The sequence below is a fragment of the Physella acuta genome, unplaced genomic scaffold (genome assembly GCF_028476545.2).
Source record: "Physella acuta isolate Inbredline_101_S28 unplaced genomic scaffold, ASM2847654v3 ptg000090l, whole genome shotgun sequence".
Lineage (NCBI taxonomy): Eukaryota > Metazoa > Mollusca > Gastropoda > Physidae > Physella > Physella acuta.
This window is the reverse complement of record NW_026731610.1, coordinates 1,797,743-1,941,921: the sequence shown is the minus strand read 5'-3', so window position 1 is coordinate 1,941,921 and position 144,179 is coordinate 1,797,743. Positions and strand designations below refer to the sequence as shown.

General features: G+C 36.5%; 4 protein-coding genes across 5 annotated transcripts; all 4 read right to left on the bottom strand.

Moving 5' to 3' along the window:
- Window positions 1-2,102: 2,102 nt before the first annotated feature.
- Window positions 2,103-5,217, bottom strand: LOC131928212 (uncharacterized). Its single transcript, XM_059284162.1, has 3 exons — window positions 5,188-5,217; window positions 3,284-3,365; window positions 2,103-3,034 (listed from the first exon to the last, which is right to left on the bottom strand). The coding sequence occupies exons 1-3, from the start codon at window positions 5,215-5,217 to the stop codon at window positions 2,103-2,105; spliced, it is 1,044 nt and encodes a 347-aa protein (XP_059140145.1).
- An 11,567-nt stretch (window positions 5,218-16,784) lies between these two features.
- Window positions 16,785-17,695, bottom strand: LOC131927911 (putative rRNA-processing protein EBP2). Its single transcript, XM_059283790.1, has one exon. It carries the CDS (start codon window positions 17,672-17,674, stop codon window positions 16,793-16,795), a length of 882 nt encoding a protein of 293 aa, XP_059139773.1. The 5' UTR covers window positions 17,675-17,695; the 3' UTR covers window positions 16,785-16,792.
- Window positions 17,696-36,292: 18,597 nt separating this feature from the next.
- On the bottom strand, window positions 36,293-92,991 carry LOC131928080 (fatty acid-binding protein, heart). Of its 2 annotated transcripts, XM_059284002.1 has the most exons (5): window positions 92,464-92,991; window positions 75,764-75,900; window positions 39,741-39,919; window positions 38,861-38,971; window positions 36,294-38,029 (listed from the first exon to the last, which is right to left on the bottom strand). In XM_059284002.1, the coding sequence occupies exons 2-5, from the start codon at window positions 75,837-75,839 to the stop codon at window positions 37,979-37,981; spliced, it is 417 nt and encodes a 138-aa protein (XP_059139985.1). In that variant the 5' UTR covers window positions 75,840-75,900; window positions 92,464-92,991; the 3' UTR covers window positions 36,294-37,978. The 2 variants fall into 2 exon arrangements, with proteins under 2 accessions (XP_059139977.1, XP_059139985.1); XM_059283994.1 differs by lacking the exon at window positions 92,464-92,991 and having other exon boundaries at window positions 36,293-38,029; window positions 75,764-76,018.
- Window positions 92,992-109,056: 16,065 nt separating this feature from the next.
- Window positions 109,057-110,202, bottom strand: LOC131928195 (uncharacterized). The gene has a single exon (XM_059284140.1). It carries the CDS (start codon window positions 110,200-110,202, stop codon window positions 109,057-109,059), a length of 1,146 nt encoding a protein of 381 aa, XP_059140123.1.
- Between the last annotated feature and the right edge of the window lie 33,977 nt (window positions 110,203-144,179).

Sequence of the window (144,179 nt, the reverse complement as noted above, 5' to 3'; positions counted from 1 at the left end):
GAGAAAAGTACCACTTCCGTTTATCGGAAATCGCTAAAAAGTTGATACGGTTGTACGATTTTGAAATTATACTTTAATATGAAATTTCATCAACCCTTAACCGGAAGTAGTAATTTTCGCTATTTCCGATTTCTCAAAAAACGCATGTGAATTTATAAAGTACTAATAATATTGCGCACTATTGTGCGCTTTTTTTATTTGGCGTTCACTTGGTGTGCACTTAATTTGTCTACGAGATTTTATTCTATTTTTAAAACTTTAAGTATTTAAAATGGATTAAAAATCATGTCTATAGCCCGAGTTCCCATCCCCTGTTATTTTATACGAGAAAAATGGCCCGTTGAGGAAGGGTACAACGGGCGCTAGGCTGATAGTGCTGTCTCTTTTCTCTAAACTAAAACCAACCCACCCACGACCCCCCCACCCCCCCCCCGACCCCCCCACACACACCACCACCCCCCTCCCACCCCACCCCCCCCCCCCCCCAAAAAAAAAACATGTCTACCGTCCCATTCAACGAAATATAATTATATACTTTTTCCAGTGTCCGCCCCCTCCCAGAAAATTCTACCCCCGCCCCCGAAAATTTCAAGTACCCCCACACCTCTCCGGGGAGGAAAATGTCTGAAAGAAACACTGGTGTCGCGCTTAGCCACTACCCGAAGAATTGCATTAAAGAAATTTCGAGAAAACAACTTTTTAGATTAGACACATTAATTAGGCGGTAATTTTATTATAGAGTATCGATGAGGAAACCACCCACCCCCCCCCCCACCCACACACACACCACCCCCACCCCCCACCCCCCACCCCCACCCCCCACTCCCAAAAAAAACATGTCTACCGTCCCATTCAACGAAATATAATTATATACTTTTTCCAGTGTCCGCCCCCCTCCCCGAAAATTCTACCCCCGCCCCCGAAAATTTCAATTACCCCCACCCCCTCTCCGTGGAGGAAAAAGTCTGAAAGAATCACTGGTGTCGCGCTTAGCCACTACCCGAAGAATTGCATTAAAGAAATTGCAAGAAAACCACTTTTTTGATTAGACACATTAATTAGGCGGTAATTTTATTATAGAGTATCGATGAAGAAATTTCTTTTGAGTTGGGGAGGGGGGGGGGGCTCAGACGTTCTTACGCGGGGGGTGGGGCTTCGCCCCTACCCGAAGAATTATATGCAAGAAACTCTTCACGCAAACCATTTAGATTAGACAAAATTTCCTTTTTTTCAATGTTTACTCGAGAATCAATGACGTCATATTACTGTGTGCACTCTCTGGTTTGAGATTATGTTCTACTCTATGCTAAATGTGTCGACGTCATATTTCGTTTTCGTTTTACTTTGAAGGTTTTTAATTTCCTTGTCTTTTCTCTAGAGCGTTCTTGTCAGACAGATAGATAGATAGACAGACAGCGAAACTATTAGTATTAATAAGAATATTCGAGAAAGTTTAGGGGAGATCACTCCCGGTTTATTTTTTTTTTTTGCACGATTGCCAGACTTTCTCTATACTTCGCATATACGAGAAAGTAAAAAAGAGGACAAAAAAATAAATATTTTCTTTAAATTAATCTATCAGAATGTTGAAATAGTCATTAACAATGTACACTATTAATAGATTAATACTGATTAATTTTGACACTTAATAATATGTTAATATCAATTAGTAGTTAAAAAGTTTTTGTCAACTGTATGACTCAACCCGGATAAAAAAAAGATATATATATATATGTATATATATATATATATATATATATATATATATATTATATATATATATATATATATATATATATATATATATATATATATATATATATATATATATATATATATATATATATATGTATATATATATATATATATATATATATATATATATATATATATATATATATATATATATATATATATATATATATATATATATATATATATATATAGTTTTTAGATAACTGAGTTAAAACATGATTTTTTTTTTAGTTTATATAAAATTAAAAGTGTTTAATACAAATGGACATTATCTATGTAGGTTATATTATATTGGCTTACACTCTTTAAATTAAATTAAAACTTTCAGGTTAAAGTCCAAATTTGTTTTATATTCTCTTATTTTTACGTTTGCACAACTCATACCAAGGCGCCCCACTGTAATTAGCATAATCAGAACCACGATGGACGTGCTCAAAGAACATACCACACCCTAGCAGGTAGACACTGGCACCGCTGCTACCTGGGCAGGTGGGCGTGGTGTAGTTGAACCTTGACCCTCTCCCTAACCTTTCCTGTCTGGTGAACCATTCTCCGATGGAGACGTGCTTAGAACAGCCGTGTGGGTGAGACACGATGAAAGCCAGTTTGCTGGTGTTCTTGTACTTCTTTCCCACCTTCCAGCGTAAAACGTCAAATTTTGTTTTCATTTTCTGCAGCTTATCCACTAACGCTAAGTCGTGGGTGATACATACTAGCCAACACGTGTCACCTTCATCGCTTTTGGAGTCAATCCTTAATCCCTTTATATTAACCACCTCGCTTTTTCCTTCGCCGAAGCTGACTCTGCAGATCGTGTGTTTGGCTTCCAAGGTGTTGAAAACAACATGCACGGCTCTCAAAACCCAGACCTCCCCCCATTCCTGCAAAGGCTCTGACGATTTCTCGCAGTCTACACACGGGCAATTAATCTTTTCGTCCTTTGTGAATTTATCAACTCGTTCAACCCTTCCCGTCCCAGTGCGCGTCGGTTTGCTGTTATTTGTATCCGACGTGGTTTTTTTAGTTCTTTGAAGATACCTTTTGGGTCTAGCACAGCTTGTGAACGTAACAGCCACTCTTACAGTCAATTCAGACATTGCTCGTATCAACTCTACCAGCTCTACGTCACGATGGTCTTCAGGTAGGTCTTCAATTCCAAAGGTGTTGATAGGTGTAAAACCTTTATGCGCAGGGTCTTTCTTGCAAAGTTTTGCAAAATGGAATAGGCTTAGCTCCAAGTTCGCTGGATTACATTCAAAAACATCAAAATTGTAGGTTTCTGATTGGGAAAAAAGGTTTAATGGGTAAAGAAAAGATAAGTAATGTTAGACAAGATTATATGGGGCGCCCAGAAATCATGAGACCACAGTCTATTATATCAACGAAGCTGGACTTAACTGATTAAATCCACCGGCATAAAATCAATTAAGAACGCAGACGAAGCAGAAAAAAAGACTAGATAAGTATAATGGAATTTATGTAAAAATAGTTCATAAATTGAACGATTTACATTTAAAAAATGTAATACCTTTGTTTGGTTTTAAAAGCGAATAGAGGTGTATCAGTAGTGTCATAATTTTGCCAGCAACATTTCTTAGTGCCATTAAAATCTAAAGGAATAAACAAACATCATTATGTATATATATGTACATATATATATATATATATATATATATATATATATATATATATATATATATATATATATATATATATATATATATATATAAATATATGTGTGTCAGTCTACGTGTGTGGGGCTGTGGCTGTGTGTGTGTGTGTGTGTGTTATAGAAGATGTAATCTAGTATTGGAACGTTAACTTTATTAGCGTATAATAGCAGTGGGTCCGATTTGTTGTTGGCTTATTAGGCTCAACCCTGTCTTGAATAACAGGTATGCATTGTTTTTCAATGACAAATTAACTAGCTGAATAGTACGCAGATTACTTTATTAGAGCACTAGCCGTCCCGGCCAGGCCCTGCTCTGGCTTCTGTGAAAAACCTTTCTGTTAATGACCATTACCTGTGTGAAACGCAAACATAACGCTAACACAACTACAAATACAAACGAAAACAAAAACCTAACAACAAACCCAACCACAACCACAAACACCAATACAAACACAAAGAAAGAACAAACAAAAAAGCAAACGAAAACAAAAACCTAACAACAAACCCAACCACAAAGACCAATACCAACAAAAAAAAAAAACAACGAAAAAGCAAACGAAAACAAACCAAATCCAAACGCAAAACCAACCAAAAACACAAATACAAACCCAAACAAAAAAAACACAAACAAAAACGAAAAAAGAAAGAACAAAAACGAACCAAATCAAAACGCAACCACTAACGCAAACCCACCTAAACACAAAGAAAACACTAACGCGAACATAAACGCCCGGGGCGGAATCACCTGTTTTAGCTTAATGAACGACTATAGTACCCCAACTTATTCATAGTCTTTTGCACTCACTTAAACGAACGCGCCTGTTTCAATTTGATGAACAATTTTAATACTCCAAGCTTATCCGTAAAATACCTACAACATTTGCACTTGATCAATCCCCGCTAATTATGTAATTATTTTTTTTCCCAACACCAAAACAAAGTAATTAAAAAGTAAATACTTTTCCACAAAATGCAATGATTTTATAAAGGGAAGTAATTGTGTTTTCCTAATTTATCAAAGGGAAGTAAGTGCTATAGGACTAAATAAAGACATTATTAGAATTTTTGTAAAAGATGATATTTTTTTAAAACTTGTGTTTAATGAACATGCCGACAATTATTACTATAATTTGAAAAATGAAAATGATTTCCCAACACTTTCAATAGTAATTTTTTAGCTCATAAATTTAGACAAATGCGCACGATAATTTTCTAACACTTAAATTCATACAATTCCAACGACAAACATATGCATTACATACAGAACTGAGCTTTATATATTAGATTATGTTTTCAACCTATATTGGTAAGTTTTATTTTTAAGCTAATCGGAAATTCCTGAAATTTTAATTTGGCTAAAAATAAAATGATATTTTTATTCAAATTAAAAACATTATATATATATATATATATATATATATATATATATATATATATATATATATATATATATATATATATATATATATATATGTATATATTGTAACTGGCGTCATGTTTATTTTAAAATTAGACAGTAAACATTACGATAACTTCAGTAGCTTGTAAATGTTTTGGATTTGGTGAATTTGATAATTTGAAAAAAAAATGGATTTTTCCACTTTATGCTAAATATTTGATTACATATTTATAATATTTAACTTAGGAAAATGTAATAATGGCTTAACGTGCTGGAAAATATATTCTTCGAACATTTGGTAAGCATGCAAATAAAAGTTTGTAAAAACGATTATTTTCTAATTCAAACCATTTCTTCTTACCTTCATCTTCAAATAACTGAGTATGGCCATATCACCTTTAGGTATCCAAGATACAGTAAGTTTTTCTTACTGCGTAATTTCGGGAAATCCCACTGTTAAAAATTATGCACACTCCAAATCAATACCTTAGTAATTTCATTAAAAGTATTAATCAGAAGGACAAATTCAATAACTTGTTTAGTCGGTGGTTTACAAGTTTGGGCCGACAAAAAAAAAAAAAAAAAAAAAAAAAAAAAAAAAAAAAAAAAAAAAAAAAAATATATATATATATATATATATATATATATATATATATATATATATATATATATATTTGCGACCCTGTACTTTTTCTTTCTTTACAAACATCACCATCTAACGAGTTGTCCCCCATTAGCCAGGCAGGCCTCAACACTGCAAACTCCAAATAACTGGCTTGGGTATCGGTTGTATTACTATGTATCGGCCGCATCTGTTTGAATCTCACCAGGCTTATCTTTAACCCCACTAAAAGCGGGGTAAACTCCTACCCCACCATCCAATACCCGTGTAATAAACATCAGTCTGTTGGTACCCTTTCAGTAGTCCTTATTGCAGTTAAAGTACAGCTTGTAACATTTATATAATAAAATAATATATAATAATATAAAATTACGAGCCGACCTGCGGCATATCATACGCCGCTATTTAGTTGTTTTATTTTCTACTTTTCAGTAATTCATAGTTTGTGAAATTGACAGTAGCAATGCTGCCACTGAAAATATTTGTTTTAAAACACTATCAGTAAGTCGTTAAGGACGATACTACCCCCACCCTCCTTTCCCCCAACCCCTACCCTACAACCCTCCCCCACTCCTCCGTAAAAGCAGCCTCCTCATAGTTACCTCCCCTAAGTTTAAAATCGTTTCAAACTAAATTATCTGCCCCTAATAGCCGTCACTAAACCCGGCTCTACGACTGTAAACATCTAGCGTGAACCAGAGCTCACCAGACCATGTAGGGGTGGGGTAGTAGGGAGCGCGCTTACAGTTTGGTGTTTTCTATTGTCTCCAAGAAGAGAATTATATATATAGATAGTATGGCCAGTTAAGCTAGGTACCCATCAGATGTGGGTGGACTCATGGAAGTTTGACGGAATCTTTCAGGAGATCAGATTCAGACTCAGGAGCACTATTTTGTCCTTGGTGTCCAGATAACTTGGACTCTGACTGTTATAATGAACGTGACAAAACATATTTGTATGAGTACGTTTCTGTATGCTTAAAGTTCATGTCGTTATGTTTAAAAACAAATAAGTCCATTGCCTTATACTTTTCTCAAGAAACAAAATATTTACACTGATCTTTTTAGGTTCTAGAAGCTGGTGCAAGAGTCTATTGTTAACTTTAGTTTTATTTGCCAAATGTTCTTGTAACTGCAGTCACATCTTTAGTAAAAAATCGATCTCTATACGGTTATGTGCACTGATAGTTTTGACAACGCACATTCTTCACCAACCACATATCGCACCCGACCAGATCGAACCGTCTGTTAAAAGAAGTTGAGAAATAAAATATATGTAAATGTTGGATATTTAATAAATTATAAACTACAGTTTAATTCGAATATTTGACGACATAGCTGCTAACCCAAAAGACTCGTGTTCGAATCAGCGTTCATGTCAGCACAATGTCCATGCGTCCACCCAGCTCTGATGGTTACCTACACACTTTAGGGAAAGTATGGACTGCTGGGAATTATGCTGATCACATCTTTCCTTCATATATCGAGGTCAAGAAACATATGAACTAGTGGCGGAACTAGAAAAAAAAGGCTCCCCCGCAAAAAAAAAATTTGGCTCCCCCCCTATATGTATGTATATATATATATATATATATATATATATATATATATATATATATATATATATATATATATATGTACATATATACTTATATATACTTATATATATATCCATATATATAAGTAGCCTGCTTATCTAAATATTAAATAGTCTATTACCTGAGTATTTTAATTTATTTCATTGCAATGTATAACCACCCTGAGACAGCAAACCAGAAAATAATAATAAGTCCGAACTCATTTCGGGCCCGCAATAATCGTGTTTTACATATGTTTGTATTACATTTTCATGTTGACCGAAAATTATGGAATTAATTAATTAACATGAACTAAGCTGTTCAAAATTATATAAACACGTAGCTTGATTTGTGAAATGGTTTCTTGCATTATGTTTATTTTTATAACTTTTTGTATTTGTATTATTAGTTTTGAATACATTCATTTTTACAGCTATAGATATCTTTAGTATGCCTTATTTATATACTAATTTAGAGAATAAATTGCTTTTTAATTTACATAGTACAAAACTATTTAAATGAGCTATACGGGCACCTGTGTTTTAATGAAGGGCAGTAAGTCATGGAATTAGTCTGAACGTTTGCCTATCTTTCAAAGAACAGCTCATGTAGATTTTATATTTTTCTACGCAACAGTGTGTGTTAGTTACTGTAGAACAATCACTGCTATAGTAGACCTGTTTATTTTTTTACAAAATCACTATCAAGGTGCACGAAAAAGATTATTTATGAAAAGATAATTCATTGCTTTTTTGGTCGGAATTGGGCCCCTAAACGTCGTGCCCCCCCCCCCCCCCCCCCGCATTGCGGGGTCTGGCGGCACTGTAGTTCCGCCCCTGAGATGAACTCTACTTTAGCTGCTAAATGGATCGCTTGGTCTAAAATAGGCTTCTTTACTTTTTCTTTATATGTCTTGTCAAGAAAATAACCACCCCTTCGGTATTGAGCCTAATTAAATAAGTCTATATATATTTTAAATGTATTTTCCACTTCGTTGATTATCGGCTTAGTTATTTTAAGAACGCAAATCGGTTCCATTGTACACAACTTTTTGCCTCCCATTAAGGCTGTCATATAGGATTTTAAGTACAAGTAGCTGTTCTGTGATCCGTGACTATCAAAGCACGAGTTTTATTATTTGCTATCTCTTCTTCTTCTTTTTTTCGTTCTTAATTTTAGTGATGGAAGAGATCCCCTCCAACACAATTAAGTATACGTGTCAGGTGGCTATGCGCCATTAAGGCCATGAACTCCAATTTCAACCTGCTTTACTTTTTGGATTTGCTTCCTCATCTGCCCGAGGGTTCGAACTCGATACTTATACGGTTTAGCAACCATGAACTTTACCGATCCGACCAAATATCCAAAAAAGGTTTTCATCATACTCTTCGTAGTATCGGTCATCTTTTATTCAGTCATCAAAATAATCAATAGTTAGTCGTTCTATGGACAGTCATCATATATTGTAAGTTTTTTAGCTAGCTAATATAGTCGTTTTACTCCATTTTCTAATTGTGTGTAATTTTGGAGTCAGCCATCTTGTAGTAAGTCCCTCAAGAGTCCCGCAGTTAAGTTAGAACCTAAACATCTATTGTTGTCTGGGTTAAAATAATTATATACCTGGCTAGTTATTACTTGTTTTAATTACACAACATAGAGAACTGCCACTAATAAATGCGCAAGAAGAGAAAATTACCCATATTTATTTCACCAGAATGAAACAAAAGTTTTCAGAAGTTTTGAAGTATGAATCAATGGTCTGTCATTTTGTGTAATTGAAGACTCGCTTTCAAGAACATTAAAGCTTTATCTCTAACCAACAATTAGGAGAAAAATCAACTTACTTTCAAATGTAATTGAGTTGTATATTTATTTGTGACTATGACTGTACGTTATTGTACGATTTCTAAACAGACGAATTACCATCTTAATCAATATTTTTCATAGATGAAACATTTACACAATTACTAATATTGTTTAATTTAATTTTATAAAAGAACCAAATACTGTTTAAAACAGACAAATATTTTACAAATGGAATCATTAGCAACGTTAATTCTTTGAGATTTCGAAATGTTTCTAAATTTTAGTATTTTTTTGTTATAAAGAAAATGCTAATTGTCCATTTTCAAAAGCTGTGTTATATTAGAGGATTATCATTTGTCGCTTGTCATCATTTGAGAGTAGGCTATATGGAAGAATAACGCTGTAGGCTACTAATTATCAAGACTCTTTTTATCCTGAATGAAGATTAAAAAAAAAAAAAAAAACTTTAAAAAATGAATATTTCTATACAAAAAGATGAGACAGATGTTGATAAAATAGTCTCCCAGTCAAGAGAGTTCCTTATTTCTGACCTTGCTTTACAATATTACGACTTGATAGTAACCATCGTCATACAGGGATTGTTATCTCTGTCTGGTGTAGTGACCAACCTACTCAATGCCGCCATTTTTCTCAGCCTCGGTCTCACATCCAGCATGAACGTCGCCATCTTTGTTTTGTCTATCACGGACATGCTGTATAGTTTATTTCAAGTGGCAAGTTGTTTCACGGATATCGCTGAAATTATTGGGCCAAACGGACCAGTAGATCTACCAGCATTGCGGTTTTTGGTATTTTCCTACGCTAAATATTCCCTGTACCTAATCTCATGCGGGATAACAGCTTTGATATCTGTAGAGAGATGTTGCTGTGTTTTGTTTCCTTTTACTGTAAAGCGAATATTCACACGCAAACGGTGTATCATAGGAATTGTGATAATTTACAGCGTGATAACTTGTATCATGATATCCGTCTTAGTGGGAACAACACTAGAATGGACAATGTCCACCTCAGATAATTTTAATGAGTCAAAAACCTACGCCCCAACGCTAAGGTTTACCATAATATACAAGGACTATGATGCTAAGGTTACCATAGAAACAATTCAAGACATTCTGGCTGGTTTGTTTTTGTATATTTTGTTCCAGAGTGTGTTGTCTATTTGCACGGTGTTGATGATATACGCGCTGAATAAGTCTTCCAAGATTCGAACAACGTCGAAAAGGGAGGCTACACTACCTCAGCCCGACAAGAGCAAATTTGGGTTAACTCTGGGAGAAAAGAAACTTGTCAAAACAGTTCTGGGACTTTCAGTTTTGTCGATCTTCTGCAACATTCCACGTCTGCTTGCGACGATTGGGTACTATTTCGTACCGGAAATGCAACAAGGGGGTTACGGGAACTTGTACAAGTTCATGATTGACTTTACGTTTTTCGTGTGCTCGTGTGGGCTGACCTTGAACTTTTTTGTTTATTTTTTCCTGAACTCCGCGTTTAGAAAATCATTAGTGCGCATGTGCATCGGATGCTGATACTAAAAATAGTTCACAGTGGTTCTTACGTGCAAAGTTAGAACAGGGGTATCTAACTTTATACCTAATATTTTATTATATCTGAAACAGGCCGTGTGTTGAACATCTAAGAGAGTATTTGAGCCAGTTTATTGTACCATCCACGGGCAGAAAAATGATGGAGGAGAATACTTAAGGATTTATTGAAGTTACATTGCATATGGCAAATGTGTATAAGATATACTACAAGAACGAGAGAGCTGTTTACATTGAATACAACTTTGTACCCTTATATGTTTGGTTTTATAACTGGAAGTGCAGATTATTTAAATAATAAGTTAATTTGCTCTGAAGGTTTGCTCTGTTTTACATTTAGAGTAAAATAATAAGATATGCTATACATTCGTGTAACTCATGTTATGTGTTTATTGAAGCTGGAATAACGTATTATATCATCTCATACGGTAATCGTTTTAAAGTTTGTAGAATTGAAAATGCACACGGGTTTTAGAGCAATATTTGGGAGTTATTGTTATAGCAATATTTGTTCACAATATTTTTAGATGAGCATGTTTGCCTATTATAAAGTTTTATAGACTGTTAAAATAACTTTAAAGTTTGTTTTAGTGAACAAAATATAGAAAGAATGTAGACTGAAATTTCAATAAGATTCTTGGGGAATAACTCTATTTTTAAAGTTGCCCTAGCTCAGTAGAGCTCAGCTGTTCTGTAGCCTCTGTATATGAAGAGATGCTTCTTTAGCTCTTCTTTATATTTTAGCTTGAGTCTAACATCTAACATCAAAGCTGAGTGGACGTCAATTTAACTCGATCCTACGGGCTAGAAATAGGCTTGATAAGTGGAGTAAAATCGTAGTTGCCATGGGGCTCATTTTTCAACCAAAATTGAAGATTGTATTAAAACAATGTGTGAAAAAAGTGCACAATGACTTCTGGCGTTGTAAAGGTTAAAACTATATTCAAATACGTAATTATTAGCAACATAACACCTGAGAATAATATTCTTGAAATAGTGAGGGTTTGTATTTTTTAAAAATTGAATCGAACTGATAAAATCCATCGTTCGCCATTTTGTTTATCTTTATTTACCCCGTACGCTATATATATATATATATATATATATATATATATATATATATATATATATATATATATATATATATATATATAATCATGTAAAACAATTGTTGTGACTTTCATTGTTTTACTTTCCCTGGCCGCTATGGTTGACTCAAGGATAAGTAGGCCATCTGAATTGATAAAATAAATCTAAAACTATTTTCAACGGCTTATCCCCAATACATTTTTTTTTATTAAAATGAGTAAATAGATGGTTCTTAAACGGATTTAATTTTTAAAAAAGGTAACCAAAATTTTATCGCTTACCATACTATATTATTTTAAATGCAGTTTTACAATTTAAAAATGACTATAGACTTTAATCCACTTTTACACAAATAACAAAAAACCAACATTATGAAATTTTTTATAAGACTCAATATATTATTAAATTGAATTTGAATAATGCACATATATAATTACCCCCTATCTTGATTAATAGCTATATAAAGGCAAGAATGTAGAGCAAACGGACACAACTTATCGTTCCTTACATTCTCAGCAGAAAGAGTATAAAAAATATTCTACATTGAAATTGTATTTTTCTTTGTCCTTCTTAATATTTTTATATTGAAGGAATCATAATACGTCAGGCATTTTTGTCAGTATTCACATTACCCTCAATTTTACATTACCACTACATCACAGATACAGTTCTGTGACTTTCAGTTTTGTCAATCTTTTGCAACATCCCACGTCTCATTGCGACGATTGGGTACTATTTCGTACCGGAAATGCAACAAGGGGGATACGGGAACTTGTACAAGTTCATGATTGACTTTACACTTTTCATTTGCTCGTGTGGGCTGACTCTAAACTTTTTTGTTTATTTTTTTCTGAACTCAACTTTTAGAAAATCATTAGTGCGCCTATTTATTTGTTGTCGATTTTTAAAACATTGTTAAAATTAGTCTGAAGAAAGCAGTCTGAAATCGGAGTAAACGGCCTATTTAGCGCTTAACAAGTTGACACCTAAAACTTAATTGTGTTTGAGGAAATGCCTTTCAACAATAGAATTAAGGACAAATAAGAAAGACGTTGGAACGTTTATAGTAAAGACTCCCCACCTTCCATTTTCTTACAGTTTTCTAGTATACAAACTGAGAATTATGTAAACCAACTAATATGGTATTTAGACCATTTAAGAAAACACAACAACGGGAAAACACAGTGATGAAACAACACGTTAAAGGCTTTCTGAATGGCGTTTCCTTTAACTAATGTGTATTTTAAATACTCGAGAAGTGGTTCTAAATCTCTTTCGTGTAACTAAACCCCACCAGCTATATATTATCGCCGAGATAAAAAATCAAAATCGCTATGTCTAGAGAACAGAACCATTATATTATAAGTTTCACACAAAAAAAGATAATAATGAATATTTACAACAAATCAGTGTCACTTCTGATATAGCCTTTCGGCACCAGGTCAGAAATGAGTGGCTTCCCCTAGAATTCGTCAAGTGTTGTGTTCTTGTCGGTAGCGTCATGGCATGTTCTCTTAATTTTGTCGGTGCTAGACTAGAATTGTTAAAATCATACAATTAGGACGCTAAATCCAAGCAAGTTCCTTTGTACGTGTAAATCCATATTGTACATATTTGTCCGACCAGTTTCTTATTTTGCTCGACATAGTATAAAAGATAGTTTTGATGATTTGAATTTCAGTTAATTTATTTCAGTTTATTCAGTTTGTTAAATTACGTTATACCTTGAAAACGACATTATAAATTAAATATGTTGTAAACATTTTTAAAACGTATTAATGATCATTTGCAGTTGAAATGGTCAATTTAAAAAAAAATATAACGTTCTATTATCATTTTAAAATTTAAAGAATTAAACATACACACAGGTTTTTGAGTGATTTTTTGAGATTCCACTTTTGGAATCATCTTATATTAATTGTATTCCACTCATTAATCATAGTCCTTTTCTATTCTGTTAAAAATTGCATTGAGGTAAATGTTTTTGAATACAAAATAGGGAGAATGTGAATCTAGCTTGTTCTTACAAATTAATACAGAGAGCTAGGATCAAGTAAGTGAAGAAAATTTGTAATCACGTTAAAATCTGCTTTGTATTTTTTTCTTTCCAACACAGTGATCTCCAGCGGACACAGGTAAAGTAGAGTTTACCTGTTCTCTATGTTAAGAGTGGTGTGTACAGCTCATCTACATTCTTACTTGAGTCATGAAGTCTCCTACATATTTCGCGAACAATGTTTTTATTAAATAAAGCGAATTCGATTATGTTTTTGTTCATTGTCTTTTTGTCTTCAAAGAATCTTCAAGCTTTTGTGGTACATCGCAGTATTTTTGTATGTTATCACTGAATTCGTTAAAAAAAAACATGCACCATTTTGATTTTTGCAATACATTTTCCAAGACCTAAAACTTTTCGAAATTGTAATTGAGACTGATTATAACATGTAATATAATTTTTTTTTCTAAATTTCATAACTTTTGTCAACAAATCTAACAAGCAGGTATAACGAAATACGATGCATCGCCAAGCTGTCATTTATTCAAGTATGATTATAAATAAGTAACGGATTTACAATATAGTCTTCGCTTATATATAAAAGTACGCTTTAGAACGTTACGGTCCATGTGGTAGGTAAAGCAGAGTTCATCTGTTTCATTGACATTGGCATATGGAGAGAAAGCGATGCTGGAATAATGGGATCATGTTGCTGGGTACAATATAACGAATTTAGCTTTGAAATAGTATTGTAAAATAGTAGGAGAACATACAAAAATAAATAGACAACAGGAAGTGAGGTGGTGAATCACTATCCTAGATACCACCAAAGAAAGGTCTTCACAGTGACCCTGACAATAATAACACTGAGCATAGACCTACACCTCGTAATAAATACAGTAAGGTTGAGTACTGACAAACATACCATTTGCAGTGCTATTGAATACCCACATCTGTGGCATTATACTGGCATTTAGTACCGATAGCAGTGTTATTGAGTACCCACATCTTCAGCTCTGAGTACCAACATCAGTGACACTGAGCAACCACAGTTTGAGCACACACAAACACACAAACACACACACACAAACACACACACACACACGCACGCACGCACGCGCACACACACACACACACACTCATTATTTTTGCCCGATTAAAATAAGTCCCCTATATCCCGTGTCTTATGAAGTAATAAGGTGTAAAACGGTGAAAACTGTCAAAATTTCATGTGATTTGTGTGCACTATTACGATACTTCCTCTATACTTTGTATACGAGAAAGTAATAAAGGCGTGTGTTCGTTTATTGTTATAAGCTATTACCAAATAGATGACGACTTGAATTAGCACGCTGTCTTTGAAGCCAGAGCTGATCTTCTACTTCCAAAAAAGTAAAATCTTCAAAGTTAGATGTAAAAAGTTTTTGATACTGCCCCTTAGTTTGATATTCAAAACTGTTCTTGAGATTCCTGATGTAATCAATTTCGTTTACTGATCAGTGTCTCCGTGACTAAGGGAGACAACCTGAGAAAACCGCTGAAAGAAAACTTTAAGACATAGACAACTCAAATTTATACAGTAGTAATTATGATTTTGTAGTTTTAATACAACACATAATTTGTAGCGTAAAGTAAAGTGAAAATTGTTAATAACATGTTGTAAATATATTTTATAAATTTGTTAAATCTATTTCTTATTACCTATAGCGTTTTGAAAGCTTGACCAAAATTTTCTTTAGCCAGCGCCGTTTTAGCTTACTGCTCCGACCGTCACCACGATTTTCATCCTACGAGTTTTTTTTTACTTTCTCGTATATACGAATAAAAAAAGTCTTGAAATCGTGCAAAAAAATAAATAAAGAGTTTCTCATACGTTTTACACCTCACTATGTCGGAAAAACATAGTTTACAATCTTGTCCGTATGTCTATGTGTGTCTGTGTGTGTGTTTGTGTGTGTGAGTAAACAGCTAGGTTGATGAAATTTCATATATAAGTATTATATCAAAATCGTAGTTCTGTATCAACTTTTGAGCGATTTCTCATAACCGGAAGTGGAACTTTTTCTACTATGAATTTTTTCAAAAGCCTTTAACTTGAGTACTATTTCAGATAGATAAATGAAATTTCACACGTAAGTAAAAGATCTAATTCTCTACCTTCTATGGAATTTAGAGTAATTTCTGTTGACCAAAAGTAGTAATTTTCGCTATTTCCGATTTCTCAAAAAACGCATGTGAATTTATAAAGTACTAATAATATTCCGCACTATTATGCACATTTTATTTGGCCTTCACTTGGTGTGCAATTCTTTTTTCTACGAGATTTTATTCTCTTTTAAAAAAGTGTAAGTATTTAAAATGGATAAAAAATCATGTCTAAATCCCAAGTTACCATGCCCTAATATAAGAGTATTCGAGAAAGATTAGGGGAGATCACTCCCGGTTTTAAGTATTTTTTTAGTTTTTAAAAATAAAAGTGTAATTAGACGTTTTGTATCAGATCTATGTATAAGTAAATCATCTTAAACGAATGAAAGGGGGCTACAAGTAAGAGAGACGTATTGTGAGGACTAATACAGATTTACAATAGTAATACTATTACTATTGTAAATCTGTATCAGTCCTCACAAGCCGATGATGAAAACTGTAATACTAAAGCGAACGTGCAAGGCAAACTGACGCTGTAAATTACATGTCTGAGGCGAACAAAAAAATAAAGAAAAAAATTAGTTCTGTTGAAATTAAAATCGAAAAAGAAATGTGTATTTCATGGCAATGCCGTTAGGTAGTTTCTACTGTCGATTTTTACATTAGCTCGGTCCTTATTACTATTCAAAAAAATCTGTATATTTTGCATCATATATAAATGCTGTTTTATAGCTGCTTGAATATAATCACTAAGGTAAATAATGATGTATGTTTGCAGTGGCGGAACTAGAAAAAAAAGGCTCCCCCGCAAAAAAAATTTCTGGGCCCCCCTATATGTATATATATATATATATATATATATATATATATATATATATATATATATATATATATATATATATATATATATATATATATATATATATATAATACATATAAATATATACATACATACATATGTAGCCCGCTTCTCAAAATTTTAAACCACTCTGAGATAACGAACCAGACAACAATAAGTCCGAACTCATTTTGAGCGCGGCATTCATTAATCGTGTTTTACATTTTTTTTTCTTTTCTTTAAAAAAAAGAAAAAAAAAAAACAAAAAAAAATTATTGGTGTTTTACATTTTTTTTTTTTTTTTTTTTTTTTTTATTTTAAATGGTTACTTCTTTTTATTCTTAATTGCTTTTCGTTTGTTTTTTCCTGGCCTTTTACTGTTTTTTCCTTGTGGCTTGCTCTTAAAGTTTCTTTTTCCTGGACCTCTTGAAAAGTCTCTAAGATCAGCTGAACTCTCTGCTGTATTGTACTTTGACCTCTTTTTTTGCCCACCAAAGCCAAACTTTTTGTTTTTATACTCTCGCTTTTTGTTAGGCTTGAACTGTTGCTTCCCTTGAATTTGTTTTCCTTGGTTTTGTTGCTTAGGTTGCCTCTCAATTGTTTCATCAAAAATATCAAGCTTATCAACTTGCCCTTTCCTAAATTTCTTAACAGATTCAAGCATTTCTCTCTTTTCTTTTTGTCTTTTCTGTAATACTTCCACTTGCACCTTTTTACCATATTTTTTCATTTCTCTCAACTTCTTTGCCTTTTCAGATTTTTCCATAGAGATTTTCTTTTCTAACAACTTGGAACGAACTTTTTTCATGTGTTCATCAGATTTTGCCATTTCAGCAAAATAGTCTTCTGGCCTTTTGGTTGGAACAGATAATTTGGCAAGTCGTGCAAGACCCTCTAAAACAGTTGCTTGTGCTTGTCTGTAGAATTTAAGTTCCCTATTAAAATCATCATTTTGCAGCTGATCACCATCTGTTTCCCCATTGTCAACTGAGGCATCATTTTGTTTGCTAGACAGGACCAATCTTTCAATCCATTTCAAACTGTCCAATGAAAATTCTTTAATTTTGTCCTTTAGCCCCTCCTTGTTATTGATGAAATGTTTCTTTTGCTCTTGCACAATAAGTCCTGGTTGAATTTTACCTGCTGCAAGAGCTTCCTGTATCTCCTCGATGTCCGAATCTGATTCATTTTCGTCCATGTTCATCATTCTCCTCGTGTTGTTGTATTTACATGTTTGTATTACGTCTTTATGTGTACCGAAAATAGTGACAAAATTGCCGGCTGGTCAAAATTATATAAACATATAAGCTTGTATTTAAAATGGTTTCTCGCGTTATGTTTATTTTTATGATTTTTTGTATTTATATTATTAGTTTTGAATACATTAATTTTTATAGCTATAGGATTCTTTAATATTCCTCATTTAAATAATAATTAAGAGAATAAATGGCTCTTTAATTTACATAGTACAAAACTATTTAAATGAGCTTTATGGGCACCCGTGTTTTGATGAAGGGCAGTAAGTCATGGAAGTATTGTGAACGTTTGCCTATCTTTCAAAGTAGAGCTTTTGTAGATTTTATATTTTTCTACGCAACAGTGTGTGTTAGTTACTGTAGAACAATCACTGCTACAGTAGACCTGTTTGTTTTTTACAAAACCACTATCAAGGTGCACGAAAAACATTATTTATGAAAAGAAAATTCATTGTTTTGTGGTCGGAATTGGGCCCCTAAACGTCATGGGCCCCCCCGCATTGCGGGGTCTGGCGGCACTGTAGTTCCGCCCCTGTATGTTTGTATGCATAATACTTTTGTCAAATTGGTTTATCATTTTTCCATTGTCACTGTGATACTGCCCCTATGGTTTTAAACAGAACCCAGAGTCAGGGAAACTTATTCAAACAGGAGTCGATTCCATCCGTTTTATAACAGTCTTGCATTGTCAACATCTAAAAGTTCATAATTTCATTGATAGTGCTAACCATGCATATGGACTCGACTACATATGCCCTACGAATCTGAAGGGGAGTTTTACTTTTTATATATTTGATTGTTAAGCATCTTGTTTCAAAGTGGTGGGGCATCACTGCCTTTAAAAATACGACAAAGTATGTTCAATTCTAAACATAAAACACCAGAGGTGCAATGATAAATACAACAGTAGTAGTCCGAAAATCTGTATGGAGTATTAAAGCGAGAGACACACTATCGTAATGAAAGGTCATGTCAATATACTCCACAACAAGCCCCATCCTTCACAGAAAGCACAGATCAGAATTCCCATGCACTGTGCATTGGTCCATGCATAACTTACAATCAAACAGTGTGGTCAAGTAGTAGAGCCACGACTACTAGCTCAAAAGTCCCGAGTTCAATTCATAGATTCGAGTCTGTATAAAATCCTCAGATTCGACTCAGCTGCAATGTGTTTCTGGCATGTGTTGGAGAAAGTAAATTCGGCTGGACATATTGCTGACCTCAGCTCTAATGCGTGTCTGACATGATTTAGAGAAAGTAAAGTAGCCCCGACATATAGCTGACCGTACTATTCGGAGATCAGAGAAAAAGTTGAAATGTATATCATAAGCACCAATGTTTAAATTTGGCGTTTTGCCTACATAGTAGTTGCCAATCTACACTAACTATGAAGTAACATTTACCGTCGTCAGTAGCGTCACAACGACCGATACCCACTGTATGACTGAGAGTTGATCTGTGGTGAAGTTTATTTTTTGGCTGAAGTAAAAGTCGATGTGACAGATAATTTGTTATCACAGGCCAGTAGTAGGTTAATGATATAAATGTTACACTTTGTAAATACTAGCCACGTCAATGTCATAAATTTATCAGAGGGTTTATTGATAGAAAATTCTAAAACACGCTAAATAAAATAATAATGCAACCTAATTATGAAGCCAAACCAAAGAGAGTTTAAAAGTCTACTGTCATTGTGTATAACATAAGTATTGTTTATAATACACCATAACCGTATATTAATCCTAAGCTTACAATTACAGCAACATCAAAACGATACTAAACACACCTTCATTATAACAACGTTAAAACATAACCCGCATTTATTTACCAGTGAAATTGTAGTGAAGATTTGTTCACAATTATCTTAACTGGTGATTTCTTCTCTAAATCTATACCGTTTACTAACATAATTACTATGTCTATTGTCTGGGTAACCATTCAAATTAATTTTCGAAATTACTAAGATTTTCCTTAACACAACCCCACTTCATCTTTACTCTTAACATAACGCCAACGTTGGTTTGTAGCTCGCGATGGATTGAAAGATTGAGATTGAATTGAGTTGGTGAAATGAAGATTCACTGTAATAAGTATTTTGAATCAAAAGATGAAATCACACTAACTTTTGTGTTAAAGAGTATTAATGCTTAAAAAAATAACATAACTTTGTGTAGGTGTAGGTTTAGAAGGTTCGGTAAAATGAAGATTTACAGTAAGAAGTGTTTATAACAAATTATGCAATCACACAAACTTTTGTGTAAGAGAGTATAAACGCTTAAAGAATATCATAACTTTGTGTAGGTACAGGGTTTGAGAGTTCGATAAAATGAATATTTACAGTAACAAGTGTTTATAATCAAATTATGAAATCACACGAACGTATTAAGTATTAATGCTTAAATAACATAACTTTGTGTAGTGTAGGTACACAGTGCACCCAATTTTCATTTCCTAGGAATTTCAATTAAAATATAATCGTAAAAAGGATATTATTTAAAACATGAATTACTCTGTTGAACAGAAGACTGGAATAGGTGATTTAATCTCTGAAACAAGAGAGTTCCTTATTTCTGACCTCGGGTTAAAATACTACACCATCACCATCACCATCGTCATACAGGTACTTCTATCTCTCTCTGGTGTAGTGACTAACTTCTTCAACGCCGCCATTTTTCTCAGCCTCGGTCTCACATCCAGCATGAACGTCGCCATCTTTGTTTTGTCCATCACAGATACGCTTTACAGTTTATTTCAAGTGGCCAGTTGTTTCACGGATATCGCGCAAATTTTCACGCCAAACGGGCAAGTAGATTGGCCAGCTTTGAGATTTTTGGTGTTTTCCTACGCCAAATATTCCCTGTACCTAATCTCATGCGGGATAACTGCCCTGATATCTGTAGAGAGATGTTGTTGTGTTTTGTTTCCTTTCACTGTAAAGCGAATATTCACACGCACACGGTGTATTATAGGAATTGTTGCAATTTGCAGCTTAATAACGTGTATAATGATTCCTTTATTTTTCGTTCAAAGACTGGAATGGACAGTATACGATTACGGTAATGAATTAACTACAAATCCTTCAAAGCTTAGACTGACCGTAGTTTACATAGATTATGATGCAAATTTTCTATTAGGAACAATTCAAGATATGTTTGCTGGTGTGTTCCTGTATATTTTATTCCAAAGTGTTTTGTCTATTTGCACGGTGTTGATGATTTACGCGCTAAACAAATCGTCTAAGATTCGTACAAAGATAAATAGGAAGACTAAGATCATCGCTTCCGGCAAGGGCACATTTGGGTTAACTCTTGGCGAGAAAAAGCTTGTCAAAACTGTTCTGGGCCTTGCGGTTTTATCAATGGTCTGCAATATTCCACGTCTGTTTGCGACGATTGGGTACTATTTTGTACCACAAATGCAACAAGGAAGTTACGGGAACTTGTATACATTCATGATCGACTTTACATTCGTTGTATGCTTGTGTGGGCTGACCTTGAACTTTTTTGTTTACTACTTTCTGAACTCGACCTTTAGAAAAGTGTTTCTGCGCATGCTAAAAAGACGTCCAGAGAATTTTAAAAAGTAAACACAGGCAAGGCTTGGGGTCATCCATAAATGACGTCACGCTTTTTTTGACGATTTTTACTTCCCCCCCTCCCCTCCGTCACACATCGTCACAAAAAGCCAGCCCCCCCCCCTAAAATGGCGTCACACCTCATCCTACAACCCCCCCCCCCCCTCAAAATCGCAGTTGAATTTTTCTTAAAACATCGATATTTTTCCAAAATCTTGTCTGAACTCGGTCAAAATAGAGTATTTTAATCAATTCCTATTGCAATTTATTAAAATAGTTTTCTAAAACGCGAAATAACATCTAAAATTCATTTTCTAACATTGCTTTTTTATAATGCAAAAGTGTCGCATCATCTGACCTCCCCTCCCCCTCATCACACACCGTCACAAAATTACGGACCACCCTCCCCCCTGCGAGTGTGACGTCAATTATGGACGACCCCTTTGCTTTAGGTTTTATAGTTTAATTAGACTATATTAGACTTGAGTAACTGGTTCCAAATGGTTCCAAATTTTTATTGCCAAAAAGCATAATTATGTTTAAACCAAAATAAAATATTATATTTCATTAGTGTAATAAGTATAAAGTTACTTTCGGTTTCATTAAGGCTAGAAATAGTCAAAGAAATAATTTCTAGTAGTTTAATAGTAATTTAGCAAACACTTTTAGTTTTAATTTGAATTAGTAGAGTCACGATGTTGTTGGGATTGGGAATGTTATATTATTTAATAAAAAACAATACTACGCTATACACCGTGGATCACTATTTTTATCATGGAAAACAATTGTTCTAACTTTTATTATTTTACTCTCTCTGGCCATTCCGGTTGACTTCAAGGAAGGGTTGAGGGCAGTTTTTGAAAATAGTTAAATTTATAAAATAATTCCAAACGGTTTTTCAACGGCTTACATTAGATACAAAATTATGAAAATTAGTGTATTAAATGGTTCCCAAAGGACTTTAATTTTTACAAATGTAACTATAATTTTTTCACTTGCCATATTTTTAAAAATATTTTAAAAAAATGTTTATTATGGTTACATAGACATTTCATGTTTATTGACAATATAATAATCGTATGCTAAAAACGCTCTCAGGGAAATAAACAAATCAGAACATAAATAATCAGAAAACAGGAAATTATTTGTTATTGGTTGTAATTTCGGAACTTTCATAATGATTGTTTTGTGTTCTCGAAGTCTTTGAAAACCCTTGACTTTCAAAATGACTCCTTTGTGTTATAGATAATGAACTCTGTAAGCATGAAGTATTAATAATGATAACTATAGTTAGATTGGTTTTTAACACTGTATCTGAAATACGGCTGCTGTAATCGCTCATCTAAAATTGACTAGCTTTAAACGTCCTTGCTTTGAATGAGTAATAAAGACATGTTACATTTGTACTGTGATTTGTATTAAATTATTTCAAAATAAATGTGAGACTCGCTCAAATTACTGTTTGTTTAATTTTTTGTGTTTATATTTCTATGTTGTTTTTCCATGTGATTTTCGTCTGAACAATTCAGGGGTGTAGTTGTTTCTGGCAAATTTGATTTTTTCTCAGATGACATTTTCACTGCAAAATCTGTTGACTTCGTCCTTTTAAAGTTTTTCCAGCTATAATGGGTGCTTGGCTTATGTTAGAGGAAAAGTTAACCGACTGGGTATAGTGCTGATCCTACTCGTGTAAGGTTAATCTGTGTTTAGTCTGCCTGTGGTTTATTTAAATAGGGACATTTTGATTAGGGGCTGTTTGAGAAGGGACTGTCTGTGTTTGGACTATTTGAGTAGGGACTGTTTGAGAAGGGAATGTTTGAGAAGGGACTGTTTGATTAGAGGTTGTCTGGCTAGGGACTGTTTGAGTAGGGACTATCTGGTTAGAGTCTATTTTAATTACGGACTGTCCTAGTAATGTTTAGCGTAGTGATTAAGAGTAACGACTGTCGGAGTAGGGGGTTGAAGCTCAGTATTTATGTTCAAAAACTATGTTGGCTGTACTGAATGTATAAACTTTATATTATTTTAACACAGTCATAAAATAAAAGGTATATTCGAATAAAAAAAAAACATTTAATTATGCAGCCGGAAAAGTAGTGCTTATTTTTCAACATTACAGGAAATTAGATACTACGATTATGTTTCGGCTATAGCTTCAATGATACATTTATTTGTTATTTCTTTTAGGTTCCAACCATAATATAAATTTCCAATATTGACACATCTTCTAATTAGAGAATATTAAGAAATTAATTAGCTGTTTGCCAAAAGTAATAATAAATAAGTAAAACACATATTTTCAACTTATTATTTAAGGTAGTGAAAGAGCTTGGTCATTGGATAAAGTATTTTGTTATTTATAGTTTTCATAATTTTATTTGTTTCTGAGATCGCATTAACGCGCGACAGGTATTTTAGTTTTGTTAAATAAAATTTAAACATTAAAGGATATCTTTCCAATAACTATTGATTTTAAGTTAGTGATATTGTGTTCTATAGTTACACATGTTTTATTTTATCGATTTCCAGTACAATTTCTTTTTACAATGTATTTGCCGAAATCAACGAACAATTATTAAATATACTAGGCATGCTGCCCAGCTTCGCTTAGGCTTTCAAAAACATTGATAATTTGAATGCTTAATTAATCTACGACCTCAGGAGTTATGAAGAGGTTCCTAAGTGGATATTTTTTTTTTCGATTTATAGCTCATATAAGGGGCCGGTCAGTCGAGGTCACTTTTGACCCCCTCATCGTAGACTTTTAGGCCAACCGGCCCCCGCGTTCTGTCGCCCCAAGGCAAGATCCTGCCAAATTTGAAGCTCCTGCGGCGCCGGGAAGTGCCCTGTCGGGCACCCGACAACTTTGCTTTACATATTATAGAGATTAGCAAATTGCATAGATAAACAAAGATTTCAATAAAGTAATTAAGGCCTGAAATTCTTTAGTAAAGAAATGTATTATTTGAATAGATTCTAGATTTAGGTAGGGTCTACATCTGTGTAAGTCTAGTTTTTCCGTAGATCTAGATCATCTAGATCTAGATCTAGAATCTCTATATCTAGATAATCTAGAATATCTAGATCTAGATGATCTAGAATATCAGGATCTAGAATATCTAGAATATCTAGATCTAGAATATCTAGATCTAGAATCCTAATAATTTTTTTATAAGTTTAGCCCGAGCAAAATTGTATTGTATAAATTTTATAGCGTACGTAGATCTAAATCAAAGTTGAATGAAATAGTTCATTTCTTTTTATTCTAAACTCGGCAGATGACGTCATTAGTTAATGTATAAACATTAGTGACGTCACTGTTTTATGCATTCTTTTTCACAACTATAAACGCGTTTCCTGTTGCATAATTAAAACTGTTTCTCTACATTCGAATACGCCTTTATTTTTTATTTCTTCTTTAAATAAAATTGTAGTTATACATTTAAAACATCTAACATATTATTTTCAAGAAAAGTCCGTATAAAGGTATCCATATATCGCTGCCGATTCTGACGTGAAATCCGGCGAAAATATTTTGCGGACAGACAGAGAGAGAGAGAGAGAGAGAAGTGCGCACATGGGCTATTATATATTAGGATTTTTTATTTGTTTTCTTGTTTTGTGACTGACTATATCTTGTTTTTCGTAGTTTCTATTCGTGTTTTACGACATTAGTGAAGGTGGACTTTACTTACAATGTTGCTTATTTCTAAATGCCGTACCATCCCCTTTTATTCGTCCAAATAACCCCACTATAACGACCATTCTGAAACCACACTTACCATTCTATCCCAACAACAACATAAACGTATACCTAACCAAGCTAACACCAACCATTCTTTCACACACTAACACCTACCATTTTTTTCACCACAGCAACATCACCCATAGTGTCATCAACACCAACCATTATTTCACCACACCAACCATTTTTTCACCACACCAACACCAACCATTCTTTCACCACACCAACACCAACAAATCTGTCAACACACTCACAATATTCCAACGAAAACGACATCAGCATGGTACCAATAAATCTCATGGATCAAGATCTAGTTTGCTAGAGTTTTAAATACAAAACGCCATCATATACTGCATCTGGCTAGCCTTACATCAGCATCAAGCATACTGTTATAACTGAGTCCATTGTTGATACTAGTGGGTTATCCCCCCCTCCCGTCACATACCTGAACTGTGACAGCCGTAACCTGATATGAAGGGATCCCCGCCCCACCTAGCGATGTGCAAGCTAGGGTTAGTACCAGTCACATGGTCTTTGACCTCAGTCCGACCCAGCTGACCTGGGATGCAAATTTGGGGAAATACGTAATGAGATACCCTATTGTGTTCGAGGTTAAGCCAGGGTATAGACCGGAGGCTGGGTGGTGAGCGCCAGAGAGATGGGACAGTTGAACTTTAGCCTTGCTAGGGTGTAGTCGTGTTTCATTTTGTAAAGTGTGGTAGGGCTGGCCCCTAAGACCGGCCGCTTTTATTGAACAAGTTCTCCTCCTTTTTAGACTATACTAAGACTATCATGTAGTATTTATTTTCACCATCTATCAAATTAAAGTCGCAGTGTTGACATTATGTTGGTGTTTCTTTAACCTCTCACTGCAGTCATCAGCACCAACCATACTGATGACGTTATAACACACACCTTTAATTCACCTCCAAATTTTAACATATTTAATTTAATGCGTTTTTCAAAGACTGTCCGTCTTACTCTTGATTGCCAGTAGCATTGTTGATTTAACACTGACAGCTGTATAACGCATTTACACAACACAGCGGTTAAATGTTTGGGTCTACGATAAATATGTCGCATTCGGGCATTTGTTGCATTCGTAAGTGTCGATTTGGGCGTTTGTCGCATTCGGGCAAGTGTCCATTCGGGCAAAAAACTCTCCATTCGGGCAAGTGTCCATTAGGGCATTTGTCGCTTTCGGACAAGTGTCCATTAGGGCATTTGTCGCATTCGGACAAGTGTTCATTCGGGCAATTGTCCATTTGGGCAAGTGTCCGTTCGGGCAATTGTCCATTCGGGAAATCGGCCTTCGGGCAAACGGCATTCGGGCAAGTGTCTTTTGGGAAAACGTCCGGCTCTCAAATGTTTATAATTTTTTTTCACAACTTAACGGTTACATGTTTAATGCATGTAACACCTCATACATTTTACAGAACTTAGTGGTTTTAAAAACACGTGATAATGTGTTAGCTTATCACTCTAAGTATTTTACAGAGCAATGTACTTTAACAACCTGCAGCATATATAATTATATTCCTACGTACTCTACAGAACATTGGTTTAAAAACCTATAATGTTACATAATACAGATAGCTTTACCTTGAGTGTGTAAGGTCGTAGTGCTTTAAAAGTGATATAAAAGCCAATAGTATTACATATAGCAGAAAACATTAACTTGATTTTGTAATGTCGTAGTGTTTTAAAAGTGCTATTAAACCCTATAGTATATCAACTTACAGTGTTTATTACCTTGAGTGTGTACGTTCTTAGTGCTTTAAAAGCCTGTAGTTTATCATAGTTTGTCAGTCAGTATTACCTTTGATGTGAAGCGTATTAACTGCGTCACATAAGTTATATAATTATATGACTATTGAAGCTAACTAATTACTAGCTAACCTAAAAAAAAATTAAAGCTACAATGGTTAACTGTATATGTACTTTCAAGCCACAGAGAAAGCAAAGTACCAAGGGAATTTAACACTAGAAATTTACGAAAAATTTGAGAGTTTTGAAGGACTGATGGTCGTGTCATTTAGTATAATTTGTTGGTCGATTTAACCTTAACTATTCTATAGTACCCCCCCCCCCCCCCCCCGCCTCCCATTACATAGTACTTCACATGAAAAAAAAATCAACTTTATTATAAAGCAAGGCGTATATTAATTTACTTACTTCTTATTGAACTTCTAGAAAACGTTTGATCTTTCTTTAATCACAAACAGTTGTATTAACTTGGAGTTTACAGAGTAGATTATTGAACATTTTAGTTTATGATTCATCTATGTGACATACAATTGAATCAGTGAGCGTTAGTTAGAGTTTCATTTAATCCAGGAAATTGTAATATGAGCTTAACCCGTTAGGATCTTTAATGAGAAGGGTTGCATAGAATCCAGGACAATTTAATACGAACTATACCAGGTAGAATTCGTGTGTAGGGATTAGAAGAAACCAAATCAATTGCTTGTTGACTGCTTTATATTTCCCTGAAAGGGAAACACAAGACCTACAATAAAAGATATTTTTAAAAAATGAACTCTTCTTCACATAAGAAAGATATACTTGTAAATGAATTAATCTCGGATACAAGAGAGTTCTTTTTTTCCGACCTCGCTTTAAAATATTACGAGATTATCGTGACCATCGTCCTACATGAACTTTTATCCTTGTCTGATGTAGCGACTAATTTATTAAATGCCGCCATTTTTCTCAGCCACGGTCTCAAATCAAGCATGAATGTCGCCATCTTTGTTTTGTCGATAACGGATATTCTTTACTGTCTGTTTCAAGTCGCTAATTTTATATCTTACATTACGGGATATTTTCTTACAGACGGACCAATTGACTTACCTGCCCTGCGTTTTTATATATTCGTGTACGCCAAATACTCCCTGTACATAATCTCATGCGGGATAACGGCTTTGATATCTGTAGAGTGATGTTGTTGTGTTTTGTTTCCGTTCACTGTAAAGCAAATATTCACACGCACACGGTGTATTATAGGAGTTGTGATAATTTACAGCGTGATAACTGGTACAATGATATCAATGTTGTTCGTCGAAAGACTTGAATGGACAGTGTCCACTTCAGATTCTGAGTCAACAACCTACGCCCCAACTGTAAGGTTTACGATAGTTTACGAGGACTATGATGCTAAGGTTACCATAGAAACAATACAAGACATTATGGTTGGTTTGTTCTTGTATATTTTGTTCCAGAGTGTGTTGTCTATTTGCACGGTGTTGATGATTTACGCGCTGAATAAGTCGTCCAAGATACGAACACATTTAAGAAGGGAAATAACTGTTCATCTTCCTGGTAAGAGAAACTTCGGGTTATCTCTGGGAGAAAAACGACTTGTCAAAACAGTTCTTGGACTTTCAGTTGATCGTTTGCAACATCCTACGTTTAATGGCGACGATTGGCTATAACTTCGCACCGGAAATGCAACAAGGGGGTTATGGGAACATGTATACATTCATGATTGACTTTACGTTTTCGTGTGCTCGTGTGGGCTGACTTTAAACTTTTTTGTTTATTATTTTCTCAACTCGGCGTTTAGAAAAACGTGTGTGTGCATGTTCTTGAGGTGTGTGTTCTTCAGTCGCCGGGAATAAGCGATACGTATTTTTAACTCTCGTTTGCCTGAGATATCTGAATTTATTGAGGATTGTCGATACCTTAGATCAGGCGTATTGGACCGGTTAGTTAGTGATTATTCTTCTTCTTTGTTCTTGATTTTTAGTGTTAAAAGGGATTGAGCCTTATCTGCCAGAGGGTTTGGACTCGATACTTTTTTCGAATTTATCAACCATGAGCTTTTGCCGACTCGACCACGCCTCCATCACAATTAAGGATTACGTGTCTGCTGGTTATGCGCCATTGAGACAATTGACTCGATTTTCAGCCTGCTTTTATTTTTGGATTTGCTTCCATAGTCTTTGCCCAAACAAGAACAAAATACAAGGCAGCAGTTGTTTTATTTTGGAGTTGTCTCTCTTAGAACTAATGAGCCTCATCTGCCCGATGGTTCGAATTCGATACTTTTCGGTTTAGTAACCATGAGCTTTACCGACTCGACCACGCCGACCCTAGTTAGTGATTGCTAACTCCGACTGTTCCGAGCTCAAACCCCTGGTTAGATGTGTCTCGATAGCTGAATAGAGAAAACTAAATCAAACAACTGACGCCTTTTAATGTGTTTTCTTGTATGAGCAAATACTATTGCAATAATCCCAGAAAGAAAAAGTAGGCTGGAGTTGGAGTGAAATGGCCATACGTCGTATTATAGTTCGACACCTAATTTTGTATGAGGAAATCTTCAATATAACAGCCAAGAAGAAAGATAAGAAGAATTAGTTACTGCATTTTAGATAAAATCAAGTTAAATCTAATCATGTTTTACAATAGTTATGCTCACTTTTAATTAAATGATCGTAATGTAATAGTTTTTTTTTTTAATGCTACCTATATGGGTCATAGATTCTGGTTGGTGTTCAAAGAAATGCATTAAAAAAAAACTTTGTTCTTATTTTGGCATTAAGAAATGAGAACAACAGCTCAATTGGCTGAACGAGTTTCTGCTACTATCTGGTTATTTCCTCCTTTTTTAAGTCTAATATTGTCAGTTTTTTCATCAATTAAAAATTTTCATAGTAGATACAAACGTCTGCAAATTGAAATTTAACTGCTGCATTTGAACAGCGTTAAAACTGAGCAACACATTTTATTTTAAAAAATCCTTATAATCTCAAAGGATGGCTTGAAATTTTTGTTTATTTGTAAAAACATGTTATACAATAAGTATTGTCACACACATTGTAAAGTATTGTTATAACTTAAATTTAAAAAAATATTGTAGAACGATTGTTTTACCTTACATTAACAACAAAGTTTGTAAAGACATGTCTACACCTTAAATGAACAGGAAATATTGTAAATTATGTTACGTTTTTAATTAACCGTAAGTAAATTAAAATACTACACCTTAACTTAACAGCAAACATTGTAAAATATGTTACATTTTGAATTAATTGAAACTTCAGTAAAACATGCTACATTTTAAATTAACTGAATGAAAAAAAAAACCCAGTAAAATATGTTTTTAAACAGACAGAATTTTTAAAAATGTGTTACACTTTAATTTAAACAGACAGAATTGAAAAATATGCTACACTTTTAACTTAATTGAAAAGAATATAAAATGATATTTTCTACCTCAATTTCACTGGGGTGTGTGAACCTTGTCGGAAGGCTCTGTTAGACTGGCGTTTGTGGTCAATAACTTGACCGTCTGAACAAGCAGTTACAAGCTGTACGTTGACTTGACATCAATAACGGTTCATGGAAAAACTTTGTTAAACAGACACGGACATGTGAAGTTGGCTGCTTTATAAAGGTCCCTATCAAGATAAGACAGGCACTCACCTGGATACACAGGGAAAAATGAAAACAGGCCCACCAAGGAAGACTTGGAGACGTGACCTGGAAGAAGACACCAAGAAGATTGAATACACCTTGGGACAGTTAAAGAAACTAGCCGTGGACAGAGATGCCTGAAGACACTTATCAATGTCTAGGTCCCAGTGGCGACAGGCAAGCTTTGATTATCACAGAGCAAGACTAATACCCATTTCGTCATACATCTAGATGCCTAAACTTCATTGAACGTTGCCACTAAACAACAGATAAATGCATTTTACATTATAAATACTATGGGTGCTTTTAGGTTAAGCTTGTGATTGTTGATTAGCGACATTTATTGTTTTAATTTTGTTTATTTGTGTAGTTGGCAATTTTACAGTGTGTGTGTGTGTAGTTGTTATATGTAAGTAATTATTGTGTGTGCAATTGTTATATGTATTTTTTTATGTGTAATTGCTATGTGACTGGAGTGTTAGTGTGTGTAGTTGGTATATGTAAGTAGTGTTTTTATGTATAATTGTTATTTGTATGGAGCGTTTGTAGGTTTGTAGTTGTTATGTGTATGGATTGCTTGTTTTTGTAGTTGTTAATTGCTAATTGTGTTTTTCTAGCTAGTTGTGTTGTATTTTCATGGCCGAGTTGATCCAAGTACTTATAAAATGTCTATGTAGACTGTGCGAGCGTCTGACACGTCTACGCCACGTCATTAGTAGGTTAATGCCATGAGGGTTATATTTCCCTAACTACCAACTACACTGAAAACCATAGACAATATACCGTTGTTAAAAAGCTACCACTTCAACAACCTCGGTAACAAAACAAAGATAATTATACCACTTGGGTACAAGATAAATATTCAGAGCTTTCATTACTATTCAATGATCCTGTCATTTTCTATAATGAAATGGTAGCTCACAATGGCGAAACTAGCTTAAACCCAACTTTCGAATAACAGCGATATCATTTGTAAACAGAGGTACTTAATTCTCATACAAAACAGCCAATTATAATGAAAGCTTAGTCATTATTTGTAAATAAAGATTAAACAGTCCGTCTCAAATTTAAATCAATAAGATTTTTATAAAAAAAACCCAATTATCTTTAAAAAACGTTTACAAGATTTTTATGGTTTAAAAATACATTGTTTTTAGTTACTGATCGGATTGGTATATCAAAGAAACGAAAGGCAGACAGTTCTTTTTAATAGTATAGACATAGGAGAAGGAAATTGGAATTCGTTTCAGTTTAATTCTGCACATTTTATCAGATAGTGATACGATATTCCCGAAAATTATCTTGAAAATATTAGCTAGATTTTGTTGGGTAAATCTAAAGATAAGAAATCACTAGTTTGTTCTGTTGACATTAGTCCTATTGGATATTTAATATTTGATACTTCTATAAACAAAAGAAGAAGAATTTAAAAAATGAACTCTTCTGAAGATATGAACATAATAAAATTAAACAACTTGATTTCAGATACAAGAGAGTTCCTTTTTTCCGACCTCGCTTTAAAATATTACGAGATTGCAGTGAGCGTCATCCTACATGGACTTCTCTCCCTGTCTGGTGTAGTGACTAATTTACTAAACGCCGCCATTTTTTTCAGCCTCGGTCTCAAATCAAGCATGAACGTCGCCATGTTTATTCTATCCATCACAGACACACTTTACAGTTTGTTTCAAGTCGCTAATTTTATAACACACGTCGTGGGATATTTTCTTACAGACGGACCTATTGACTTACCAGCCTTGCGTTTTTTTATTTTCTTAAATGCTAAATACTCCTTGTACTTAATCTCATGCGGGATAACGGCTTTGATATCTGTAGAGAGATGCTGTTGTGTTTTGTTTCCTTTCACTGTAAAGCGAATATTTACTCGTACACGGTGTATTATAGGAATTGTGATAATTTACAGTGTGATAACTGGTTTAATTCTACCCATGCTGTATGCTCAAAGACTTGAATGGACTTGGTCCGTATCTAGTTATAATGAGTCAAGTACCTACGCCTCGAAGCTTAAATGGACAATAGTGTACAAGGATTACAATGCGAAGGTTATCATAGAAACTATCCAAGACATTATGGCTGGCTTGTTCTTGTATATTTTATTCCAGAGTGTGTTGTCTATTTGCACGGTGTTGATGATATACGCGCTGAATAAATCATCCAAGATTCGAACAACGTATAGAGGGGAAATTATCCATCTTCCTGGAAAGGGAAATTTTGGGTTATCTCTTGGATAAAAAAGACTTGTTAAAACAGTTCTGGGACTTTCAGTTTTGTTGATCGTTTGCAACATCCCACGTTTATTGGCGACGATTGGCTATTACTTCGCACCGGAAATGCAACAAGGGGGTTATGGGAACATGTATACATTCATGACTTTACGTTTTTCGTGTGCTCGTGTGGGCTGACTTTAAACTTTTTTGTTTATTATTTTCTCAACTCGGCATTTAGAAAAACATTCGACTGTATGCTCGGTGGATGTGGACAGAAAAGTAAACAATGTTAGCAAAGAATTTATGTATTGTTTCTATATTATTGATGTATATTTGTTGTTTTTATAACGTATTTCTGATATAGAGTTGATATTTTGGTGATATTCTGTTGATGTGTTATTGATGTTTTGTTGATTTATTGTTTAAATATGCTCTAAACTGTATACCTGAAAATGGTGCGGTCCAAAAATAATCATCAAACACGATGAGTGAAAACTAATGTAGGCCTATCAGTTTCTCGTGTTGTATGTTGAGGAAAAATACGTCTTGTTAATCTTTAATTTGAATTTTTCTAGCAACTATCAATTGTAGCGTTTGTACCATATTTACTTTTTCGTATACAGAGTGTTTTGTTATCGTGCTTAATAATTAACTGATATTTAGACAGTTTGTAATATAAGTATTATATTGTATGTGCATTTTTCTGTTAACTTTTAAACGATTTCCGGTAATCGATCGGAAGTTGTATTTTACTCTATATCCGCATTAACACAATACTTTGAGCACTGTTACAGTTAGAAAGGTGAAATTTTAAAAATATATCCATGATCTGAGACACCTCATGTAAATAATATATAAAGAGAGTTTATAGTTTCTTTACTGTATCATGCGAGCTAGTTACGAGTTTTTTTTACTACCATGGCGGGTATATAAACAGTTCTATAAATATTCCCAGCACGTGACCAACTATTTGGCCAAATAACCAAGCACAAAACCAATCGTGTCCTATCTAACGAGGCTATGACTTCCGTGAAAATTTTTTTTATTATAGTTTGTAGTTCTTAATGTAATAAAAAAGAATTATGACTGGTATTATTGTCATCAGGCACCACGTACGGACTATGGGTCCATTTAAAATAAGGACGGTCACCACAATTAAATGTTTTTAAACGTATATATCTGAATAAATACTGCTTAAGCATCGCTTTTAAATAACACATTATTCATACACGTTTACAAAGGGAAGTAACAATTATTTTTTTCTCTTTAGATATATAAATCATTACTTCCCTTTAGCTGAAACATTCGCTAACTACACCATTAAGTAATTTAAAAAATCCTATAATATTAATTTTTAGTATGAAACCTGGATAAAATTAATTTGCTATAAAAGATCGCACGCCGTTACTTTCACTAACTTGCCAGGTACCTATTGTAGCTGGGTGGACTCATGGACATGGACTTGAGATCTTGATCTGAAGTAAAAAATATTCAGGCGCTTATAAGCAGGGAAAAGGCCTGTTGACTGGGTATCACCTTATTTCTTTTGGTCAATAGCGGAACGAAGTCAGACAAATTTCTCTACTCGCAACAAACTCCTGCTAATCTGTTTATCATTTCTCAGCTGTCATATTGTTTTCAGCATCATCACGTACACGCCTTTTTTTCTATAGTCGTATTCAGGAATTGCTCAAATATCCCTAATGGCAATACTACAGTAACTGTTAAACTATCATCGTATTCAGCAATGTGTGCCCTAGGAACAAAGTATTGCTCAAATATCCCTACATACAAATGCACCACATAAACTGTTGAACTATCGTCTTCAGCATTGTTTTCCCCGAGAACAAAAGTATTTTTCTAATGACATCCTACATACAAATAACCGCAGAAACTGCTCTTCATCTATTCTCTTCTACGTTAGTTCCAAAAGGGTTACATTTATTTTTGTTTACTATAACTTTTCAACGCAACATAACTTTTAATAACTATCGACAAAAATTCAGCAAGAGTTTTAAAAGTATTGATTCAAGGCCACAAAATGCCTGGTAAAGTCTTTGGAGAAGTGTATAGTCTCCATTGAAAGCGCGGTCGACCGCATTAATACCATTCACTATCTCTCACAAATCTTATTTTATTGGCACTGGAGAAACCCACAACTGCAAAGTTGAGAAAAATAATTCCGATAGGGAGAGGTGATGGATTTTTTGTAGTGATTATATTATTACGTTTACACATAATCTTCCACTTTTGGTAATCGTCTATTTCAAAATCACCCATTTTAGTAATCACCCATTATACGAATTGCCATGTTGTAAAAAAAACCTTCGAGTCAGTAAATTTTAGGTATTAGGCGTAAATATACCCAAGGTTCCTTAGGATAGATTGTCTATAGAAAATCGGATCAGTCTGGCTTTTTCCCTCTAACGTTGACGATAAAGTTAAATATAAATAAAAACTCGAATTCAAGTTTTTTTATTGGAACCAATATTTAATGTTTAAATCTTACAACTGAGACGAAACAGAGTATAAATACATGAAGCAGAATCACCAACACAACGATGAACGGCGAGCCCAAATAAAATAAAACATCTATAGCTATTCCAGCTTAAAAATACTATACTGTTTTAGATTTGATAAAATACTAAATCAATGTTATAACAAAGTGTATACTGGAGTAACCAAGTGTACTGGAGTAACCAAATGTATACTGGAGTAACTAATTGTATTCTGGAGTAACCAAATGTATACTGGAGTAACACATTGTAAACCGGAGTAACCAAATGTATACAGGAGTCACCAAGTGTACTAGAGTAACTAAATGTATACAGGAGTCACCAAGTGTACTAGAGTAACTAAATGTATACAGGAGTCACCAAGTGTACTAGAGTAACTAAATGTATACAGGAGTCACCAAGTGTACTAGAGTAACTAAATGTATACAGGAGTCACCAAGTGTACTAGAGTAACTAAATGTATACAGGAGTCACCAAGTGTACTAGAGTAACTAAATGTATACAGGAGTCACCAAGTGTACTAGAGTAACTAAATGTATACAGGAGTCACCAAGTGTACTAGAGTAACTAAATGTATACAGGAGTCACCAAGTGTACTAGAGTTACTAAATGTATATTGGAGTCACCAAGTGTACTAGAGTAACTAAATGTATACAGGAGTCACCAAGTGTACTAGAGTAACTAAATGTATACAGGAGTCACCAAGTGTACTAGAGTAACTAAATGTATACAGGAGTCACCAAGTGTACTAGAGTAACTAAATGTATACAGGAGTCACCAAGTGTACTAGAGTAACTAAATGTATACAGGAGTCACCAAGTGTACTAGAGTAACTAAATGTATACAGGAGTCACCAAGTGTACTAGAGTAACTAAATGTATACTGGAGTAGCTAAGCGTCCCGTATGCCCATAGCACATTTGATTATAACTAATACTTAGTTATTATAAATAGATGAAACATTCAAATAACAAATTCAAATATATTGCTTTAAGACTAGCATCATCTAAGGCTTTTAACTACGAGGTTTTTCTTTCAAACATTTATCTGGGGGTGGCAGGCACTTTCGTAGGGAGGGTGGGGGGGGGGGTGGGGGGCAAGTTTTCAGTATAGGGAGGCGAAGATACTGGTTACAGTAAATAATTTCCGTATACATTTTTATTTTATTTTACAATTTCATCGGAGTGGGGTGGAGGGGGTAGGGGTGGGTTGAGGTTTTCGGTAGTGCAGTGCCCTCACCTCCCTGAGGAAATGCCTGAAAGAAATTCTGAAACTCCTATGATGATTGTATTGCTTCATGGGAATAACTGTTATATGCACATATCCTTGGTAAAAGCCAATGTAACTGAACATAGTTCACAACAAAATACTGACGCTCTCTTTGAAAACATACACACAAAAGCATTGTATAATGTTCAATTAAAATAATGTTAAATTAAAATCGCGTACAAGGAAATATTTTAACAATACAAGGATGGGTTTTTGTCATGAAGTTTCTTTATGTAATACTAGAAGTAAATAATTATTGCAAACGTTAAGCACTTTGCTTCTGTAGATTAGTAAATGTAATTGTTTTAAAGCATAATTAATTAATCTTGATATTAACAAAATCAGGTTTTATTGAAAACAAGTATTCTGAATGCTAAAAAACTATCACATAAATTTGTCGAAACCTCGTCGAGTGATAAGATATAGCAAGCTGGCTCCTTAAAACTAGTACGCTAATCCTACATTTTGAAGAGTTGATCATACATACACAATAAAGGGACGGTTGGGTTCGGAACCCCTAATATCTATACACTTACGTCGAATCTCTTATAAACTGCAAATACTGGAGTTAAAGTACGAAAGATGTTTTAGACGAAAGCTATAAGTAGTTTTAAAAAGTAAAAACAAATTGAAAAATGTTACGAAAGGTTTAATCGAAATGCGGTAAGAGCTAAAAATTAAATGTATTTTCACTGAAAAACAAATTGAATGAAATTAAGGTTTTATTATTTTTTGTAGTTCTAAAATCTTCAGCATAGAATGGAATGAGTTGATTGTATTGAATACATGATGTGACAACGTTTGTGTTATCGTTATTATTGCTATACTGTCGGCCTACACACGAATACGTTACTGTCTAGTTACATTCTGGGTTGAAAAGATCCTTGCTATTTCACCATCTGTTGCATAATTGAACATTACACCATTTGACAAACCTATTTGAGTTTGTCTTTGTTTGTTATTAGAAATGCGCTAAAATGCATGTGAATAAGTGTCGAAATTGACACACTAAACACACCCTTAAAGCAATCTTAACAACTAAATATTAATCGTCTATATATTTTGTTGATGAAATCCTTTTTAAGTATTCTAGGGTTATTTTCCATAGACTGGTATATTAAAGATCACAAATGGGGATGTATAGTGGACGCCGCGAGATTTTAACGTTTGGAATACAGTATTCTTGCTGTTAACTTACTATAGTATAATGAATCAATTATTTTATCGACGAATAAAAAGCGTAGCATAATATACACAAAGGCAATAGTGACAATTCGGGGAATACATCTCCCTTGGTGTAAGTCATTATGGATGTTTTGATTAATTTAAATTAAAATACTTAAATTTAAAAAAAAATGGCGTAATAAACAAAAATGTGACATTTAAAAAAAAAGAAATAAATCAGTTATACATATAAATACCTAGGCAGGGATAATTTGAAATACTTTGTTTTCCTATAAATACAATTTAATTAGTTTTAATTAATTTAATTAATGCACTTTATGTTCTCTTGTAGATCGTCAGCATTGAGACGCCTCCAATAGTCGCAGTCTGAAATAAGAAAAAGGAATTTGTTTACTTAGTTGTGTTAGGTATTTTATGTTAGAGAAACTCAATTGTATTCAATAATTAATACGGAGTGGCCTAGCGGTAGAGAGCTAGACTGTCAGTAGACCGTCCCTGAGTCCACCCAACTATGATGGGTACCAAACTCACGAAAGTAAAGGTGGCTGGGCATAATGCTGACCACACTATCCCTTCATATGCCGAGGTCACAGAAACAAGTGAAGTCAACTTGCCCTATAGGCCGTCAGGTTTGAAAAGGGAACTTTTCTTTACTCTTTATTTTAAGATCGCAAGTCGGTTCCATTGTACACAACTTTTTGCCTCCCATTAAGGATGTCATTTAAAGACTAAATTTTAAGTCCACCCAACTCTGATGGGTACCGAACTCACGATAGGGAAAGTACAGAGGCGTAGCGACCCTTCCCGGCGCCCGGGGACAAACTTTCGATTTGCCCCCCCCCCCCTCGAACTTTTGATTTGCACCACCCCCTCTCAAACTTTCAATTTGTTTTTCCAACCCATTTTGGCGCCCCCCCCCCCCAAGGTCGGCGCCCGGGGACAGTAAAGGCAGCTGGGCATAGTGCTGACCACACTATCCCTTCATATGCCGAGGTCACCGAAATAGGTGAACTTTTTTTTACATTATTTGTCAACGCCTTCCCAATTTCCCACCACCCGCTATCTGCGACCTATATTCACCCCTCCGTCCCCTCCCCCTTTTAATGTCAAACTAGATCTCACGCGTTTAAACATCGGAGTTAATGAACTTGCATTTAACCTTTAACCTTTCCCATGCACCGGTGTCATTACACTTACAGCATTCATAATGTTATCGTTGACCTCTCGAACTATATCCATGACAAATGACCTCTGACCCTGGTTTTCGTGTTTCTCAACCAGTCTGTCGCCATCTTGTTGTATCACACTCTAAATATAGAAACAAAACAATGCTAATTTTTTTTTTAGTGGACATAATGAGATTTTATAGCCGATGTCATAACATGCTTCAAATATATGTATGAATCGAGTAACAGTTTTATAATATATGTCATAGTATGTTTAAGTTATTTGCACCAAACAACACATTGTGGTCTCACACTTTTTTCTTTATATATTCACTACTTGTTTTAAATTACAACATATATATAAATGCAGAGTATGCAGACACACATAACATACGCTTATACTAGAATTAAATACGCTTTAAAAACAAAAGATAATGCTATAAACAATGTCATCATAATTTTGATATTGGTTTTTTTCAAACTAAAATTAACATACATAAATGGATATGTAAGTTGGGAATGTCCGTTTGATGATAGGCATTTCTGGGAGGCCGGGGATTTGTTTTCGTCTATTTATTTTAAATAGCCTCTAATCAATCGTCATTTGAATATATTCTTCCACACAAGCATGTAAATACACATACGTACATACTATAATAGAACGTTATTTAGCTACCATCGCATATACGTACACACTAACAAATTCATGCGTTTTCGCATTTATATAACTATACACAAACACTCTTTCATACACGTCCCAGTAAACAAACCTACACCCCCCCACACACACACACATATTATATATATATATATATATATATATATATATATATATATATATATATATATATATATATATATATATATATATATATATATAATATAATATAATATAATATAATAAGACGCACTTTTAAAGGTGAGCCGTCTATGTTTGTCGAGTCGTATGTTTCTCCCAGCTTGAAGGTGAAGGTCGTGCTCTGCGGGACTCCCACAATGCCCACTTGGATGGTCCACGCGTCGCCATCACGCTTGTAGGACAGTTCTGATTGGCTGTTCTCGAAAAACGCCCTCTGCTCCCCGCTTAAACCTGGTACAAGAAAAAAAAATGTCGGTTTGGAAATAAAATTAGTTTGTTAATTTAGTCACATTGTCTGTTTGAAAAGTTTATGTATAAAGTTGCCCATGTTTTAATTTAAAAATTGGTTTTCAGAAAATTCGTTTAAAAAAAGAATTTTTTTGGTAAGGATATTCCAAATATCTGTTTGAAAAGTATATGTACAGAGTTAATCATTTTTTAATTTAAAAATTGGCTTTTAGAAAACTCGAAAAAATAAAAAAAAAGAATCTACATTGGGCAATGAAATGTGTTGGTAAGGTTATTCCAAATATCTGAAACTTATATACAAAGTTAACCATTCTTAGATAGACAATTCGGTGTAAGGCTATCAGTTTAAAAATAAAATACAACCGAATTCTCTAGAAAGAAATACATTTATCGATAATGAAAACAAACTGATGTGCATATAAAGATCAAGGCTGACATATTTTCTATAACAGAAAAACAAAACAAATCTATTGTCAAGTACAAAAACAGAGAATACCAAAATCAACAAGTTGTTGTCAGGCCCCCGTGTCTCTTGGGGATCATTATCACAAAGGTGGATTAAGAGTGTTGTTTTTTTACTGATATATGACAAGGTCTTCCCAGAACAGGAATTGAACCTATTCAATTCAGGGTTTGCGAGTGCGCGTTCTACCTCTAGACCACACCGTCGCTGTAAAATCGCATCATTAGTAACTAATTAGTAACTAATTAGTACTACTGATGAAGTCAGTTGGGCGTCCAGGTTTACCATTGTCTTATGAAGATAAAATAAAATAAAAAATAAAAGCAGGCTGAAATCGGAGTCAATAGCCTAATATGGCGTATAACAAATTGACACGTAAGACCTAATTGTGTTATAGGGAATCATTTCCAAAATAGAATTACGATCGAAGAGGAAGGAGAAATGATTATTACAAACTAGATAGGCCTATAATTGAGCTAATGAGCTAAAGATTATGGAATGAAGGAATCCGTAATGCGTATTTCATTGTATTTTTATAATATCCAAAGATTTTAACTCGTGAAAAAGAACGGGAGAGTGCATGATAGTTAAACCAATAAGTCCCGAGTTCTACCCTCCCCCCCACCCCACTTCCACCCCCTTCCGAGCATAAAAGGCTTTTAAGCTAAAAAGAGCAACCAATCTAGGAGAGAAAACTCTTAAATCAAACAATTGCTGCATTACATTTTGTTCTTTGGTGAACAAAGCTATAGAAACAAATCAAGAATAAAAGCAGGCTGAAAGTCGAAGTCAGCAGGACGAAGGGGTCGGCGTGGTCGAGAAAGTCCCGAGTTCGATCCCTCGGGCAAATGAGGCTTGTTAGCTGGGTACAGCCACTCTTCTAGGAGATACAACTCCAAAATCAAACAACTGCTGCCTTGTAGTTTGTTCTTGGTTGTACAAAGGCTATGGAAGCAAATCCAAAAAGAAAAGCAGGCTGAAATCGAAGTCAATGGCCTCAATGGCGCATAACCAGTTGACACGTATACTTAATTGTGTTGGTGGTGTGGTCGAGTTGGCAAAGATCTTAATTTCGAAAAAGTTTCGAGTTCAAACCCTCTGGCAGATAAAGCTCGATCCCTTCCAACACTAAAAATTAAGAACAAAGAAGAAGAAGCAGGACGAATAGTGCATAACATTTTGACATGCAAAACTTCATCCCATCCAATATTATAACTAAGAACGAAGAAGAATAAAAAGATCACGTGATCTACTTTTACTTAGTTAACAAATTCTCGAAATAATTCTTGGAGTCATTAAATGACGCCAGACATGGTCGCTGTGCTCATTAACTGCTCCGTCAGTCCGCTGAGCGCGCGTGAAAAGAGTTAAAGACGAGCGAGATCAATGACGTTCGTTACTCACGCCACGCGTACAATGTCTGGCATTTTTCTCACAGACGGTTTCTGGGCGAATTCCGGAGTTGTTTTTTTTTTGAAGGATACGTTACAAAAATTGTGGGCTTTCATCTCCTGGTACAGGCCCTGTCGTACGGAGACTAATCGACGCTCACGCGGGCACGTTTTGGTTCGTCTCGCGCGCGTGAGTCACTAAGTACTCACCTCCCTGGCCACAGAGGCGCGCGCTGAAAGAAGATATTTCTTTTAATGTCTAATTTCTATTTTACTTATATTTTAGAGTTACAGTTCACAGCTATCGAGCCTCATCTGCCCGGTGGTGTGAATTATTAACTTTTCGGTATAGCAAACACGAGCTTAACCAACTCGACCACGCTGACCCCTCCTAACCATTGAAACGATAATACTATAGGTATCATTCTTTTTTAACTTGTAACGACCTTCTCAACGTTATATTTCCAGCAACCACTCACAAAATAATGTACAAAAAAAAGTTAAAACGGAAATAATGCACTAAACCCATATTCAAGGATCCATTGATTTGCTACATTAAACTGTGTACGGACTCTCCCACATTTATAACTCCCAGCCACCCTCAAATGTATTTAAAGAAGCATCGGTTTTCATACATCAAAGTCACTATTGACCTCGCTATTATAACTTACACATCTTAATCGTAACGATTCCACGTTTAAAAAAAAAAGTCAAACAAATGGCAACACACAATGGCCTGTCATCGGTTCAATCAAGCGTGACACGTTTGACGTGACCCTTGAACCGTGACATGCATAAAACATGTTCTAACCTCCCACAACTCAACTGTCCTTTTTTGTCAAGATCGTGTAACCACTGGAGCGTGACTGGCACCAGGGGGTGGAAAGGGGTTGTAGATCCTGAATAGAGTTCCAGTCCTTGATTCTAAAGTAGTAATCGTTGAAAACAATCGAAGTCTATTCTGGACTGGGATTAATATACACGGGGATAAACAAAATGTTGTTGGAAGATAGAAAACAAAGAAGGGGAAACGACATTTCACCCGATTGGTTCAGAGCTAGGGCAAATGTTGGTATCAGAAGAGAAAGGCAAATGGTTACAAATAACAAATAGGAATGAAAAAAAAATGGGCGCTGAATTGATTTCCCGACTGGCGAATATGTCGTAATTTTTTTGTTTTTTTACCGTGGTACTTGTAAAGGTTAGGATTAAAGCTAAAGAGAAAATTTAAATTATTGTGTATTAATAGTATTTATAATGTATTTGTCTCTCTCTCTCTCTCTCTCTCTCTCTCTCTTTATATATATATATATATATATATATATATATATATATATATATATATATATATATATATATATATATAAGGGTGTGTAATTTTGCCATTTACGATAGTTTATTAATAGTATTAATAATGTATGTTTATCTATATATATATATATCTATATATATATATATATAGATATATATATAGGGCTGTGTACTTTGGCCTTTACAATATATATTTTTAGAGAATGAAAAAAAGAGTAAAAATTAAAATATGGATATTAGGGTTGTTATTTTTAAGACGAACGAATAAGGATTTAAATCTTTGAATCTACTAGCGAGCAGAAAATAAGTAAGTTGTCTCGGACGACTTTCTATAACACGTGTTAGAACTAAAATACCCAACGTTTTTAGAACAACGTTGAGATTTTCTTTTAAAAAGAAAACATTTAACTTAATCTGAGAATAACTCATGAATCAAACCTTAATGTAAAACAGAAGCTAGACAAATTACTTATGAAATATCGTTTTAAACTAAATAATTGACTCCATCTTAATCTTTACAACAGTCATTTTGTTATTACTATGAGTTCAGCATTTATAAACTGTGAAGTGTTAAAAAAAGTTGACAATATTAGGAAAGCGACAATTATTATCCATACTTTTTTTCTCCGGGGGAGGGGGGGGGGGGGGGGCACTATAAATTTTCGGGACGAACTAAAATTTCAGGGGGTGGGGACAAGGTTAAAATATATATTTTCTATATAAATTCCATTTCGTGGGTGTGGGTGTGGGGGGGGGGGGGGGGGGGGGGGGGGGGGGCGGGGGCTCTGCACAAAACAACCCCCCACCCCCCCACCCCCCACCGAAAAGATGCCTATTAGAAACTCAGAGAGAGAGAGAGAGAGAAAAGAGAGAGCGAGAATAGAGAGAGCGAGAAAGAGAGATAAAAATAAAAACAAGAAAAAACAAATTAAAAACATATTAAAAAACCCAGGAAGATTTTTCTTGCACAAGGTCACGACGAGAAAAAACAAACAGGAAACGATGACACCAGTTTCCGGTGTCTAAGGATACAATTTTTTTTACCTCGGCCTACAGTAAGACAGCCTCAAAGACACGACCCAAATTTAGCGCTTAATTAGGCGTGTGTGTGGCGAACTGGTCAGGCAAAGGGAAATAATCCTGACTTTTGAGGTAATCTTACAAGTAAGGGAAATAATCTTGCCTTTTGAGGCTGCTTTAAAAAAAAAACACTTAAAATAAAAAATAACTTTAAAAAAAGCGACCAGCATTTGTTTTTTAAAGCGAGTAAAGCAGCAATACTATAATAACACTAAAAACCGAATTAGTAAATTAAATGTGTTATTTAATATTGTGCTGTTCGTTTAAAAGAAAGCGCTTGGCACAATTATATATATATATATATATATATATATATATATATATATATATATATATATATATATATATATATATATATATATATATACCCTTCCATCACCCATCATTTTTTAAAAGGTATGCAGTTTAGAATTGTCCTGTGGACTAGGTTATTATTCTCAATGAAAATTGTTTAGACATTTTAATGTAACTGAAACTATTATAGGAATATGTGTATTGATTTGTGTATCTCTATGATTGAAATAAACATTTAATCGGAGTAGGAGATTGAAGTTCGGGTGTAGGGAGAATATTATTAAAGGATATCTAACGGCTAATGATCAAGGTGGATAGTGGGATATAGCTAGATCAAAGCAGTGGGCATAATGAGGTCTAATCATTGGATATGTTTGATATCAAAATGGGAGAGTTAGTTGTGTGTTCTATATGTGCGTGTGTATGTGTGTTCATGTTTGTGAAAATGTATTTTAGGCGCAAAAAAATAAAATGTGTGTATGTGATGCTGAAAACGTTATGTTTTTTGTCCACACACACTTTTTCTCACAAACACACACATACACACAAACACACACTCACATACACACACACATATATATATATATATATATATATATATATATATATATATATATATATATATATATATACATATATATATACATACATACATATATATATATATATATATATATATATATATATATATATATATATATATATATATATATATATATATATGTATATGTATATATATATATATATATATATGTATATGTATTAACATTATTTTCTTTAAATATCGGCTATGCTTCTCAAAATGCAATAGCTGCTTATGAAATAGTGAGTTTTCCACGTTATGCTAACTATATATCATAGTAATAAAGCGATCGAGCAAATAAACGCTTTTAAGACTAACAAATACAACACTAGCATTTTCCCCTTCGAAATACTAAAGACAAACAAAAACTGTTGAACATTACAATTTTTTAATACATTCACATACATCTCATCACGATGGGGGGACAGGAGATGGGAAATATGTTTTACGTACACGCTAATAGAAATGCTCTTGACTAATTTTCTCTTATTAAGATAGTCGATGTTATGTTGCTAATCTAATTGTCCAATCCCTCTTTTTTCTAATTATACAACACTTTCGCGGTTCAGTTTGATTTAAAAGACGACATTCTACAATACTTCCAAAACATCTCCCATCTTACGCATACATCAGATAAAACCTAGCTTTGTTATATCTATATTTTTGTTTTGTTGCGTCTGTCCTCAAATTGAACAGCGAGTATATTTGTAACTCTGCCGGCTAATTATTTGCCTAATTACCTCCCCGCTCATCTTATTTACCCATCAGCCGGCTGCCGGCAAAGATCACAGGTAGATTAAGCTCGATCGTTTTCACTCGCCGACCCCCAGTTTACACAAGGAATGACAATTATTTCACCCGGCACGCATGCGCAGGCTTACTCGTCCAGTGCGCATGCGTTAAGAATCTTGCAAGTCAGACAATTGCTTAGGTTAAACCAATTACCGCGCGTTTTTTTTAAGTGGTGTGAATTACTATAAACAAAATGTATTTTAGTATAGCTATACAATGTAGTTTTGTTGTTCTAGATAAAACGTTTGTATTTGTTTAGAAAACCGAGTTCGTCTGCCAAAGTCTGAGTTTAAGAAAAATTCACCCGACGCCCAGTCGCGTCGTGGTGTCTGCTAGTTCTTAATGTCTTTTTAATAGGTCGGTCTTAGCGTGTATCGTCTGCTGTGGTTCTAGTCTGCTCTATTTCTAGCCGAGCAGATGCCTTTTGTTTCTTGTAGGCTGTAGAATCAGAGTTTCTTCCAAGCATCTCTTCGGGAAGGGGGGGGGGAGGGGGCTCTGACCCCCCCCCCAACGAAATGAAATTTATATAGAAAACATATACTTTTAACAGTGTCCGCCACCCACCCCCCCCCCCCCTCCGGAGAAAAAAAAGTCTGGAAGAAACACTGTGTAGAAAGCAGGGATAAATAGGTTGTGGCTAAAAGGCACGGGAAATTTGATAAGGGTTTCCAAACCCAGGAATAACATTTAAAAATTTAACTTGTGCATACCCACCCCCCCCCCCCCCCCTTACATCAAATTGAATTTTTCGCCTTGCTAAGGAGTGGAAATAGTAATTTAGAGAAATAATAACACGTAATTTTCTTTTAAAAACTAAAGACTACTACGATTTCTATAGCACCGTTCCAGTAAAACCCACTGGATTTTTCCCGGTCAGGCCAGTCACCCCTTGGTTAAATATACTAGTTCCCAAACTTTTTAAATTGCCGACCCATTTTTACATAAACATATTCATTTGTATCGTGTATTTCACACACATATACAACACAGACGTGCCCACACATAAACAGGTAGTCTATATATAAAACCCACACAGAAAAACAGAGAGTGTAAGAGAGAGTGATGAAGAGAGTCAGATATTTATAAGATACCATAAAATACGACATCAGTACAGCCGTCAACCCCCACTCAACCCCCTCACATATTTATCTACAAAAATTAACACGCAGCAATCACACGTCCATGTTTCATTTTTTTTCCCCATAAAAGCTATATTTTCTTAAATCTCCTCCGAAGAAATACAAGTATTTCAGAATTTTTTTTATCCCGCCTCGAAATTTAATAAGTTAAATTTAAATCAATCCACACCACAAATATTTACATTTGGCAAAAACAAACACGCTCGGTCTAGGAAACTATTTGCGTTGTACACGGACCGTCTATAAATGAGGCTGATTAGATATCCCCCCCCCCCTCGCTCTCATACCATGTGACTTCATTGGGGGATGCTGGGCTAAATATAAAATATGTTACAACAGACGGGGGCGGATGAATTGGGCTGGGCAGACATTGGTCTCCAGTCGATCTTTGAGAATTTTTTTGCTTCCACGTAATGTGAATTGCGAAATTCCGAATACAAACACACATTCACCCATGTATGCACAGCAATGCGCACATACATTTATAAACAATATATATATATATATATATATATATATATATATATATATATATATATATATATATATATATATATATATATATATATATATATATATATTTAAATTTCGACAAAAAGCAGGGTTTTAGGGTATACTTCAACATGTTGATAGTGCATTTGTTGTTTTTTAAGAGATGGATAGTTAATTTCACACCAACTGTTATAGTTCCTAAGCAACATACTACACACATGTAACTATCAAACCATTCTTCTTCTTCGTTCTTAATTGTAATATTAATATTAATATTTAGCACTGAATTAGTAAAAACGAAATTGCTGCTCATTGATATATATAAATTCTCCATAAGGTTTTTTTTTCTACCACATTGTAATGGTAATATTACAACAAAAAGGCGTATACATCAATGGAAAAATTAGATTTATAATTTTCGCCATCCTTAAATTCATAATGCACACACATACTTCCCCACCTCCCCTTCCACCTCCCCCTCTTTCAACGCCCACACACCCCCTTCACAAACGAACACTTGAAAACGAATTGAACGTGAAATGCTATTGGACCAGAGCAAAACTAGTTTCTCAAGCACCCGTCCATTACACAGAAATCATTTAAAAAGCATGCACACAAAAAAACAAATTACAACCGTAGCCTACTATTACTCAATTCATTTTTTAGCTACCTCTGCGGTTTCACCATTGAAAAAAAACAAAACAACAACACCGCATTGACCGAAAATTACCGTAAACGTTAATTTATCGCCCCAAGCGGTAACGGTCGTCGACACTACTCATGAAAGAAAGAAAAAAAAACCCGGCTTAGCGCAATGGGTTTGGAAAAAAATAAGGGGCGTTAAGTACAGTTGAACATCTACAGACTGCGTTTCTCCTGAGATTACTTCCCTTTAAAAAAAACTTGGCGATTATCTTCAACAACAGTGTGAACAGGCAGACAAGAAGCGCTTTGTTAGGGGTCGTGTTTATCGTCAAATTAAAAGCAGTTTGGTTTGTGTTAAGGTGAGGGGAGGGGGGAGGGGCAGGGGGGGAGGGGAGAGGAGAGGGTTTAGGATGCAGGCTGAAAGGTTGGTTGGGGATAGTGATAATAAAATGGTTTTAGATTTTTATATTTTAGATCTGAATAATAATAATCTTTATAAGACTTGCTGTAAAACAGGAAAAAAAAAACAACACAAAAATGAAATAGGTACTACGTGAATAAATTTAGACAATGATAATTGTTTTTTTTTTCTTTATGATAAGATTAAACCATATGTTACGTCTGGGTTTTATTCAATGCAGAAAACGATCAGAGAAAATGTTCAATGCTTTATTTGTTCTCATCTTTACACATTACACAGCAGCCCTAGTCCCTAGCCGCTACTAACTAAATCCCCCCTTACAAGCGTTCACTCTAGCTTTTGTACCCGCACTCGATCTTGGGACAACAATACCTAAACCTAAACACCCCCGGGGTTAACTCAACTCACACACACCCCTCCCCTACGTTCTGGACTATTCTAGTCTATTCTAATCTAACCTACAACTGACCCGTAACACCATACTTCAAACATCAAAGATTAATATTAGGCTAGAGAAGGATTAGAGAAGAACAAGCTACATACAAATACAAATTTTGTGCTTGAAATATAGTCATAATAATCAATGTGATGAATATAATTGCCCCCGTTGTACGCCTAACCAAATAGTACCATACCATCGAATCGCCAGTTTTGCAGATATCGATTTGTTTAGTTGATGTCTAACGCTGACCATAGTTCAGTTGGTTACCCAAGCATTAAACCTTGTCTACACCTGGGGCTAATCCTAATCCTTGGCGTAACCGTAAATAATAAGGTAAAACTAAATATACTCTTACGATGGTACGGCTGATACTAATTACGATGCCACACTACTAATTAAGAATATCTGCTATATCTTTGCGGTAGGTGTTATATTTTTAAAATGTTATATGAGAAACCTGAGTAATATAAGAAGGAAAATATCTCGTTAAAAGACTAGCAAGTTTATTTAATGGACACTTCCTACCGCGTCTTTTAATGGCTTCTTTCGTTTGAAATGTAAGGCTTGTAAACCGTGCACGGCGCACTACCAATAAACGGTGCGGTTGATTAACGCGATACAATTACCCGCGTGGGTTGATGAGGAGCTGTACTGTCATAATTTCATCTGAGCCATCTACTCCCTCGCCCCCCCCCCCCCTCAACTCACCCGCGTAATACAACATAGCCAGCACAAAGCCACGATAATTAATGTTTAGTCGCGTAATGAAGAGGTTTTTTTTTTTTTTTTTTTTTTTTTTTTTTTTTTTTTTTTTTACCGTTAGCACAATGCTCTGATATTGCGGGTGCTAAAAACATGCTATAGCGAGTCTAAATTCAAATAAAGTTTTCTTTATTATTAATTAAATTAATTATATAACTTAAGAATAGCACCACTGATAACTTTAGCCCTTAAGCTTTATGAGTTTTATTATGCATGCTAAAAATAAGGATGATTCATATTCGGTTTTATACTGAATGTTTCTATCGCAAGCATAAATTAGTGATAAATCTAGTTTTTTTTTTTTGTCTGCACTTAATGGCATTTTTTTTACATCACAAGCACGAAGTAGTGATAAATCATTTTTTTACATCATCTTCATCGTTTTTCATCGCAAGCACAAAGTAATGATAACAAGCTTAACAGTCAATGCAGGTGCAAGATGACACGAATAAATTGCTGCAATAATTAATATTCAGTTTTATTACATCACAAGTTGTATTTAAAACCTGCACTGCGTGTCCTTACAGTTTTATATCCTTGATGTATCTGATTGATTGCAACGGTTTTATTATACATTTTTTCCAGACATTGAACCGACATGTCGTTTTTTTTTTGATGAATTTACAGGCTCAGTTGAAGGTTATAAAGCAAAGAGCTAAAACATGAATAGGCGTTATTTTTTTTTAAGTTTCTGCATAACCAGAGAAATTAACGTCTTAGGCTGTTTGTTGTGTTTAACTGTTTTTTTTAAAACTTGCTTGTTGATAAGTGGAATATAACGGTAATATGCCTTTTGTGGTTTTTATCTAGTCGTTATATTATGTAGGTTTGTTGGAGGTTTTAGATAAAGTAGTTATAGGTTTTTGCTAACCTTTATGAGATTGTAGGCGTGTCGGTGGTTTTGATTGTAGGTTGGTGTGTCGGTGGTTTGGATAAAAGGAGTGTCGGAGATTTTGATTGGAGGTGTGAGGTGGTTTAGATTGTAGATTATGTCAATGGTTTTGATTCTAGGTCTGTCGGTGGTTTGGATAAGAGGAGTGTAGGTGGTTTTGATAAGAGGAGTGTCGGTGGTTTTGATTGTAGATTGTAATGGTGGTTTGATTGTAGATTGTGTTGATGGTTTTGATTGTAGATCATGTCTGTGGTTTTGATTGTAGGTTTGTCGGTGGCTTTGATTGTATGTGTGTGGGTGGTTTTGGTTGAAGGTGCGTCGGTTGTTTTGATAAGTGGAGTGTCGGTGGTTTTGATTCGAGTTTGTGTTGGTAGTTTGATTGTAGGCCCTATGTGTGTTGGTGGTTTGATTGTAGGCCCTATGTGTGTTGGTGGTTTTGATTGTAGGTGCATCGGTGGTTTTAATTGTAGGCGTGTCTGTGGTTTTGATAAGAGTAGTGTCGGTGGTTTTGATTGGAAATACTGTCCGTGACCTATAATGATACTGATTTCCTTTGATAATAGCAAGGTAGTAGGCCTACTGTGTTAAACTTATTCATACCATTTACAAAACAAACATATCAGTTTATGTCAGTAGTTAAGCTACTGCAACACCTGTAACTACAAGTTAGTGTTTTTGTTAATGTACACACCCCCCCCCCCCCGCATTACTTATCCTCCCCTGAAAACGTAATCTAATTACCCCTATACATACATTTCTTTTCGTCTAGACTTGGATTAAGTCCTAACACGAACCTAAACCCAGTTTACCCTTCCATCCAACCCCACACCCCACGCCCCACCCCCCGGGCTCTCACGGCCTTGCTCAGACCCAGTGCAAACGTTGTGATGACTCACTGATCGAAGCCACAAATCATGCTGACCCACGGGCTTGTGACGCGCCCGGCGGCCGGACATCCGTTTATTACATGGCAGGCCGTAGATTTATCTCCCCCCTACCCCTAAGTCACCGTGTAGGTTACCCGGTGTAGCCAGTTTTTTTGTATTGAATGGGTTGATCCTGTTGCCCTTTCCTGGCAATATAACCGTAGTTCTTTGTGGTCATGTTTTAGTATCATTTCATTGCACGCCAAAGATTAATCTTTCCGCTCTAAGTAAACTGGGATTGACCATTCAGGCATGGGGAAAAAGTGACATGGTGTGGTAGGGCGGTAGAGCACACGACTGCTAACCCGACAAACTGGGATCGTGGTCTCGAGACAGTTAGACATAATAAACCCCCAGACGCGTAATATAATAAATCGACGAAAACAATGATAAAAATTGGTGAGTATCTGGCGCTGAGCCATTTTTACCCCTTCTGTCACCTCTGAGTCCACCCAGCGCTGATGGGTACCCGACTCACGTTGGAGAAAGTATAGGAGGCTGAGCGTTGCGCTGACCCCACGCTCCTTCTAAATGCTGAGATCACACATACAGATGAACTCCAACTTAACCTACTAAACTTTATGGAATCTTTAGTTACTTGTAGTTAAATAGACACACGCTCTAGTAAACTCTCTAACCTTTTCCCAAGAAGAATATATCAACAAAGTCATAATAAAACTGTATCCAGAATATTAAAGACTATTATTTTAAACTTAAAGGTTATATTCTCTCCGTTTATTAAATAATCTGTCAAAACATTTTGCAGTTCATGAAACATTGTTTTTTTTTACGTTTGTCGTTAAAACATGTATTTTAACTTCACACATTAGTTTACGTTTAAGTAAACATCATCTTATTTATATTATATAATCCAGGATATTAAAGGCCATTATTTTAAAATTGAAGGCTAAAATACCTCCGTTTATTAAATGATCTGTAAAAATATTAAACTTTTTTTTTCGTTTGTCAGTAACTTCACTCATTTCAATTTAGGCTTAAGTAAACAGCAACTTATATAATGCAATCCTCTACTTTACACCCTATGTCTGATGCAAGATTTCTCCACTCTTCCTACTATAACAACCCAAATTTGTCCAGCTCTATTATGACCGATGGATTCGTGCCTTTAACCGCTCAACATAAAAAAAAAAAATCAATTATATTTGCCGATAAAAATATTTCATCAACATGTCCCCCCTACCCCAACTCCCACCCCCTACCTGACTACTCGCGTCTGGGGATTTTTATTTTTAGCCCCCTCCCCCCCCCGGGCTATTCCCGCATATCGCTACTATTAATACAGCAAAAAAAGGTAATCTATAAAAAAAAAATGAGGATCGTGTTGTAGTGATTATTTATTTTTCCTGATTGTGGCTATTGATTTGTTGTAACCAGTGGGGTGCTCAAGCGGTTGGGGGCGTTAAGAAGTGGGTGTAGGGGGCGGGGGGTAGGGGTGGAAGGTGTGTGGGTGTGTGGTTGAAGGTGTGTGTGGGAAGGGGTCTAAGGTGTGTGGGTGTGTGGTGGAAGTTGGAAGGTGTGTGTGGATGGGGGTTGGGATGGAAAGTGTGTGGATGGGGGTAGGGGTGGAAGATGTGTGGATGGAAGGTAGAAGGTAAATGATAAGTCTTTTGCAGGTACAGAAATAACCAGGTTCAGAAATGACCAGTTTAAGGAATGACCAGGTTCAGAAATGACCAGTTTGAGGAATGACCAGGTTCAGAAATGACAAGCAACAGAAATGACCAGGTACAAAAAAACCAGATACAGAAATGATCAGATATAGAAATGACCAGGTTCAGAAATGACCAAGTTCAGAAATGACAAGCAACAGAAATGACCAGGTACAAAAAAACCAGATACAGAAATGACCAGATATAGAAATGACCAGGTTCAGAAATGACCAGGTTCAGAAATGACCAGGTTCAGAAATGAGCAGGTACAGAAAAGACTAGGTACAGAAATTATCACTTACAGAAATGAGCAAGTACAGAAATGTTGCACTAGTGAGTTTTTTTAATAGAATTGTAGGGCACAGTACCGCATGCATCTAACTATACGACTGTAGATCACTTCAACAGATCTCATGCCGTAGGGCTATCCCGTGTTGGGAGCATTTCGACTCTGAGCAAAATGTGTTTATATATGAATATATACAGGGGTGGGAATAAAAAATAAGAAACTTTAATTTTCGAAACTGACGGTCCCTGGGGCAAGTGAAGTAGAGTTAACGTGATTCTGTGACCTCGGCATATGAAGGGATAGTGTGGTCAGCCGCTTTTACTTTCCTTAACCTGAGTCAGGTACCCATCAGAGCTGAGTGAACTCAGGTAGTGAGAGAGGGGGTAAAATTGGCACAGAGCCAGGCACTTATCAATTTTTATCATTGTTTTCGTCGTTTTATTATGTTACGCGTCTGGGTGTTGATTACAGATAATGAGCTTTAATTAAGCAGGTACATATATTGCACACTAGAGAGTTGGCAATTCGCTAGTGTTGTACATCACTTTAGGCTACAGAAAAAAAATTGAGAAGGTTAAAATGAAAGTAGTGCGGAATTTTTTTTCTGCAGCTATGTAAAAAACTGTACATAATTATTACAATAGCTTAACTGTTTGTATTATTTTCATGTATATGTGTTACATTTGTAAGTTTGTTTACGATATTTGCGTGTTTGTTTGCGACATGTGTTTACATGTCATGCAATAAAATGTGTGTACTTGTTGTTTTAGCAGAACAACGGCTGACGTACTGATGCTAATTTGGTGCATGATCCTAGAGCAAAGCCAAAATTTCTTTATTAAAATGATTACAAACATTTCCACCAGCATATCAGGCAATACAGAACATGTGTTACATACACACACAATATCTCGTCGTACTTGAGTTTAGTTCCTTTAAATTATTTGTAAAAATACATATGTGAATATATGGCCAGTGTATACTGCAGTGGCGTAGCGAGGTCGGGTGTCACCCGGTGCGGCACTTAATGGCGTCACCCCCCAGAGGCGTTGCGACCCTTCCCGGGGACAAACTTTCAAGTTTTCGATTAGCACCCCCCCCCCCCTCAAACTTTCGATTTGCACCCCCCCCCCCCTCAAACATTCGATTTGCACCCCCCTCAAGTTTTTCTCTATATATTTTGCTATTTTTTGCCTTCGTGTCACCCCCCCCCCTAAATGGTGTCACCCGGTGCGATCCGCACCCCCCGCCCCCCCCCCCCCCCTCGCTATGCCCCTGGTATAATGTATTCTTAGGATGTAAACTAATAATCATCTCGTTTTTGTTTTTCGTTCCCTGCGGAACATAGGTCCTCTGTCAAAACTTCCCACTCCCCACGGTCTTCTGACACTTTTTTTCAGCTGTTCTCAGTTCCTTCCTATCCTTCCACCCTCCTCCAGCTATGTCTTCCTGGGTTGTCCCCTGCATCCCTTACCCCTGGGTTCCACTCCAAGGCCGGTCTAACTCTATTGCCAGCGTCCTTCCTAAGTGTGTGCCCCCTTCACCATATCCTTCTATGATTTTGCCTTTCTATTAATTATTCTCCTCAAATATCCCATGGTTTTACGTTTTCTACCCCGTCTTAAAGGCGAGTGGGGAAAGCGCTGACTAAACTACCCCTCCAGATGCCGAGTTCACAGAAACAGGTGGACTCTACTTCACCTGCCGCACCAGGCTCGAAAAGGGAATTTAATTTACTTTACTGTTATGTCCATAAGAGATCCGTATATAAGAACCAGAGGAGTGAGAAAGAAAGTGTGGGGCGGATAGGACAAACCCTTAGAGAAACTGTAGATAACAGTCTTGGGAGAGGAACTAAAACGAAATAGGAAGACGGTGAAGCAAAAATAGTATAGTGGAAATCTTTTGAAAGTGATATTTGGGAGGTTGGGTCTTTATCAGTGGCGTAGCGGGGGGGGGAATACACCGGGTGACACCATTTACGGTGGTGACACCAAGGCAAAAAATAGCAAAATATATAGAAAAAAAATGATAATTTCAATTAATTAAGTGTTAAATAGTCTTTTAAGAGGTGCAAATCGAAAGTTTGAGGGGGGGGGGGGTGCAAATCGAAAATTGAAAATTTGTCCCCGGGAAGGGTCCCTACGCCTCTGGGGGGTGACACCATTAAGTGCCGCACCGGGTGACACCCGACCTCGCTGCGCCACTGGTCTCTATGGCTTGAATTAAACAATAATAGCATCGTAGATTGTTGGCGAAGTTTCGTCACATCCCACTCCAAGCCGGAGGGAGGAAGAAGATCAAGATGAAGAAGAAATGGCGCCGTTATCCTGTAACGACTTTGTGTTAAGTAATTAAATTACTTATTCCTCGTTTATAGGCGTCTCCCGTTCCTTAAAAAATGTTAACAACTTTATCTGTCTTGGTTAGGTTATACTACAGGCGGTATGTACCAAAATACTTTACCCTCACCCCTAATGGACACACATACACACACAGACACACACAGACACACAAACATACACTCACTCTCACTCACACACAGACACACCACAGACACACAAACATACACTCACTCTTGCTCACACACAGACACACACACAGACATAAACTCACACTTTCACACACACTCACACACACTCACACACACACACTCACACATACACAGAGACATTTGTAAAGACGATCCGTTCTTTGTATCCACTGTGTGTATTTGGACAGGATGCTAAAATACCCCACCAGAAAAAAAATAACTTGGGCATATTTTCTTAGCCGCTCACGGGTAAGCTGTTTTTGTGTGTGTTTGTGTGTGTTTGGTATCATGCATCGAGTGAGCAGACGAGTCACCCGCCCAAAGCGAGTTTGGTGAGCGGAGAAGGCGTAAGTTGCAGACGTAACAATTCTATGAGCAGATGGCCCGGGACTGTTCATTTGAGGTTTGGACAAAAGTTTGGGGGAGGGAGGGAGAGAGGAGTGAGGGTGGGAGGATAGAGGGTGGGAGGGTGGGAGGAGTGAGGAGTGGGAGGTCGGAGGTGGGATGAGTGAGGGGTGGGAGGTGGGAGGAGTGAGGGTGGGAGGAGTGAAGGTGGGAAGAGTGATGGTGGGAGGTGTGAGGATGGGAGGTGGGAGGATAAAGGGTGGGAGGAGTGAGGGTGGGAGGAGTGAGGGGTGGGAGGAGTGAGGGTGGGAGGAGTGAGGGTGGGAGGAGTGAGGGTGGGAGGAGTGAAGGTGGGAAGAGTGATGGTGGGAGGTGTGAGGATGGGAGGTGGGAGGATAAAGAGTGGAAGGAGTGAGGGTGGGAGGAGTGAGGATGGGAGGTGGGAGGATAAAGTGTGGGAGGAGTGAGGGTGGGAGGTGGGAGGATAAAGAGTGGGAGGAGTGAGGATGGGAGGTGGGAGGATAAAGAGTGGGAGGAGTGAGGGGTGGGAGTAGTGAGGGGTGTGAGGTGGGAGGAGTGAGGATGGGAGGTGGGAGTAGTGAGGATGGGAGGTGGGAGGGGTGGGAGGTGAGAGAAGTGAGGATAGGAGGTGGGAGGATAAAGAGTGGGATGAGTGAGGGTGGGAAGAGTGAGGATGGCAGGAGTGAAGGTGGGAAGAGTGAGGGTGGGAGATGGGAGGTGGGAGGATAAAGAGTGGGAGGAGTGAGGGGTGGGAGGAGTGAGGGTGGGAGGAGTGAAGGTGGGAGGTGTGAGGATGGGAGGTGGGAGTAGTGAGGGTGGATGGGATGTTAAAGAGTGGGAGAAGTTAGGGTGGGAGGTGGGAGGATTGAGGTTGAGTGGACAGGGTGGGTGGATGGGAAATGACAAAAGGTGGGAGATGTTAGGATGGGAAATATTCTTAAGCTGCTTCTGTATTTTAAAATAAATTGTAAATCCTCAGTTGCTTATATTTAATTAATTTTTTTAACATTATCTAGTTACTTACTGTAGGATATTATAAGGGCAAGGTTTGAGTAAGTGTGTATTGTGATGGGAGTTAGTGGCCCTGGAAAGCGGTATTCAAATTACAAATTCCGCACGCTATCGAGAGCAAGGAACAGATTGACAGCGTCACGGTACACGTGTAAGCGAAGCTGGTAGGTACGTGTAAGATGTAAGATAAAAAAATATGTTCTACACCTCGAGGTCAGGGAATTCAACGCACACCCTCTACCCCCCACACCCACATACCGAACTCACCAAACCAACCCACTACCATCTACCTCACTCCACACATCTCACCACACACACCCAACCACTACCTCCCACTACTCTGCACCATACCCCACCAAGCTCCACCTAACCTTCCCCACCCACACACACACCCACTACCACCCACATCGCTCCACCACACTCCACTACGTTCCACCCACATCTCATCCATCATCTACCTCTAGCCTCGATACACACCTCCAACACGTCTCACCTAATCCATCTTCTAACACTTACCTCACCCTCACCTCACCACACCTCATCAACCTCACCACCTTATCCACCTTAAATCACTAACCACACTCAATAACCCACCACCATCCACCTTATCCCATCCACACACTACCATCCACCTTATCCTATCCACACACTACCATCCACCTTATCCCATCCACACACTACCATCCACCTTATCCCATCCACACACTACCACCCACCTTATCCCATCCACCCACCACCATCCACTTTATCCCATCCACACACTACCATCCACCTTATCCCATCCAGCAACCACCCACCACCATCCACTTTATCCCAACCACCCACCACCATCCACCTTTCCCCATTCACACACGGTTATCAAAATTATCCTATCCACACTCTACCATCTGTCTCACACCATCCACATACTACCATCCACATCACCACATTCCTACCAACACCAACTAGTACTCACGACATCCCCTCTACTGCACTAAACCCCATCCGTCGTCTACCACCCACCTCACTCCACCCACCACTTGCCCCCCCCCCCCCCCACACCACCCCCACCCCCCCCAGACCTCAGCACCACCTGGCGGCTGCCTCCTGTGATATCTTAAGTAAAATGTAACGACGTTATATCAGGCACAATCTCGAGTCTACCAGCAAAAATCTGGCAACACGACATCGTCTGCTGAGTTCATTTACCCCCCCCCCCCCCTTTTCAGCATGCTGGGAAGACTTTTGTCTGCAATTTATTTTAGTCTGCGTCTGTTTTCCCACCCACCATCTCCACCTCCACACCCCCCCCCTACCCCCTGGAAAAAAAAGAAAACCATTCAGGATAAAGTAACTGGCTTTCTGAACATCCAACTGCACTGTGTAACCTTAACTGCTTGTCATAATGACTGAATTATTTTACCTTTTTTTATTCTTTTTAAACACACAAACAAAAAAAAAAAAAAAAAAAAAAAAAAAAACAAAACTCCCAGACATGATCGATTTCCTACCCAGACTGAGCACTCCATCTTGTGTGGAAAAAAAAAAACGACTCACCATGCACGTGCATCAGGCAGTGCAGGGTGTGTGAGTGTATGAGCTAATGTGTTTTCTCTAGCGGTGAATTTTTCCGCCTAGTTACATTCGGAGAAATATGCTAATAATCTGTTTCGAATCAAAACGACGGGGGAGGGCAGGGGTGAGTATAATGAAGGCGGGCAGCTGGTCTTTGATGTGTTCAGCATGTCGTCTGCATGCTCAGGGTGTTTACAATCAAGGTGCTCATCCAGGTGATTGTGGTCAGGTTAGGGGGTGGGGGGATGGATGTTGGGGTGGAGAGGTTTTGGGTGTTTGAGTTAAATATAGGTGTGGAGTATGGGGTGGGAGATGAAGGGGTATAGAGGTGAGGGGGTAGTCGGGTGTAAGTACATGTGAGTGAAGGGTGTTTTGATGTGAGGGATGTAAATGTGAGGGGTAGTTGGGGTGTCGTTGTGTTGGTACTGGGGTATACATGTTAGGGTAGTTGGGGTGTTGTTTTGTTGGTGTTGGGGTATACGTGTAAGGGTAGTTGGGGTGTTGTTTTGTTGGTATTGGGGTAAACATGTAAGGGTAATTGTGGTGTTGTTTTGTTGGAATCGGGGTGTAAATATAAGGGTAGGGGCTAGGGTTAGGGCTAAGGTTAGGGCTAGGGTTAGGTTTATGGTTAGGGTTAGGGTTAGGGCTAGGTTTAGGGCTAGGGCTAGGGCTAGGGTTAGGGTTAGGGTTAGGGTTAGGGTTAGGGTTAGGGTTAGGGTTAGGGTTAGGGTTAGGGTTAGGGTTAGGGTTAGAGTTAGGGTTAGGGTTAGGGTTAGGCTTAGGATTAGGGTTAGGGTTAGGGTTGTGTCTAGCGTTGGTTTTGGTTTTGTGTGAAGTTTTAGGCTAAGGTGGATGCTTAGGTTTTGGTCTTTTTCTTAAGGTTTGGGTTAAAGTAGTATATAGGTATAGAATTCTAGTTACAGTTAGGATTCTAACTTGAGGGGGGGGGGGGGGGGGTAATTGACAGGGGGTAATTGACAGGGGGTAATTGCTCCGGGGGGTAAATACGGGGGGGATGTCCGGGGGGGAAATTTCCAGGGGGTAATGTCCTGTAGCCGATCTTACATGTGGAAGTGTGGTGTAAATGTGTGGGTAGCCGGAGGTGGTGTGTTGCGGTGATGCTAATTGAGTGCTACGACTAATCATCATACACTGTAAGAGTGCAGAATGTTGGAGAGCGGAGTTGGACAACTCTGAAAACTAAAGTGTAGGATAGTGTGGTGGTTTTGTACATCGTCACAAATGAGCCAGAATAGTATGTGCGCTCGTGTGTTGTGTGTGATCATGTGTAGACTGGCTTGGAAAACTGAAAAACACACACCTGGTACCGAGTTAATTAGCCTCATAATCTGAGACTGACCCAACAGTTCAGTAAACAATTGAAAAAAGAGTAATTGACCATGACAGCGTTCGTTGTTTGGCACAGGCTAAGAGGGATGGCACTAGGTGGTCAGTTGGTAGAGACTCAGTTACTAACACGCTAGCCTCGTGTTCGATCAGAGTTTCAATACCATAAAACACATTGAGTCGTGTCCCCCCCCCCCCCCACACCTCACCCCCACCCTACACCCCATGACTGAGAAAAACTACCCGATTCAAGACTATAGAAGAGTTGTTTGATCAGAGGCTCAATACAATAAAACGACAGTAAGTCCCATCCCCCTCCCCAACCCTACACCCAGGGCAGAAAAAAAAATTGCCCCATTCGAGTCGATGCTATCGAAGAGTACCAGACAAAATGCTGACACTACCCTGTCATACATCGAGGTGACATATAACTAGAGTACCACTTCATTCTCTGCCTCGTTGCCCCTCTGTTCATTTAGGAAATGTATCTCTTGACATTATTACTCGGGTTGAGTAAATTCTAGTCTAGATAGGCTTCACTTTTTAGAGAGGGTTTAATTAGTAAAAAGCAGTTGCATTAGGGAGGAATGTCTTAATTTGTTAGGATGGGCTTATTTGGTCAGGAGTGTTTTAATTAGTAAATTACAGCTGCATTAATTAAGAGGGTCTTAATTTGTTAGGAGGGGCTTATTTGGTCAGGAGTGTTTTAATTAGTAAACAAGAGCCGCATAAATTAAGAGGGTCTTAATTTGTTAGGTTGGGTTTATTTGGTCAGGAGTGTTTTAATTAGTAAACAAGAGCCGCATTAATTAATAGGGTCTTAATTTGTTAGGATGGGCTTATTTGGTCAGGAGTGTTTTAATTAGTAAACAAGAGTTGCATTAATTGAGAGGGTCTTAATTTGTTAGGATGGGCTTATTTGGTCAGGAGTGTTTTAATTAGTAAACAAGAGTTGCATTAATTAAGAGGGTCTTAATTTGTTAGGATGGGCTTTTTTGGTAAGGAGTGTTTTAATTAGTAAACAACAGCTGCATTAATTATGAGGGTCTTAATTTGTTAGGATGGGCTTATTTGGTCTAGAGTGTTTTAATTAGTAAACAACAGCGGCATTAATTAAGAGGGTCGTAATTTGTTAGGATGGGCTTATTTGGTAAGGAGTGTTTTAATTAGTAAACAACAGCTGCATTAATTATGAGGGTCTTAATTTGTTAGGATGGGCTTATTTGGTCTAGAGTGTTTTAATTAGTAAAAAAGAGCCGCATTAATTAAAAGGGTCTTAATTTGTTAGAATGGGCTTATTTGGTCAGGAGTGTTTTAATTAGTACAAGAGCCGCATTAATTAAGAGGGTCTTAATTTGTTAGGATGGGCTTATTTGGTCAGGAGATACTATGTTGTTGGGGACGGAGCAGCTAGATTTTTAAGGAGGGGCTTTATTGTTTAGCAGGGGGCTTAATTAATCATGAGAGGCATATTTGATGAGAATGGGTTTGATAAGTAAGGATAGGTTTAATTTATAAGGTGGGGCTGAATTAGTTGTAGGAGCTTCATATAACAGGAGAGGCTTTATAATTAATCAGAAAAGGCTTAATAGTTTAGGATGGGTGTAATTAATCCCGAGAGGCTTATTTAAAAAATAATGAGCTGAATTAGTACTGATAAGTTTAATTGATATGATGGGCTGAATTAGCCAGAAGCTTAATTTAACCGGCGGAGCTTTTTGTGATTAGTCAGAGAAGGATTAATGATCAACTGAGGCTTAATTAGTATGGAGAAGCTCCATTGCTAAGCAATGAGTTAATTGGTCAACATATTTTTAACAATTAGCCAAGGCATAAGCAAGCACAACAGCTCACAAGAAAATAAAGAAAGGAGGGAAAAAAAACAGCCTTAAAAAGGTAGGTTTAACCAGAAATGGCAGTACCTGAACTAGAAACGCACGGCTAAGAAAATGCATGCTGACAATTCGCATTTGGTGCAGCATTCATTGCAAAATCTAAAAATAGATTCCTTAAGCCTGATTGGTGTTTCAGGTAAATGGGGTATTCGGGTACTTGTAAGAACGCCGGTGGCGAGTATCGAATTTTTATTTTCAAGTATCAATACCCAGATACTAATCATAGTCCTGACTATAACATGCGTCTATACGAATCTAGAATAATCACTACCTTATATCTAGCCCATTCCCTATCTACTACCTTACCTCTAGCCGTTACCCAAACCCCAACTCTTAATCTAACTACGATACCTAAATCAAATATATTGGTACGATACTATATTACATTGCCGCCCGTCATATTTTAAAAGACCAGTTTTCTTGAGAGTTTAATTTTAGGCTTAAAATAGCACGCATCACTTGGGCATGTAATGTACTGAGCATGACGAATTTTGGTTTTGGTCAGTGATATGCTCATTGCACGAACACATACACACACACAAACCACATAGATATTAGAACACATGCACACACACAAACTGCATACATTACTGGAGTACACGTTAACACACACACACACACACACACACACCAACACGCACATACAAGTGGACAAACACAAGCAAATACACGCGACACATACATAAACCACAAACCACAAACAAACACACAAACAAGCAAGCTCACACAAACGTACACAAAAGCATATACAAACACCAGCAAGCAAACAAGAAAACACACACGCATAAACAAACACAAATAGACACACATATACAAAAGGGTACACAAACACTGCATACCTTACCAAACATTATTAAAAACATCCAATCTTCAAATTTAGTTGTTTTTTTTCCTCAGATAATAAAAACTTGCATTGCTGAATTATTTTTCAGCATGCTACGAATCAATTTTCTCTAATTTATTTAAAAGAAAATAGTTTTCAAATAATAACCTTATTTTCAAGATAAGATCCTTTTTTTTCAAAACGTAATGGATTACACGATTCAGTTTTAATTTACCCGCTTTCGTTCGCTAGGGAAACTTACAAAATAAAGAATTCTGCGATTTAAAATCAACGAAAAGAAAATAATTATTAAATCATTTCAGACTAGACGTATTCAAAATAAGCTACTTTTTGACGTTTTATTTCTCTTACAAATCCTTAACAAAACATGAACAGTTTTGTTATTTTAATAAAGTGCTATTATAATTTTTTATCTAGTTGCTACTTTGTTTTTAAACTAAGACCCCATAAAAACATTTTTTTTTCTTCTCGGGCTAAAATATTGAAAAATAAATTCTTCTTAAATATATTTTTCTTTTTAATACAACAGATTTTCACTGGACATAAAATAATAAATGACGTCACCCGTCTATTTTTAACCTGTAAAGTTCAACAACTCTTGACGGTTTTCCCTCGGCAGTGGTTTCCCTTGAGTATTAAAGCCTAGTTAACACAGCGGTGTAATTGGTTAACTCTCCATCGTCTGAGCAACATTAACTAAATTAATTACAGGGCAATTACAACATCGGTTTTATTTCAGCTAATTGACATAATAATTCATTTTTGTTTCGTTATTTTTCAGTGTTTTTTTTTAAGTTAAACGAATAATTATGTTTCACATGTTGTAAAAATAAAATTACTAATTGACTTTAACAAGAAAGAAAATCATAATGAGTTAATGAGAAAGGACAGTTATATTTAGATAATGAAAAATTAACTTATTAATGGGACGTTCGTGTTGGGTTAACGGGAAAATACAGTTGTCACGTGGTCAAGCGAACTTCCGGTTTTTTAAAGAGAAATCAGGTTAGTGTAGATAGATGAAGTTTGTGGATTATTTTAGGGGTATGGGGGTCATCCATAAATGACGTCACGCTTCTTTTGACGATTTTGACCCCACTCCCCTCCGTCACACATCGTCACACAAAGCCAACCCCCCACTAAAATGACGTCACACCTCAGCCTACAACCCCCCCCCCCCCCCCCTTAAAATTGCTGTTGAATGTTTCTTAAAACATCGATATTTTTCCAGAATCTTGTCAGAACTCTGTTAACAGAGTATTTTAATCAATTCCTATTACAATTTATTAAAACCGTTTTCTAAAACGCGAAATAACGGCTCAAACTCGTTTTCTAACATTGCTTTTTTATAAAGTAAAAAAATGACGTCATTTATGGTCGACATCTATTGTGAGAAGGTAGGTTTTGTAAGAATGGTTGTGGAAAGGGTAGAATCTGTTAAAATGATTGTGAAGAGGATAGATTTTGTTATAGGATTGTGGTAAGGTAGATTTTGTGATAAGGATTGTGGTAAGGTAGATTTTGTGATAAGGATATTGATAAGGTAGATGTTGTGATAAGAATTGTAGACAGTGTAGATTTTGTGATAAGGATTGTGGTAAGGTAGATTTTGTGATAAGGATTGTGGTAAAGTAGATTTTGTGATAAGGATATTGGTAAGGTAGATGTTGTGATAAGAATTGTAGACAGTGTAGATTTTGTGATAAGGATTGTGGTAAGGTAGATTTTGTGATAAGGATTGTGGTAAAGTAGATTTTGTGATAAGGATATTGGTAAGGTAGATGTTGTGATAAGAATTGTAGACAGTGTAGATTTTGTGATAAGGATTGTGGTAAGGTAGATTTTGTGATAAGGATTGTGGTAAGGTAGATTTTGTGATAAGGATTGTGGAAAAGGAAGATTTTGTTATAATGATTGTGGTAAGGTATACTTTGTTAAAAGGATTGTAGAGGCAGTACATTTTGCTATAATAATGATAGAGGGGTAGATTTTGTTAGAAAGATTGGGGAGGTTTGTATTTAGTCAGGGCTTTAGAAGTGATAGATTTCGTTACAAGGATTGTCAAGTTGGTATATTTTACTAGAGATATGTTATTACTAGGACTAAAGAGACAAAGGAAGATTTTTCATATGTTTAGTATGAATAGTTTTTACCGTGATAATGTTGTATTTAAAAATATCGGTGATCAGTGTTGAAGAAATGTTGATAATTTAATGACTGGTGGTGATGTTATTGTGAAGGTTTGTGATATTTTAGTGAAGATTGGGTGTTACGACACCCACACCAGCCCTTCATATGCCGAGGTCTCTGAAACAGATGGACTCTACTTCGCCTGCCCCATGGACACGAACGGGAATTGATGATGATATCAACATCGACATCGTTTATATAATTTCAGTCATCGTGTGAAACCGAAGGACTTTGCAGCTGTCCATAATGAATTTACAAATAAAAGAATTTACAAATAAAAGAATATATATATTTTATGGTTCCCAGAAAGAACCGCAACGGAAAAAAGCGCAACGGAAAAAAGCGCAAATCAAAAAGCGCAACGGAAATAAGCGCACACGGAAAAAAGCGCAAAGAGAAAAAAGCGCACACAGAAAAAAGCGCAAAGAGAAAAAAGCGCAAACGGAAAAAAGCGCAAAGAGAAAAAAGCGCACACAGAAAAAAGCGCAAAGAGAAAAAAGCGCAAACGGAAAAAAGCGCAAAGAGAAAAAAGCGCACACGGAAAAAAGCGCAAAGAGAAAAAAGCGCAAACAGAAAAAAGCGCAAAGAGAAAAAAGCGCACACAGAAAAAAGCGCAAACAGAAAAAAGCGCAAACGGAAAAAAGCGCAAAGAGAAAAAAGCGCAAACGGAAAAAAGCGCAAAGAGAAAAAAGCGCAAACGGAAAAAAGCGCAAATAGAAAAAAGCGCACACGGAAAAAAGCGCAAACGGAAAAAAGCGCAAACGGAAAAAAGCGCAAACAGAAAAAAGCGCAAACGGAAAAAAGCGCAAACAGAAAAAAGCGCACACAGAAAAAAGCGCAAACAGAAAAAAGCGCAAACGGAAAAAAGCGCAAACAGAAAAAAGCGCACACAGAAAAAAGCGCAAACGGAAAAAAAGCGCAAACAGAAACAGAAAAATGCGCAACCAGAAAAAACACAAAGAAAAATGTGCAAAAGAGAAATTTAGCACAAAGACCATATGGACTAGATGACACATTTATACATGACTGTTAGGGCTGCTGTGAGAGTGTCGTGTTTGATCACGTGATCTACTACCATTTAAAGCGTACCACTACCATCTGCATTCCCATCACCATAACAATTTTGTATTTAATATTTTTTCACATCATGACGCACCTACCTACCTACCTACTACCCACCTACCCACCTACCTACCTACCTACCTACCTACCTACCTAACTACCCACCTACCCACTTACCCACTTACCCACCTACCCGCCTACATACTTACCAAACTACCCATCAAAAAAGTATCGGCGAAGTTCGTAAGTTTCGTAAACTGTACTAGACATCTTTTTTTAATGAAAATTCATTGACATCATTGACATATGTTACATATATGTTACATTTTGCGACAACCTTAATTAGTGCGTTGGGCTTGTATGAAAACTCACTGGAAGTCTGGAAAAAACACTGCATGTAGCCTTTTTAACAGAAGAGCTATGGTTGTTTATATCATTTTGCATTCGTCCGGTAAACATTTCAGTAAAATACCTTAAAAACCTTCCATAACCTTTTTATAAAGAAACAAAGAGAGATGAAGTTTTATAATAACATCAGGCTACATGCAGTGTTTCTTCCAGACTTTTTCCCCCCTCAAACTTTCGATTGTACCCCCCCCCCCCCTTAAACTTTGATATCCACCCCCCTCATACTTTATATATATATTACCGTGTAATGTTAAAATAAATAGCATGTAATTGAGTTAGTTCGAAGTGAGTTTTCATACAAGCCCAACGCACTAATTAAGGTTGTCGCAAAATGTAACATATATGTAACATATGTCAATGATGTCAATGAATTTTCATTAAAAAAAGATGTCTAGTACAGTTTACGAAACTTACGAACTTCGCCGATACTTTTTTGATGGGTAGTTTGGTAAGTATGTAGGCGGGTAGGTGGGTAGGTGGGTAAGTGGGTAGGTGGGTAGTTAGGTAGGTAGGTAGGTAGGTAGGTGGGTGGGTAGGTGGGTAGTAGGTAGGTAGGTAGGTGCGTCATGATGTGAAAAAATATTAAATACAAAATTGTTATTTTGGTGCGAACGAATGTTGTTACGAGAGATATGACGAATGCATGTTTGATGACGCGGATGAAAGATAGTGAAGTTTTGCCATAGGAACGGGTTGTTATAGTATGTAAGCTAGGTAGTTCGGACTAGGGAGAATGTGAAAGATACTTCGTGTAATGTCGATAGTTTTATGTTTATACGAGAATAGTAGTTGAATAATTATTGACCAAGAAAATAATAGGCATTGTGTAAAGTGATTATCGCCTGTATCGTGGTGATGGGAATGCAGATGGTAGTGGTACGCTTTAAATGGTAGTAGATCACGTGATCAAACACGACACTCTCACAGCAGCCCTAACAGTCATGTATAAATGTGTCATCTAGTCCATATGGTCTTTGTGCTAAATTTCTCTTTTGCACATTTTTCTTTGTGTTTTTTCTGGTTGCGCATTTTTCTGTTTCTGTTTGCGCTTTTTTCCGTTTGCGCTTTTTTCTGTGTGCGCTTTTTTCTGTTTGCGCTTTTTTCCGTTTGCGCTTTTTTCTGTTTGCGCTTTTTTCTGTGTGCGCTTTTTTCTGTTTGCGCTTTTTTCCGTTTGCGCTTTTTTCTGTTTGCGCTTTTTTCCGTTTGCGCTTTTTTCCGTTTGCGCTTTTTTCCGTGTGCGCTTTTTTCTATTTGCGCTTTTTTCCGTTTGCGCTTTTTTCTCTTTGCGCTTTTTTCCGTTTGCGCTTTTTTCTCTTTGCGCTTTTTTCTGTGTGCGCTTTTTTCTCTTTGCGCTTTTTTCTGTTTGCGCTTTTTTCTCTTTGCGCTTTTTTCCGTGTGCGCTTTTTTCTCTTTGCGCTTTTTTCCGTTTGCGCTTTTTTCTCTTTGCGCTTTTTTCTGTGTGCGCTTTTTTCTCTTTGCGCTTTTTTCCGTTTGCGCTTTTTTCTCTTTGTGCTTTTTTCTGTGTGCGCTTTTTTCTCTTTGCGCTTTTTTCCGTGTGCGCTTATTTCCGTTGCGCTTTTTGATTTGCGCTTTTTTCCGTTGCGCTTTTTTCCGTTGCGGTTCTTTCCGGCCACCATATTTTATGTATGCACTTTCTTTTGCTGCCTAGCCTTTCTCGAGCGGGGAAGCAGCAATAGAAGAACTATATTTAAACTATATTATTAAAAAAAACTATATTAAAAAATCGATATTTTTATAGCACATTTTTTAGTCAATCAATCATACGTTGTTTATTTTTATTTTTTAATTTATTTTTAAATGAGATTTTAGCAGACGCCTTATGGGAGGATTCTAGTACTCTATGATAACCAAAGAACGGATTAAATTTAGATCCAAACCAAAGTTTTCTTTGTGTGTTTGCTCTAGCGCAATATCGAAAAGAAAAAAAGCCATGTTACTAACGAATAGTAAACGTAGATAAAGGAAGACGGTAAACTAGCCGTAGCAGACGACTACAGATGGTAAACCAACGATTCATCAGCCGGTACAGACGTTGGACACCATAGTTTGTGTTCCGAGATTCCAACACTGATGATCGCCCCTGATTTCCTTCCCTTCCGCCATTACCTCCCCTGCCAGTCTGGCAATGAAATCCATCTGGACACGGTAAACAAACCTGTTGGATGTGTACCTTATCAACTCCTCTTTCTAATGGGGTCTCAATGACCCCCCGATCGGGGTTGTTATTGTATGACGTAAGCAATACTCCCTTCCCCATTCCCTTCAACTCCCCCTCCCTCTTTTAAAAAAAAATGTAAGAAAGTGAATTCAGGTCAAAGGTTTCGTTTGAGGTCACGGCTATTAATAGAATGGATCGTAAACGAATTATAATATAATATAATATAAACACGTCTAGAAACAGAAATCTCATAATCGTAGATACAGTAGAGTACGTCTGTTTCTGTGGTCAAAAGCGTTGCTTTATAAAGTGGAAAGTTTATCTTACTGTATCGAAAGAAAAAAAACTCTTCTTTAGACCTAGCGATCTATAGCGAACATGAAGTAGAATTATTATGTTTCTTGAACTCGCCACATGAAAGGATAGTGCAGTCAACACTATGCCTAATGCCTTTACTTTGGCTAACGTAGTTTGGTGCCCATTAGAGCTGGGTGGACTCAGGGACGTTCCACTGACTAGAACCTAGATTCGAACTCGATACTCTCGTGCTAGCAGTCTAGAGCCCTACCGCTTGGCTATACAGTCCAATTGTATCGAAAAGTAACTTAATTTAAATGCACGATTCCTCTGCACTTTTCTTTCAGCCAATCTTCCTGGGAAAATGTTACCGTACGAGGGGAATACAACGATTTTCTGGGGAACACAAATATAGTGCTGTGCTTCTTTCGACTTGTACTTAGTTAAGGTAGGAACCAACCAAACAAGCCAGAGACACGAAACACACAGTTTAGCTAGATAATTACCCTTGCTGACATTGAAGTCTATACGGCAGGTATAGTTTATTCGTGTCAGTGTAAATCGGTATAAAAAGGGATAGCCTGGTCAGTTCTATGTCAAGTGGTTTCTTTTTTTTTTCCTAAACGTAATTCAGGTATCCTTCAAAGCTGGGTGGGCTTTGGTCCATATTGTGCTACCCACACGGACCATACTACCTATACTGACCATACTACTCATACTACCCATACTAATACTACTCATACTACCTATACTGACCATACTACCCATACTACTGCCCATACTAATACTACTCATACTAACTATACTGACCATACTACCCATACTACTGCCCATACAAATACTACTCATACTACCTATACTGACCATAGTACCCATACTACCCATACTAATACTACTCATACTACCCATACTGACCATACTACCCATACTGACCATACTAATACTACTCATACTACCCATACTGACCATACTACCCATACTGACCATACTAATACTACTCATACTACCTATACTGACCATACTACTCATACTACCCATACTGATAATACTACCCATACTACCTATACTACGCATAATAACTAAACTATACATACTGCCCAAACTACCTATACTACCCATAATACCTAAACTATCCATACTGCCCAAACTACCTTTACTACCCATAATACCTAAACTATCCATACTGCCCATACTACCTATTCTACCCATACTGACCATACTGCCCAAACTACCTATACTACCCATAATACCTAAACTACCCGTATTACCCATACTACCCACTGCCTATACTAGCCTTATTACCTATACTACCAATACTACCCATACTAATCATACTACCAATACTACCAATTCTACCAAGAAAGTCAGAAAAAAAGCAGGAAGTCCATTAATTTGTTCCCAATTCAATATGAATTATCTACTATTTTGTTTCCATTTAAAACTGATTTTTTAATCCAGTGGTATTGACAACACCACATATTTTGTCACACTCTACAACAGGTTTATCATTTAACTCCCTTGAACAATTTGAACACAAACTAAAACTCTCGCATCATTAAAGTTTAAACAAAGCTAACTCTTCGCTGAGTGAGTGTAATCAGTCTTGTAAAAACATCGAGTTAACGCCCCTGCGAAAATCTGACTGCTGACCAGCGAACGATGAATTATCGAGCCGTTAAATTGCTTCAATTAATTTGCTCAACATCGCTGATAAGATTTCTTCGTCTCCATCCACCCCCTACTCCCACCCCCGTCCCTCCCCCTCCCCCACACACTGTTTAGCGACCTATCGCTAAAGTCTCTTGCTTAAGGCGTTTTGTTGCTTAGCAACGTGGTAGTGTACAATATTAAAAATGGTGAGAGAAATGGATAACAGGGACACAAACATGAGGTAAGGAGAAAAACACGAGGTTACAGGGACGATGGGTGGTGAGACTGAATGGTGAGACTAGCTGAATGGTGATACTATCTTAATGGTGAGACTAGCTTAATGATGAGACTAGCTTAATGGTGAGACTAGCTGAATGGTGATACGATCTTAATAGTGAGGCTGAATGGCGAGTCTATATGAATGGTGAGACTAGGTGAATGGTGATACTATCTTAATGGTTAAGCTGAATGGTGAGATTAATATGAATGGTGAGACTAGATGAATGGTGATACAATCTGAGGCTGTGAATGGTGATACTATATGAATGGTGAGGCTGTGTGAATGATGAGACTAGGTGAATGGTGATACGATCTTAATGGTTAAGCTGAATGGTTAGTCTATATAAATGGTGAGACTGGGTGTATGGTGATACAATCTGAGGCTGAATGGTGAGACTATATAAATAGTAAGACTAGCTGATTGGTGATACAATCTTAATGGTGAGACTAGCTGAATAGTGATACGATTTTAATGGTGAGGCTGATTGGTGAGACTAGCTGAATAGTTCGACTAGGTGAATGGTGATACAATCTTAATGATGAGGCTGAATGGTGAGACTATCTGAATGGTGACACGATTTTAATAGTGAGGCTAAATGGTGAGACTATCTGAGTGGTGATACGATTTTAATAGTGAGGCTAAATTGTGAGACTAGCTGAATGGTGAGACGATCTTGATGGTGAGGTTGGATGGTGAGACTAGCTAAATGGTGAGACTAGCTGAATGGTGATACGATTTTAATGGTTAAGCTGAATAGTGAGACTATCTGATTGGGGAGACTGTCTGGACGGTGAGACAAGCTGAATGTCGAGATTAGCTGATTGGTGAGACAATCTGGATAATGAGCATAGCTGAATGGTGAGACAAATTAGAGGCGAGAATAGCTAGATGATTAAATTCCGTGTAGTAGGAACAATTTGAATTAAAACCATTGTGTATGGAAGACAAAATGAAATGAACGAACTTCTTTAGGTAACGTAAACTAGAGAAATGGGTAATGTAAATAATCTGAGTTGGTTGTGGGAGGGGGGAGGTTGTTTCTTTAAGTGCTGAGGTCTGGTTTATTTGTAGCCACGTAAAACAATAGGGAAAAGGAAGGGGGGGGGGGGGTATAACTTGAGATCAACTATAGGCGAGCACATTACAGTATAAAAGAAGAAAGAAAAAGTAAAAGCAACTCCCGTCTATATTGCTTGGAACAGCAACCCATGTAGGAGTAAAACCTCTAAAACCAAACAACTGTTGCCTTGCAGTTTGTTTTTTTGGATGGACAAAGGCTATGGAAGCAAGTACAAAAAGAAAAGCAGGCTGAATTCTGAGTCAATGTGCTATATATAGAAAAACATGTTGACACGTATAATTAGTTAAGTTGGAGAAAATCCCGTCCAACATTACAATTAAGAATGAAGAAGAAATAAAAGTGACTGAAGATTTACTGCTCAATTTACGAAACTAAAAATGCTGATCAGAATCAAAACAAACACCGATCGCTACTACTTTCTCGCAACTAGTGTGTTTAAATCAGGGGTCTCCAAACTTTTCAGTCCGAGGGCCGCATTAACTATCAAATTTCAGTTCGGGGGCCAGTTTCTTCCAGGCATGTCTTTGATTTTTTCTGCGCGAAGTTCTTCAGCCATCACCAACAAACTATTTTTCCTTGGACAAAAAGATCTCCGGATGAGAGGACTTCGCGGGCCGAATCCGGCCCGCGGGCCGTAGTTTGGAGACCCCTGGTATAAATCTATGTTCCGCTAAACATATTTATAAGTCCCGCTTGTTAATGTTAACACTATCAAATAAAAACGTTAACTTTTAAAAATAATTTTTTACCTGTGGGATTAGTTATCTCAGAATGTTTATTTTGTGACTTCGTTACTTTTAGCACTGTTTTTTTTTTCTATATCCAACCTATACAGCCAATGTGTTTTTAATACTAGTAGACCAGACATTACATTGATATGCGAGCTCTGCCTTAGGTGAACATTTTGCACTAAGGTTTACTTTTTATTTTTCAATGTACATGTTTTACAGCATTGTGTGTGTGTGTGTGGGTGGGGGGGGGGGAGAAATGGTGTGGGGGAGATGTACTATATAGGTGGAATTTCTTTCTATGAGTTCCTCAACGTTTATTAACACGGTAAACTGGGTTGAGGGGGTGGGTGTTGGGTGGAGGGGGGAAATGGGCATGGGAGATGTACTATATAGATGGAATTTCTTTAAATAAGTTCAACGTTTATTGACGGTAAAATGTGTGACGGGGGGGGGGGGGGGGGAAGGGGAGGGGGGAATAAGGGGAGGGGGGATAAGGGGAGGGGCAGAAAAGGTGAGGGGCAGGAGACGTACTATACAGATGGAATTTCTTTAAAAAATTACCTGAACATGCGTTAACGGTAAAAGATCATGTGAAATGGATAAGATAATAAAGTAACATGCATTGTGCAATAAATAAAGCACTGCTCGAGACATTCTTGTTTAGCTTGCTGATGGAAGGAATGCTGTAGCTTTAGTGAACACTTTGCACTAAGTTTACATTTGGCACTAAGTTTTACAACAATGTGTGTCTGTGGAGGGGGGGCGGGTGGAGGAGAAGAGTAAAGGGGTTGGAACATGTACTGTTTTGGTGGAATTTCTTTCTATAACTTCCTGAACATGTATACATTTATTAATGGTAGAATTTGGGGGGGGGGGGGGGGAATGTAAGGGGAGAAAGGGGGGGGGGGGGAGATGTAGTATAAACGTGGAATTTCTTTAAATAAGTTCCTGAACATTTATTTATTTATTAATGGTAGAATTTGTGACTTGGGACTGGATCGGGGGGGGGGGGGGGGGTTGGTAAGGAGAGAAAAGGTGTAGGGAGGTGTAGTATATAGGTGGCATTTCTTTAAATAACATCCTAAACATATATTAACGGTAAAATGTGTGACGTGGGAGTGGGGGGGGGGAGAAGAAGAAAGGGGTCGGGTGGTGTACTATATAGATTAAGTGTCTTTAAATAAGTTCCTGACCATGTATTACCGGTAAAAGTCATTTAAAATGGCTAAGATAGTGAAATTCATGTCGAAACAAACTAAGCCATGCTCGACAAATTCTTGCCAATGGAAGGAATGCCGCTAAATTTAGCAGCTTGTGAAAGATGGCGTGTCGAGAAAATGGGAAAACGACAAGAGAATTAATTAGGTGCTAATTGCGAGGTAGATGGACGATGGGTTGATGGTGTTAATTAGGCGAGGATGGTGGTGATGGTGACAGGTTAGTGGTGTGGCTCAGTGAGGACGAGTTGGTGACGTGGTGAATGGTGGAGGTGGGAGTGTTAAATTTAGTGACATTATGGGGAGGGGGGGTATGGTTACGATGTGAATTAGGAATTTGGGGGGGGGGGAATGGGCTAAATTGCTTACATTACTAAATGATCTTTAGCTTAAGGGATTGTAAAAATAGAGATGAGACCCCGTGTTAATCTAACCTGAAAATACGATTAGCCCCTACAATAATCTGGACCGTAGATCTGAACTATAATACTAAAAGGAACGGCGTGGTCAGACGATAGAGCACACGAATGATAACCATAATGTGTCGAGTTCAGACCCCGGCTTTAGTCTGCACGTTGTCCCTGAGTACATTCAGCTCTGATGGGTAAGCGACAAGGGAAAAAAATCCGTTTGAGCATAGTGCTGACTACACTATCTCTTCATACGCCAGGGGCGCAGAAACAAGTGAACTCTATTTCACCTGTCCTATGGACCACTAGATTCGAAAGTGTAACTTATAATACCATCCTTAATATCAGTAGTACTTTTAGAATCAATACGACAGTACACGGCTCAGTTGGCATCAGAGGTATAGCTACCCAGGGCGAACAATATATACTCCCCCCTCCACATGCAACCCGTTTGCAAAAAGCACCCCCCCCCCCCCCCCCCTCAATTAGAAAAGATCGGAAACGCTTTTACCGGTCACTATCCCATAATAGTTTGTTTGGTATCACACATTTGATTTATAAACAGTTAAATAAGTCTGTAAATACAAGTACTAGTATATATCCCTAATTTTTCCAATGTATAATTTAGTAAAGCTGTACAGAAGGATGTTTAACATTTTAACTCCATTAGGCGTCGCTGGCTCCCAGGGCAACCGCCCCACCCGAACTCCCATAAACCACTCCTTTGGCTGGTACTCTATATAGATCCAACCCCAGATCTATTTACATGATCATCTATATATATAATTCTCTTCATGGAGACCATAGAAAACACAACGCAGCTTAGCCACCACCCTCATCCCCACCTGTCAGGTGAGCTGTGGATCACCCCGAATGTTTACAATAGTAGAGACCGTTCGAATAAGTGACGGCTATTAGGGGCAGATAATTTAGTTTTTAAACGATTTGAAACTAAGGGGAGATAATAAGTCCTGCTTGATATTTTCATTATCGTCACTGGGCGGGGTGGGGTGGGGTAGGATGGGGGTGGGGGAGGCATGGGACTGGGGTAGTGTCGATTTCACAAATTATGAATTGTTGATAAGTAGAAAATAAAACAACTAGATAGCGGCGTATGCTATGTCGCGGGTCAGCTCGTTTTATTGAATATTCACAAACAATATAAAAAAATCTACTTACCCAAAGCATCGGCGAGGCAAGAAAATCCTTCCTTCTTCTCCTCCAACCATCTGCCTACAAACTTATCTAGCGCCATGGGGATTTCAGTTTTTCTTGATGGAGGTCCGGGGTTCGAATCGTTGCTGGAATGTAATGCGCTGGGGACGGAAGTTTGATTTGCAGACGTTATTGAAGGCAGATTGAAACACAAACAGCAAACAAACATCACGGAAGATGCAGCAGACATTCTCAAAACCGCGGGGAAGGGAATGTTTTTGTGAGGGCTGTAATTAGTGGAATGGTTTAGCGGTGTGTTCGTGGCGTTGAAGGGAGGGTGGGGGGGGGGGGGATATGGTAGGGAGAGAGTTAATGAATGTCTTTTGGTGAAAGGTGTCGCGCGTAGAGAAATGTCATTTCAGGACACGTCTGCCCGCGCGAGAAACAAGGTAAAGGTGATATGGAATGGGACGTCTGCGCACATTGTCTGCGCATTGTTTTTTTTTTATTTTTTTTTTACGTTTGTACATATTTTTATCCTGTTTTTAACCATACGTTCAAAAACATTTAAAAGCAATGCGAAGTGCTGGTAAATTGTGTTAACGGGCAATGATGTAATGTTTTAGCATGATTTTATATCTATGAAGAAGAATATAGATCTGGGTAACTGTTAATACAAACAAAAGTTGTTCAGGTCACAGATGACTATTTACAGTGTTTCTTTCAGGCATCTCTTCGGAAGGGAAGGGGGGGGTGTTACCTACCCCCTGAGCAGTATCTAACAAGTAGGCCTATAAATGGCTTTACAATAACACGATTTAAATGCACTTAAAAAAATAAACATGCATTTCCCTTAGATATAATACACACAATGAAAGTGTGGATAGCTCAACATGTAATTTAACTTACAATTTTAGTGCACTTAAAAGATTTTTATTTTACACATATAAATAACTTGTTTTTATAAGTTTTTGTTTATGTGACGTACTTTTCAAAGTAACAAACCGGATATGGCAAGATAATTAATTTCATTTTGTAAGGAAGACCAAAATAAACACTGCTCTTATAGCACCCCTTCTCCATCTCTGATATTATTACTTTAATCAATTAGATTCCTCATTCGTCATGATCATAAATCTTATCACCCTCTGCTAATATTTACCCCCCCCCCCCCTTCACACACAGACCCGTCCCACCACTTCCTGTGTGTACTAGCAGAAGTTCAAGCTATTCCCTCAGCCATGAACGGGACTGCCGTATCGCTCAAACATGACCCGGGCATCATGACCTTCATCAATTCGTCTCTACTGGTAAAAGTGGGGGTCGTCCTTAAATGACGTCACACTCAAAGGGGGAAGTGAGGGGTACCGTAACTTTGTGACGGTGTGTGATGAGGGGGGGGGGGGGGGTCAGATGGTGTGACGTCACACTTTTGAATTTTAAAAAAGCAATGTTAGAAAACCAGTTATAGCCGTTATTTTGCGTTTTTTAAAACAGTTTTAAAAAATTGTAATAGGTATTGATTAAAATACTCTATTTTGACAACAGAGTTCTAACGAGATTTTGGAAAAAATAATCGATGTTTTAAGAAAAATCCAACTGCAATTTTGAGGGGGGGGTGGTGTTGTAGGCTTAGGTGTGACTTCATTTTAGGGCGGGGGTCTGGCTTTTTGTGACGATGTGTGACGGAGGGGAGAGGAAGCGTGACGTCATTTATGGATGACCCCAAAGAAAAAATCATCGTCGTCTTCTTTCTTGTTAGTCTTTTGTCCAGTAAAACAACTAACTCACTACTGTTTTTCTTTTCTTCTTCTTCGCTCTTAATTTTAGTGTTGGAAAGAATCCCCTCCAACACAATTAAGTTTACGTGTCAACTGAATATGCGCCATTGAGGCCATTGACTTCGATTTCAGCCTGCTTTTCTTTTTGAATTTGCTTCCATAGCCTTTGGAAAACCAAGTTGTCTCTCTTAGAAGAGTGGCTGTCCCCAGCTAACGAGCCTCATCTGCCCGAGGGTTCTCGAAATCGAGACTTTTTCGACCCCCTTTTCTTTTCTGATACCTTCCCTTCTTGAAATTATTGCTGTGAAGATGATTATAGAATTTTAACTATATTTCTTTTCAACTCTAAAATTTACAAGTAATATCTATTTTAATCCTAGTATTGACAGTTAAAAAGTTAGCTAACGATAAAAAAATTCGCTACATATTTTTCCCCTTTGTCAATGTTATTTCTGGTACGCTTTAGATGCCTCAGTGAAAAACAATTTCGCCGAAATATTTTTAGTTAAAAAAGTTGTTGGCGAAATACCGTCTTGAGAAGTTAATTTTAAAAGCTGCTATTTGTACCCAAAGTAGCTTATGAACAACATAATGTGTGTCTTAGAGAGTATCCTTTTAAAATCTTAAAAAAAAAAATGCTTACTGTTGATGAAATTATAAGTATAATTACAAACCTGACTATGTGGCAAGTAAAGTAGAGTTCACTTGTTTATAAGAGATAGTGTGGTCAGCATTATGCCCAGCCACCTTTACTTAACCAAACGTGAGTTAGGTACCCATCATAGCTGAGTGGACTCAGGGACGGTCTAATGATTTGAACCCGGATTCGAACTCGAGTACAACTCTCTAGCGATAGTCCACTCCGTCCCATGTAGAATTGCATTGGGTTCAAGTTTGTATAGGTTTCAATATCATAATGGGGTAACTGTGATGACGCAAGATTACGTCAGACATGTTTAGCAGATATAGGTTAGCAGAAACAGACGATAGGCCTAGTTGGTTGGGTAGAGAGGCCAATGGGCGCACAGGGCTGACCGGTCACGTGGGACGGTCAGCTGACCACTGAGGCGTGGGGCAGGAGAGCGATAGGCGAGGACGGTGTTAGGTAGCGGTCAGAGACGGCCGAGAATGTAGATAGTTAGGAGATCATGATTAGATAGCGAAGAGTAGAGAAGGTGTTAGGTTGTAGAATGTAGATAGTGTTAGGATTGGTCGTGGGAGTTAGTAGTATAGTGAACAGTCAGTAGTAGAAGTAAATAGTACAGTGTAGATCAGTTAGGTAGAAACTTGAACATATATATCATTTTAATAAAGAACAATTATAGTTGAACTTGAACTGCGTGTTGTTGGATTCATTCGTTACGCCTTCTTAAAAAAATCCCCACCCTCACATCTGGTGGAGCGCGGGTCGAGTGAGGGAAAGAACGTATATCAGCTATTCATGACGGAGTACGACTGGTGTACAGCTTTCTTCAACTCAACACAACAGCGGGTTTCTTCAACCGGAACGAGTTTGGATTAACAACACAAGGAAACAGTCAACATGTCCAAAAAGATAAGTACCTTCCAAAAATTTTTTAAACGTTTGGGTTTAGACTTGTGCTGGATATTTGGTACCAGCGGTTTTTCTGCCTCTTTCTTATCTGTTTCTTCAACCACACTACCCTTAAAAATGCCTCCATTGTACGAAGTGGGCACTAAAACTGAGCTTAAGTCAGGCCTAGAAGAGTCAGGTAGAATTGATAACTCGTTACTAGATATAAATGTTCAGAATACAGTCAAAGTGAAAAGCAATTCAAGAACTATTGAGGATCCAGATATTCTGGATGAATTGATTATTAGGCTTGGACAATACACGACAACAGAAAATCGAGACTGGTTATTAACTGTTAAAGAATTTGACGTAAAAACTCTAGATGATCCAGATGCTATGGAAGATTTGATCAATAGAATTGTAGATTACAAGGTATTCGGAGATCCAGATTCCTTGTTGACTGAAGAAGAATATGATGCAAAGATAGATGCCGAGTTAGCAGAGAAACAAAGAGAAGCAGAAACATATATTGCCGGACTTAAAGAAGAAACAGAAAGAATTCGTAAAGAAAGAGAAAAATTGAGAGAACTTTGCCAAGCCAAACAAGAAACGGTGCAAAGTTTAGATACTAATAATAACAACCAGACAGCTGAAACAACATTTTACTATTCCTACGATTCAGATTCAGATGACACGTTCAGTGAAGCAAGCGAAATACCTACTACAAAAAGTGAAACACCACATACACTCCAAAAACATAATAGCGCAAATCACAACATTCAGATTAACTACAGTCAACAAAAACACAATTACAGTGTCAGATGCTACTATTGTAATAGAACAGGCCACAAACAAATAAATTGCAGAATACGATATTATGATATACGCCAACAAGATGCACAACGCAACAGACCAAAATATAGACAGATTAATAGAATGGCATTCATATCATCGTTTACAGAAGCCAGTAAAAGAACAGACACATTTACGTCAAAAATTAATAGCAGATACGCCACAGCAATTAGGGACACACACTGCTCAACAGTGGCAGTACGTAACACATTCGTACAACACCACCAATACACAGGCAGAACACAACGTGTTCACAGCTCAAGAGGCAGCACATATGTTTGGCCAACAGCTATAGTCACCATAGCCACACCCTCAGCGTGTAAAACAGTTGAAGCAGCTGTTTTTAAAAACGGGCCATACGATGTGATATTAGGAAATATTAGAGGAGTGAAACAATTTAGAGTTGAAACTCGAGTGAACTACTTAGAACAACTAAGCCAACAACGCTCATCTTCAAGGAACGAACCTTACCAGAGACCACAGAGAAACAACCCTTCACAAAACCATAACCAACCAGTTGAAAGAATCCACCTACTAAACACATCAAGCTCGTTACCAACATTTAAGTCTAAAGTAAACGGACAGATAGTAAACGCAATTCGAGACACGGGTTGTTCGACAATGGCAGTAAAAGCCAAATTCGTTAAAACATGCCAATATACAGGCCGATATGTAAATGTGGAATTATTTGGCGGTATAATCGCAGAATACAAAACGGCATTGATCAATATTCAAACCCCATATCTAACTGGTCGTGTAATTGCTGTGGTCACTGACAATGGATCATATGATCTGATCATCGGAAACATAGTGAACAACGAAACTATTTCCCGAGTGGAAATCGACGATTGGGTACAAAGGGAAATAATTCAGATGGTCGAAACAAGAGAACAAGCAAGAAAAGCAAGAGAAAGCAACAAAAGTCATGAACCACCCGTCGACCTAAGTAGTCATCAAGCAGAAGGCCAACAGAACAATGCCATGGATAATACTGAGACCAAAAACATTTGGGAACCAGAAAAATTTCAGCTAGCACAACAAGAAGACCCGTCACTAGAAAAGATATTTAGACTCGCCCGTAAACACTCAATTACTACATCGAGGTCATCAGAACACTCTTTCTTTATTAAGAATAAGACGCTTCAAAGAAAATATAAAAGCAAAGGACAAGAAATAAACCAATTAGTAATCCCACAGAAATACAGAGCACAAATTCTACACCATGCACACGACCTTACACTTGCAGGACACATGGGAAGAAAGAAAACAAAACAAAGAATTGAAACTACCTTCTACTGGCCGGGCATGGACAAAGACATCTCACAGTACGTGAAGTCATGTCAGACATGCAGGAATAGAGATACCACTAGACCACCCCAAGCCCCATTACAAACCACCGATTTAGCTAACAGACCATTCGAAAAAATAGCGATAGATATCATAGGACCACTGCCTACCCCATCAAAACGTGGTCACCGATACATCCTCACAATAGTCGACTTTGCAACACGTTGGCCAGAAGCCTTCCCACTAAAGACGATAACATCTGAGGATATAGCAGGCGCTCTACTCACGTTCTTCTCAAGAACCGGGTTCCCGGACACCATACTGTCAGATCGGGGCACACAATTTACCTCCGACTTAACGAGACAACTCACGAGTGTGCTGGGGATTAAGCAAGCATTCACGACACCCTATCACCCTCAAAGCAATGGCGTGTGTGAACGACTAAACGGCACCATTAAATCGTTATTAGACAAAGTCTCTAAAGACAACCCAGAAAACTGGGATACCATGCTACCATGTATCCTATTCGCCTACCGAGAAATACCTCATTCTTCTACTGGATTTTCTCCATTCGAACTCGTCTACGGCGCCAACCCCAAGGGCCCCATGGATATACTTAGGACACTTCTCTACAAACAGAACATAGAACAAGAAACCAGAACAACATATGAAGCCATTGTCAATCTTAGAGAAAATATAATCAATGCATGCCAGGAAGCAAAGCTCGCGCTACAAGAAAAGGGAGAAATAGCAAGACACAGGGTGAACAGGAATAGAAAGCTACGCCAGTTCACAGTAGGGGAACAGGTCAGAATACTGTTACCTTCTAAGCACAACAAATTACAGCTTGCATGGCAGGGTCCATTCACAATCACAGCCAAAATTTCAAATGTAGATTACCAAGTCGAAATAAAAGGGAAGAAAAAAACGTTTCACACAAATATATTGAGCCCTTACACCTTAAGACCAGAAGAGCTTGAAATTAAACAAACGGCAACAATAAACTGCGCAGAGTTACACGAAGATGACACAGACTCGATCGGCAAAATATACACATTACCTACTAGCAAGGAAACATGGCAAGATATCAAAATCGGCAGAATGCCGCCAGAAATCGAAAAAGAAATCAAGGAAATATTAGAAAAATTTAAAGAGGTGCTATCCCCACAACCTGGTAAAACAGATACAATCGTCCATGATATTAAGTTGACTTCACTTAGAGCAACCAAAATGCCCGCATACAACATTCCCATACATCACAGAGAAAACGTACAAAACCAAATCCAAGAATTATTACAAGCTGGAATAATAGAACATTCCGACTCTTCATATGCTGCTCCTATTGTATTAGTAAAGAAAAAATCCCACGACCTTAGACTGTGTATTGATTACAGACAACTGAACAGCATTACAATACCAGACGCAGAACCAATGCCAAATCCAGAAGACTTATTTGCTAAACTTAAACAGGCTAAATACTTTACAAAGCTTGACTTATCCAGGGGTTATTGGCAGATACCAATAAAAGAAGATGTGAGACACCTAACAGCCTTTATAACACCATTTGGCTTGTTCCAGTGGAAGTACATGAGTTTCGGGCTAATGAACGCACCGGCTACCTTCAACAGACTCATGCGAAAAATACTACAGGGTCGAGACGATCTCATATCCTACTTAGATGACATATGTCTGTTCCACAACACCTGGCAAGAGCATGTGAGAGGACTGGAAACGCTGCTGGAAATATTAAAGCAGCATGGACTAACTGCTAAACCTAGCAAAATAGAAATAGGAATGGAAGAGATAGAATTTTTAGGTCACTCCATTTCACAAGGTCAACAAAAGCCACTCCAACCTACAGTGAATAAAATACTGAACATAAACGTGCCGACATCAATTAAAGAGGTCCGTAGCTTGATCGGTCTGTGTAACTACTATAGGAAGTTTATACCCAATTTCGCCACCATCATAGAGCCACTAACGAATTTAACAAAAACGGACAAAAAGAATAAGAAACTACTGTGGACAGAAAAATGTGAAACAGCACTAAACAGGGTAAAACAAGCATTCGCATCGGAACCTATTCTCAGATTACCAAATACAGATCAACCCTTTATCCTCTGCACGGATGCCTCTTCGGTCGGTATAGGTGCATGTCTGTTACAAGAATTTAACAATGAACTCCACCCAGTCCAATACATTAGCCGAAAATTGTCGTCAGCTGAGAAAAACTACGCAGTCATTGAGAAAGAATGTCTGGCCATAGTCTGGGCCATAAACAAGTTTGCCAGATACCTGGCCGGTGCACACTTCACTTTACAGACCGACCACGCGCCCCTACAAGCACTAAAAACAAAGAAGCTGTCAAACGCAAGACTGGTACGCTGGGCACTGAGCTTACAAGATTATCAATTTGACATTGTTCCTGTCCCCGGCACACAAAACGTGTTGGCCGACACGCTGTCACGCAACTAGAACATAGGTCATACAACTCTGGTCATCAAGAATGTTAGGAATTAAGTCGCCGAGAAATCGGCGTGAAGTATAAGTCAGAACTGAAGTCAAAGAAGTTATTTGAAGTCAGTCAAGTCAGTCAATGTTGTTAAAGTCGTTGAGGTCATAGTGACGTTGTTGAAGTCATGTTGCAGTCAAAGAAAAGTCTTTGAAGTCATATTGAAGTTGTTGATGTCAAAGTGAAGTCTTTGAAGTCATATTGAAGTTGTTGAAGTCAAAGTGAAGTATTTGAAGTCATATTGAAGTCGTTGAAGTCAAGGAAAAGTCATTGAAATCAAAGTGAAGACGTTTAAGTCGTCGAAGTTTAAGTCAGTCAGTGAAGCCTTTTAAGTTGAATTGAAGTCAGTCAGTGAAATCTGTCGTCTAGGTCAAGTTAGTCGGCAAATGGAATCGTCGAAGTAAAGTTAATCGTGAATGGGAAATAAGTCGTAAATTGAAGTCAGTGAAGTTACTGAAGTCAGTAAAAGTGAAATAAGTCAAGTTACTGAAGTCAAAAGTGAAGTCAGTCATTAAGTCAAGCCAGCCAGTTTTTGTCAGAAGTCAGATAGTGAGAGCTGCTCCACTATATGATTACGTGTTCAAATGTTATTTGAAACGGCACGATTATTATATACACTCACATGTCTATTCTTTTTGTGAAGCTAATTCTAAGCTCTAGTAGTGTTTACGTCTATTGAGTTTATTAGGCTTTACGGATTGTTGTTAGATTAGAGTGTACTGATTTTTTTTTATTTGGTTATATGTTGTAATGTTATTTTTTTATGGTTTTTATGCCGCCAGACAAGTGTTCAGCACGTATAAATTTGGGATTGAGTTTTTTTTAATGGAAGGTACCTCTGTCTGAATACTTGTCTGCGCGGGCACTAAGATGGTCACGTAAAACCATTGCTCACGGTCTCGTAATACAATTTCAGACCCACTACGCTTATTCAGAATGAGACGAGATGAAGCAGACACTTCAAAGAATGCCGCCACCTGAAGCCCTGATTACGTTGAGTTACCTGGACAGCGAACAGCCCTGCCGAACAGCGAATTGCCCTGGTCAAGATAGCGGACGCATCGCCACCGCTTCGCCCCCGCACTGGAGTTGAATAACAGACCGCCAGCTACGTACACCTACGTCGGCACATACAAAGGGTAGAAGACCCATCGTCCAAGTTCCCAGCGTCGGAATGTTACGTCATTGTTCACCAGCGCATCAGACAGCTCCAGTTCATCGTATAACCACTCTACGTGGACGTCTCAACCAGCGTTGAGTTTGTTGCGTCATCACATTGACCAACGAAAGTTACGCCTACACCCGCCTCACGGGAACTTACGTAGACCAACGCCACAACCCACCCACCACAGATGAACGCCAATAATTACATAACACTTACACACACACACACTTACACTGCTCGCAGAGCCCGTTCAACCAGTTACACATTACCACTACATTCACTCAAGGCCAGTACACGACAACCTAGCCAGAACTGAGTTGCACATGATTGGATTCACACATACCATGAAACATAGACATACATTATCAAGCAGAGACACCACAGACGTCAGGATACTTGCACGAGAACTAGAACAATGACATTTTTTTTTCAGGAACACAGACACAAGATTTTATGTTTTTGTAAACTGTGCTGTCCCATTTTGTATTTGATTTATATGATTGATGTTAGGGATAGAATAGAGTAGTAAGATAGATAGTTGTTGATGTATTAGATTAGTAGCAGACGCTGAAAAATATAATTTGTCAGCTACAGAAAGGGAGGGAGATATGTGATGACGCAAGATTACGTCAGACATGTTTAGCAGATATAGGTTAGCAGAAACAGACGATAGGCCTAGTTGGTTGGGTAGAGAGGCCAATGGGCGCACAGGGCTGACCGGTCACGTGGGACGGTCAGCTGACCACTGAGGCGTGGGGCAGGAGAGCGATAGGCGAGGACGGTGTTAGGTAGCGGTCAGAGACGGCCGAGAATGTAGATAGTTAGGAGATCATGATTAGATAGCGAAGAGTAGAGAAGGTGTTAGGTTGTAGAATGTAGATAGTGTTAGGATTGGTCGTGGGAGTTAGTAGTATAGTGAACAGTCAGTAGTAGAAGTAAATAGTACAGTGTAGATCAGTTAGGTAGAAACTTGAACATATATATCATTTTAATAAAGAACAATTATAGTTGAACTTGAACTGCGTGTTGTTGGATTCATTCGTTACGCCTTCTTAAAAAAATCCCCACCCTCACAGTAACAAAATCTAAGTCGACGAGATTCTTGCGCAAAATATGTTTTTAAACACCACCGGCATTGAAAGGAAAACAAAGTGGTGCCCTGACAGAGTCTAACACAGTGGTTCTTAACCTGGGTTCGATTGAACCCAAGGGTTCGATGAGTCAGTCACAGTGGCTCAGTGGAGATTAAGATGCACACCTAATTCTAATGATTCATGATCAGATTTTGTCAGTGTGGACGGTAAAACTGTTAAAAAGGGTTCTGTGAATGCGTTTATGAAACTGGTGGAGTTCGGTACCTCTAAAAAGGTTAAGAACCACTTGGTTTCAGTACTTCCGGAAAGGTTAAGATCCACTAGTCTAACATATGACAAAGTTTGAAACATCATGACGAAGTGTTACACATCTTTACACATTTTGAAACATTAATGGCAAAGTATTAAACATCTTTACAAAGTTTGAAGCAGCATGCCATCGTTTGAAACATCATAACACAATTTGAAACATCGTGACAAAGTTTGAAATATCTTGACAAAGATTAACAGATCATGACAAACTTCGAAATACCATGGAAAACAATTTGAAACATCATGATAAAGTGTGAAACATCATGATAAAGTGTGAAACATCATGAACAAGTTTGAAACATCATAAATGACACAATTAGGCCTACACAAAATCCAGCGCTTAAACATCAAGCGAACCCAATTTAAAAACAAATTATTAGTGTCCATGCTAAGAGAGTTCGGGGAATAGCAATTTAGTGCTGCTCAAATCTAATTATCTGTCTAAATATAGACTACAAAGATGCCCCACACATGCTCACTCGCCCTACCAATAATTACCTACGCCTCTACAAAAAAATATTTTTAAGTGTTCGAAAATAGATCTTAAATTATTTTAATTGCTGGAGCTTTGATAAGATTAGTATAGATCTAAATACAATCGAAATATGTTCAAAAATATATGGCTAAGCTAAAGTCAAATCGATGTTTTAAGAAATTTTTAAGAGTGGATGGTGTGGTTGAAGAGTAATGGGTTCGACTATTAGCCAGAGGGTCTTACGTTCGGTTCCTCGTCCGGACTTGGGGCTACAGCTCTAATGGGTACCTTGCATACATTGGACAATGTAAAGGCGGCTGGGCATAGGGCTGACCACATCATCCCATCACGTGCCGAGGTCAAGAAACATGTTCTATTTTATCTGGGTACCTGACTTACGTTGAACAAAGTAAAGGCGGCTGGGCAGAGGTCAAGAAACACGAGCTCTTTTTTATCTGACCTGTGCTTCGCTATGTCTAAAGAGGATTTTTACTTTTATGTGTTTTTTGCTTAGGTCTCCGAATGTGTATTATAATAAAGGCTTGAAGTGGTAACGTTAAGAGTTTTGAGATCTTCTTTGTGTTTAATTGTAATGTTGGACGGGAGTTCTACCAGTGGCGTAGCCAGGATCGTCTTAAGGGGGGGGGGGGGGGGGTTCCAATTTTTACCCGGGGACAAACTTTCGATTTGCACCCCCACTCTCAGACTTTTGATTTGCACCCCCCCCCCTTCAAACTTTCGATTTGCACCCCCCTCAGACTTTTCATTTGCACCCCCCTCAAACTTTCGATTTATATATATATACCGAGGGGTCTATGGGGGGGGGGGGTATGACCCCCCCAACCCCCCCTCCTGCCTACTCCACTGAGTTCTACCAACACAATTTAGTATTACATGTCAACTAGTTATGCGCCATGTAGGCCGTTGACTCCGATTTCAGCCTGCTTTTCTCTTTGGATTTGCTTCCATATCCTTTATCCTACCAAGAACAAACTACAAGGCAGCAGTTGTGTTTGATTTTGGGAGTTGTCTTTCCTAGAGGAGTTACTGTCCCCAGCTATCGAGCCTTATCTAACCGGGGGTTCGTACTTTGGGAACTGGGAGTTCCACAAACCCTACCACGAACCCCAGAGTTTTGAGATAATAATTTGCCTAGATTTTTTTGCCTAGAGCAAAAATTCATCTTTAAGTGAACAACGATGAGATAAAACACCGCATGGTTTGGTCTGTAATGCTCAGCAGTCTAAAATACTTTCAACACAGTTGTTAATTTTGAAAGTGCTTTCCATTATATTGATTTTTTTATTTTCTTTTTTGTCTATGGCTAGTCAGTAGGGAGCTTTTTAAAGTTGGACGACTCCGTGTTCACAGGAGAAGACAACTCAGGGGCAATTAGATTTAACAAACAATACAAGTGCTCTTCCCCTGCCACACAGCTAAAAAAAAAATGTTGGAATTCCCGAACCTGACATGTACCGAATCTTTACTAGTCTGTGTCATAGCTATCAGTGGTTCTCAAATTATTATCACGGGGGTAGGGGTGGGGGGGGGGGGGTTAATGTCAAAAATATAGCTGTACCTGAGATTTATATCATATCAACAATTCTTAAATAAATGGCGAGCCTACTTTTAATAAATAAAATGACGCATGTTTACATTTTTGAATACATTTCTGCGTAGATTTTTATCACCAACGAGAGAAGCACCGGTTGATAAAAAGAATGGAATGTTTAGAAGAAAATTTTTAGTGGTTTGAATTCTCAAAGAGCAAGTAAAAAAAAAGTGTATAGGCGCGGTTAGACATGCGTTTTAAAGTTTAAAAGATAGCAGTGAGATAGACACGGAGTATGTATTGATAGGTTGGTTTTTTTTTTTTTAAACGTCTGTCTGCGTGTTAGCTGCTTTTGTGGTGGTGGTGTGTGGGTGGGGGGGGGGGGGGGGGGGGTTAAAGGATTTACCTGCGTGTACGATCATTGCAGTTGTACCGATTTATTCCACCTGGGTTCAATGACATTAGAGAAAAATGAATTAAATTTATTTGACGTTTTAAAATACGGGTTTTGCCAATTGAGAATAAACAGTTTACATTGCTTCATCATATTTTCCCGTTCGTGCCCAATACACATGGGGCAGATACAGTAGAGTTATTCAATGACCTCGGCACACTAGGGGGGTAATGTGGTCCAGCCGCATTTGTTTCTCTTAGGTAAGTCAGGTACCCATCAGAGCTGGATGGACTGATTGGACTCGAAGACGCTTTCTAGTTGCAAGTCCGAACTGAGATACGAACTCGAGGCGAAAGATCTACCATTCAACTATTAAATTTACATGTTATTATAACTGACCTATCCATCTTCACATCCAGTTCCATATCCATATCTCTATCCCAATCATTATCCAAATAGCTATCTATTTCCCAATACTACCATTTTAAATATCCAGCTCCTTAAACCTAATCTTATCCCTAAATTCCAAATCAACAATAAACCTAACCCTAACCTTATCCACAACCTTGTCCCTTGATCTATAACTTTTTAAACATTTTTCTCTCTAAATGACCCGGGAATGGGGTGATTGACAAAGGGGAATTGATGTTAAGTAAGGTTATCTCCGGGAGGTGGGGAAGGGGGTGATAATGGCCTGCCCCAAGAAAATACGACGTGTTTTTATCAGTAAACATAAATAATGAGCTGTTATTTGTGTTTTGTTTATAATGAACTGAGTGAACCGAAAGCCCCTTAGCCGGTCCCAAAATAACTTACATACATTGATATCTATATATGTCACTCACTGTTCGCATTGTGCCAGAAGCCACACCCCTACACTCCTTCCCCTGTCAGTTGTTCATGTTGGTGGTATAGTTTCTTTTAGCCAACAACAGGATCATGGCCAAATTCGTGTTGTTTTGGCCATCCTTGTTGAGTTGGCCAAATACATTTAGTTTTTTCGTGCATGTATTTAGCCTAGTCCCGAACGGTCTGTTTATACGATTGCTTTCCTTTTGGTTTATTATTTCACCACGGGGTTCAGTTTTTATCTCCCTTGGCAGTACCGCTGAATGCATGTCTCTTTACTTATTATTTCCCTTTAAATAAACCTGTATGTATGTCTATAAATGCAAACATCACGATTTTCATAAGAAAGATTTGTGTTGGAATTATAAAATGAAAACACGTTTAAAAAATAAATAAATAAAACATTCTGTTTATTTTCCGGTTCGTGACTTCGTGTTTAAAGTGTTGTTACGTATGTTCGTCTAGAAATGTAGCATGTCAACATACATGTGTGTGTATTGGCAACGATTTCTTTAGCTGTCGGCCAGCTTCCAAACGGTTCATTAACTGTTTTCTAACAAAGAAGATATACACCTACATTAGAGTGCTATTTATGTCCTTCTTTATTTAACATTCTCTAAATTAGGAAACAATTCTTGCTAAGCTACGTGATCTATTGTTTGTCAAAAAAAAAACTATGTTAAAAACTGCAACCAGAACATGATATGGAACAATGCAGCCCACATAAAATATAGAATATTGATGGCTACACAAATTGCTCACAAACATACTATGATATGACAATGCACATAACATGTACATAAAATATTTAACAAAAATATCCAAAAAAAACTTTAACAGAGCTGTCCTCATAAAAATACAGAACAGTGCTAACCACATTATTTTAGAACATTGCTGTTCACATATAATTGGGCATAGTGCTAACCACACACACTGTTCCAATACTATGATATTACTATGCACCTAAAATATAGAACACCAATAACCATAAACAAACTTCAACAGTGCTACCTACACAAAATACAGAATAGTGCTGACTGCTAACCACATATAACTTAGAGCAGTGTTACCTAAATACAATAAAGAGCTTAACTGTTCACATACAGTTGGGCACAGTGCTGACCGCATACAATAAGAACCGTTTTAACCATATACAATATGTGACAATAATGTGCATATACTTTAAAACACAATGTTAACCACATACAATATTGAACAATGCTTAGCACATATATTTTAGAACAGATTTACCAAAATAAAATATGGAACAGTGCTGTTCACAAACAATTGGGCTTGGTGCTAACTATATATAATATGGACCAGTGTTAACCACATACAATATAGAATAGTGTTACAACACACAATATGGAACAATGCTAACCAACACATAATATGGGTGAGTGACATACAAACTTATGTGAGGTTTCTTTACATAATACAATTATTGGAACAGTGCAACATAGACACGATTGTCATATTTTATATAAACCACTAATTAATCCTCATCATTAATTAGCGTTTCTACTTCTAAAATAAATTCATTTCTCTTCTAAACCCAACCGCTAAAATAAATGAAACACAACGTTAAGAGCATAACCTTCTTTCTATGTTTTTTTTTTATTTTTTTATAAAACACGTATTTATTTCATCTATTCGCATCTACATTCACAGCATTCTTAACCTCCATATAATGATCAAATTACCCTACTAATGTTCCATAGATCTTTTTGACTGCTGCCAGTAATGAAATCGACCTTTTCTCTCCCCGCCTTTACACTGTAGCTATATCCGGCGCCCCGGTCGTATATTTTTTTCCGGTTCAACATTTTAAAATATTTTCCCCTACCAGCCTGCGGTTACGTCGCCCCAAACAGACAAACACCGCTGGTGTGAACCTGTGACATTTTCCCCTGCGCATACACTCCCCCTCCCTTCCCTTCTTTGTCTCTGATTCCCTCCCTCATTCCCTTTGTTCTTGTGTGTGTGTTGGGGATGGTTTTTTTTCTCTCTCGCGCCATTGTCAAGGCAGAAATCATGCAATGGCTGTTGACACAGGCCCGCAGGTAAAATGGATCCCGCGTTTGTCTAGTCTCAAAGCTACATTCTTCGGGCAGGACCGAGCAATTGAATTATAATAGAGATGGCATTGCTATGTGCAGGGGCGTAGTTCATGGTGAGCAGGTGTGCGGAGGGGGGGGGGTAGGGGGGGAAGGAGTTGGGGGAAGCATATTGCTCACGAATATGAATGTAAAGGGCTATATTGAGTTAGAGTGCAAACTATAATCAAGGTATGAATTGATCCAAAAAGCAATGATTACAGTTATTACTGTAAAAATATTTACAAAAAAAATTTATAAAAACTTTAATTTGTTATTATTGTTAAAAGATTTTGGGGACCCTTTAGTCGGGAGCCCTTGGACATTACAATACGAGCTTTCCGCTTTATCCACCCTTGCTCTGTCAAAACTAAACAAGTCTTAGTATGAAATCCATATCATAATTCAATTAAATTTTTACACTTTCACCATTGGAATATAAAGCAAAGTAAAAAAGTTGAAGATTAAAATGGAGACAAAGCTAAACCTATAATTTATGTGAATACATTGCACCAATCCAAACTCTTGCATTTAATTTGACCAGCTTGCCTTGTTTTAAATTCAAATAGTTGAAGAATGACATTTTTATTTTTGTTTATTACATAAACGTTTTAAAAATTCTATTAATTCCTTATAAGACCAATATATTGTGTTTTTTTAAAAGAACAAATAACATTACTCATTGCTTTGAGTATATCTTTTACCTCAAATTATAATTTTTTTAAATTGTCCAACATTGTAAAAATATTGTCAATTTTTCATCAACTTATTTTTTTAAAGATAAATATAAATCTGAAACTCTAGCACGCAAAAGTACCTACCAGTTTAAAGAAGGCCTTTAACTGTCCTCTCAATTCGTAACAAAGTCCTCACGAGACCTTCCCAAATCTGAACAAAGTCCTCACGGGTCCTCTTCAACCAAAGTCCAATCAAAGTCCTGCTTCTAAGACGCGGAGTCACAGCGAGTCAGAGTCTAATCCTCGCCTCTTTTATAGGATTTCTCCCCCCACACGAGTCGTGTGAGGATTAGTGTAGATTAGGCGAATGCGGCGACCACATCTAGAACATCAAACACGCCGGTACCACACCGTCTGGAATTTCCCGCCTCTTTTCTGTCAGAACTCTCGAACCATCTCTCTAGCTGAAACTCTTTAACTAAACTCTCTAACTAAACTCTCTAAAACAAACCTTCCCCTGAACAAATTATATTTAAAAAAAAAAATTCACAAATTTAACAGTATATTGTTTTTGTTTTTAAATATAAAACAGTTACGATGATGAATAAAAATTGAAATAAATATCAGGCGGATTATACACAGTCCGTTAATTATCGGGGCAGAACCCGCACGCGCCTAGAGATGCGAGTGAGTTGCGCGCGTGGGGCCACGGTGGTATCATTAGCAGCCGTTTGTGAGTTGGGGGGATGGGATATGTTTTTCAACAACACACGGAGGTAGCGCTGGGGGAACAGACAGACGTTTGGTGGTGAAGGGAACAGACGCGGAACATAAGCGGAACATTGGTGGCAATAAGCATTGGAGATGTGGTCATGGTGATTTTGATAGAAATTTATAAATAGAGTAGGGTGTGGGTTGGGTTGGGTTTTTATATTAATTTTATAAAAAGAGTAGAGGGTGGATTGGGTTGGGTTTTTTATATTAATTTTATAAAAAGTTTAGAGTGTGGGTTGGGTTTTTTTTTAATATTAATTTTATAAAAAGAGTAGAGGGTGGGTTGGGTTGTTTTTTTTTAATATTAATTTTATAAAAAAAAGTAGAAGGTCGGTTAGGTTGTTGTTTTTTTTTTATATTAATTTTACACAAAAAGTATACTGTGGGTTGGGATGGGTTTTTCATATTAATTTTATAAAAAGTGTAGAGTGTGGGTTGGGTTGGTTTTTTTTAAAATTTTAATTTTGAAAAGAATGGAGGGTGGGGTTGGGTTGGGGATTTTGTGTTGTGATGTTCTAGTAATAAAGTTTAGCTTAAGATTTGAGGCGTTCAGATGGATGGTATTACGATTGGGGTAGCAGAAAAAAATACGATGTTTTATTGATGATGGTAGCAAGCGAACAAACTGATGGTAGATTGATAGTAGTCTCGTAGTATAGTGATGGTTGTTTTATCGTGATATCTGGAAGATGGTAAGTCGATCATGGTTGATTTATTTGTATATCGTAGTGATGTGGTTCAATGATGGTTGTTTTATTGCTATATTCTGGTGATGCTAGTTCAATAATGATTGTTTTATCGTTATATCCTGGTGATAGTAGGTCAATGATGGTTTCTTGACGGTGATATTGTAGTTATTGTGGTTTAATGACGATTGTTTTATGACGTAGATTGATGTTGCTGACCACAGCCTTATGGTAAGTTTATGTTTGTAACGTTTAAACGATTCTGTCAAGCTAGTGACAGACATAGGTGTAGGTCAGTGACCGATGTCAGTTTTCACGTACACACACCCGCGCACATGCATTCTGGGTCTCCCACACAAACACACACATACACACACTCACGCACAGACGTGCTCACACATAAAGACACACAAAGCACACACATACCCACACATGCACAATGGCTTTCACACATAAACACACTCAAAACACATACAACCCACACCCCCTACACACATGTAACCTCAACATCACCCAACAGCTACAGCACCGTTGATGAACGCTTGCCACCACGATGGCATCTACCGTTGGCATGGTTACCCAGACACACCTTGTACCCGCTACCCCTGTCAATTATGTCTACCCTGACGTGGGGGTGGGGACGCTGACTGGCTCTGTTACAATGTAGGAATGTTGATATGAACATTATATATGCATATATATATATGTATATATATATATGTTGTGGTTGTGTTGTGGTTGTGTTTTGTTTGTGTTGTGTTTTTGTTTGTTTTGTTCTGTTCCGAAGTTGGTAAATTAAAAAAAGTTTTACCGTGGCGGAGCACGGGTATGCAGCTAGTATATATATATATATATATATATATATATATATATATATATATATATATATATATATATATATATATATATATATATATTATATTATATTATATATATATATATATATATATATATATATATATATATATATATATATATATATATATATATATATATATATATATAATGCAGTAGCGTACGCAGGGGGGGAGCAGGGGGAGCGGCCGCTCCCCCTCTGGCCATTTTCAGCAAAGTGGCGCCTTTTTGGAAACTTTTAAAACTCAAAGTTTTAAACAATGATATTTGTTAAAAAAATAGTTTTGGTCGGCACATCTATGTAAATCACAAGATTTCTTTTCATGCAGCAATTAAGCATTATTGTACTAGTCTAGTAGTGTCTACGTTTACAACACGTATTAACAGCTGCATCAGTTTGCCATTCTAAAAATAACTATTATGATGAATTGCAATGTTTAAAAAACCTCTACGGTAGTACCACTTGGCAAGAAGAGCCTGGTACGTCGGACTCCCAAGTCCCCTACATGATAGCGAGCCAAGAGATTTGTCCGCACTAGACGGGCGAATCTCCGTTGCTTGCTCTAAATAGCGTGGGGGAGGAGAGGTGCAAGACTGCCGGGAACCAAGAAGGGTTTTGCTCTCGACCCTAACCAGATGTCTTGACTTTAAGCTGCGGCCTTCACGTGGCTTCGGATGTGTGCCACTAGTCGGACCAAGCTCATGACCCCCCCCCCCCCCCTAGTGGGTGCGGGATGGCTAGTGGTAGCCAACAGCAGCTAGAGGTTTTTGATCTGGCCGAGTAGAACTGCTGTATGCGTTCGGCTCTTCCGAAGAACCTGGTAAGTCGGACTCCCAAGTCCCCCACATAATAGCGTGGGGGGAGGAGAGGTGCAAGACTGCCGGGAACCAAAAGGGTCCGCCGCCAGATCTTTCTTTTGACTTTAAGCGGCGGCCTTAACGGGGCTTCGGAATAATGCCACTGGTCCGACCAAACTCATGTCCCCCCTAGTGGGTGCGGAATGGCTGGTGGCAGATAACAGCAGCTAGAGGGTTTTGATCTGGCGGAATGCCCCCCACGATCAAGCTGGGTACCAGGCGGTAGGACGACGTCCCGCGTCTGGTGGGTGGGGAAGGAAAGCCCGGTGAGAGCCCACGGAAGTAGCGACCGATGTGTGGGAAACTCTCTCGGGATTTGCCACACTGAGGCCTGCCTGGCTAATGGAAGTGAACCTTCTGAGCCGTTTTCCGTATAAGGAAGGAAGGAAGGCAAGAGGGGTATTAAGTTTAAGGCAACTGTATAATGTATTTGCTTACGAAAAATTGAATTAGAAAATGTTATACATAAAACTTCACACATAATTACTTTATATATACAGTTTGAATCGTGTGATTAATTTTTTTTTAAATTACAATACAGAAACAAATACAACTGATGTGGCACCTCTATTTAAATTTACTGATGAGCAAACTGCGTAGTGGTGGGGAAATTTTGACAAGGTCAACAACGTTATCACGATGAAGTAGTAGTATTCTTACAGTTTGGGCGATTGTGATTACGATTACAAATTATATGAAACAGTTACAACCCCCCTCCCCCATGGACCCCTCTGTAAAAAAAAAATATTGTCATAATACCACTGCTACTTACTTAAATCTATTTCTGTAATATATATTTTTGTAATATATATTTGTGTAATATATATGTATGTTTAGAACAGTCATCTAAAACCTGACGCTATGTTCACTCTGAGTTGGTTATCTCCCCCCCCCCCCCCCCCCCCCACACACACACCTCACCACCACAATTGTGTAGAGCGACATTAATGTCACACCTAGGTATACACTGGGTTGGATAATTGACCTAAAGTGACCGGACAGTGGTGAATGAAGTTGAACCCCCCCCCCCCCCACCCCACCCCAACCCACGCCGAATTGATCTATTAAGTACATGTAGAAAAACGCGTAGTGATGTACCAAAGTACAATGCCTCTAAAAAAAATTAGCTTTTTAAACGTAAAACTCTGTGAATATCGTTTTTGCAATTACCAGTAAAAGGTGTGTGATCAATACAGTGATCTAACCCATAGCTATCACTATGTTAAAAAATGATCTTTAAAGAACACAAAGAAGCAGTAGTTATTTAAAAATATATGATCTGAACTAAAAATCGATATGTAGTTAATGTAGGCTTTTATTCCGAATGTTTTTCTATTATATCGAAAAACGTGGTTTTATACCAACTCTGATTTTAAAAACTTGCATTATGCTGTACTACTTTAGGATTTATGATGACGACATATTAAATTCTGATTATAGACAAAAACATTTTGTAAACACGAATAGTGTTAAACAATCTGATTATATTCTAAAGTAAATAATTTTATTTATTTTGAAATTTATAATTAAATGTGTAGATAAATACATATTTATATTAAGAGAGTGATTATTTCCCCTATTTCACTTGTCTTACATAATTTCCCAGGAATTATTATGTAAGATATTTGTTTACAAGAATTACGTTCATTGAATTTGGTTGTATTGTATATATATATATATATATATATATATATATATATATATATATATATATATATATATATATATATATATATATATATATATATATATATATATATATATAGATTGATACAATGTTTGTTTTGTCGGCCTGCATTGTGTTTTTTCTTATTTCTTTAGAGTGCTACTTTCAATTTTTTTTACATCATAGCGAAGTAATGACATACTAATATATACATATATATATATATATATATATATATATATATATATATATATATATATATATATATATATATATATATATATATATATATATATATATATAATACACGTATATAGAACGTGTTACAAATTCGGCGCCTTTTTTGCTCTTTTCGCTCCCCCTACAACGAAAACCTGGATACGCCTCTGATATAATGCTTCATCAACATGTTTACCTGTACGTGCCCAAGACACATGGGGCAGATTAAGTAGAGGACAATTGTTTCAATGACCTCAGCACACACGGGAATAATGTGGTCAGCACGATGCCCAGAGGCCTTTGATATCCATAGCGGGAGTCAATCTAGACTCCAGATTCTGTGCTCAAGTATCAATAACGTCTCTGAATCTACTCAGTTGTGATGGGTACCTAACTGACGGTGAGAAAGTAAAGACGACTAGGCATAGTGTTGACCACACTATCACTTCATACTTCTTGGCCACAAACAAAGATACTCTCTTATGTCTGTGCCTTATAAAGCACCATATATGAAAGCAAAAAAAAAATGTTTCTGTATTTTAGTTTTAACTTAGAAAAGCAAAACATTTTTTTTAATTCTTCGAACGCGTGTATTCAACGCCTTTGTAAACGAATGCAGTATAGAAGATCTGATAATCAGCAAAACTGTTAACCTTCCGTGGAAATATAAAACCCGACATTGTGTAGATAAGCCGTGCCTATGGTTTTTGTATATAGATTGCATCACAGGTAAAATATATTAAACCTTAGTCTCTTACTTACACCTAACACTAAGCTAAACGTAATCTTAATTTTCACTCTAAACTTTAATCTAAACGGAAGTCGCTAATACACATTTTGATGATTAACTTTTAAATGTTTATGATAGGGAGTTGTGGGAGTGATATTCTCCCTTTGGGGTTGTATTACAAACTTAAGTGTAGGGAGATGGGGAAGAAGAAAAAAAATATCCTATTACATTTGATAATGAGAAAACAGGTAAGCTGTTTAGGATGGGAGTAAAGGTGGTATGGGGTGATACGTTATACGGGGTGTAGGGTGGGGGAGGGGGGATTTGAATATACAGAGAAATGTGGTTGGTAATACGACACATTCACACACATTGACACGTTCACTCAACTTTAACACACTCAGTCAACACCAGCACATTCATTCAACTTCGGACACATTCACACAGCACATTATCACACTCACTCAACACATTAACACATTCACACAAGCCGACACACGTATAACACATCCAACAGGATACTTCACATAACATACTACTGAGACATTCATAATCTTAAATTGGTTTTTCAAAAACAATACAGCCAATAGAGACACATACAGAGTTGTAGAATCGCGCATACGTTAGACAAGACATACACATGAGTTCTATTAGAGACACACATCCACATATGTCTTAGAAAAATTCCCACATTCCATAAAACAAAACACCTTTTAAGCAAACACCCAAACTGACACATCTAAATATTATATTCGAGATAAAAATCCCCCTCTCCACCATAAACATTCATCAAAATAAACAAACAAATCGCTACGTTTGTCTAGATAACACATCTAAGTAATCAAAAACACACCTAGCAACACACACCAACACTAACTAGTAGCAACACCAACCACACTAAACACAACAGCACTACCAAAGAAAATAAAATACTTAAAAAAAACTTTTTAAAAAACCACGTTTTTCTTGTGGACTAAAAAGTAGAAAATAACTATTTACATACATTTGATGACAAAAAACGTGGGTACGTTCACCATCAAATTTCCCGACCCATCTGCCCGACCCACGTTTTTTGTCATCAAATGTATGTAAATAGTTATTTTCTACTTTTTAGTCCACAAGAAAAACGTGGTTTTTTAAAAAGTTTTTTTTAAGTATTTTATTTTCTCCTTTTTAGTCCGCTGCTACACATGAAAAACGTGGTTTTTAAAAAAAGTTTTTTATATAGTTTATTTTCTACTTTATCTAATGACTTGATTAAGTATGAATTGACTAAGTGTTTATAAATACACGGACTAAAAAAATCTTGAGCGACCAGGATTCGAACCTGGGTTGTCGCGGCCACAACGCGAAGTACTAACCACTATACGATCACGGCCAGCGCGCTCACATCGATTGGGGCCGAAGTAACTGTGTCAATAAGCCTCCAGTCTTGTCGGTATCTTTAGAAATCATGTCCTCAATTTTATGGTCCTTGGGGCGTAATTAAATTAAGCTAATTACGGTTTCTAATTGCTAGTTTTTATGATTGCATCTGAAATTGTTAGGCGAAAGTAACCTGCATGCCAAATTTCAGATCTATAGAGCAATCAGAAGTGGGCTAATTTTCGATGTCAATTTTAACAACAAACACACAAACGCGAAGCTGAGTTAATAAAAACGTGTTAAATACCCATGACATACCAGACACCCAATTAACGACACACTAACTTGACCCGTTCCCCTACTATCCCAAATAAAACTTGTATTCTCCCTTGTCTTTCAACAAGCTTCTAATGAGTAATAAACGGGCCATAACTCTGGAATGTGTTTTGCAAACGGCACCAGTTATCTCCGCTTGCAGAACAAGCCGACCTAGCAGACGAACACTAAGCGCGCATTCCTCCAAGGCTTAATGACCAGCTACGGTAGGTATGTTCAGCCAGACAAACTCGTTCTCAAATATATTTTACGTTCTCGCTAAACCTCGAGCTTTTTATAGCTTAATGGTAACATCTACAACACCAACAGCAACAGCAACAATAACAACAACAAACTAAAATTAACATGGTATATAGTCTATTTTGTCGTCAAATATACTATTTATAACAGAATGTTAATGTGAACAAAAACATAAATAAAACAAACAAACAAACATGATATATATCAGGATGCAAAATTATTAAAAGTGAAATTTATAGCTGAATGGCAAGAAAAAAAAAATTAAAAACAAAACTAGCATGGTAAATATGATGGCATAAAATTACTAAATGATGTAAAGTGTCAGCCATTTTATTTAAGCTTCATAAATTTAAAAATAGTTGTCTTATCTTGAACAGAGTAAACTCCCCTTGACTGAACGCCTTATGACCGTGCGCTGCCAAACGGTCAGTGACAAAACGGCCTCGACAAAATGGTCCCCGACAAAACTGCCCAATGATAGGAAAACGAAGACCACTGGGCATATTTCTGACAACATTATCCTACTGTATGCCGAAGTCATTGAAACACATGAACTCTACTTTATCTATAACATGTGCTAGGCCACGAGCGGTAAAAGTTGCGACGATGGATTTTAAAATACCTTTCCTTATCTAAATTCCTGTCGTTATTTATCTACTTGAACCTAAAATTTCCGAGTTATACAATATTTATGTCCAATTAACGTGTCAAGTTTCTACACACAAAAAAAACGTACACTTTCTTTGAACCGTGCGCCGCTGAGGGCAAACTACAGTGAAACTTTTCCTCCATCTAACCGTCTCATCCCTCAAGTTAACGACATCTTTTGATAACCAGACAGCATATTTTCTGCTCCGCTATCAACAAGTGCAGTCGACACATGCCAGGTTACCAGCGGTGTCGACTTGTACCATTCATCGCCCTATTCTGTGGTGGTTAAGTAAGACGTTCGCCATGTTGACAAACAGCTTTGTAAATATTTCTAGACGTAGAACCGTGGACTCTGCCAGCAATCAGGACGTTGGGATTTCCCCCCCCCCCCCTCTCATTTCCTTATTCTTCGTAGTGCTAGACGAAGCTAATATTTGGCAAACATATTCTCTTGTCAATTCCAAATTTTTATCTGGCCACTCACCTCCTCACTTTAAGACAAAGGGTAATTACCGTGACTTCACAGATAGGGGAAATGACTCTAGGCTAAAGATTTTTTTTTAAATGTCCTATGATTAGGAAAATACAATTTGGGGGGAAAACTTTTAGTTTGTAGGAGACAATAAAAGTGGATGAATTGGCTTAAGCCTTGATTTGAAAATATAAATAGACCCTAAATTATGTCAAAAAGATATATTTGTTATAGATCAACCATAATTTTATGAGACCATGCAAGGCTTATACAAGGAAGTTCATTCTCTGAGAAGTGATCCGACGACGATGGGTAGCTCATGCCTACACAGTCTCATTATTATAATTTGAAAAAATAAATAAGGAAGATATATACATTTATGTCTCTTACGTCACTGCAACTACCTTGTAGTAACCTGAAAATGTGTATAATAAAGTAATCATAGAGCATATTATCCTTGTAACCACCGAAATGATGTTTTGCATTTGTTTTAAAATTGAAAATGTAAGTATTAAAAAAAGCTTCACTGGTGAAAATGGAGCACAGTAAACTAAGCAGTCAAAAGACTACTTATGTCTAGTTCTTATGCTATTTTACTTTCTACATTTAATTACTACATAAACAATTATGTTCATGTCTATGAAAATGTATAAAACTAGAACATACATTATTATTACTATTTTAAAAGTTTGAAAGAAAAAAATATTTAAAATAAAAACGGTGGGAGGACTGCTATAGATATAGATGTTTAAAAGAAAAAATGTTTGATTTGATTTGTCTCATTGAACACAACATATCATTCCGGCTACTTATAATACAATTATTTATAAAATTTCTTTTCTTAAACCCCGAATTTGTTTCAGCTCAACCATCCTTGCCAATTTAAAAAAAAAAAAAACAACCTTGAATAAATATTTAATTACAAATTTGCATTTTCAGGTTTAAAAATAAAATTGTAATCAGAAATTTTGTATTAGCTCTATATATAAGTAAGCCATATTAAATGAATGAAACTACATGCAAGAAATAAGTACCAGAGGCGCAGCGACCCTTCCCGGCGCCCGGGGACAAACTTTCAATTTGGCGCCCCCATCAGGAGCAAATTTTCAATTTGCACCCCCCCCTCATACTTTTGATTTGCACCCCCCCCCCCCACCCGCTCTCAAACCTTCGATTTGCACCCCCCCCCCCCCTTCAAACTATTTATAATGCAAAAATGCAGCTAAAATGACATTTTAATTTGTTTTTAGAACCCATTTTGGCGCCCCCTAAGGTCGGCGCCCAGAGACATATGTACCTCCCTGCCCCCCCCCCCCATTGCTACGCCTCTGATAAGTACTACTATTCAAAATCTGCATCAGTCCTCATAACCCAGCTATGAAAACTGTAATACTAAAGCGAACACGGCAAGGCAAACTCACGCTGTAAATTACATGTCTGAGGGGAAAAAAACAGATTGAAAAAAAATTCATAAAAAACGTTTTAATAACAAGCTTTTATGTAATAATGCACTAAAAAGTAGAAAATGAATTATACACTACTATTTAAATAACTATAAAGAAAAGCGTGGGTCTCTTCCTAAATATTAGTCACTACTACTTAAATTACTATAAAGAAAAGCGTGGGTCACTTTAGTATCTATTGGATACCTTTAATAATATTTAGTAAGAGACCCACGCTTTTCTTTATAGTAATTTAAATAGTAGTGTATAATTTAGTTTCTCCTTTTTAGTGCATTGATATAAAATGTTTTTTTTAATTTAGTTTTTTAAAAAAACTGATTATATATATATATATATATATATATATATATATATATATATATATATATATATATATATATATATATATACATATATATATAAATAAATATATATATATATATATATATATACATATATATATATATATATATATATATATATATATATATATATATAATCAGTTTGATTCACATGTTTTGATTGAGAACTAAACATACTATAGGCAATGATCAAGCGGCATCATACTGCGCATCATACTTCATACTATTTACAACTTGAAACCGTTGAATCTTTTTTTTCTAAATGATTCTTTAAACTGTACTGACTTAAAGCAATACGTTAGTTATGGCAATGAAAAAAAAAAAGATACTTCTTTTCATAGAAAAAAACCACAAAATTTACACCTAATAAAACGAGCCCTTCTGAGTCATTTGATGGGGGGGGGCGATTAAACTGGATTAGTTCAACGTTATAAGGGTGATATGTTTAACACCTGAAGCACATGACTCTAACATATTACAGGCTTTAGCGCTCTGCACCATCATCGGGCTCAAATAAACAACTTAAAATTCACAGTTAAATTTTAATGGTAGGCAGGAGGTCGAGTGATAGCGCTTACACAGACCACCAGGAGCGTAAAGATTAGAATTTAAAAAAAAAAATGTTTGAGTCCTGCATTTGCATGGGAATTCACTCAGTTCTATAAATACGTAGTCCCTCAATCATTAAACCCCCAATCACTCAGTCATTTGACATTAAGTAACTCACATACCCAGTAATGTTTTGCCCTGCAAAAATTGACAAAGTGTTTTTTTTTCTTTTAAATATAAAATAATACAAAACCCTAATACTTATTTCAACTTAATTAAACGCCTGCAAGAAACAGGCGCAAGTCTTAATTCATTATTACAAAAAATAGTAAACACTCTAAATTTACAACTGTTGCTAGTAATGTAAGTTTAATTATTCTTAATATAAGTATATATATATATATATATATATATATATATATATATATATATATATATATATATATATATAAATTAATAAATATAATATGTATATATATTTATGTATATGTATATATACATGTATATGTGTGTATTATATGTATATATATATATATATATATATATATATATATATATATATATATATATATATATATATATATGTATATATATATATATATATATATATATATATATATATATATATATATATATATATTTATATATATATAATTATGTATATATACTTCATGTATAAATAACTAACTTTTATAAAGAACTAACCTTTAAAATAATTTGCAAAGATACTAGTTAACAAACATAGTGTAATCATAACTACCTTTAACCTACTAAGTGTAAAGCCATTACAGGCCTTTTATGTGAAGAAGTAAAAATAGCCATAGCATTTTGAATTGTGTAAAAAAAAACTGTCAAATTTTAAATAATATTTTTCTGTCTTTCAAAAATTTTGAAATGCCTCATTTCGAAAAGTTTAATTGAATTTCTGAAAATGATTCCTCAGATTAGAAATGGTTTCGTGCGAAAAATAAAGCGAATTCTATTTTTGAAAACTAAACCTGCATATCTAAAAATACAAGATTTTAAGTATCACGCGCATTATAATTACTCCTAACAGCTTTACTAAATAGCCTAATTGGTTTGTCGTCATCACGTTTTGTAGGCTTGAACTCTCGAACCACCCAGGCGATCATGACGAGACAGACGTGAATTTGTCCAGGTTTTTTGTTTGCCTGATTGGTTAAACATTTGCAGAGGTCTTTAAAAGTGTTGGAAACTGCATTCGAAAAAATTAAAATAGAATTCAGCAGTGTGCCTCCCTGGCGAGTTAATGAACTTCGTTTTAATTGGATCGCAGCGTTCTCAAATGTGTGAAGTTAATGAAAAGCTAAATATAGTTTTCTCTCCTAATGCTAAAAAATATTTTATAAAAAAAATATTGTAGAGAGTTTAAAAATATATTAAAGGTAAATTTTCTCAGGTTATAAAAAAATGTTGATAAAAGTGAAGATGCATGAAAAAAAAAACCTTACGATTGTAAATATTATCAGTAAAAATATGTTCAAGAAACTCAAATGTTATGTTTTATTACGTCATAAAAGTCTTTTCCCCCACCTGTCGTTTTCAGGTGAGTTTCAGGTTTTATGAGGATATGTTTATTAGGATTGGCAAAATATTGATTCATCCAAATTGCTTTAAATGTTAAACCGTGTTTTTTTTTTTCGTGGCTTTAGCTTTGGGTTAAGTACTTGTAATTTTAGTTTTTTAAACCTTTAAAATTCTTGAGACTTAAAAAAAAACTTTGAAACGACGGCTTTGAAGTTGAATTTAATGTATGTAACGTGTATGTGTGGATGTCTACATAAAAAAATGACATCTACGTGAGCTGTAAGCAGGTGGTGAAATGTCAGGATTATAACAGCAAAAAACTAACTTCTCAACCATGCTCTAGGGTAGGGTCTAACTAACACTACATGCGGGTGCCACGATATTGGACGTTGTGGGCTAGTCTCATGCCAGACCGGTGCCTTGTTCTTATTTTGCGCACCAAACCTCTATGATGGATCACACCTCTATGACTCAGACTAAGCCTCTCTATTACTTAGACTAAGCCTCTCTATGACTTAGACTAAGCCTCTCTATGACTTCGACCAAGCCTCTGTATGCCGAAACACAACTACATGACTTATACCAAGTCTTCCCATGACTTAGAACAAGCCTCCCTACGAGACCGCGCCTCTCCATGAGATAGACCAGAGTCTCCAAACTACGGCCCGCGGGCCTGATGCGGCCCGCGAAGTCCTCTCATCCGGCCCGCGGAGATCTTTTTGTCCAATGAAAAAACGTTTTTTGGTGATGGCTGAGGAACTTTGCCCAGAAAAATCACGATATGTCTGGAAGAAACTGGCCCTCGAACTGAAATTTGATAGTTAATGCGGCCGTTGGACTGAAAAGTTTGGAGACCCCTGAGATAGACGAAATCTCTCCATGAATTAGACTTAGTCTCTCAAAGACAGAGCAAGCCTCTTAGACCAAGTATCCCCGTGACATTGACATAGTATCTCCATGACTTTGTCTAAGTCATGGGGATGCTTGGTGTACGTCATGGACAGGCTTGGTGTATCTCTATGACTTACACCAAGCCTCTAACTAACTTAGACCAAGCCTCTCTATGACTTAGACAAAGCGTCTCTCAAGCCTCTCTATGACTTAGACCAAGCCTCTCTCAAGCCTCTCTATGACAGACCAAGCCTCTCTCAAGCCTCTCTATGACTTAGAACACGCCTCTCTCAAGCCTCTCTATGACTTAGACCACGCCTCTCTCAAGCCTCTCTATGACTTAGAACACGCCTCTCTCAAGCCTCTCTATGACTTAGACCACGCCTCTCTCAAGCCTCTCTATGACTTAGACCACGCCTCTCTCAAGCCTCTTTATGACTTAGACCAAGCCTCTCTCAAACCTCTCTATGACTTACATCAAGCCGCTGTATGACTTAAACCTCACTTCCCTATGTCTAACAACGATCAGCATTAAATTTAAATTAGTGCATCAAATTTTATTACAAAAAATATCAGCATTCATAGACCAAGCCTCTCTCAAGCCTCTCTATGACAGACCACGCCTCTCTTAAGCCTCTCTATGCCTTAGACCACGCCTCTCTCAAGCCTCTCTATGACAGACCACGCCTCTCTTAAGCCTCTCTATGCCTTAGACCACGCCTCTCTCAAGCCTCCCTCTGACAGACCACGCCTCTCTCAAGCGTCTCTCTGACAGACCACGCCTCTCTCAAGCCTCTCTATGACTTAGACCAAACCTCTCTCAAGCCTCTCAATGACTTAGACCAAGCCGCTGCATGACTTAAACCTCACTTCCCTATGTCTAACAACGATCAGCATTACATTTAAATTAGTGCATCAACTTTTATTACAAAAAATACCAGCATTCATAAAAGAATACTAAGATAATAAATAAACCTCAATCTTACTTAAAATAATAATATATGCCTACTTTAAAAAAAAATCAATGTGTTACACAAATAATAATACATTTCATTTATCAGTGTCTAAAGAAGATGGCAATGCCCGATGAAATGTGCTTAATTCGTCTGTGAAAAGAAATGACAAGAAAGTTTTATTTTTGTCTTGGCCAACTATCGATTTTTGTCGCGACATCTATTCATGGCTTAAGCCCAGTAAGAATTATATTAAAACAGAAATAGCTTTCAAAACGGCGACTTACTTTTGCAAGGTTTCTTATAGACTTTGTCTTCCGCGTACTGGGGGTGGGGCACTGGAAACTTCCAGTTGGGGTGGGGGGGTGGACACTGGTTATAGTATATATTTTCTATGTGATATATCTTTTTTCGTCAGGGTGGGGGAGGAGGTGGGAGATGGGTGTCCCTCGGGGATAGTGCCCTCGGAGAAATGATTAAAATAAACAATGTACCTTAACATCACCTCAATTATATTCACACTGGTTCATTGACGTTGGAGAATTTTTTGTGTGAGATATTTTGTATGAGATATTTTGTGTGAGGTATTTTGTGTGAGATATTTTGTCTGTGATATTTTGTCTTAGATTCTATGTCTGAAATATTTAGTTTGAAATATTTTGTCAGAAATATTTTGTCTGAGATATTTGTCTAAGATATTTTGTCAGAGGTATTTTGTGTACGATATTTTGTCAGAGGTATTTTCTCTGAGATATTTTGTCTGGAATATTTTCACTAAGATATTTTGTCAGAGATATCTTGTCAGAAATATTTTCTCGGAGATATATTGTTAAAAATATATTTTGTCTAAGATATTTTGTCAGAGATATTTTGTCAGAGATATTTTGTCAGAGATATTTTCTCTGAGATATTGCGTGCACGATCATCTTATATTATTATTTATACACCAGCACTAAGAGAAGCCAGCATACACAATTAAACATAAGCACAGGCAACGCAAACAAAAACTATATGAAGCTCCAGCGAATGACCACTCAAGATTTAAATAAACGACTTAATTAAAACAAATAAAAGAATATGTCGCGCATTACATAGCTGAGGCATTGGGAACCATGGCACTAAATAAACCGAAATCAGTGTTTCTTCCAGAACGTTTTCTCCGGAGGGGGCACTTGATACTTTAGGGGTGGGGGGGGGGAGGGGGAGGAATGGAGTAAATTTTCCGGGACGCGGACACTGGTAAAAGTATGTCTTTTCTCTATAAAGTCCATTTCGTTTCGGGTTGGGGGTGCGGGTGGGGGGACTGATTGTAGGAAAAAAATCACAGGAAAAAAAACACGGGAAAAAAAACCCAGAAAAAAAGTCACAGGAAAAAAAAGCGATAGACTAACTACTTTATGTTTTATAACTATGATGGACAACTATATTAGCTTAGTTCTTACTGTGAATGTTAACTAGCTTTTGGTATTCAATTTAGCTTATATAAAGATTAAAATAAAGATGTTTCATTTTTAACCAAATTTTCATGTAGGCCCACTCTGGAGACAAACTAAATTACTTTTTAAATTACTTAACTAAATTTACTAAACTACAAAACCTAACCTTGTAAAACTACAGTAGATATACAGTTAATAGTTGCTTTTAAAAAAATAATTAGTTTTACTAAATCGAATATGTATTTCACAATGTATGCATCCTATGACTAGTGGAATATAATTTGTTCATAGGGTCTTTATAATTAGGTGTATATTCAGTGTTTCTTTTAGACTTTTTTTCTCCCGGGGTGGGGGGCGGGTGGGCGCTTGATATTTCCAGGTGGGGGGGGGGGCGGACACTGGTAAATTTATATGCTTTCTTTATTTTGTTCGGGAGGCGGTAGAGTTTCTTTGGGAAGGCTCTGCCCTCCCCCCCCCATTTCGAAGAGATGTCTGGATGAAACTCTGTGTACATTTATCACTGATACTTAACGTAACAATACATAATATAACTTTAAAAGTGTGTTGAAGACTTAATTAGTCAAAAATTCAATTACAGCTCTCTACATTATCATTGTAACATCTAAAACTTAATTGTCTTTTTAAAATAATAGGACTGTAAGACAATTTATATACGGTAAACTAGTTTATTTTGTATTGTCTACTTAAAATGGAGAGTTAAAATATATATCTTTAAAGCTTTTTCTAAAATTAGAGTTAAGAATGTAGTACACAAAAAAGTTGGATGTACAACATAGTGTACCAAACATGTACGCCAGCTCCCATAAAAGTGTACTCAAGTTATAGTAGGCCCCGACGTTCATGCCGGGTATCACGTGCCACACGGCTGTCGTCACGAACCTCGGGACGTTGCACACGGACAGGTTGATGGCAAGAAAGACAACCACTTTAACTAGACGTTTCTCTCTTGGTGATAAGTTGTCTCCCTTTGCGTTCGGTCTTTCAAGCACTGATGAGTTGCCTGCCTCGATGTGTCTATTATAAACTAACCCCTGGTTGGGAAATTTTTCACTCGATTTATAGTTCTTTTCTTTCTTTACACTGCGGAACTTTGATGATTTCTTCAACTCGTAGATCATCCAAAAACTACAGACGAATATAATGGCTTGAGAAATAAGGGACAGAACCACGCCAGCTATTAAATCTGAAATTATCTCCCATTCTGCAGAGTTATCCGTAGACACAATGCGTAGATTCTCTTCTCGCGGGGAAGTTAAATTTTCTGTGTTGTCTTTAAATTGTTCAGTCAAATCCCATTCAACGTAAACCAGGGCGAACATAGGGATATGGATCGTTATATGCACACAGTAAATTGCAACGATTGTTAAGACACAGCGCTTTCTTGTAAACAACACTTTTACCGTGAAAGGGGCGATAACACAGACACACCTTTCAAGGGAGATCACTGTTGTTATCCAGCATGAAATTAAGTAGGTTATGTACCCTGCCCAGCTAAAAATGTACATTCCCAGAGTGTGGCATACGGGGCATTCTGGGTAAATGATGTTGGCCAGAAAAGAACAACTTCCGGCCATCTGGAAACACGTGACCAGGAAATCCGTGAAGGACAGCGCGAAGACACCAACAGACATGCTGTCTTTGAGACCCAGCTTGAGAAAAATCACCATGTTGATGAGGTTGGTCACCGCGCCGACCGTTGCTAGGATACCGTGACAGGAAATGTTGAAGACAATGTACAGCTTCCTGGCGACGTCATCGGTGACGTAGAATTCTTTTGTGTCGGAGATTAGTTTTTCGACGTTGTACACAAAAGGACGCTTCTCTACCATTGCGTGTCTTTAAAGATCTCTAGCAGAAATTCTACAAATTGTCAATCTTTACTTCTTTTTTTACAACTATGCAAGAACTTAGAATTTAATGTTGAGGCTATTGTCATACAAACATACAAAAATTACGTTGGAACTATTTGTCTTACAAAATGATTATATTGTATACTCAGTATTCGATTTTGTGTTTTGGGAAATCGCTGTATCTTTCACGATACTTTATTTAAAGGGAAATTATTCCCTCACACCTCGTTATCTAAAATTAAAATATTTTTTTTTATAAACAAAAATCACATGTACATTTTGTATATAACATTGATTATTTCATTTTTAAAATTATATAGAGCCTATATAAATTACCTTTAATTTAAATACAATAAACATTTTGAAAATAAAATTATTTAATTAACAATAATTTTAGTTAAAATAAAATTTGTATCTACATGTTATCTTTTGATATAGTTACTTTTTTTTTTAATAAAACAAAACCATCTTCTTCATATAAAATTCCCACGTAGTGAGAGGGTTGTGAACGCGAAAAAAACTTTAATTTGTGACAAGCGCTGAAGAGATTATTGAATTACCTTGTGTCTTTCTTCTTTGTTAGGCTACCTGCATCTACATATAATTGAACACATCGACATGGCAGAACAATAGTTTGTGTACCTTTGCTTTGATCGTTGATCTTTTATAATTATTCAAATGCATACTACAAATGTAGTGTCAACTTTTTTTTAAAGAAACATTAACAGATGCATCTTAAAACTACATATTTAATAAAAACTTTGTTTTACAATAAATATATTATAAATATATATCACTGAAACTCTGTGAAATTTTAAATTGAAGTTAGATTTAGTTTTAAGATAAAATGTTTTTAACTTTTGTTTAAGATAATTACAGAGAAAATCTTTAAAAAGACGGAAACGATAACTTCAAATTAAAATGTCTTTATATTCCAAAGGCAATTTTCTTTGTTTGATATAGACAATGTATTGTTTGTGAAATTCGTCATAAAAGTGGGTTTTTTTCTAAATGTTATGGTTAAACAGAAATTTTAAATTGTTATGCTCGATTAAACAGCTGCACATTATATTTTTTTATGCCTCGGGAACATTGTAAGTGTGATGACGCAGCTCAAGCAATACTCATAGATAGGTCAAAGACAGGAGGGAGGTAAAATAGTGTAGATAGATAGTCATTGGTCAAGCCGGACCAATAGAATTGCCAGAACAATTAGGAATAGACTAATGGGTTACGTGTGACGGTCAGCTGAGCAACCCAAGGGTAAGGCAGTTGGTTGATCCAGTGTGTAAGAGAAAGTCGAATGAAAGAAAGCAGTGGGATCAGTGGCGTAGCGAGGTCGGGTGTCACCCGGTGCGGCACTTAATGGTGTCGCCCCCCAAAGGCTTAGCGACCCTTCCCGGTGACAAACATTCAATTTTCGATTTGCACCCTCCACCCCCTCAAACTTTCGATTTGCACCCCCCGCTCAAACTTTCGATTTGCACCCCCCCCCCCCTCCCCGTCAAACTTTCGTTTTGCACCCCTTCCTCCTCAAATTTCGATTTGCACCTCTTAAAAGACTATTTAACATTCGAATGAATCACTTAAGAGGAATTATAATTTTTCTCTATATAGTTTGCTATTTTTTGCCTTAGTGTCACCCCCCCCCCCCCCCTAAATGGTGTCACCCGGTGCGGTCCGCACCCCCCGCCCCCTCGCCTCGCTACGCCACTGAGTGGGATATAAATATTTTCAGGTGATAGTTGAGTTGGACTAGGAGCGTAGATAAGCTAAGTTAAATTTGAGCTAGTAGAAGCAAAGAAAAGGTTAGTAGACAAATTACAATTAAGAATATATTGTTTATTCCAGACTCCGGGAGGGGTGGGGGGGGGGGGTATTTGAAATATTCGGGGGGCGGGGGCACTTTTAAATGTATTCATTTTCTATCTAAATTCCATTTCGTTGGAGCGGGGGGGGGGGGGGGTAAGGACGAAGAGATGCCTGGAAGAAACACTGAACAGTTGTATTATTTGAACGTGTCATTGTGTCGAAATATTTTAAATTGGAGGAATTCTACATGCCTTAACAAAGCTGAGTGAATAAATTCGATCCTCGTATAAGAAAAAAAAGATAATTTTTTCTATTCATAATTAAAAAGCCTTCACGAAATAGGCCTTGTAAGTAGCCGACCAGCTTCTTGTTTTCGCACTTGCCAGACAGATTTTTTTAAAATCATAGGTAAATATTTCTTTTTTATAATATCGGTAAAATATAGTCACTTCCTCTATTGTTATTTAAAATCGTAAACAATGATTATAATAGACTATAAGATGTAGGCTAGCTTTAAAAAAATATAGCCTAAGGTAATACAAGTAGTCTTAAACGGCACTTGTAAAAGTATATGTTTTCCATATAAATTCTATTTCGAAGAGATACCAGGAAGAAACTCTGTTCATGTTAAGTATGTGTAGTGTCTTCTTCTTCTTCTTCGTTCTTAATTTTTAATGTTGGGAAGGATTGAGCCTTATCTGCCAGAGGGCTTGAACTCGAGACTTTTTTTTTCGAATTTATCAACCATGAGCTTAGTCGACTCGACCACGCCTCCAACACAATTAAGGATACGTGTCAACTGGTCATGCGCCAATAAGGCCATTGACTCCGATTTCAGCCTGCTTTTCTTTTTGGGTTTTCTTCCATAGCCTTTGACCAACCAAGAACAAACTACCCAAGGGTTCGAACTCGAGACTTTTCGGTTTAGATACCATGAGCTTTACCGACTCGACCACGCCGACCCCTATTTTAGAAATGACAACTCGATTGAAGGACTGACATTCAAAACACGGCAGTCACGAAAACACTTGCATAAGCGGACGACATTACTTTCTCAGTACTAACAGAAAGACAATACAAACTGTGTTAGGAAAAGTCGACAACTTTGGGAAAGAAAGCGGAGGTAGAACAAATTACTCTAAATTCAAACTTTAAAGAGAAAAGGTGAACGGAGAGATCAAGATAATTACAAAACTGAAATCATAAAAACATATCGACTCTGAATGTGTGGCTTAACCTATACCAGCGACTGCACAAAAGCTGACATTCAACACTTGGGTCGTACTGAAAGATAATTAAAAACCTAAACTGGATGATACATTGCTTTTGGTAATGAAAGGAATGGGAAAGAAGATGATTGCAAACCAGCCTATAAACGACAATATTTATTCTTAAATAAATTGCTATTTAATAAAAATATTAGTTTTTATTTTAAATAATGATGATATGGTATATAAAGCACTTTAAATTTTATAGATTGATTATCGAGAAAAAAAAGAATAATAAATCCTATAATTAACTCTAATTGCTTTTCAACAATTTTTTACTGCTGAATGTTACTTTAAATAATAACGTTGCTTTTTTTTTTTAAATAGTGGTTGTTTCCCTTGCCTGAAAATATTGTGATTTTTTTGTGTGCTTTAAATGTGAAGTAATTAGTACAACTTAGCTATTTACAGTGGTACCTACAAGTTTAATTCATTCAGTAACATTGCGCGTATGTCAAATTGTTCGTATCTCAAAGCACTTTTCGCCATTAAAATCAATTGAAACTCTATTACTTCGTTATAGCTCTCAAACATTTGATTGATAAGTGTATTTACACGTCTTGCATTGTAAACAATATAATATAAGGTAATATAAAGAAATAAACCAAATTTTTAAACTGTTAAACTCAACACCGACGACGTGAGCTTGTGAAAGATGCTGGTGGATGTGTTATAACAGTGTAGGCTAAAGAAAATCAGATAGCTTCACTTCGTTCCCTTACTTACTTTTTCATTTACTGCATGAAAAACAAATACTTGTCTTCCGCATGAAGCATGAAATTATTGTTTGATCTTGTTAAACTAACTAACGATCAGAGCTCTTTATAAATATAAATTCAAAGACCAAAGATTATTTTAAAAGTGCAACATAATGCTAATCCCTACGAAGAAAGAAATACAAAAAAAGTATTTTAATAATCTGTTTGATTTTGTTAATCATTTCAGATAGGACAACTCGATTACAGTACTGCAAAAAAAAAGAGTTCTTTATAAATATGAATTCCAAGACTAAAGATTAGTTTTAAAAAGCAACATAATGCTAATCCCTGAAGGAAAAAAATACAAGAAGTTTATTTAAATAACCAGTTAATCAGTTTAGACCGGACAACTCGATTTACGGATTGCTCACTCAAAACACGGCAGTCAAGAAAGTACTCACATACGCGGACGACACTACTTTCTTAGTACTAACAGAGAAAGCAATGTAGGTTGTTATAGGGTTGGTAAGTAGGTCAATAAACAGTTCTATGGCTCATGCAGGTTTTATTAAGCCGTAGAGCTGGTTGGTGACCTACTTACCAGCCTTATAGGAAAATTGAACAACTTTGGGAAAGAAAGCGGAGGTAGGACAAACACAGTAAATTTAAAATTAAAGAGAAAAGATGACTATAGAGATAAAGATTTCAAAACAGAAATCACAATAACATACAAACTCAGAAGGTGAGGATTTACCAGCGACTCGACACAATACGAAAATAAAATTGGATTAAACTGAATAATAAAATAAACACAATTTGGAAAAATACCAATACTTCAATAGAAACATATTCGCTAAAGTTCCACTAGCTAACAGGTACAACATTAAAAAAAAAATGTTTTCACAAAAAGCAGATTAAAAAAAAATATTTAAAAAAGACGCACGCATAAACATCTGTTACTCCATTTTTAAATACAAAACAAACACAGTGGAAGAATCCGGATACATGATAAAAACACTCAACGAATAGAAACATCTTCCGATTACAGCTCATAGAATCAGGACAGAAACTACACAATCAAGGATTAGAAAATATGTCGTCGGACTATTCTTAATAAACTTAATATAAAATGTCATCGGACTCTACTTAACGAACTTAATATAAAATGTACTAATGTAAAACGTACTAATAATAAACTTTACAACACTCAAGCATGTGGTAGTCAGATCAGAGGCGTAGCGAGGGGGGGGGTACATATGTCCCCGGGCGCCGACCTTAGGGGGCGCCAAAATGGGTTGGACAAAAAAAAATTGAAATCTCATTGTAGCTGCAGTATTGCATTATAAATATAAAAAATATATCGGGGGGGGGGGGGTGCAAATGGAAAGTTTGAGGGGGGGGGGGTGTGCAAATCAAAAACTTGAGGGGGGGGGGGGTGCAAATCGAAAACTTGAGGGGGGTAAATTGAAAATTGAAAGGTTGTTCCCGAGGGGAGCGCCAAATTGAAAGTTTATCCCCGGGCGCCGGGAAGGGTTGATACGCCTCTGAGTCAGATACAGAGAAACAAAATAAAAGTTATCAAACTCAAGAAAGCGTTTTAAATGATTTTGTTTCCGCCTCAGTCATTTAATTTACAGCGTCAGTTTGCCTTGCATGTTCGCTTTAGTATTACAGTTTTCATCATCGGCTAGTAAGGACTGATACAGACAGAGGCGTAGCGACCCTTCCCGGCGCCCGTGGACAAACTTTTCGATTTGCACCCCCCCCCCCCCCTCGAGATTTCGATTTGCACCCCCCCCCCCTCAAACTTTCGATTTGCACCCCCCCCCCTCGAGATTTCGATTTGCACCCACCCCCCTCTAACTTTCGATTTTCACCCCCCTCAACCTTTCAATTTATTTTTACAACCCATTTTGGCGCCCCCTAAGGTCGGCGCCCGGGGACATATGTCCCATCCGCCCCCCCCCCTCGCTACGCTACTGGATACAGATTAACAGTATTAATACTTCTTTCTTACCTGTAGCCTACTGTCTTTTAATTTAGATGGTTTTCTTATTCATAGATCTAATACAAAACGTCTAATTACAATTTTATTTTTAAAATTAAAACCTGAAAATGCAAATGTGTACTAGTTTGATGATCCAAGAATTTTTTTTTCTCCATCGGCTTGGTGGACTGTGGGAGTTGGGCTTTTAAGTGGAGCTGAAAAAAATTTGGGATTAAAGAAAAAGAAAATTATAAATATTTTAAGCAACCGGAGCGTTATGTTGATTTTATTAATGCACATGAAAAAAAATATTATTCCCTTTCAAACATCTTTATCCATAGCAGTCCAAATAAAAAAGCGCATAATAGTGCGCAATATTATTAGTACTTTTAAAATTTACATTAGTTTTTTGAGAAATCGGTAATTGCGTAAATTACTACTTCCAGTCAACGGAAATTACTCAAAATTTTACAGAAGGTAGAGAATTAGATCTTTTACTTACATGTGAAATTTCATTTATCTATCTCAAATAGTACTCAAGTTATAGGCTTTTGAATAATTCAAAGTAGGAAAAGTACCACTTCCAGTTATCGGAAATCGCTCAAAAGTTGATACTTATCTACGATTTTGATAAAATACTTATATATGAAATTTCATCAACCTAGCTGTAACGGTACTCAAGTTATCGTGTTTACACACGGACACACAGACACACAGACACACAGACATACGGACAAGATTGCAAAATTATGTTTTTCCGTATCAGTGAGGTGTAAAACGTCGAGATCTGTAAAAATCTCGATTTTTTTTTTGCACGATTACAAGACTTTCTCTATACTTCGTATATACGAGAAAGTAAAAAAACAACAGAATATATTTTAGTTTAAGAAAACGGAAGATCCTTGTTCATCGTGTAAATTAGAAAACCTTTTTATTTTAAGCAAATGACTGTTTGATAAAGGTAACAGTTTCAATTTTCAACTATGATTTAATAGTAATTTTAATTCTTATAAAAAATCATGATAGAAAACAAAATCTGTTAGAAACAAAAATACATCATATAAATAACATTAACTTTTTTCGCAATTTTTTTTGCTGAATGTTCCTGTAAATTTTAACTTCTCTCTAGTATATTAGAGGTTGTTTCCCTTTATTTAAGAGATAGTTATGTTTTTTTTTCAATGGGAAGTAACTAGTACGACACTTCGATGTACAAATCGACTTACGAGTTTAATTCGTTCAGTAACATTGATCTTATTTCAAGGCATTAAAATCATTTGAAAAAAAACATTTAAAACTGTATGTATACAACATAATATAAGGTTATATGAAAAATAAACTGTTTTTTTTACTTTGAAAATCAGACGAAGTTAACTTACGGAAGATGCGGGTGGAGGTGTAGGTCTTGATTAGGGTATAGGAAATCAAGGCAGCTTCAGTTCGTTCCCTTACTCTTAATTGCCGTACTCATTATAGTCCTAACGCTACACTTTATCCTTACATTTTACGGAACTTAAATTTCATCGAAATATTTGAACCATGTTACTTTCACTTAATTTTACTCACTGCTTTTCTCTGCGCTGGTCGTTGCCGTTTCGCCACGCTTTCCTCACGTTCCCACACAGAGCGTTAAAATAAACCTTTCCAAACAGGTTTTTATTTCTCCCTTTCAGAATGTTTCAGACATGAATTAAGTAAGTGTCTCTAAGCAACTCAGATGTAAAATCAATAGCAACTTTTTTTTTTGGAGTTTTTTTTTTCCACGAACTGTTATATCGGCAAATCTTGTTAATTGTATCTCAAATTTTGCTCGTATGTCAAAGCCAATTTTAGCAAGCTCAACAGCTCATATCTAAAAAAATCTTGGATGTCGTGGGATTCGTATATCGAGCTACAGATGTATTTCAAATCACATTATTTTACAGCATCAAAACAGGTACATGTATTCATTGTTAAGCATGAATGTGTTGTTTGATCAGGTTAAAATAATAATCAGAGTTCTTTATGTATGAACTTTAAGACCAAAGATTATTTTAAAAGAACAAAACACTGCTCGATCAATGGGAAAAAAATGTATACAATAAGAATCTTGAAATGTTCTGTTTATTTCTGTTAATTATTTTAGGCAGGACAACTCGATAAGAGGACTGTACATTCAAAACACGGAAGTCACGAAAATATTAGAATAAGCGGACGACACTACTTTCTTTGTACTAACAAAAAAAAATACAGACTATGATAGGAAAATTCAACAACTTTGGAAAGAAAGTAAAGGTAGAACAAACACAGACAAAACACAGAAAGGTGAATGGAGAGATCAAGGTAATTACAAAACAGAAATCACAACAATAGCATACCCACTTTGAATGTGTGGGTTAACCAACAACCGTGACACGACAGAGGATGACAAAAATAAATCTTAGACCATACTGAACCATAAATTAAAACACAAAATGGATGATAACTGTAACACTATGTTGTTTTATGACAAATAGCTCTACTTGTTATTATGCGTTTTTCTTTATTTAAATACAGAACGTAAACTACTGGTTCATTTCACAACCTTATTTACAGTAGTTAAATCCAGGGGCGTAGCAAGGGAAGGGGGGGGGGGCGGGGGGTGCGGACCGCACCGGGTGACACCATTTAGGGGGGTGACACCAAGGCAAAAAATAGCAAAATATAGAGAAAAACTTGAGGGGGGGGGGGGCAAATCGAAAGTTTGAGGGGGGGTGCAAATCGAAAACATGAAAGTTTGCCCCCGGAAGGGTCGCAACGCCTCTGGGGGAGGGGTGACACCATTAAGTGCCGCACCGGGTGACACCCGACCTCGCTACGCCACTGGTTAAATCCACAATAAATACAGTTTATTTTCAGTACTAAAATGTCCACCGTTTGATATAGCACTTATACTTAAAGGGCATGAATACACAAGATAAAAATCACAGGAACTATAATACTGGACACATCTTAAGTTCTAACAGTCCAACATGCGTAGCTTTCCCTTGCATTCATCTAGGTCCTAGATTCTAGGACCTAGGTGGTCTATATAGATATGTAATAATACTAGAGCAGGGATCGGCAACCTTTTGAAGCGGAAGAGCCAAAAGTTACAATTTTCAAAATTTCCCTGGTTTTAAAGAGCCATTAACATTTTTTTTTATTTCAAATATTTTACTTTTTGCTTAAGATTATAAGTATTTGTGCAAGGAGCTGGAGAGCCGCATCTTGATATCAAAAGAGCCGATGTACAAGAGATAATATGTTTAGTTCATGGGAACGAAAACAAGCATTTTGGTTATTATGCATGTTTGAAAATAAATGTCTTATAACTCAGATGGCTGTTTTATAAAAGTAATAGTTTTAATTTTAAACTATAATTTAATAGTAATTTCAAATCTTATAAAAAAATTATGATAGATATAGAACTTTTAGTAAACGTATATCGACATATAATAAACATAAATTTTCTTTTTCCTATTTTTCTTACTGCTGAATGTTTCTGTAAATTTTAACTTATTTCTAGAATAATAGAGGTTGTTTCCCTTCATGAAAGATATAATTATGCTTTTTTTTTCAATGGGAAGTAACTAGTACGATACTTCGATGTACAAATCATATTACGAGTTTAATTCGTTCAGTAACATTGATCTTACTTCAAGGCATTGAAATCATTTGAAAAAAAAAACATTTTAAAAACTGTATGTATACAACATAATATAAGTTTATATGGAGAAATAAACTGTTTTTTTCCTTAGAAAATCAGACCAGGGGTCGGCGTGGTCGAGTCGGTAAAGCTCATGGTTGCTAAACCGAAAAGTCTCGAGTTCGAACCCTCGGGCAGATGGGGCTCGTTAGCTGGGGACAGCCACTCTTCTAGGAGAGACAACTCCAAAATTAAAAACAACTGCTGCCTTGTAGTTTGTTCTTGGCTATGGAAGCAAATTCAAAAAGAAAAGCAGGCTGAACTCGGAGTCAATGGCCTCAATGGCGCATAACCAGTTGACACGTAACGCTTAATTGTATTGGAGGCGTGGTCGAGTCGGCAAAAAGCTCATGGTTGATAAATTCGAACAAAGTCTCGAGTTCAAACCCACTGGCAGATAAATCTCGATCCCCTTCAACACTAATAATTAAGAACGAAGAAGAAGGAGACCACGTAAACTCACGGAAGATGCTGGTGAAGGATGTCGGGGCATTCGTATATCAAGATACCAATGTATTTCAAACCGCTTTATTTTACAGCATCAAAACAAATACATGTCAATCTCGTAAAGCATGACTTGTTTGTTTGATCAGGTAAAACTATCTAACGATCAGAGCTCTTTATGCATATGAATTCAAAGACCAAAGATTATTTTAAAAGAGCAACAAAATGCTAGATCACTAGGAAGAGAGAAATACAAAAAGATGTATTTCTTTAATCTGTTTAGGTTTGTTAATCATTTTAGACAGGACAACTCGATTAAAAGACTGCACATTCAAAGCACGGCAATCATGAAAACACTTGCATGCGGACGAAACTACTTAGTACTAACGGAAAAAAACAATACATAATTTGAAAGGACAATTTAACACATTAGGTAAAGTAATCGGAGGTAGACCAAACAGAGTGAAACCAAAATTAAAGAGTAAAAGTGAATGGAGAGGTCAAGATAATTACAAAATCGAAATCACAAGAACATACAAACATGACAAAAGCAAATCTTAGACCAGGGGTTCCCAACCCCGTGCCAGATTCGTATGTGCCCGCCTCTCACTATTCGACAGAGACAGAATCTTATTCATAAACATTATTGAAAGTTTGAGGGGGGCTGCAAATCGAAAGTTTTGTCCCCGGGTGACGGGAAGGGTCGCCACGCCTCTGGAAGGAGTTTGTCGATTTAAAATAGGTGGTGCCCGCCACCCTACCGTTATTTTAGAATGTGCTCTAGAATTAAAAAAAAGGTTGGGAACCCCTGTCTTAGACCATACTGAACCATAAATTAAAACACAAAATGGATGATCCCTGTAAAACTATGTTGTTTTGTGACAACTAGTTGTTATTGTGCGTTATTCTTTATTTAAAGACAGATCTTTAACAGTTGGTTCATTTCACAACTGTATTTACAGTAGTTAAATCCACAATGAATAAAGTTTATTTTAAGTACTCAAGCATCCAACGTTTAATATAGCAATTATAATTGAAGTGCGTGAATACACAAGATAAAATCAAAGGGATTATACTGGATACATTTCAAGTTCTAACAGTCAAAACATCATAGATTCCCCTTGCATTCATCTAGGCGGCCTCCCGAACATCTCATTTACCCCAATTATATAGCCCTAAATTCAATCCCTTCAGTCAGTGAGCGATGTCCAAAAATCATACAAAATACAGTGATTGATCGCTCACGCATTCACTTCCGATGGCCAGGTATTCAACTATCACACACGTTTCACTACAAATACAATTTACCACAATACACTCTTACAATACTACCATGGAGTGTAAAAATTTTTGCTGATAAAAGCGTTTAATTAAAGGAAATTTTTTTTCTCGTTTTTTTCTTTTTATTTCCACCTCAAACATGTAATTTTACAGCGCCAGTTTGCCTTGCATTGTTATCTTTAGTATTACAGTTTTCATCATCGGCTAGTGAGGACTGATTCAGATTTACAATATTAATACTTCTTTCTTTCGTGTAGCAAACATATGAACTCCACTTCATCTGCCCAATGGATGGTTAGGTCTAAGGAGGAATCATTACTTTTTACTGGTAAACAGGTACACTATTAAAAAAAAAAAGCTCTCTCCCCCCCCCCCCCCCCCGAATAGATGCCTTTAAGAAACAGGTCGGCAACCTGCGGCTCGCGAGCCGCATGCGGCTCTTTTGATGTCGAGATGCGGCCCTTCAGCTCCCTGCACACATATTAATAATTATTTTACTTTGTTTTCAAAACTCATAAAAATATTGTTCTGCAACACTCGGTAGTGAACGATAAAATAATAAACAATAAACACTCGCTATTCTATTAGTATATTTAGTTACGCCCTATTTCAATGTACTTCTTATTAGCTTGTCTATCCCAAATTGAATTATTCAACTTCATTGTGAAGATCACAAAGAAACGAAACGAGCTAAATGTAAAACTGCATGGAAAGGAAAACCCAGCCTATGTCTTGCTTGGAGAAAATGATTGTTTCGAAAAAAAATCACTTCATTTTGTTGAAGACACGGAGAGCGGTAAATTACTTTATTTCGAAAAATCTAAAAAAAATATCATGATAAAACCAACGCTACTTTTAATATGAATCACTTCAGCATTACAATAAACAAAATGAATGGTGGGTTCTCTGAGAGATTTGAGCAATTCTAAAGAAATGCAAGCACTCTCACGTTCATGGTAGATTCTCTCAAAACAAAAACAAATAAGATTAACTGAGCTATTTGGAATTGATGCTGGTTCGCTTCAAATTAAATTGCTAGATTTGAAAACCAAACTTTTGTGGAGCGGTAAGTTCACAGATCTCAAGAGTAAGTTAGATAATTTGGAGGTCCAGAAAAACATGCACGTTTCTCTGTATAATTGGACAGATCTAAAAGAAATGCTGCGAATTGAGGCCCTATTATGTGACGCATGGAATAGTCTTGCTGTATGCTATAGTAAGGCGAAGAAGTTGGCATTTGGAGTGCTAACGATCTTCGGGTCAGTATATTCATGCGAGCAAGCGTTTTTTTGCATGAATATAATACAAAGTATAGAAGCCAACTAACAACTAGAATCGTGATTGAAACTGAAAACAAGTTATGAGCCAGGTTTAAACTAACTATCAAAAGGCGTGCAAGGCGAAACTGTTGTAAATAGTATCCAATAATGAAAGTTATATAGATCTACTTTGATTACTGATTTTATTATTCTAGCAGAGCTAGATAAAATACTTTAATTCTTATTTCTACGAAAAATGTGTATGTTTTGATTTGAATAATTATTATTTCATATTTAAACATCTCTCTCTCTCTCTCTCTCTCTCTCTCTCTCTCTCTCTCTCTCTCTCTCTATATATATATATATATATATATATATATATATATATATATATATATATATATATATATATATATAATCCTAATCAAGTATTATAATATTGAAATAAAAGTGTTAGTGGCTATTTAAAAACTGGGATATTTGGTAAATTATAACTTTTGGCTCTTCCGTCCCAAAAGGTTGCCGACCCCTGGGATAGACACAACATAATCTTGATTAGAACAAGAGGACGTTGGACTAAACTTAAAGAAAGAAAGTTCGATCTAAAATTAAGCGTTACAACATCGCAGTATGGGGTAAATAGGAACAGAGAAACTGTGCATTCAACAAACTGAATATAATGTATATAATGAAATATTTATTTATTTTTTTTTTTTTTTTAATCCCTTGTAGGGGAAATATGTACTTTTTTTTGCCTCAGACACGTAATTTACAGCGTCAGTTGTGTGTTCGCTTTAGTATTACAGTTTTCATCATCGGCTTGTGAGGACTGATACAGATTTACAATAGTAATCTTTCTTTCTTACTTGTAGCCTGCTTTCATTCATTTAAGATGGTTTACTTATACATAGATCTAATACAAAACGTCTAAATATAAAGAAAAATTAAAATAATAAAAATTAAAAACCAACCTGAAACTGAAAATGCAAATGTGTAATTAAATAATGATTCAAGGGATTTTTTTTTCTCGGCGTGGTGGGCTGAGGGGACGAGGGGGGAAAGGGGGAATTTGTTTTTTTTAAAGTAGAGCTGAAGGGAAATATGTACGTAAGCGGATTACATTCTTAGTTTTAAAGACAAAAGGATAATCATCGCAATAAACACTTTAATAAAATTATTATACGTCTCTCCGAAGACTATTTAATAATGGTAATAGCTTTTACTTTAAAATATGTCCTAATGTTAATTCTACAAATACAATTAATCTTAATGAATGATCCTGCAAGAAAAACAGTTGCGTTAAACTTTTAATATTTCATACAGTGAATAGAAATTTCCTTTTATAATTTCTTACTGTAGAATGTTTCTGTAAATTTTAACTTGTTTTTGGAAATATAGAGGTTGTATCCCTTAGATATTTCTTTTTTATTTTCATTATATTTAAATGGGAAGTAACTAGTACAACTGATCGATGTTCAGTGTTACATACGAGTTCAATTCGTTCAATAACAATTCTGGCGTGTCGAATGACTCGAATTGATCGTATCTCAAAGCAATTATTTTCATTAAAATCAATTTGAAAACCATTTTAATTTTTAAAATGTATATGTATACCTAATATTAGTAACAACATAACGCATGGTAATTCATAGAAGTAAACTGCTTTATAAAGTATATTTACCTTTATATTATGGTTGTTCGTGTGGAAATATAACTTTATTTCGTTTACTTTGTTCCCTTACTGTGAAATAACTTACTAATATTAATTATATAATATAAATAATAATCTTAACGCTACACTTTATCTTTAAATTTAACGTAACTTATAATTCTTCAAACATAAATGAACCTAAATGTTAAAATGTAATGCTTTGTAACTTTCACCATAACCCACCATAACTCATGATCAATCACCATCACTCACCATCACTCACCGTCACTAACCATCACCCAACATCTCTTACCATCATCCACCATCACCCACCATCACTCACCATCACACACCATCACTCACCATCACTAACCATCATCCATCATCACTCACCATCATCCACCATCACTCACCAGCACTAACCATCACCCACAATCACTCACCATTACATACCATCACCCACCATCACTCACCATCACACACCATCACTCACCATCACACACCATCACCCACCATCACTCACCATCACCCACCATCACTAACAATCACCCAACATCTCTTACCATCATCCACCATCACCCACCATCACTCACCATCACTCCACCATAATCCACCATCACCAACCATCACACACCATCACTCACCATCACAAACCATCACTCACCATCTCTCACCATCATCCACCATCACCAACCATCATCCACCATCACCCAACATCACTTACCATCATCCACCATCACCCACCATCACCCACCATCACTCACGCATCAGCCCAGTCCCTTTACACCTCAAATGTGTAAATCATTGTTAGATCATTTACCAAATAGTCTAATTTTACAAGAGTAAAATTTTAACCCAAATAAATAGTGTTTATATCTAAACAAAATTTGTCCCCAAAATTCTCATTACATGATTGTAAAATGTTAAATGCTAATTTGCAATACCACCATCAAACATTTGGCAATTTGGTACAAATAAATAGACATTCTTCCGAATGCGACATATCCTCCAATGAACTCTTGCCCGAATGTGACAAATGCCTGAAAGACACTTCAACAAAAAACCGTTTACTTGAAATAAATGGTAATTTAATACATTACCAAATATTCATTATTAAATTATTAAAATCTGACATTTTGATAATCCTCAAACTGTGTCTTTATGTTTAAAATCTAAATTTTAGTTTTAGTTTCCTTGTGGCGCCACTGTCTATTATGGCTGCAACCCGTGAAGATGACAGCTATAAAGTTGGTTTTGAAGACGGTCTCTTTACATTCATTTAAGTCATGTTTTCGGCGCCTTGTGTAGCCGAAGGGTTGCGGTGGTTATATCACATTAATTACGTTATGTAGACCTTGGGGTGTCTAGTAACATGCTACAAAGCCGCATTGGTTTGATTTAGCTTGTTAATGAGGTTTTACATTTGGAGACACAATCATATAGTTACGAAAAGTTTGTCTACATTGCAATGAGAAAATTAGATAAACACACACACAAAAATTGTTTTTGGATTCATCTAAAATGTGCTTGGTCACAAAAAAATACAAGTAAACTAAACATATTTCATGCTTTTAGTAAAGCTCAACACAAACAACACGGTTGTTTTCATCATAACTGTTTTAATGTACAAATGACATGAGTTTGACAATAATTTAAAAGCTTCTCGAGAGTCTCCCCATCTTGGCCATTAAAACGGCCACTTCGTGTGCCCAAAATTGCATCACGTGAATTCGTTCCTTAAAGTCACATGCTAGAAATTGAACAATACTTCACAGTTTGTTTTGATAAAGCTGCTTTAAGAGAAAGAGCACAAGTAAACTTGCATTGTATCAATATTAAGTGCATATTGAATATTTCATTGTCAAAATGTTAAGCATAACTTTAATTTGGTTGATTGAATGACCTTCGCTACAAGATTACACAAAGTAGTTCTAGATATCTCAAGTTTGTTGAAGTCTTCATTGTCTAGTCTACTTTCACCGCTACAAGAATTTATAAAGTAGAACTATATATCGCAGCTTGATCAAGTCTTTTCATAGCCTACTTTTACCTTCTTTAGAATAATACATAAAGTAGATCTAAATATCTAAAGCTTGATGAAGTCTTCATAGCCTACTTTTACCTTCGCTATAATAATACATAAAGTAGAACTAGATATATCAAACTTGATGAAATCTCCATAGTCTAGCCTACTTTAACCTTGTTAGTGTCAGTACATCAATCTATTAAAAATAAGTGATACACATTCTCTAGCAATAAGATAAGGTGGGTTTTTTTTTCATATTTTCTTGTCAGCCTGTCAGTTTTATCCAGCTTTGTCCGTGTATAAAATATAATCTTACTACAATGATAAGGATGGTCAGCGTATTTGTGGTAAAAACCACAAAACTGGTGGTACAATATATCTTATTTTCACCGAAAACAAAATTTCCAGTGTCGTTTTTATAATAATATGTCGATAGAGATCTCATAGACTTTCGACACAGCAACATTGTGTTTGAGATCTTATAGAAGCTTGCATTGTATGTAAAGTATCTAATTGAAGATGAGTTTTATTCTAAAGATTCATCATTTGATAAAATAAAGTTTTATGTTGTCGCACTTTATATGTGGCGTAGTGTATTTGCAGCTGTAAAACTGTAAATATACATCGGTTTCTTTTTCTGTAAAGAAAAAAGTATTTCAAATAATTATTTTCTTTTTAAAAATAATTCAAGTATTTATTTCTCTAATTTTATATTAATGCACGAATGTCTTTAATATTAAATTTAATTGTCAATCTTTTTATCCAGCTAAAATCGAAAAGTGACTAAAAATCCCACGATAATTAAATATCTAAAATGAATAGACATCCTCTAATATTTTAATTTTAAAGAAATTTTTTTCGTCAACAAAGAAATAAAAAAGATACAAATCGAATCGCTATGGTAAACCTTCTACCAACTAGATAGCAATTATTGACATTACAGAACTCTCCACTCTATTATTACAAGTAAACTAGATACTATGAACTATGTTAAATGACTGTATAGTTATCTTAAAAGATATAACTTTGGAGAAAAAATATAGTAGAAACTAAAACTAAATTTTAAATTTCAGGATTTTGTTTTTTAATGGTAGTTCATCTCAAATAGATTGTGGCCATGTTGTTGTGTATATTTTAATATTAGAAACTTTAATGCTACAATTTAAAAAAAATACTGTCCGCATTTGAGTCAGAAATCAATACTTGATAGAATTTAAGACTAAAATAGTATGTGTCATGGGAGCGTCAATAGATTAAAAAAAAATCTGGGTAGATGTACTTTCGGTGACAACAATAAGAAAATTGGTTTACTAGTACAGGAGAGTACTGCCACGTTAAGTCGTCAAAATAGATTAGCAGTTAAAATCCTTTGATTGTTTTAATTATTTTCTTGCAAAATATATTATATGAAAAACAATATTATATTTGTAGTTAAATATATGTACAAGTTGTAATGTGCTTTATATTATAATACAAAATACACAAACAAAATTTTTTATAAACTGTAAGCTTTAGCTATAATTTTACTTTATAAATATTAAAGCACTACTTTAATCACTCTTAAATCGCCAATTAGCTATCATTGTATTAAATTTTAAAAAATCATAATAAGTTAGTTTATTATTTTCTCTATATTAAGATAATAGAGGAAAACTAACGTCTTTAAAAAATGTAATTTAATACAATATAGGCCGAGTATATGTGTGCAGTTTTTTCCAGAAAATATATTCTTAACATAACTCTGATTTCTCGGCCTAATTAGAAAACGTTATATCAGGGGTCGGCAACCTGCGGCTCGCGAGCCGCATGCGGCTCTTTTGACGTCCAGATGCGGCTCTCCGGCTCCTTGCACAAATATTAATAGTTATATAATTTCATTTTTACTGGAGGCTGGGGTACAAATTTACCCAGCGTTCAGTGGGATGGAAGATAAGCCTGGTGAGAACCAAGGGACAGAAGCGGGCGATACATGTTATTCAAACCAATATCCACGCCAGTTAGTCGGCGTTTGCCGTGTTGAGGCGTGACTGGCTAATGGGAGACACCTCCTGAGCCTGTGATATCCGTAAAGAAAAAAATAAAATAAAAATACAGCTTCTAAAGTGTATTGATATAGTCCTAGAATAATATTATTTGATTACTGATTTTACTATTCTGGCGAAACATGTCTATGTTTTTATATGAGTAAATATTATTTCATATTTAAAGCTATTTATTTTAAATAACAAATCAACTTTATTTCCCTAATCCTAATCAAATACCGAATATTGAACTAAAAATGTTGTGGCTCTTTAAAAACTGGGAAAGTTGGTAAATTGTAACTTTTGGCTCTTACATAGCAAAAGGTTGCCGACCCCTGCGTTATATCCTTGAACGAAAAAAAATTGATTAGAACATCTGGATAGTCTATCAATAATGATAGACACAGCTACCATCTCTGTATTGAACACTGTAGAGAAAGTTATCTCAGACACAAGAGAGTTCTACATCACCGACGGCGTCGCCAGGAAGCTGTACATTGTCTTCAACATTTCCTGTCACGGTATCCTAGCAACGGTCGGCGCGGTGACCAACCTCATCAACATGGTGATTTTTCTCAAGCTGGGTCTCAAAGACAGCATGTCTGTTGGTGTCTTCGCGCTGTCCTTCACGGATTTCTTGGTCACGTGTCTCCAGATAGCCGGAAGTTGTTCTTTTCTGGTTAACATAATTTACCCAGAATGCCCCGTCTGTCACACTCTGGGAATGTTTATTTTTAGCTGGGCAGGGTACATAATCTACTTAATTTCATGCTGGATAACAACAGTGATCTCCCTTGAGAGATGTTTCTGCGTCATCGCCCCTTTTACGGTAAAGAATGTGTTCACTCGCAAACGCTGCGTGACCACAATTTTAATAATTTACGGCGTGCATATTGGAATCCACGTTCCGATATTTACCTTTCTTACGGTAGAGTGGAATTCGACGGACCGGTTTACAGAAAACTTAACTGTTATTACTAGTGTCGGTTGGAGCATTGTATCAACGGATAACTCTGCAGAATGGGAAATAATTTCTGATTTAGTAGCCGGCGTGGTTCTCTCCCTTATTTCCCAAGCCGCTATTTTAATATGTACTTTTTGGATGATCTACGAGTTGAAAAAGTCATCAAATTTTCGAGCTTGTAAAAATAGAGACGTTTGTAAAATTGATAAAAATCTAAACTTTTTTTCAATCAATGCGAGACACCATACTAAAGGAGTTAACTTTTCTGAGCATGTGTTACCAAATACAAAGGTAGACAACCTATCGCCGAGGGAGAAACGTCTAGTTAAAGTGGTTGTCTTTCTTGCCATCAACCTGTCCGTTTGCAACGTCCCGAGGTTCGTGATCACAACAATGTGGCACTTGATACCCGGCATGAACGTCGGGGCCTACTATAACTTGAGTACACTTTTATGGGAGCTGGCGTACATGTTTGGTACACTCTGTTGTGCCTCCAATTTTTTTGTGTACTACATTCTTAACTCCAATTTTAGAAAAATCTTTCTGATACATTTTTCATTTCTGGACTCTACTGTCGTACAGTGACAAAAAAAAAAATATGAACAATATGGCCTTTATGATCTGAGTCAGGAAATCATCTTAACCCTGTTACGTTCGTTCCTAAGACACTTCTTTAAAGATTTAAATAGTTATTGAAGAATTGTGTGAATCTTTAAAACTGTGTTGTCATGGAAACACAATCATTGTTGTCTATGCTCACATAAGTTTTTTTTAGTATACGTCACATAGATTTAATCAATGTGGCCCTACTAGTTCAACACGGAGCCTGAAGTATTATTTATTACAAGTGCCGCATGTTTGTAAACAAACGCATGGGGAATATCCAATACGAATTAAAAGCAGTTAATGTGTACTCATCATCATCTTTTTTGTTCGGGCCCAAGATACATGGGGCAGATGAAAGATTTCTTCTATTCCAGAGACTGCATATGAAGCGATAAAGAGGTCATCACTATGCCCGGCCGCATTTGCTCTACCTAACTGAGTTAGGTAGCCTACCTGAGTTAGGTACCTGAGGTTAGGTACACATCACAGCTGGGTGGACTCAGGGACTTGAACCCGGATTCGACTTGATACTTTTGGGTCTTCGGGTTAGAAGTCTAGCACTCTACGGTTAGGCCACGCCGTCCCATTGATTCAGGGAATGCTTACAATTAACTTACCGTTTGTACATAGTTTTGCAATGGATCTGAGAGGTACCTAACTTAGGTCTGGGAAAATAAAGGCGGCTTGACCACAATATGTCTTAATATGCCGAATTAAGAACAATGATTTTTACTTCATATGCTCAATAGATCGACATAATACAGAGATGAATTTTTACTTATATGGATATCAATCGGTTAAACGTGTATAATGTTTAGCTCAGTTTATTGATGTTGGGTTAAGACCAATGGTGTTAACGTTTCATGTTGTTTGAGTTGTTTTATAATGTTCGATTACGCTTTAAGATTTCAGATTAAGTTAGGCCATGTATTATAATGACTAAAATATTTAAAAATGTTGTTAAAGCTTTCAAGATGTTGTTAAAAAGTTCATTATGTTGTGTTAAGTTATTTTTCATTGTTTTAAAAATTCACGTTTCTTGAATTTTGGTTTAAGTTTTCATTTGTATATACGTGTCGTAATTTTTATACCAGGGAAAAGATAGTGTTTCTTGTTTCTATAATATTGTTTTTATTTTCGTGATGTTGTGTTTTAAACTTTGATTCAGTTTGAGATTGTGTCGATTTACGTTTCATGATGATTTATTTAACTGGATGACGTTTGTTCCAATTTCAAGATATCTGTTGTCATATATTTGCATGTTCAGTTAAAATGTGTTCGTTTTATTTTCAACATGTATGTTTTATAGTCATGAAATTGTCGTTCTTTTTATAATAGTAAATTTAGGCTACATTAAACGATGTTGATTTAGGCTTCCATTAAGTTTTGGTTAAGTTTTAAAAGTAATCGTTTTGTTCCATAATTTTCGATTGGCTTATATAATATGAAATCAAAGATTATTATGCTAGGTTTAAGTATATTATTTTGAATTAATGAAAACATAAAAACGGCATTTTTATGAGTCTTAGCAAACGTAGTATTTCGTAAATTGTTTGGTGGTACTCGTATCAGATTTACAAATGTCGCCATAGTTTCCTAAGTAACACGTATATTTCTTGCTTATTAAAAACGTTATAATTTATCATAAATACACTAACGTATATAAAGATGTTTCATAATGTGTTTGGTATTGTTTAATGGAATATAAGAGTTATACCTAGATACAGAGGCGTAGCGAAGGGGGGGGGGGGGGGGGCGGGGGGGACATATGTCCCCGGGCGCCGACCTTAACGGGGGTGCAAATCGAAAGTTTGAGGGGGGGGGGGTGCAAATGAAAAGTTCGAAGGGGGGGGGGGGGTGCAAATCGAAAATTTGCTCCCGAGGGGGGCACCAAATTGAAAGTATGTCCCCAGGCGCCGGGAAGGGTCGCTACGCCTCTGCCTAGATATGTAAGACACACACTGCGAAAGGCTCACCCAAAATATGACACGCCAGGCACTTGAGTGGAAACACCAAGGGAAGCAGAAGAGAGGGCGCCCAAGACAGACTGAATACGGGGTCTTCTCGAAGAACTGAAGCCAACAGGGATGTCTTGGAAGATGGCAACATTATTAGCCGGGGATCGAATGAAATGAAAGGAAATGGTAAAGGCTCTATGTTCTTTAAGGAGCAACGAGGACTAAGTCAAGTCAAATTCAAATATATATGTTATTGTATGTTGGATCTTGTCATGATAAGCCCGCAAACAAGTTACCCCCCCCCCCCCCCCATCCACACAGAAAAGAGAATATGAAAAATTGAACTTGTAGTTTTTTTAAAGAGGGTGAAATAGGAACATGGTATTAATAATTTGCTTAAAATTTGCTTTTAAAATATAACTATAATTGTATCGCTTACCATATTTTTAAAAAGATTTTTTTCAAAAATTGTGTATGATTAGATAGACATCTCAAGCTTATTAAAGTTTACATTAATTTAGTCATAATTTCCTCATCGTGATTTTTTATTCTGTAATATGAATCAAAGGTATTTATAATTATATTGATGGTCTTTTTAAAAAAAATATATTTTTGCTAATTATCAAAGAGAGAAGTCATAGACATACAGAGAACAGGGTAATGTAGTATGATGGCGGGTTTATAAGTTTCTTGCTTACACGTTGAAATAATTCGAATATGTTTTGCTATCGGACTGTCAAGTTTGTTTGTCTAGTTTGCAAGATAAAAATTTACAAAGTGGCAAACTATGTATATCCACTTGAGATTATCAGATGTGTAAACTGTGCAATTGTGAATTAATGTTTCCTTGACTGTATATTTAAATAACATTTCCAGTTGTTGAAGAAGCTTACATGTGTTGTTATTTTTTTTTCATTTTGTTTATCAAATTAACAATGATTACAGCAAGACCACCCCTTCAACACTACATACACAGAACAAAAATAGCGAATAACTTAATTATTACTAATAAACATATTCAAAAAACCTATTTTACTGATAACTTCAACATGTACTGTGATATTTAACATAAAAACATTTTCAAAAAATGATTTGCATGTCTTCGATGTTCTATTTCTCAACGATCGACATATTATATGAAATAAATAACTACATCAAGTTTATATTATTAACTTAAATCGCTTAATTCAGTTAGGAATTGGGATAATTTCGCTCTTATTATTTAAAAAAAAAACATTATTGAAAAAATTTTGAATATCAAAACAAATGTTTCGAAGTAAGCTAGCTAGCTACAGCATTAATTGTATATTTTCAACGCATGTTGGATCGTTAATTCTCGACGTTATTATGAGTCAAGCTCACAAACTGTAATATATATATATATATATATATATATATATATATATATTTATATATATATATATATATATATATATATATATATATATATATATATATATATATATATATATATATATATATATATAATATTTAATAAATATATATATACATATACATATAAATAAAATGTTACTAAAACTTAAACAAGTTTGCATAATTAATTGTCTTTTTTCGCGAGATGAGAGCATCTGCATCAGGTGTAGAACTATAAAAACATTGATGTAGAGCAGGGGTCTCCAAACTACGGCCCGCGGGCCAAATGCGGCCCGCGATGTCCTCTCATCCGGCCCGCGGAGATCTTTTTGTCTACTGAAAAAACGTTTTTTAGTAAAAGATCTAATTTTCTGCCTTCGTTTAAATTTTGAGTAATTTACGCGATTTCCGATTTCGAGAAAAGAAATACCCTAATATATAAAAGCCCATGTGCGCACTTCTCCCTATCTCTTTGTCCGCAAAATATCTTCACAGGCTATGAGATCAGTATCTTCAGCGATATATGGAGAACTTGGTACGGACTTTTGTTAAAAATAATGTTAGATTTTTAAAATGTACAATCTAAATTTTATTTAAAGAGGAAAAATATAAATATAAGACATATTCGAAGGTAAAAAAAACAATTTTAATTATGCAACTGGAAAAGTGTTTATAGTTACACTACGGAAAGAACACAAGACAAAGGCGTCATCTTCTGATTTTAGAATATAATGAAATTAACTATTTCATTCAAATTTGATTTAGATCTAGATTCTATAAATCTACGTTTCAAGACGGACGTTATGATATGCCTACAATTTTCTCAGTCAAACTAATACAAATTACTTTAAAATACAACATAATGACCATTCAATAGCCGAATGTTTAACTAAATAATTTGAATCTCTTAATCAGTGTGTATTTAATATGGTGTACTGTTGACTAATGATGTATATAATTTAGTTATCATTTTTTCTAATAAGTAGTGGTAGCCTATGATATTTTAAATGCGTCGGATTTTTAGCTATTTAGTTATTTCTTTATTTTGTCACTAACATTGTTCAACGTGTAGTAAAGCACATTTTGTTTTGACCAATAACAATTTCATGAAATATTTTTCTCAATTGTATACCATTAAAATATATAGGCCTATAATTCACGAGCATCGGGTACCGACGGCTAGTGAATTTATAAAGTACAAATAATGTTCCGCACTATTATACAGATATTGTTTGCCGTTTACATGGTGCACAATTCTTTTTTTTCTACAAGATTCTATTCTATTTTTAAAAGTGTAAGTAATTAAAAGTGGATTAAAAATCATATCTATATCCCGAGTTGCCATCCCACGTAGTGTTACATAAGAATATTCGAGAAAGATTAGGGGAAATAACTCCCAGTTTATTTTATGAGTTGTACACTCACAAAAAGCGTTTTTTAATGTGATTTAACTAGAAATAATTAAATGTATGTCCTTCATATACCGACACAACATGGCTTATATCCTTCTTACACCGACTCAACGTAACGCCACAAACAATAACGTAGTTTTCTTACTTACCCAAAGACGGGAAATATAAATGAAATAACTCTTTAAATAAAAATTAGATAATTCCACTTAAAATCAGACAAACAGAAACAAGTTGAATCGTTCACTGATCTCACTTTTAGCTCTAGACAAAAGTGCAAATTGAGATGGATTGGACACACATCACACTAACCAACAAACAACAGACAGGCACTAGATTACAACCCTCACTCTCCGTTCCCCCTCCCTCGCAATTAATGAAAAACGTGGGTAGGCCAACAAAAATAAAGAAAAGATAAGAAAGGTAACTCTAATTTTAAAGTCGGTGAAGCCTATTCAGGTTCATTGTCATTCCCCAACTGGGAAGAATCGCTCTAAGAACCAAGTAGGATAGAAACATGGTGTCGCGACGTAGGTTCTACATGAGCACTGCAGGAATTTTGACCCGATGGTCGCAAGGTAGAGCGTACGACTGCTAACCCAAAAGTCCCTAGTTTGGATTCATGGCTTGTGTCTGTATGACTTCCCCGAGTCTACACAGGTCTGATGGGTACATGACTAGCTTTACAGAAGGAAAAGGGCGATGGGCATAAGGCTGTAAACACTATCCCCTCCAGTGTTTCTTTCAGACTTTTTTCTCCTGGGGGAAGGGGTGGCACTTGAAATTTTCGGGAGGGGGGGGGGGGGGGGGGGAAGCGGACTAAAATTTGCGGAGGAAGGGCAGACACTGTTAAAAGTTTATATTTTCTATATCGATTCCATTTCGTTCGGGAGAGGGGGGGCAGTAGACTTTCTTCGTGGTGGGGGTGCAGCCCCCTCCAGAAGAGATACTTGTAAGAAACTCTGATCCCATCATATGCCGGAGTCACTGAAACAGTTGAACAATACTTCACCTGCTCCATTAACTAACGGGCTAGAAAGGATTTTAAATATTTTACTACAAGGATATTCATGACGATGGTGATATTATTTCTAGACGCCAGACTCATGGGTTACCACCAAACTGTTATACTTTAACAACCACCACAACACCTTGTCTCATTTATCTTGGGCCTGCATAAGAAAAGATGATGATGATTACACAGGAACAGTCTTCGATTCGTACTTGATATTCCCCATGGATTGGTTTACAAACAAGCGTAACTGGCTGTAAATAATACTTAAGGTTCCGTGTTCAACTAGTCGGAGCACCATAATTAAATCTATCGGACGCCTACAAAAAAAATGTATGTAAGCCCAGACAACAATGGTTGTGTTTCAATGACAACACGGTTTTAAAGATTCACATAATTCTTAAAGAACACTTGACATCTTTAACCGTCAAAACGAGGCTACTATAAATATAATATTATGCATCGCAACGCTTCTATTGATTGCCACTTCTGTAGGTTAAGCGCATTATTGTTATCACGAAAGACCTGAGTTCAAATCAACGGGGCAGATGAGGCTCGACAGCTGAGTTCAGCAACCCATCAATGAGAGGAAACTAGGAAATCAAATTTTAGTCCCTTATGCGATAGTGTTACTAACTCTGGTTTCCTGCTACATAGGTGATTCCAAGCTGTACAGGTAACGTCCTGTCCCTTGGGTCCTTCAGCTGTGTGGAGAGATGTGACCCTCATAAATGGGCAACATCTGGCTCTATTCATCTTACGGCCCAGGCTTTGTGCTTGGATTTCCAATCGTCTATTAGACTATCGAGCCTAGTATGGTGTGCCAAGTGGTTAAATATTAATGAAAGTATTCAAAAACAAAAACAAATATTTTTTTACTAATTACTTTGAAATATAAACTTTTTATTTTTTTATAATATCAACTTTTAACTGATGACGTAAACGTTAATTAACTAACACCGCGAAAATGACAAACCCCGAGATGGAAACTTACACAAATAATATTCCGATATCCTTGTCTATAATTATACACTAGCGATAAGTGACAGTTGAGAAAAGACAAAGATGACAAAGTGAATTTTGAAAACCCCGCCATTCCTATACTTATAAATTTACGTCTATTATTTTAATCCTAACGAATAAGATTCAAATGATTGTACATTGTTTTGTCTTTAACTTAATGATTACAAATCATTGATCGCAAGCAACGCCCAACTGTATTTATTTTTCGAAAGGCAGCTGATTTTAAAATACTAAAAAAATATTTAAGCCTAACTATTTAATTATAGTTATTAAAAAAACATCATTGGTCAGCTTAAGTATATGACGCGGTATTATATACAAGCAATGTTGTATTCTATAACAAGTATTTCTATGATATTATTTACTATTTTTATGACAATAATAAAGCTATTAGAATCTTTAAATACCTTATTCGGAAGAAATGTAATATAGAGTTACATAATAGAAATGAAATCAGGATCTGTTTAAATTTTGTCTAGTACTTTATCAGGTTCTGGAGACGAAAGTCCGGTTATTTTATAACAATGTCAGTTATAATAAAACAATTCTTGAAAATGTAATCACCAAATACAAATAACAAAAAAAAAAAACGTTTTAGTTGTGCCGTATTAGTTATTCATTTATCTGCAATTATTTGCTCTTCTGATTAGAAACATTTTCTATCTCGGTAAATTTGCGAACAGGAAAATCCACCGAGTTACTTCTGGTCTCATACCCCACTTTAACACTAACTATACTCACAAACCCTAATATACTCAACCTGGTAACCAAAGAATCATACTTGGTAAATTAAAAAAAAATAAAATGTATATGTGTATTTAATATCGTAGCTTACATGGAGTTTATATGTAACGAGTCAAGAACGAATGAATGCGAATTGAGAGAAATGGATACGACAACAATACCAGATTGGAACAATCGAGAGTTCCTCATTTCAGATCAAGTTCTTCATCTGTTCCAGATTATCGTCACCATATTTCTCCAAGGCACCCTACACTTTTGTGGAATTCTGACCAACTTATTCAACGTCGTCGTATTTCTCAAGCTCGGCCTCAACACCAGCATGAATATCGCCATCTTCGTGACGTCACTGAGCGATGAGCTCTTGGGCTTCTTGCAGGTGGGCGTGTCGCTGTGCCGTTTGATGAACGTACTGTGCCCCGGTTTGGGGTTCGATCTGCCCGGGTTCACCTTCCACGTGCTGGAGAATCTGTCGTATGTTCTGTTTTTAGCTTCCTGCTGGGTCACGGCCTTCATGTCTGTCGAGAGATGTTGCTGCGTTCTGTTTCCTTTCAAGGTCAAGGTCATGTTCACACCCAGGGGCTGTGTGCTCGCCGTGGTGATTATTTACCTCGTTGCTATAGTAACCAACCTGAACATGTTGTACGGAATACGGTTTGTCGTACCGGAAGTCGATCCAAACTCTACATCCGTTGGCTTAGGTCAGTGGATGCATGTTTACTCTGACGTGACAGAGATGGTCGTCTGGGAAGTTATAGTGTACATTTTCAGCGGCCTGGTTTTGTTCGTGATATGCCAGGTCGTGTTGCTGTTGTCGTCTATTTTGATGGCGTACGGGCTGAGGCAAAGTTCAAAGGTGCGTGGAAATAATTTGCGTAACAGTTTAAAAGCGTCGTTGAGTAATCACAAAGGTTATACCACTACAACGTCAAACTTGACATTTTCTGAAAGAAGACTTGTCAAAGTTGTCTTGTTGCTGTCGATACTGGTGATCGCGTGCAACGTGCCAAGACTCGTGGCTTTTGTCGTTTATTACATTATCGGTAAAGCTACATTTGACAGTTATGTGAACTTGAACGCTTTAATGTGGGAGGTTGTTATTTTCTTTTGTACTTTTGTCAACGTGGGAAATTTTTTCATTTACTTGACGCTCAATGCTAAATATAGATTGTGTTTCTTCAAAACGTTTTCATTGATGAAATAAAATAAAAATTGCTATAAAAAATTACATTACAATTGAATTTTAACAAAATATTTATATTTTTAATTAAAAATTAGAAATATCATTAAAATGTTTTCTAATAACACTTTTAATGCAAAAAAAATATTGTTTTTAAATAAAAATTATATTTCTGAAGAACAATTGTAAACACCAATAGTATTGTTTTACCACTGTAACATTATTATACACACATTATCCCTTAGGCGTAGCGAGGCGGTGGGTGCGGACCGCACCGGGTGATACCATTTAGGTGGGAGGGGTGACACCAGGGCGAAAAATTGCACAATATATATAAAACAATTATGCATTTTGCAAGTTCAATTAATGATTAATTAGAGTTAATGCACCTGTATTAAAAACTGACTATAGATAATTAACTTTACTATTAACAGTGTCCACGTTAAAATATGATTGAAAAGGGGGTGAGGGAGGGAGGGTGACACCAACTTCAAAATTTACGGAGGGAAAAAGGATTTGTTAAATATTTCGAATATCTATTATGTCAATCAACGAACGGGTTGGGGATGACACCAAAGTATAAAAATTTACATCGAAAACGATGCTTTTTCCACTTGAATTAATACATATATTTATATAATGTGTGCACAAATTTACGCAATTAGGCAAAATGAGAGTGGGCTACACAATCTACAACTATATATATATATATATATGTATATATATATATATATATATATATATATATATATATATATATATATATATATATATATATATATATATACTCTTCTTCTGGGTGGGGAGGCGGAGGTGACACCATGAGAAGCGGCACAGGTGACACCCGACCTAGCTACACCACTGCATTATCCAAATGTTAATTACAAAAATAATACTTGAAATTTCTGATGAAGTCTCCTAATGCTAACTAATACGTAAGTAGTATATTAGGTCCCTTTTGGGTCGGTTTTTTGGCGGAGGAGCGCAGGCGCAGGCGCAAAGGTTATATAGTAAAATACTCGGAGCAGGATGCGCAGCCTGCCGCAGCCTGGGACAATGACATATAGCAAAATACTCCCAGCCTGGCGCATCGGGATGGTGAGGAGCGAAGGGTGAAGGCGCAAAGACATATAGTAAAATACTCACCCACCTGGTGTTGGCGGAGCAGTGAAGGGTGAGTCACCTTTTGGTGACCTTGTGACGTAATCATTGACCTTGTGACGTCATCATTGACCTTGTGACGTCATCACTGACCTAGTTACGTAATTTTAATGCGTTTTTTAATTAGATTTAATGAGTTTTTAAATTTTTAATTAATTTTTGACCTAGTTACGTAATTTTAATGTGTTTTTATTACGTAATTGTTTAATTTGTTTGTTTACTTGTTGTTTAATTTAATTACTTTGTTTATATTGTGTAATTTTTATTAACGAGTTACGTAATTTGATTATTTGTTTACTTTTTAATTATTTTTATTTTGTTTATTTTTAATTTAATTTTATTTTATAATTAGTTTGAAATTCATTTTATTTCTTTGATTTTAATTACTTTGTTTAATTTAATTACTTTGATATTTTTCTTTTCTTTGTTGTTTAATTTGTTGGTTTGTTTATTTGGTTGTATGTATGTTTTAAATAAAAGACTAACACTAGCCGTGTACTAGTCTTTGTATAACATCCATTTAACCAGACATGTAACATCTGTTACTTATCGATCCGCGATCCTTTGTTGACACACGCTGCGCGGTTTTTAATGGGTATTATATCGATCGCAGCCGCTGGGCCATTACAGCATGATGCCCCACCTAATTAAATTGGTTATGCTTCACCGAGTTTCCCCCGCTCGGTTGACGGGTTATGGTAATTACGACGTACATTAAGTAGCTTTCCGCGTGATCCTTTGTTTTTGTCAAACACTGGACAACGGTCCAGTTAATATTGATTCCACCCACTGACCATCAGTATGATGGCCCACCTAATTAAATTTTGGTCACGCATCGTGGGTTTATGTCGACTACAAACATCCATTAGAGACACCTGTTACTCGCTAATGGCACCCGACACGTATCGATCCACCAGCGATCCTTTGTTCTTGTCAAATACCGTACAAAGGCCAAGTTAATATTGATCGCACCCACTGACCATCAGTATGATGGTCCACCTATGTGTAATTTTTATTAACGAGTTACGTAATTTGATTTTAATTTTTTAAATTTTTAAATTTTTAATTTAATTTTATAATTACTTTAATTATTATTAACGAGTTACGTAATTTGATTTTAATTTTTTAAATTTTTAAATTTTTTAAAATTATTATTTTAAAATTTTATTTTTAATTGTTGTTTACTTGTTGTTTAATTTAATTACTTTGTATAATTTATTTGTTTGAAATTCATTTTAATTAGTTTGCTTTTAATTTCTTTGTTGTACGCCGTTTGAAATAAAAGACTAACACTAGCGTGTACTAGAAAGTGTCATTGTGTATAACATCCATTTAACCCCAAGCTGTTACTTATTAGCGACAGCTTGTACTTATCGATCCGCCCGTGATCCTCCCCGGCGCTCCCCGTGGTTGCTTAATAGCGGGCTCACTGAAGCGATCACAACAGGTAATTAATCGAAGCCATTAAGTCCCTCTCCGCGTTAAGTGTGGCGACAGCTGGTGCTGTAATTAGTCACGGCTCTCGGCTTTTTTCATTAGACTACAGCTGTACATGAACTATGTTCACATATCATACGCCCGGTCATTCTTTGATCAAATTAAAAAATTTTGTTTCCACATGTCATGCGAACCGTCCCTTGCTATGTATGAAAGATTAATGGTTGTAACTATTCGCTTATAGCGAGGGTCAGCGAAAACAAAAATATATTTAAGGGTCGGAATTTTCTTTCAACCACCGTTAAGTCAGGTTTTGAGACGAAACGAAGTCTCGGTAGGTTCGTGTTTTTTAATGGGCGACAGGGCGACTTGGTGCGTTGGTACGTAGGTATGCGGGGTAGACATGTTTTTTACAAGTCTGGAAAAGTAATTACGTTTTTTTTTTTATGACCGTTCCGATTTTCTTTTGATCTGACCACCATTTGACCACACTGAGCCAGATAAATTTAACAATCGTCGCAGCGGGGTTTATTTTAAGTGCACCCCGTGCACGCTTGTTTACATTTTAAAAGACGTGTCGCGTGTCTTCCCCTTACGGCTTCCCTAATAGAGAAACGAGAGGAAAGACAACTGTTCTAAAATTAGAACAGCCTTGTTTACAGCCATGAGTATCGTCCCTTGTGAAAAAATTCGCGTCAGAATCATTAACTAAACATTCAATTTCTTTAACAAGTTAAAAAATAATTTAGGAAGACAAGGGTTAACAACATTAGACGCCACCGTTTTTGTTTCCTGCGACGACAAGGCACAATACACTTTTTTATTTTATGTCTCAAGTAGAGGGGTGGGATATTTTTTCTTTGTAAGCGTGTTGTAAACAATAGGTAGACGAAGCGATTACTAAGTAAGAGGGGAGAGAAGTGACGTACATCGCGATATTTGAAAACATGGCGATGTTTAACCTCAACCAAAAAAGGCAATGAACCTAGAAGGAAGACGAATATATATCTTAGTCTTGCAGCAGATTACCTTCCCATGTTCGCTTTAATATTACAGTTTTCATCAATCTTCTTTTTGACTTGAACTTCTTTAATTTTTAAGAAAGTTTACTTATACATAATACATTACGTCTAATGACAATTTTTTATTTTTACCACTCAATGTATTTTCTTTTTCTATATCTTACATTGTCATCTTAATTTTTGATCACCTTAGGTGGTGGTAAGGTGGTAAGGTGGTGGTAAGGTGGTGGTAAGGTGGTGGTAAATTTGCTTAAGATTATAAACTTCAAGTTTTAAAAATCAACAACGTTATAGTACGTCGTGTCAAATGACACACCGTTAAAATGTCTACATTTAAATTTCACCAAAATAATGATGTATAAACTAAATATGATATGACGTTAACATACATATCATTCAATCTAATCATTCTAAAGTACAAATCAATAATTTTTATTTATTAAGGGGCCGTGTTCATACTAGGGTCGGTGAAGTTTTCACCGATGAGTGTGTTGGGTGGTACATATGCTTTTTGTTGCATAGACTCTAATATTCGAGGATCCATTAAAAGCATTTTCCTGGCCATCCTTAAAATCCCAAGACACATTTAAGTACACCGAGGACTGGTCCGAGTAAAGCACCTAGGAAACCACCGGTCTGCAAAATTTGCTTTCGTCTTTTGACGGTTAATTTCTTTTTGGTAAGTTGTCTCAAGTTCACTTTGTGACGACGCAAACGTCTCTTCTGACCAAAACGTCTCTTCTTAAGACATTGTGACAGCACTCGCATAACGTTTTTACGAGTTGTGGGGTAGCATTTTCGACAGAGGCTTTCACGGCGGGTGGTTTGGCCCGAGCCAAAAACCTTAACATCTCACCTTGTCGTTTTACCGACTCAGACATGGTTGCTTTTATTTCGGGACGTAAACGACTTGCTGCTCGTAAGAAAATATACTACTGCGTAATCTCAGATTATCAGGTGTTTCCTGTCGAAGGTCGATCAACAAATAACCATGAGGGGCCGATGTTGCGTCCTTAAAACTTTCCTGGACATACGAAACGCGACCGGGATACATTTGTTTTGCCAAATTTGTAATTTGTGAACCGTCTCTCGGGTTCTTGAACAACACTATGTAATGCGAATTGAGACTGATGGTTCTTTGTTCTTTATTTTTCCCGAATAGGTTTCGGACAATATACATGACACTAATATTACGATGGTGACTCCCTTTCGTAAACAATTTTGTAATTCGGTCATCTGTTTCCGCCATCAAATCATCGATGACGACTAGACGCCTACGTTTTTCATCCCCCATTGATCCACTTTCTAAGTCAGGAAGACCTTCCACAAACTGAACGTTCTTCATGGTATCAAACAAAGGCTGCCACTCCCCGTAACAGTAATAAATTTCCTCAGGTGCAGGATCCATCATCTCTGACACCTGGGATAAAAATGTTTTGACAAATACGGTTTTACCACTCCCGGTTGGCCCTGCGATCAGAGCGGTAAAGGGATGTTTCCATCTCGGATCCATTGTCTTAAATGATTGATTTTGATTCCAATCATACGAGTTAGTGTTGGTCGCCGTATACTCTGTTTGGATCGCTGATGGCGGTTGACCGGCTTGTCTGTCGACCGGTGATGGGGTGTCCCTCAGTATAGTTTGGTTGTTGTGTGCTGTCTTATAATGGGTTGTCAAATTGTCAAGTCGTGTAAATAGTTTCCCGCATGTTGTGCAGGGGTGTCTTTGTCGTCCGTGTACAGAGTCGTGATGTCTTGTCAAAGCGTCTTTGCGAGTGCTGTCACAATGTCTTAAGAAGAGACGTTTTGGTCAGAAGAGACGTTTGCGTCGTCACAAAGTGAACTTGAGACAACTTACCAAAAAGAAATTAACCGTCAAAAGACGAAAGCAAATTTTGCAGACCGGTGGTTTCCTA

What these genes read in the sequence shown, in the direction of transcription:
- LOC131928195 (XM_059284140.1), bottom strand. Translation starts at nt 110,202, where the DNA reads ATGGTAGAGAAGCGTCCTTTTGTGTACAACGTCGAAAAACTAATCTCC.
- LOC131927911 (XM_059283790.1), bottom strand. Translation starts at nt 17,674, where the DNA reads ATGATGAACATGGACGAAAATGAATCAGATTCGGACATCGAGGAGATA.
- LOC131928212 (XM_059284162.1), bottom strand. Translation starts at nt 5,217, where the DNA reads ATGGCCATACTCAGTTATTTGAAGATGAAG. An exon ending in TCAGTTATTTGAAGATGAAG is followed by an intron (nt 3,366 to 5,187) that starts GTAAGAAGAAAT and finishes TTATTCCTTTAG; the next exon opens with ATTTTAATGGCACTAAGAAA. An exon ending in GCTTTTAAAACCAAACAAAG is followed by an intron (nt 3,035 to 3,283) that starts GTATTACATTTT and finishes TTTCCCAATCAG; the next exon opens with AAACCTACAATTTTGATGTT.
- LOC131928080 (XM_059283994.1), bottom strand. Translation starts at nt 75,989, where the DNA reads ATGTCTGCTGCATCTTCCGTGATGTTTGTTTGCTGTTTGTGTTTCAAT. An exon ending in TTGCCTCGCCGATGCTTTGG is followed by an intron (nt 39,920 to 75,763) that starts GTAAGTAGATTT and finishes TTCTTGTACCAG; the next exon opens with GTTTAAGCGGGGAGCAGAGG. An exon ending in TAGACGGCTCACCTTTAAAA is followed by an intron (nt 38,972 to 39,740) that starts GTGCGTCTTATT and finishes TTCTATATTTAG; the next exon opens with AGTGTGATACAACAAGATGG.